General features: G+C 37.9%; 5 protein-coding genes across 6 annotated transcripts; 3 read left to right on the top strand and 2 right to left on the bottom strand.

Annotated features, from left to right (window-relative positions):
• The first annotated feature begins 12,239 nt into the window (after nt 1–12,239).
• Nucleotides 12,240–37,182, top strand: LOC127651085 (tyrosine-protein phosphatase non-receptor type 2-like). Its single transcript, XM_052136809.1, has 10 exons — nt 12,240–12,302; nt 14,544–14,634; nt 14,824–14,924; nt 20,600–20,698; nt 22,477–22,614; nt 22,816–23,025; nt 25,041–25,202; nt 26,374–26,570; nt 26,944–27,036; nt 35,299–37,182. Exons 1-10 carry the CDS (start codon nt 12,246–12,248, stop codon nt 35,321–35,323), a joined length of 1,173 nt encoding a protein of 390 aa, XP_051992769.1. The 5' UTR covers nt 12,240–12,245; the 3' UTR covers nt 35,324–37,182.
• A 667-nt stretch (nt 37,183–37,849) lies between these two features.
• On the bottom strand, nt 37,850–42,132 carry LOC127650882 (proteasome assembly chaperone 2-like). The gene is made up of 7 exons (XM_052136519.1): nt 41,964–42,132; nt 41,688–41,859; nt 41,185–41,243; nt 40,090–40,208; nt 39,581–39,754; nt 38,470–38,590; nt 37,850–38,188 (listed from the first exon to the last, which is right to left on the bottom strand). Exons 1-7 carry the CDS (start codon nt 42,018–42,020, stop codon nt 38,108–38,110), a joined length of 783 nt encoding a protein of 260 aa, XP_051992479.1. The 5' UTR covers nt 42,021–42,132; the 3' UTR covers nt 37,850–38,107.
• An 18,198-nt stretch (nt 42,133–60,330) lies between these two features.
• Nucleotides 60,331–78,002, top strand: LOC127650983 (neurocalcin-delta B-like). Of its 2 annotated transcripts, none has more exons than XM_052136669.1 (4): nt 60,331–60,477; nt 71,324–71,720; nt 74,850–74,955; nt 75,230–78,002. In XM_052136669.1, exons 2-4 carry the CDS (start codon nt 71,343–71,345, stop codon nt 75,322–75,324), a joined length of 579 nt encoding a protein of 192 aa, XP_051992629.1. In that variant the 5' UTR covers nt 60,331–60,477; nt 71,324–71,342; the 3' UTR covers nt 75,325–78,002. The 2 variants fall into 2 exon arrangements, with proteins under 2 accessions (XP_051992629.1, XP_051992631.1); XM_052136671.1 differs by lacking the exon at nt 60,331–60,477 and adding an exon at nt 61,749–61,863.
• Nucleotides 78,003–80,609: 2,607 nt separating this feature from the next.
• LOC127650010 (grainyhead-like protein 2 homolog) lies at nt 80,610–124,122 on the bottom strand. Its single transcript, XM_052135114.1, has 16 exons — nt 123,820–124,122; nt 121,228–121,414; nt 120,232–120,299; nt 119,751–120,108; nt 117,213–117,268; nt 116,969–117,125; nt 115,356–115,467; nt 109,731–109,825; nt 101,649–101,807; nt 100,820–100,877; nt 99,385–99,524; nt 98,907–98,944; nt 96,705–96,796; nt 87,641–87,726; nt 86,825–86,889; nt 80,610–82,417 (listed from the first exon to the last, which is right to left on the bottom strand). Exons 1-16 carry the CDS (start codon nt 123,837–123,839, stop codon nt 82,303–82,305), a joined length of 1,806 nt encoding a protein of 601 aa, XP_051991074.1. The 5' UTR covers nt 123,840–124,122; the 3' UTR covers nt 80,610–82,302.
• Nucleotides 124,123–137,965: 13,843 nt separating this feature from the next.
• Nucleotides 137,966–143,825, top strand: LOC127650680 (zinc finger protein 706-like). Its single transcript, XM_052136269.1, has 3 exons — nt 137,966–138,127; nt 139,030–139,165; nt 143,021–143,825. The coding sequence occupies exons 2-3, from the start codon at nt 139,031–139,033 to the stop codon at nt 143,114–143,116; spliced, it is 231 nt and encodes a 76-aa protein (XP_051992229.1). The 5' UTR covers nt 137,966–138,127; nt 139,030; the 3' UTR covers nt 143,117–143,825.
• Nucleotides 143,826–144,179: the final 354 nt, after the last annotated feature.

Here is a 144,179-nt window from a genome sequence, read left to right as displayed (position 1 = left end):
GCATTGACAGAAGACAAAACTGTAATGTCTATAATGTCGATGAATCATCATTGTGTAATTAGATAAAATATGATTGTTAATCATGCATAAAAATAAGTAATTAAATAATAATTGTATTAACAATTGTCTGTAGTCTGTAGGTTTCCATTGTGAAATGCATTCAGATCATTCCCACCGCAGAATATGAGAGCCGGAAAGAGTTCATGCAATGTAAGTTACGAGGAAAACATGAACACACACAGAGGATTTTAATGCTTAGCATAGGTCCACTTATAAACACTAAATCAAACAAAGCTCGTATTAACTGATACAGTAACTTGGAAAATACTGTTTAGACCTATTTTGTTTAGCATACTTGCAATTATCTGCCTTAAACTAAGCTATTAATACCTTTAAAATATAGAATTCCATTAAACTAGTAAACATTGGGAGGTTCTTTTTTAATCATGTTTTGGACTTAACACTACTAATATCAATTTCTGAATCTGCCAAAAGTTTCTTCAAGTCCATCTCTTAAAGAAATAAACTAAATTGCATAGAATCACAAAAGGGGGAAAGAGTTTTAATGTCAAATGAAGTATCTACATTCACTATGTAAAAAAACAAAAAAAAACCAATCTATTAAATAAACTTTGGTTTTCCTAGTATTGGGCTCAAAAAACTGAAATCCATGCACATTCTTTAGGCCTATGATAAGAAATAGCTATTTTCAAAATCACCTCGAGATAGGTTAACAACGTTCAAAAGAACAGCTGCAATGACTGAACTACCTGTCTTCAAAATAACACGATGCACTTATTTTAAAGACATTTAAGCATTAACATAATGCAAAAGTTTTAATTCCATAATTTCATAAAATGATACTTAAATGAACTAATGAAATGATAAAATTATGACTTTCAATTAAATAATTTAATAAATAGGATTATATGGGTAAAGTGGGACATTTTTGGAAAGGTTGCTTTTCCTGGCACTTTTATTTTATGATCCAAGTGCCATATAACCTGATATTATACCTTCATGGAAAGCTTAGGATACCTTAGTGAAAAGCAAAATATAAGAAATTCTAAATGCTAGAAGAGCTTTGGAAGACTCTCTTTTGACCAAATCCTAGATTTCTTCAGGCAATAAAGTGACACACTTGTATTGTCAATGTGGGAGACATAATGTTTTCCCTCTTAACACTTGTGCTCTCTTTAAACGTTTAACCTAATTTGGTGTTCCCGGTCAAAAATGACTGACCTATTAAAATAGCTTAGAAATCTCTAATTTTGCTATATTATCACCAAAAATGTTATTAAATCTTCTTGCCAACTTGTTTTCTTTCAATTAGCACAGGTTTTATATTTCTGTTTGGAACTTACTGATCGTATGCCTCATTGACCTGAGCTTATGCACCTAATTTTTGAGTGAAAAAAAGCATTATTTGTGGGTAATTTTGACTGAAATACTGAAATAATGTAAGTTGTTAATCTATTTAGACTCAACAAGTGATTCACATAAGCTCCACATAAGTGGTGAACATCAGTTAAGATGGCATTCCAGGAACCAGTTTATGGCAGGGTCCCTCTCTAACTGCTGGTGTGGAAGATGATGTGCCACACTGTGATTGGATCCTTGGAGAATGAACATAAACAAATGTTCAGCAACATCAGATAAGATGCTAAGACAACTGCCAGACACCTCTTACAGGGCAGTTAGGGGGACTCTCTGCACCCACTACCATCAAGGAGAGGACTTCACATTGGACTACAGGTTGACTCATCAAACTCATTCCTAAGGTTTAGGCAAAAACTGCCATTAAAATTCCTTAAGGACCTCCCGGATGCAACAGCAGTGGAGGGCCACAGAGATCTATTCATACCTATGTTTGGAGGCCTTAGATTAATATAAACTGCAAAACATCCACTCCATCTTCATGCAAAGCACAATTTACTGTTAACACAACAGTACACAGGACAGACCTATTAACAGATAAAGGAATACGTGGATGATTCTTGCGACTTAACTGATTCTTATCTTGTTTGGTCTCTATCTGTTTCATACGATGCCTTTAATTATTTGAAAGAGGTTTGGTAAAGAAATAATGCATAGGTGTTTTAACACTGTACTTTATGCTATGCAAATGAGTTCCACACTACGGTGGGCAACACCAGTGCCAAATCACACTCCAGGATCGGAAAGGCGTCAGAATTCAATCTCGCCCTCATCAGAAAGGGATAAATATATCCCCAAATCACACTCCAGGATCGGAAAGGCGTCAGAATTCAATCTCGCCCTCATCAGAAAGGGATAAATATATCCCCCGGGTAGACACACCTTTGTTCTGCATTTCCAACTCGATGGGGAAGGAGACATCAACAGACACACCACATCCTGATTTTCTGACCTAATGAAGAAAGAGACTGTATGATAGTTGAGGTTAGGCTTTTGCAAGCAAAAACGTTTTATATTGCTTTCGGCTGCAGTCTAGCTGAAAAAGGGCCCCAGCATTGAGGGACCATATCTGACCCTTGCAGCTCCTCCAGCAGAGCAGCCCAGTCCACAATGGAACTCTGAATCGGCACACTTTGCCTATCCCACACGGCTCCTCAGTGACGCAGCCAGCCTGCAAAGGACCCTGTGAAGATTCAACTGACCCAGCTGCCCAGTCCACTCTTTAAGGACCCTCTTGGTGCAACTGAAGTTCAGCATCCTCCAGCCCAGCGTGGCAATGACTACTGCATCGCAACTCTGCGCCCTTCTCACTGCACGCTACCCGCATCACCATTGGAAGACATCTCTACTGCCGGACTGATCACCTGACTGCGTGGAATGTAAATATAAACTTACCAAACCTCTTTCTAGAGACCTTGGCATTAGTTTATACCTGCAGCATATGTTTTTCTAACTTGCTTAAATAACAGTTACCTGGGGTCAGCTTGTTACAAATAATAGGTATATTGTTTGTCTAATGATAAATAAGCATCCATTTTGCCAGCGCAATTAAGTGGTTTCCCATGAGGAGCATTCCCATACAATTCTCTCCCATTGCTACATTCAGTTCAACAGCATTACATTTATCCATTCTGTGTTCAAATCATATATTTGTTAATTGTTTAATTCTTTAGCAGTGCATGTTCATTATAAGCATTATTAATTGTTGTGGTATTTACTCTTGCATATCTATTACATTTCCTTAATTTTATTACAAATGTGTCTTCATTGTGTTGATGATCAAAGACTCTACTAGTTGCCCCGACTCGGTCAGAAATGTTCGGGCAGCATTTTTATATCGTACGGAGAGGTGCGGTGACCTCGCTGTGCGCAGGTGTTAAGTATAAGTTTAAGAGATGATTTCACCTCTAATGAATGGTGAAAAAATGACCAAAAAACATGACTTAAACCGCAATTGCGAGTGGGGTGGCCAGGCTTTGGTCCATGGTGTCCACGGCCACCCCTGGCCACCCTTATCTCCGCCACTGGTGATTTCGACTTAAAGTTCCCATGAGAAAACACCTTTTGCCACCTGGAGCAGCTCATCGTCACAGGGACATCATCTTTATCTTCTGTTTATCAAAACAGTTCGGCTTGGGGGATGGATTTTGACTCGCAAGTCTGCTAACCTGTATCTCTCATAATCAGGTATCCATAGAGCAATGATGGGAAATGAAGCTTTCTGAAGCAAAGGGCTTCCGTTACAAATGTATTGAAATTGGGTTGGTACTCAAAGCTTTCTGTACAAGGTTCAATTTACTTGACTAATCTGGTGGTCAAAAAGTGAAGCACAACTAGCATTAAAATGTATTATCAATGCTATTATGTCATTTTAGTCTTTTTTTAAACTAAAGTGTTTGTTAATAAATATGCAGTGAGCAAGTGAAGGCTCAAAGGCTTCATATGTGAGTTAAGAATTAAAAACAATGTCTGAGAGTAAATTAATAAGAGTGATTTGACTTTCATCAGATGAATGAAGCTGTCACAATTCATGTTTTTTTCCCAAAATGATTGAAGCCTACACAATGCTTCAATATATACAGTGCTTCAATGGCACACAGCTATTTCAGCTGCCGTCAGGCCTTGATTAATGTGATATGTGACACGCTCCTGCTCCTCTGACAATGCAATACTGAGTGATGTCTCTGGAATGATTCTGCATTGATTTGCACTTAAATCATGATCACAATAAAAAAGGGGAAAGGGAATTATCCGCTAATCCGCTCGTGACCAAAATAGACGTGGGGGAAAAAAATAAAAAGAATTGGACGAACTTGAAAATAAGAAACTAATAAATAAATGTACAGATTGTTGGAATTCCTGAGCATGATGAGGGCAGAGATATGGTGAAATTTCTAGATGAGCTCTTCCAGAGTCTGCTTGACATAACAAGCCATAAGCTGGAAATCTAGCGAGCTCACAGAGTCCTGGCTCACAGATCGGCGGAGGGAAAGAGTTTTGTCACAATTTATTTAGTCTATTATATCAAAATGTCAAATTTGAGTGGATTGTCTCAAGTTGGAGTTGGAGCACCCCATAAAAAGAAGAAAGGTTATTTCTTTTCTTAAACGTAAGAAATACGATATAGTGTTTCTTCAAGAAACTCATCTTTCCCCACAGGAAGCTGAAAAGTAGGTAAGATATGGTGTGGACATGTTTTCTTTAGAGCTGGCTCAAGTAAGAGCAGGGGAGTCATTACATTGATAAAGAAACATCTTCAATTCTAATTTCTCAAACAGTTTAAAGATAAATTAGGAAGAGTCATTATTGTTTTAGCTGAAATTCAGGGGCAAAGGTTGAATTTGGATAATATTTACGCACCTAATGCTGATGATCAGGGCTTTTTTATAGATCTTGAAGAGATGTTGCAAGGTGTTGGCACCCCTCATGATATAATATTGGGAGGAGACTTTAATCTTTTGATGGACTCATAGTGAAGCAAAAGTGTGTAAGCCCACTAGAACAACATTGACGCTTCCCAAGATGTGTAAAAATATTGGTCTTACAAATATTTGGAGACTTTTGAATCTGGTAGGGACTATACATTTTTTTCATCATTCAGTAAGATTTATTCTAGAACAGATTTGATTTTAGATCCAAATCCCTCATTTCATCTGTTGTGGATTGCTCAATTGGAAACATTTTAGCCTCAGATCACGCCCTTGTGAATTTAGAGGTGAAAAATAAATCATATAGTTGCTGTTTTAATGTATCCCTTTTGCAAATCCTGATTTCCAACAAATGTTAAAGACCGAAATCAATTTCTATATGGAAACAAACTGTTCCTCAGTATCTTCTGTGGCCGTGGCTTGGGAGGCACTTAAGGCAGTTCTTATGGGTCGGATCATACAGTATGCCTCATTCATCAAAAAATCCAAAGCACGAGAACTCGTGGAGTTGAAAGGAAATATTAAAAGCGCAGAGGCAGATCTGAAGAGACGAATTTCATCTGATGGCCTCAGAGAATTGACCCGATTGAAATGCAGATATAATAATATTTTGTCGTGGAAAGTGGAGTTTTGGTTATTCAGGGCAAGACAGTCATACTTTGAGTCGGGGGACAAAGCAGGAAAACTTTTGGCTAGATATATAAAACAGAGAGTCTATTTCTATCATTCCCTCTGTGAAATCTGCTGGTGGTGAAGTATTTACCTCAGCCATTGATATTAATGATGCTTTTAAAGAATTCTTGATCTTTATATTTCCACATCTTCGTCTACTGATGTAGTCAGTAGCAAATGATCAGTCTAAGTTCGCTGCCATCTCACTTGAATTTGATATGGTAGAATGGGATTGGTTTATTTATTGGTTGGATTAAGTTACTTATAGACACCCCATAGCAGTGGTGCAAACAAATTGATTAATTTACTCTGAATAGGGGCACTTGGCAGGGTTGCCCTCCCGATCACGACCCGGGGTCGCTCGCCACTCTGTCACATTCCTCCCTCGTTCTCTCAGGCCAAGGAACCCCCAGCATGACGTATTTTGTGTATTTCTGTGTTTTAATAAAAATACAAATGTTAATCATAAAAAAAAGAAAACAACTTTCATTATGTCGAGATCATGAGAAAATTAAGCCGTGATCACAAAAAAACAACATTTGTTATGTCAAGCTCATGAGAAAATTAAGTTGTGATCACGAGAATATAACACAGAAAAAAGTGATAACCATGGAGAAAACGGGCTTCCGTAGTAATGGTTGCATTTGGTTACATTTTATGATGTTAATTGCGTGTCTGACATCTTCAGGTGGTTTTACATAACTTTTTTGCGATTTGACCTTTTTTGAGCAGGCATTTTGCATACACGACAGGTCACCAGCACAAACGCAACGATGCCCAATACTGCTTCAGCTCAGCAGAGTGATAACACAAAATAGCCTATTTCTGAATGAGGCATTTACTGTTAATGTTGTATTTCATGTTTAGTGATAGAAAAGAAAACTAAGAAAATTAAATGGTTTACATTTTGAATAAAGTTATCGCTGTTAAATGGTCAATGACAAGCAGCAGACGTGAACATTTATCTTGCGCAGTGTGTGCATTAAGCAGTGACAAAGTCTTGTGAACAAAATTGCTTTGATCCATTCATCCGCCTGTCTATTTTCACACTGAAAAAAGATATAAAGCCGCTGCTTTCTTTAAAAATGAAGAAACAAGAGTGTAAAGATGTTACTTAAGTATTTCGTTTTTATTACCATAACTGCGTTTTCCCTTGGTCCTCGACTTTCCCCATTAACACGATCTCTGACACTGCCACGGGACGTCGTGTATATGGCGTATGACAATGTATATGACTCAATTGGATTTGGACTGATGAAATTTTGACATTTGAATAAACTTTTCTGTCACGGACATTCATTTTACATGGAATATTCATTCATTGAATGTATAAATACGTTTTTGAAAGTTTAAATAATGTATTCAAAGTCATCTTGGCTCAAAAAAATAGAGAAATTGTAATAATTATTTTCCTTTCATGGCATGTAGTGTAAATACACTGTATTGTGAAATGAGCTTAATCAATTTAACATAAATTTAGGAACCAAAAAGTAAATTTTTTACTACGTAATGAATGGTTTAATAATGTTTTTTAACCATTTAAAGAAACATGGGTATAATGTGGCTCAAGCATAACTGTCCCACCTTACCCATATTAAAAACAACATAAGCAAGCATGGAATACCACCACCTTTTTCTCCCCACATCAAGCACTGCTTAAAAAAAAATATATATATAAATAAATAAATTACATTAGTCACATGACGCCATGCGGGGATTGGACGTGTGGATGGCGAGCTCTCAGAGGGGGAAATCATGTAGTTGGTGCTTTGATGTATCCCTTTTGCAAGGTCCTGAATTCCAACAAATGCTAGGGGCTGGGATCAAGATCTGTATGGGGACCGACCGGTCCTCGGTGTCCTCAATCAATTAATCAAGATTTATTTATAAACCACATTTAAAAACCACCATGGTGCTGTACAAGGTAAAATAGTTATTACAAGAAAATAAAAACATGCAAAGTAGATCAAAAAAAAAAAAAAAAAAATATATATATATATATATATATATATATATATATATACAAAACAGGTCACAATATTTAATGAGTATTGAAAGCCAAAGAGAAAAAATATGTCTTTAAAGAAGACATAAAAGTTGAAATTGAGGAAGAATATCTAATATATAGAGGTAGACTATTCCATAGTTTCGGTCCAGTGACTACAAATGCTCGATCATCACGTTTTTTTAGTCTAGATCTAGGCAAAGAGAGTAAACCAAAATCTGTTTACTCTACAAGTCTGTTTACAAAATCTGTTTACAAAATAAGTCTGGCAGCAGCATTTTATACCATCTGCAGACGAGAGAGGGAAGACTGAGAGACACCATAGTAAAGAGAATTACAATAATCTAAACGAGATGTTACCAAAGCATGAATCACAGTTTGAAAGTTGCACGTGGATAAAAAGGTTTTACTTTTGTGAAAGGGCAAAGATGGTAAAAGCATGACTTTACAACCGCACTAATTTATCAAAAATTTAAATTGTTATCAAATTGTAAACCCAGGTTTCTGGCGCACTGTTTTATATGAGGCAAGAGAACCTAGGTCGAGGTCAGCAGCACAATTTTCCTTAGGCACAAATAAAAGAAATTATGTTTTACCTTCATTTAGATTCAAGAAGTTATTTGCAAGCTATAGCTTAAACTCTAGTAGACAATCCAACAAGGGTTGCAAGGCTGATTTATCATTAAGTTTTAGTGGAAGATAGATCTTAGTGTCATCAGCATATACGTGATAAGCCACTCTGTATTTATTAAAAATAACAGCGAGAGGAAGCATATACAGGGAGAACAACACCGGACCAAGGATTGATCCCTGAGGAACTCCACATTTGTGAGGTACATTAGAGGAGGAGTGATGGCCAATATGAACACTGAACCACATATTTGTCAAATAGGAGCGGAACCACTGTAGTACAGTACCACGAAGGCCCACTGCTATCTCCAATCGAGCCAACAAGATCTCATGGTTGACCAGATCGAACGCAGCACTCTGGTATAACAAACCATAGATTTCCCCGAATCAGTCTTGGTGAAAATATCATTTGAAACTCTTAAGAGCCGATTCAGTGCTGCGTAACCAGATTGAAAGATTGAATGTATAGAGTTAACAGTCAAATATGATTGTAATTGAATCAATACTTTCTCTAGAATTTTCGATAGAAAATGTAGATTAGAAATTGGGCGAAAATTAGACAACGTGGAGGGATCAAGGTTTTTTTTTTTTTTTTAGATAAGGTGACACAGCAGCATATTTAAGGCAGTTTGGAAGGTACCAGTAGCTAGACATTTGTCAATGACCAGCAACAGGGCAGGACCAACAGTGTCAATCTGTCCTCTGGACCAACAGTGTCCTCGGTGGGTGTGGCTTGGGAGGCAATCGGGGCAGTTCTTGGGGGCCGGATCATGCAGTGTGCCTCATTCGCCAGGGAATCCTGGGAAGAAGAGCTTGTGGAATTGGAGGTGACAGTGAAACAAACAGGAACTAAAAACAACAACAAGAACTGACAAAGGAATGCAAAAACTAAAGGGTATTTATACAAACAAGCTAATGAGGGAATGGAAAACAGGTGAGAACAATCATGAACAGATGGCAGTGCATACTGGGCGATGTAATCTGGGAAAACACTTCAAATTAAGAGACAGACTGTGACATAACCCCCCTTTAAGGGGTGACTCCTGGTGCCCCAAAGATGGCTGAGGAGGGCAGGAAGATACTGGTGAGGAAGAGGACCCGGAAGATAACCAGGTGGCCAGGGAGGATGGCAAGAATTGTTCTGGAGGCCTGGGGCTGGCCACAGGGCCGGGACTGGATCGGCTGGAGGAGGGGCAGGCAGAGCCGTAGTAAGAGGAGACTCTGGGGGAGTAGGCGGAGCCGCTGGAAGCGGAGTCCCTGGTGGAGCAGGCGGAGCTGCTGGAAGCGGAGTCCCTGGGGGAGCGACTGGGGAACGACCTCCGTGGTCATGAGCACGGGCAGCGACTGGGGAGAAGGCGTCCTTTTCCTTCTCCGGACAGCTGGGAGCATAGTTACGGGAGTGGGAGTGGCCACAGGCATGAGCGCCGGTTCGTTGGCCGTGGCAGGCTTGGAGCAAGGAGTCATGGATGCAGGTTTTGGCCCAGGGTTCCCGCCATACTCCACTGTGAAAGGGGAACTGCAAAGTTCCAGAGCCTTCTCAACATATTCACAGAGCGTCCAGTTAGGGCTGGGCGATAAAACGATATATATCACGATAAAGAAAATCTATATTTATTGCGCATCGTTAAAACACAAGCCTTCTCAGGCTGCATTTCCACGGGGGCGGACAAAATCTGCTCAAGGCACTCGCAACACTAGGAGAGAGCTTGCTCTGCACAACTGCCAATCCTACGATCCACCTTGCGAGCATGACGCTCGGTTTTCATAGAAAACGCTCTCAGCTTCGCTCAATGCACCAGTGGTAACATAGGGTCAGACTGGATGAACTTGCCAATGCTAGCTGCCTTGCTAATGATTAGGCTAGATAGGACACAGAATTGATTCCATCCGCACCAGAAGACTTCATAACAACGGTTGCGCCCTCTCATCATCTCTAGTGAAGAGCGCGACAGAACAATAGTGATGTGGACAACAGCTCTGATCTTTCTGCACTGTAATCTTGAATGTCTGCTCTGACCTGTTCCGCACGCATTGCCTCTTTTCCCTGCACATGTTAACGTGGTTTCAAAGCACCTTTTAGACCAAAACGTTTTTCCCTTCTAAATGTATCTTTATTAAAATCAGCATGTTACGAGCCTTTAATTATAAACAAATTGACTTCTGTTTTAATTTTGTGAAAAATTAATTAGATGTCTGGAATGGATAAGGAAAGACTAAAATTACTAGTTGGTAGACTAGTCTCTCACTTTAATGAAAATATACACATGTTTTTTACATTTGTAAAAAAACGTTTTCTAAATGTTTTCTCGGGACACCCCTGAACCCACTTTCAGCATCATTCCACAGTCACAAGGGCTTCTATGCCCCATACTTGAGTATCTGAATCTAAAGAAATATAAAACACATTTCATTTTAATGTTCACTATGCTTCAGAACAAACAGATGATCTTTTAACGTTAATTTTCAATTGATAAACGGTAAAAGACGGTAAAATTGGGAAAAGATCCCACAGACCCCAATGCCATCTTTGGCCATCTCGGTATCCCCTGTGCAGTTTTGTAGAGACTAGAGTTCAGAATAAATTCTCTTTTCTTCCGTCAACTTTGAAATAAAAAAAGAAAGTGCAATGTGTAAATGTATATCGTGATAACAATTTTGTCCATATCACCAGGCCCTACGTCCAGTGAGGATCAGCCAGAGGCATCAGTTCCTTCAGTGCACTATTCAGACCGGTCCGGAAGAAAGCCACCAGAAAGCGGTCAGGATGGTGCACTAAATGTACTAGTTCTAAGAACCCAAGGGCATGATCCTCAACTGGACGGTAACCTAGCTTGAGAAGCAGGATACGGACAGCCGCTAGATCCATGTTGAGTCAGTTCTTCTGTCACGGATGGTTGCTGAGACGTAGGATCTATGTGCAGTTTTTAATTACAATGATGACAGTGAAACAACAAACAGGAACTCAAAACAACAACAAACCAGAACTGACAAAGGAATGCAAAAACTAAAGGGTATTTATACAAACAAGAGCTAATGAGTGAATGGAAAACAAGTGAGAACAATCAGGAACAGATGGTAGTGATGAGAGCAGTGCATACTGGGAAATGTAGTCCGGGAAAACACTTCAAAATAAGAGTCCTAGGAAACATGAGAGAGACAGACTGTGACACAATCTAAAGTCTCAGGAGGTTATGCACTATGTGTGCTTGCAGAACATTTACACTGATGATGTATTTTGTTCACCTTCATCACTTTTAACTTCATTACCTTTAACCTAGATTTTGCAATAACTTTTTTTTTAGCTCAAAATGCTTAAAAGGTGCAAATACCAAAACTGCATCATAAATCACTGCAAAGAACTGAAAGAATACTTCAACTTCTATTCAGAGTAAAATAATAACCTCTATAACAGTACTATCCAATGTTGAAGTTATCTGTTCTGTAAAACAGTTGCACGGCAATAAGCATCACATTTAGGGCAAAAACTGCAACACACATATAAATCCAGATCATCAGGTTTTTTTACTATGGTATATTTATATGTTCCATCAATCCACCTCATATTCTCTCAAATATAATTGTGTTGAAGATTAACGAAGGACTGAAATGTGAAAACAACAGGCAATCGATTAAAATAAATGTGGATTTCAGAATACAGTAGATTGTTCTGGAAGATCTTTGCAAGACTACTTGAATTACAAGTTTTAGGATTGTGTATTGCAAGCGAAAGCAACATATACATTAGTCTACATAGAAAACAAACGAAAGAAACAATACAAAACAGAATTCGGCCTTTGAATAGTATGCAAAAAATTAACAATACAAAAAGGCAATTGAAAAAAATTATACATAAATATAGAAAATACAGCTATATTTCAAAATAAGAACTGCCTCAAGCGACTGACCTTGTCGCGCATGCGTAGAACAGCTGCTCGACTCGTCGCAGACGTCAGCGACACGGACACAAAACACTGACAGACTCTCACAGCGGCGCAGTGTGGGCTCGAGAAATGAATGATAGATACTGTTGTGACGTTCATTTTGAATAAATAACGAGAGGAATTGACGCCGACATGGACCAGGAGTTTGAGGACATAGATTCAGAGGGCCGCTGGCAGAACCTTTATTTAGTAAGTGAAGCTAACAGAGATAGCATGCTAATGAGCCACGCAATCTACAGTTAGTCATCATAGACCTGTGTCTGTATCTCTCGAACTTATCTTCACTCTTTCATTTTAGTCTCATTTTTGGGTTGTCGGTCCGGCGAGAGAGTGAAAGAGAAGCTGTGTAGCTGGGATGTTGTGCTAGTTGTCATGTTGAAATTGTACACTGACTAAATTGTGAGTGAAACTTTGGCTGTCTCAAAACCAAGTGAGCTGCCTATCTGGATAGCGTTTTTAGACATCATAGTCAATCTGACTATGATTATTCAGTCATATGCTCATTGCTCGTTTCACCATAAGAACATGTAATATTATTGCTGCAACAGAACAACACAACGGAATAGTAACATTTAGACAACAAGCAAGCAAGCAGTTCCTGCCTAGACGACAAGCCTAAATGCTGTCAAAGTGTACACAACATTGTTTCAGACGCGGCCTCTTGTGACAACATTAATGTTACATTTATCCAACAGTTACTTCCGTTTATACAAATAGCTATTCTTTCCGACTTAATACACGTTTATTTACTGTATACAGAAAATACAACGTATACAGTTTCCTTTAATACTGCTAAAATGTAAGCATACATGTAACAGTCACAAACACAGGGATTATAATATCCAGCAATCTTTATCATGTCATGTCCGATACACACGCACTCTCTTTACATTTACACTGGCGCCCACAAGTTTGGAATAATGGACAGATTTTGCTCTTATGGAAAGAAATTGGTACTTTTTATTCACCGAAGTGGCAATCAACTGATAACCGTGTATAGTCAGGACATTATTAATGTGAAAAATTACTATTATAGTTTGAAAAAAATTACTTCAAGTTCTCATCAAAACAATTCTCCACTTGCAGCAATGACAGCTTTTCAGATCCTTGACATTCTAGCTGTCCAGATACTCCGGTGACATTTCACCTCACACTTCCTGTAGCACTTGCCATAGATGTGACTGTCTTGTCGGGCACTTCTCACACACCTGACAGTCTAGCTGACCCCACAAAAGCTCAATGGGGTTAAGATCCATAACACTCTTTTCCAATTATCTGTTGTCCAATGTCTGTGTTTCTTTGCCCACTCAAACCTTTTCTTTTTGTATTTCAGTTTCAAAAGTTTCTTTTTCTTTGCAATTCTTCCCATAAGTCCTGCACCCCTGAGTCTTCTTTACTGTTGTACATGAAACTGGTGTTGAGCTAGTAGAAATGGAGTGTGTTTCTTCAAGCGCGTGTCTTTGTGTCTACGGGCAAATTATTTGTAATATTAATTTGATAATAATAATAGTAGCCTAATAAATAATAGTAATTATTTAATACATGGGAAAACAAGCCAAATATCATTTTGACATGGTCAAAGGCATCAGGTGATCATTCTGACCATCGTCGATCCCCGAGATCATCGTCTGTCAGCACAACCCGAATGTGCATTTCAGAGACGTATTTATTAAATTATTTTTGTGATTTCATTATTTAACTTGGACTGAATCATTGTGCATTATATGTCATTAAGAAGAAGAGGTAATCAACGTAAACATTACTGGGTTTCATATCTTTCTTGTAAATAAACAAGCAAACCAACTTGTGCTTTATAATCCACATATGATATTTTTTTCCCCCCTGTGTCTAGACGGTCTGATATGTCCAGTTGTGAACCTGAAAAGAGTACATTTTAGTTTTTTCTGTGTCTTAATATGTGTATCTGTGTCTAACTTAATAAATAACATAAATCATGACCACAATACATTTTTTAGATGTTGCAGAAAATTTGTAATTTGTTTTGTTTTTTAACAAAAACAATACTTTCTTGTTTTTTAATGTGCAATATTTGCTGTAACAAAAGCTAATTTTAATAAAACCTTATCTATGTTATCCAGCTAGATAATGTGACCTTGTTGACAAGATAAACAAGCTAACATAACAAGTTTAAACCTGCAGTTTGCAACAAAAATGTTCAGTACATCACAGAAAACCTGACATTCCCATCAACTGGCCTAAGACCAGCAGGTCACCCTTATTCGGTTTTGAAATGACATGATCAGCTGATATCTGTAATATTTGTCTTTCCGTTTTTTTAATTATTATTATGTTTGCAGACTTTGGCAATTAACTAGAATTAATCCTGATTAACTTAATGTAACATTGTGCCTTATCACTAATGACCAAACTTATATGTTGTTCTGAAGCCTCTTATATATTCCCCCCCAGGAAATACGAAACCAGTCACATGAGTCTGCGTTCAAAGTGGCCAAGTATACTGAGAATCGCAACCGCAACAGATACAGAGATGTAAGCCCGTGTAAGTATCAATTAAAGCTCAAACATCTTCGAACACAAGTTACGTTATAATTTATGAGCTGCACAGTCATCATTATCTTCACACTCCATATTTTCTACAGTGCAGTGATGAAACTGGATGTATAAGTTTAAGGAGTATAAACAATTATAAATTTAGCCTTTTGTTTTGCTCTTACCCCAAACATATCAGTTGACCACAGTCGGGTGAAGTTAGAAAACACAGAGAATGACTACATTAATGCAAGCCTGGTGGTTACGGAAGAAGCACAGAGAAGATACATACTTACCCAGGTGAGTGAACGCTACTCGCTATTGAATTTACTCCTGGAGCTTCAAGCATGCAGTGCAGTGCTAAACGAGAATTCAGGAAGTTTTCTCGTTTTTAAGCTCTTTTGACATGGTTAGAAAGTTTCTTTTAAGCAGACACTTGTCATCTGATGCTCATTTCAGTACAGTGAAATCAGGAATGGTTCCCCTGGAGAAACCTGGAGTGAAAAGGCACTCAAAACAGGGTTTAGTTCCGATTAACATTTTGTTATTGATTCATATAGATGACAAAGAAAAAACTAAATTATACTAAATTACTAGTACTAGTATATAGTACTAGTAATATACTAGTATATTTTTAATATACTTTATACAAAAAAATTAATCGCACAACTTGCTGTGATTAATCGCAATTATCTTAATAATTATCTTCTATATTTAAATGTAGAATCACCTAATTAAATGAATCAACACAAAGGAAGTATATTTTAAATAAAAAAACATTTAATAACATCTTGTTATCTTGTTATCAATCTCATCTAAAAGTGTGCTGTGATGCCCAAGTGGATGCCATTGCTCACCCTTGAGCAAAACGTTGACCCCCAACAAATATCCCTGTGGTCACACATACACACACACACACACACACACACACACACACACACACACACACAAATATATATATATATATATATATATATATATATATATATATATATATATATATATATATATATATAATAATCCTACACATCAAATCTATGCCTCTCAACAGCCCCTCCCTGAGAGTCCCCCCAAAATGGCAAATAACTTCCCCAGCCTTCTACATGACACCGCCTCAAAAGCTGCCACCCTCCCCATCTCCTCGCACCACTCCCGAAATGAGGGCATTTTTATATGTGTTTATCCCCTATATTGATGCCTGTCCCATCGCCTAAAATACAGAATCTGGGGCAAAACGAAACCCAAGTGCCCAACACGTCACACACAAATATCTGAACCTTCAACTAATATTCTTGGATATTAACACACCCCCAAAAAACATGGGTTGCGTCTCCATCTTCTGATTGTCATTGCCAGCATCTGGGTGTGTCTTTAAGACCAAGCCTATACAATCTAGAGGGGGTCCAATAGAATCTGTGTAAAATCTTGAATTGCAAAAGGGCACCCTTGCATCTCTAGGTACAGACTTGACGTTCTTCAGAAGCCCACACTCCCTCCTCCCAGTACCAAATCCAAATCGTTCTCCCATAATCTCTTGATATAAATTAAAGATCCATCCCCCAGACTCTGAATTAGCAGGGAGTAATACACTGATACCTCATGACCTTTTCCAAAAGCAGTAATCACCACTCCCAGAGTATCTGCCACTTTAGGGGGTTGTATGATACTCCCAAAAATATTACAGAGTAGATTATGCAGCTGTAAATACATAAAAACTGAGATCTGGGAATCCCAAAATGTTGAACCAAATTTTCAAAGGATTTCAAAGCTCCACTCTCATATAGGTCACTGAGCGCATTAACCTCCCTCACAATCCACTCTGACCAGCAGAAAGGGGACTTATTAATACATAATTTTGGGTCCAGCCATATGCAGAGGCCACATTTAAATAAATGTCCGAATTAAACACTTTTGTCCATACCAAGTGCAAATGCAAGAGAACGTGGTGTAATTTATCTTCTCAGATTAGTTTGATAGAAAGTCTTTGCAATGGTGAAATGGGGGCAAAAACGTCCTTTACAATACAAAAACAGGAAGGGGCTCTCAATGAGCCAAGTGTCTGTGACCGAATGCATAATAATTAGGGCTGTCGATTTAACGAATTAATTCAGTGTGATTAATTTGACTAAAAATAACACGTTCAAAAAATTAACGCAATTAATCGCAATGCCCCCCTGACCGTAATATTGAAGATTCCTGATGAAGGCAGAGTACCACCTGTTTACCCCAGAGGGCAGTGTGCGAATCTTCAGCTGTACGAGCAATGCGCAGTTTATACAGTGAAGAAAACAACCATTCAGCAGACAACACAAACATGCGTTACGATCTTGTGTTCAAAACACTTGTAGTGCAAATCCGAACTAAGGGATCTCAATATGTGTTCTAAGTATTAAACTATATTTAACTTGACACAGTTACCTAAAAATGTTATGTTTATGACGCAACGCACACTAGACACAACACAAGCATGTCTGATGCAGGTGTTTATTGACGGGTCCTTAAACAATCCCTCATAATAAATCTCGAACTGATTGACAAATTCACTTGTGTAATGGATTGCTGTGAACTGTATGCCAATGATTGACTAATGATCAATAATATGGTAGTAAACAATACATTGTATTCTAAAGCCGCTTTTTGTATTGTCTTATTAATGATTAACTCCTCTGCCACAAGAATGTAATACATTTTAATTATCTGAATATTTTTTTATTTTATAAAATATATATATATATGTGTGTGTGTGTGTGTGTGTGTGTGTATGTATATCTATCTATCTATCTATCTATCTATCTATATATATATATATATATATATATATATTAAAGTAACTATGTATCATTATTTCATCGTTATATATTTAATTATTTTTATATGAGGGGCTTTCTCTGCAAATATTTGAATATGCGATTAATCACGATTAGTTAATTGGGACACAATGTAATTAATTCGATTAAAAAGTTGAATCGATTGACAGCCCTAATAATAATAAAACTAAATCTTGGATAGGCCTAGCCAACCTTTGTCAATCTGCCTATGTAATTTATTGAAATGTAATCTGGGATGCTTGCCATTCCAAATGAAGAACTTCACTATGCTATCAAAGTGCTTGAAATAAGAGAGGGGGACATCTACAGGAAGAGATTGTAGCTATACAATTGGAATACAGTTTTACTAACATTAACTTTCCAATCATAGATAAATGTAATGAAGCCGACCTGCCCACGTCGCTCGAGAACCTTTTTATTAAAGGGTCAAAATTAACTAACTAGATCAACACAAATTTGCTGGGAATATAATATAATATGAAAGGCATAGATTTAGTAGGGTTGGAAACTAATAATAAATATCATCTGTGTAAAGCAGAAGCTTATGGAACCTCCCGCCACCAACCCTGGAAAATCTTCCTTTCTTATCGTGGCTGCTAATGTTTCCAGAGCAAGACAGAACAATAATGGGGAGAGAGGGCAACCCTGCCGGGTGCCCCTATCTAGAGTAAAATAATCTTAAATTAATCAATTTGTTTGTATTTGTGTCTATAAAGTAACTATCCAATAAAAGTATTCCCAAACCCATATATTTCCAAAATCTTAAAAAGATAATCCCATTCTACCATATCAAATGCCTTTTCTGTGTCAAGAAAGATGGCAGCGACCAGAGTCTGATCATTCGCCACTGACCACATGATATTGATGAAACGCCTAATGTCATCAGAAGAGCTACGGCCCCGAATAAACCCCACCTGATCTATATGTATAAGAGATGTCATAACTTAATTGGCTAGCCAGAAGTTTTGACAATATTTTTAGGTCAAGCTGGATCAGGGAAATTGGACTTTAACTCTTACACTCACTTGGATCTTTGTCCTTTTTAAAAATCAGACTGATCCAGGCTTGTGTCATGGTTGGCAGAGGCTTTCCATTCTTAAATTATTCTGTATAAACTTCCAACAAAAGTGGAGCCAGTTCTGTAGTTTAAGATCTATAAAATTCAGCTGCAAAGCCTTCTGGCCCCGGAGCCTTGCCTGTAGGCAAGGTCTTAATTACCTCACCAAGCTTCTCCAAGGTTATCTCAGAATCAAGATAATTTTTCTGATCAGTCGTCAGTTTAGGAAGTTCTAATGGTTCCACAAAGTTTCTAATATCTACAACAGTTGAAGATGTGGAACTATAGAGATCTTTAAGATTGTTTAAAAACATTATTAATATCAATGGCTGAGGTAAATATTTTACCACTATCAGATTTCACTGAGGGAATGGTAGAAAAATACTCTCTCTGCTTTATACATCTATTCAAAAGCTTCCCTGCTTTGTCCCCCAACTCAAAGTATGACCGTCTTGCCCTGAATAGCCAAAACTCCACCTTCTGCAACAAAATAGTATTATATCTGTATTTCAATCGGGTCAATTCTCTAAGGCCATCAGACAACATTAAGTGCTTCAGCTCTGCCTCGGCACTTTTAATATTTCCTACCAACTTTCACTTAAATCTTACGGACTGATTAAAAAAAATATATAGTCCCTATCAGATGGGTTCAAAAGTCTCCATATATCTGTAAGACCAAGATATTTACACATTCTGTGAATCATCAATGTTGCTTTAGCGGGCTTGCACACTTTTGCTTCACTATCATCAAGGACTGAGTCTATCAATAGATTAAGTCTCCTCCCAATATTATATCATGAGGGGTGCCAGTGACTTGTAACATCCCTTCAAGATCTTTAAAAAAAAGTCCTGATCATCAGCGTTAGGTGTGTAAATATTAGCCAAAATCAACCTTTGCCCCTGAATTTCAGCTAAAACAATAATGACTCTTCCTAATTTATCTTTAAACTGTTTGAGAAATTAGAATTGAAGATGTTTCTTTATCAATGTAATGACTCCCCTGCTCTTACTTGAGCCAGCACTAAAGAAAATATGTCCACCCCATAACTTCCAAGAGACATGATATTAGTTGTCATCAGCTTCCTCCATGTAACCAAGCGAGAGTTTGCATACCAAATTTTACATTCTTTGACGAATATTAAATGTGTAGGTAACAAAACATGAAAATCCCTGGTTACAAATCATACTGGTTAATTCCTTGGTTATACAACATGGATAAAACATTACACACATTTTGACCCCCAACAAATATCCCTGTGGTCACACATAAGTACACACGAAAATCCATGGTTACAAATCATACTGGTTAATTCCTTGGTTATACAACATGGATAAAACATTACACACATTTTGACCCCCAACAAATATCCCTGTGGTCACACATAAGTACACACGAAAATCCCTGGTTACAAATCATACTGGTTAATTCCTTGGTTATACAACATGGATAAAACATTACACACATTTTGACCCCCAACAAATATCCCTGTGGTCACACATAAGTACACACGAAAATCCATGGTTACAAATCATACTATAATCAGTCTATAATCATTCATTTGTCAGTTATACAAGTTACCACAGTTCAAAGCACAGAATTACCTAGCAAGACTAGATATTGTATAAATCGTGGATTTAAATTTATTTATTTTTATTTCAAAATTTTATAAAATATGAGTTCCAAAAACAACATTGTAAATGTAAAATTGACCAAAACTAATGCTGACTGAAAAGAGAGGCATATTTGAAGTATTTAGAAATATTTTGATATTTAAAACATTATTTACATATCATAAGATTATCATAAGTTACATATCATAAATTATTTTATATGTAACATCTGAAGATGTCAGTCTGATGTACAGTTGTAGTGATGGTGCTGTAAAAGGGGGTGAATTTTAAGAGCTTTTTTAAGAGGGTTTTAGTTTAAGTCCCACAGCTGAAAATATCTGTTTGTCTCTGCCTGAAAAAACAACAACAACCAGCAAGTCCACCTCGCTTATCAACTAATTGGATTTTGGTGACTAGTCGAGCATTGTGACCCATCCCTACTCACTTTTCAGCTTTCTGTGTGTTTTTTGTTTTGTCAGGGTCCATTGAGAAATACCTGTGGTCACTTTTGGCTGATGATCTGGGAGCAGAAGACCAAAGCAGTTATCATGCTCAACAGAGTTATAGAGAAAGGCTCGGTAAGGTCTCTTTAAAAACATCCAGAATTGAAAATTCTGTCATTCCAAACTCATTTGACATTTTCTTCCTAGGAGCACAAAAGAAAAAGGAAAAGTATAGGACATTAACATCTCCTTTTGTGTTTCACAGATGAACAACAAAATTGCATTTTGAATGAAGAGTATGTCTTTCAAAGTCCAAGTTCACCAGAACCTCAGGAAGTCTATGTAAATAATGTCTCATTAGGGAACTATTCGGTATGTAGCAGGCCTGATCGCAAATCGACAGGTACATGCAAACACAGCTAGACAGTTATTACATAGGTATAGGTTTGACTGAGTTAAAGCTGTATTGCCATTCTTTTTCTTTATAAGACGTCAAGATATTTTAGAAAACACTTTACCAGAGAATCAAGCTTATAATATTGTGGTTCAAGTGGGCTGACGGTGTTTAATTTTCCCTTTTGTAGCTATCCTGTCTCTAAATACCTTTGCTTTAGAATAATTTAACTGATAAACCAATAGTTCAGAAATACTAAGCTTAATATTTCGGAATATTCTGTGAATAGCGCTGATAGTCGGGATATCTGGATCTCTTATGGCTTTTTCTAATACCATGTTGTCTCAATGTCAAAAATATAATTTAAACATTTAGAAGGCTGACCCTCTAATTTGTGAATAATCATAAGACTTTTACAGAACATAAGCAAAGCGTCTTTTGACTGTCAATGTCTTGAAGCTATGTTTAGAGTCTTTCCTGTTAAACTTGCTAAGAAATAGTCTTAATTGTGCACTGTCTTCAGCCATGTCAATATAAGCTTTTGTATCTAAATTACATTGGCATGTTAAAGATTGTAACTGAACAGTGTAACAGTCTTCATTTTAAGACCACATTTTCATATCAGTATGAATTTACACTGTTTACTTTTATTATTTTTAGTAGGTGATAGACTGATATATCCGACCAAATAATCATTTGGCCATTTTGAGATTATTAACAAAATTGGTTGTTCCCCCTAATATGTAAGTTATAGATGCACGGTTGTATTGGGTAAACATCGGTATCAGCTAAAAGCAATTATGTGCACACTAGCTGAATGGTTAAAAAATAGCCGATGATCAGGGCTGATTATTTCTTGTCAAATGGGGGTGAAGTAATGCAACGGACATGTGTAGAATTACTTTGAATTGGGTGACAGAGACAACAGAGCTGCTGTTTGTAAGTTCTGCACTGTGAGAATTACACCACTACTGGAACTACCTTTAAAACTTTTAACACTATTCATCCGATTACTCCCCTTATAGCTTGAAATCGCAAGGAATATGATGAGTTTGTATAAGCTAAAGCGGAGGCTGCTTTAGCTAAAAAGAGACAAGCTTCATCTTTCACAATTCATTTAATATGAATTTAAGAATGTTCAAAAAAATTAAGAATTCTTACCAATTTAATGTGTGTAATTAATTATCAGCTATAAAGTAGCATAAAGCAGAACCACTAAACGATAGATGTCCGCAGATGTCGTTCTAAATAATTGGATATCGGTATCGGCAAACAACTTTTATATCGTTGCATCCCTAATGTCATTTCCAAATCGACCAATTACCTTTTTTGAGAATTGAGTGAAACAAATTTACTTTTGCCTGGATTACATTTTTATTATTGTGTGTATTATTTGTATATCAGCATTATATTGGATGTCCTGCATTTTGGATATCAGTGGCCACCACTGTTGAATTCAAACTAGTCGACCATTCAGTGTAATTGCTCCATATTTGTTCATACACGATTCTTAATGCAGGAAAAGTGTGCACAGTACTGGCCAACGCAAGAAGAATGTGAGATGTCGTTTCACGACACCCGCTTTGTGGTGACTCTAGTGTCCGAGGATGTGAAGTCCTATTACACCACCACAGTGTTGGAACTACAGAATGCAAATGTAAGATTCTCACATTGATCACTGAAATCACATTTTTGCTCACAGAATTGGCTGGTCTATTTGAGGTCTTTTCATGCATATTAGTGCTTTATTCATATTCCTTTGTTTTTAATTTTTTCAGCATTTACGTTAATTCTATGCTGCAGCAATACTAGAATTCAAAACTCTTTTCAGTTATGCTATGATTTTTTACACACTTAGACTGGGGAGACGAGAGAGATCTTCCACTTTCATTATACCACTTGGCCTGACTTTGGCGTACCAGAATCCCCTGCCAGCTTCTTGAACTTCCTGTTTAAGGTGCGGGAGTCTGGCTCACTCGGGATGGATCAGGGTCCAGCTGTGGTGCACTGCAGTGCAGGCATTGGACGATCTGGAACATTCTCTCTGGTTGACACTTGTCTTGTCTTGGTGAGTTGAATCTCTGGTACAAGTAACTTGACTTTAAAAATATACTAAATTGTTTTAGAATTTCTTTGAAAACCTTGATGGTGAGTGTTTTGAGTTGTTTTATGGGTTTTTTTCTCAACTTGGGAACTTCTAGAAAGTAAAGTCTTGCACAGTGTCATTTCTGCCGATGGAAATGACATTTTTGAATCAAAAAAATAAAAAACAATAGTTGCCTCCTTTGTTTTGCTAAGACTAATTTAATCGATAACATTTGTCGTAGACAGACAATTAAATAATGTTTTTACTAGGGATGCTCCGGTCAGGATTTTTACAGCCGATATTGATCACCGATCTTCTTGTCACCTGATCGGCCAAAATAGATCCCGATACCAATCTCTGTCAAAACTGGCTATATGTAATTTAATTGAATTTTCCTCTTCCCAGTAATATCACTTTGCTTAGATTTTGCTGACAAAAAGAAGTTTAAAAAGTTTTTTTTTTTTTTTAAACAAGATTTTAAAAGTAGTACAGGCTAACAAAATATTCTCTACATTAAGATGGATAGCCCTGTAAAAAATTATTGTGTCAAATTGAAGACAAAGTGATGATAGGTGCAATTAAACTTAATGTGACATTTTTGATTATTGATTCATTGTCATTATATCGTATAATTATTATTATTTCTTATTTGTTTTCTGTTTTATTTTTGCATTATTTTTAGTACATTATATTATGGTCTCTTAATATTGTATAAAGAATTATTATATTTTGTAAATTCCTTCCCTGCATTTTCGTTTAGTTGGATGAGTGTATTAATAGTTCACATTTCACTTGTTGCTGTTTGAACTTTAATGAGGGAAACACACACTCTCTCATGAGGGATGGGAGATGAAAGGAAAGCAGAGAAAGAGTGCATGTTTCTGGATTCTACAGGTGTTATTATTGTTAATGCATTTTAATCTGGAGGTATTTAATAAAGATTTTGGATTACACCACATTTTGTAACTAGCGTTATTGCCCGATAGATACTAAGAAGCTGCCATCATTAATGATAATAAGAACCGTTTCACAGCTACCGCTGTTTTCCCTTTGCCTTGTCACCTGTGAAAAGCGTCATTAAGAGTACAGTACACAAATTTTCATATTTGCCAAACGTCTCCCACTGCATTGTTCTTTACTGCTGAATCAAGTTTGTTGTTTTACAACACTATGCCAGTACTCTCCACACTCCTTTATTCCACGATAGCGCTGCTGAAGTCTTAATGGAGCTGTGCATCTTTTGCGACATGAGTGATCCGTTTATGCAATTACTGATCACCGATCAAGTCATGTGGCGTGAATATTGGCCAATACCGGTGGCCGATCGATCGGAGCATCCCTCATTTTTACACTTTCTACATAATATGGAAAAATCACAGCTTGATTTGAAATGACACCCAATAAAAATATTCTGCTCTGAATATGAAGACATGGTAAGTTTCAAAGTCAGTTTTAATATGACCTTCATATAACAAATATAAAAAATTGAATTATGTTTGTTAAAAAAAAGAAAGAAAAAACACCCATGTTTTTTAATCTTTTTTATATATATATATATATATATATATATATATATATATATATATATTTATTTATTTATTTATTTAGCTTCCTTTTATTTGTAAAATGTTTTAACTTCCACATTTTTTTGTTTAAAAATAAAAAAAAAATTGCTGGTTGTTCAGTATGTTTGACAATTAAAAATAATATACACAGTATTTCAAGTTTGCCGCAATTAATTGCAACAAGTTGTATGAATAATCTTTAAATGGAAAAGTCTATTTAAGTTTCTACAGTCTTTAAAAACTGTTGAAAAACTTGAATTAGTGACTTTACTATAATCTCAAATTATTTTGTTTGCCTGATTGTGGTTTTACATAAAATTATCCATGAGAACAGACACTGAAAGTATAACTTGTGTATTTCTTCCTGTACATTTGGGACTTTAGAGGTTAGATAACCACTGCCTTTCTTGTCTTCATTACCAATGTTATCAGATGGACAAAAAGAAAGACCCACTGGCAGTGGACATTAAAAAGATTCTGCTGGACATGAGGAAGTATCGGATGGGTCTGATTCAGACCCCTGACCAGCTGCGTTTCTCATACATGGCTGTGCTGGAAGGAGCCAAGTATATTATGGGAGACTCCTCTGTGCAGGTAAATCATGAACAACACGCTTCATTAATCAGTAATTCTTTCTGAGAGAGAATTATTTGCATGAGAATCGCCATTAAAGGTGCTGCAAGCTGTTGAAGCAGGAAATTGTGCGCACACACACACAAAAAAAACTTTCACTTCTGTCAGTTTTATTGAATGTTTCCTTATTCATATTACTTAAATTCACATAACCAAGTGAACCTAAATTAACTGAGTTGTTTCAGTTCTTTCAGGCTTTTCCTGATCTACTTGTGTTGGGACAATTTGAATATGTTTTGTTTGGTTAACTGAAACTGGGTAGGGGATTTCTGATTCTCAGCATGCTTTGCAAGCACTCGATACAGTGAGAGAACTTGTTATATAATATTTTAGTGCAAGATGACGAGACAAGTGGAGACTTGTAGCATTTAATGTCATGTTGTATTGAGGTTTAGAAGAGTTCTTTTATGTTTTGAGGTTTACCATCATGGTGAAGAGTGGAGCTTATCTTGAGTACAGGTACATGTTGAGAATGTGCTATATTCATAGAATAGTGTTTAACTTTAGCATGCAACTTTTCACTGCTCTAGTTAGTTGATCGCTGAAAGAGATTAATTTGAGTTCATTTAACATTTCTAATTTAGTTGGGTACTCAATACATTTAGGTTTCCTCTACATGAAGTATATACAGTATGTTGAGATAACATGGTAGTTTAAATTTCTCTCTCTCTTTAGTGCTGCCTAACGGCGTGTGCGACTTCACGATGATATTGGTCCCGGTCTAGCACGGCGTGTAGAGTTTGTGCTGTTGATAATTGTAGCCATGTTTTGATGTTACTGTGCCATGTCGTTTTTGGCCGTCCTGGTCGTTTTTTCCCTTCGATTTTTCCTTCCAGGATTTGCTTTAATAGCTGGTATTTGTGGTCGTTTCGGGCAGTTTAAATTTAAGAGATCTAATTTTAAACACATGGAACCACTGTCCATGATTGAATCATCTTCTGCCAAAGAGTTATTTTTTGGGTGTGTGGTAGTAAAGAGGAAAGAGGTCTCTGTTTAATTCAGTGGGTGTGGCTGGAGGAAGTTCCAGAATGGCTAACATCTATTACAGTATCTTTCACTTTTCACTGGACATTGGACAAGACTTGCTGTGTGTTTGTGGTGTGTATATTGATTTGGGTGATTATGTGTGCAGAAACAGTGGCGAGAGCTCTCCAGAGAAGACCAGGAGCCCCTGTCTGAGTCTCCCCCACCAACACAACCTCCTAAATGCACAGAGTGCTACAACGGCAGCAAGCTGTCTCGTCTGGAGGATGGGATGGACACGAAGACAGCAAAAAAAACTGGCCTGGAGACCCCAAACAAAGAACTAGACAGAGATGCTGGAACAAAGTATGGAACAATTATTAGTCTTAAAATTAATAAACTGAAACATTTTCTATCATGATTGTTTGTCGAGGCGAACGCCTTGTCCTCAATATTCACACACCGCTAGACCTAATATGTTCATGCTTATGTGGCTTTGTCCTAACCAGCCTGACCCAGTGACACAAAGATATTTTGTCACTCCCTTTATTTGTATTTTTGTTTATGTTGCGTTGGGTAGCTCCTGCCACATTTAGGACTTATTGGTCCTAAATCCAGCTTTACAAAGCTGTAAATTAAACATCATATAGTTTCTGCCAGATTAGAACATGGTATTTAAGGTAGGAATTTCTCAGGTTTATACCACATTGACTTGACATTCACTGTTTACTCTCTCCAGTGGTCGTAAGAGACAGAGGGATGAGAAGTTGTCCAACCCATCACAGAAACAGACAAAACCCAGAATCAACGACCCAGACAAGAAGAGGAAAAGGTGAAACTAAAGCTAAATTACATTTTTATGTGCTCTATCCCTTAATGACTCAATGAGTCACTTTAACATGTCTGGTCATGTATATGTAATGTCATATAATCCCACAGATGCTCCAACCCACACATCTCTCATGATGTCAGTTAGTTTGTAGTGTCTCAGATAGTTACCTTGGTAGATTTGCGGAGTTTGTCATTCTTTTGGGGCTTTCGTAGGTTACTTCAGGATTTACATGTGCAGGGAGCAACCCTGCTGCTGCTTATACCTTAAATGTATATTCTGTGATGGGACTGTTCAATTATGGGTCAAATATAGCAGATAGTGCATTTAAATATAATTCCAGAAGTGAGGATCATTCCAAAGCTGTCCTTTACTCTTGTTTGACCTGTAGCATTTGTCCTTCTTGATTCTTGATTTAATCAGCATTTTTCCACATGTCTGCATGCTCCAGAACAAACTGAAAAAGATGATTGTAGTACATCAGTCTAAGAGGGGTTGCAAAGCTATTTAAAAGGCTCTGGAACTCCAAAGAACCATAGTGAGAGCCATTATCTCCAAATGGAGAAAACTTGGTACAGTAGTGAACCTTCCAGAAGTGGCTGATCTTCCAAAATTTCTCCAAGAGCACAGAGATGACTTATCCAGGAAGTCACAATAAAGCCAAGTGCAACATTCAAGGAACTACAGGCCTCTCTCACATCAATAAAGGTCACTGTTCATGACTCCACTATCAGAAAGACACTGGCCAAAAATGGCATCTATGGAAGAGTGGCTAGGCGAAAACAACTGCTAACCCAGAAGAACATTAAGGCTTGCCTGAATTTTGCCAAAACACCTTGATGATCCTCAAAGCTTTTAGCTTTATACTTTGCTGCTTCAGGGCTAGGGTGACTTGCAATAATTGAGGGAAACATGAATTTAGATTTCTACCAGAAAATCCTAAAGGAGAACGTCCATTCATCAGTCTGTGAGTTGAAGCTCAAGTAAATTGGATTATGCATCAAGTCAATTATCCAAAGCATAGGCGAAAGTCCACCTCTGAATGGCTCAAAAGAAGCTAAATTAAAGTTTTGGAGTGGCCTAGTCAAAATCCTGACTTAAAACCGATTGAGATAAACGGGCATTTCATGCTCAAAAACCCTCCATTGTGGCTGAACTAAAGCAGTTCTGCAAAGAAGAGTGGGCCAAAATTCCACCAGAGCGTTGTGAAAGACTGGTCTCCAGTTTTCAGAAGCGTTTGGTTGCAGTTGTTGCTTCTAAAGGTGGCACAACTAGCTATTAAGTTTAACTGTACGTTCACACCAGAAGCGGCGAGAGCGTCAAAATTCGCTCTGGCTGCCCTGCCTTCAACGCTCGAGGACGCTCGTGAACGCTCTGACGTAGTTGAAATAGGCGGCAATGTTTGTTCTGAATGCTTTGTTTTGTGAACTATATTTAAAGGGGCTGCAATTTAAACATCCAGACATGTCGACCATTTACTTTTTGCCGACCTATCACAAGTAGCGTATATCCTCATGAACTCTTTAAAATGTGAAAATAAGAAATCGATCGATGGCAGTAAGTAATTAAAATTATAGTTGTTTGTTATAAAAATAAAATACATTTGTAATAATAACTGTGGTCTTGGTCATATATTACAGGGAAAACCGTCACGGCAATAATTCGTTTCTCCTCCATTTTATCTTCGGAACGAATGCTTGGTGGGAACCAAAGTTTACACGGTTATGTTCTCTAGACTTCGCTAGAGCGGAGCACTTCTATATTCCAATAGGTTGCCGCCGAACTTCGTCACAGCTCATTACCATAATGTTGACTGCACTTGAACTTCCATCTGACGCCCACGCCGCCCAAGACTCGCCGCGCCGCTTCTCGCCGCCGAGAGACGCTAGCTGTCATTGAAAATGAATGACTTCCGGTCGATTTGACGCTCTCAACCGCCTCTGGTGTGAACGTACGGTAAGGGTGCAGTTCGTTTTTCACATGGGTGATATAGGTGTTGGATAACTTTTATATATATATATATATATGTTTATATGTATGTGAGTCTAGAATTTTACATTCCTTGAGCTATATTGGCATTAACACATTATAATATACCAGTGGTTCTCAACCTTTTTTTGATGAACGCCCTCCCACTTTATTCCCTTACCCGTTAACGCTGCTAAACCAGATACTTCAGATGCATCGCTAGACTTCAAAATCAGACGAACCGCTGTACAAATGCGGACCAAGCCGTATAATTGAGAACCAACAGATATACTCCAAGTCTAGATAAACGTTTTAATGCAAAGATGAAGTTGATGATAGATTTGATTAGGGCTGCACGATTATAGCAAAAATGTACAAAGCAATCGTGCGGTTCTTCAGAGTAGCAGATTTTAATGGTCGATATGAGCTGTGCTCCAGTTTCTTCAAAGCATCTTTTTTTAGCATTAAATATTGTAATAATGTTTGTTAATGTTAGGCCAAATAAGAATTATTTTAAATGGGTATCTATGGTATAAAATAAATTAAATGTATTGCTAAATTATTAGTCCATGTACAGTAAATAATATGACATATTCAATATTCAAACTTATTAACAGCCAAATTAATAAAACCTTTGGTGGCGAGACAGGGGACCATTCATACCATTAGATCTTCAATGGCGATTTTGTTCATGTAAGATCATCGTTAGATCATTTCTGGCTCAGTGGTTGCACTTTGGAAATTAAAAAAAGCCATTTGCGAACAGAGTTTGTGTGATTTCATGAAAATGTTAAATCTACTAATACCAGCGGCATGGCAAATGGTTCTTATTAGAGCAGACAATGACAGTGATTCCTGAAATATGCTTTTCATGCCATATTCTTTATGTTGGCTACACCTCCAAAACACAATTAAAACAGTTAAGCTGAATTACTTTATTGCTATTTTGTATGAATCAAATTCACATTGGCCTACTTATTAACATGACAAAACAAAACTTTTATTACATTTTACACAGAAATTGAGCAAAGTGACAAATTCTCCCTTTACAATGACTGCTGTCACTCACAGCAGGTTTACACTGTTTGAGACATGCACTTCGAGCTCAATGACGCTCCGCACAAAGTTCTGCACTCAGTTAAGTTTGCGAATGCTCTCATTAAAAACAAAGCTGTCCAATCAGTATAATAAAACAATTATTTACTCCGCGTCTATGCCTTGATTAGAACGGGATCATCCACCAATCAGTGAACCGCGGCTAACAAAGTGCGGCAAAAGAGCCCTTTGTACGAAGGTGTCTGGAACTGTTCCTGGTATGCAGCAAATGCCCTAACCCCGCCCCCAACCCTAATCCTAACTGTATGGAGCCTGTAATAGCCTGCCATGAACAACAACAGGCACCTTTCACCTTTTGCGATGGAAGACATCAAGTACGCAGTCTTGTACCTTTGTATTTTGTCCTATTGTCAAATACTTTTGCTTGAAATGAAAGTTTGTATAATGTTGTGATTCACCTCGGGGCTGGTTGGTTTGGTTCATGGCTTACAACTATTATGAAGTTTTTTTTATGAAATCCCGATAGAAAAAATGAATGGGAAAAATACTTCCAGAACCAGGATGGCTGAAAATGTGGGCAGGCAGTGTTGTATGTGACACTGTAACACTGTTGCTCTATTGTGTATTTTAGCATGACTGGGATTCTGTATTGACCAATCAGCATCCAGGACTGGAACTATCCATTTCATTAGCTAGGTATCGACAAATTTCAGAACCGGTGAGTTGGGTCGGGTCAGCATTGTGTTGAGGCCGATGAACGTATTAGTTTCTTACTGAAGTAAGAGCACAATTTGTGACACTTGCCACTGAGCTCTGTCAAATTTTAGGTAAATGCTGTACGTTACATTTGAACTCCACGTAAGTCCTGTTGCAGCTTGTGTGTAATTGTGTCTTATGTTACGGTTGCAGTCTGGGCTGTATTTGCTGTACATGACAGCGAGTGCTGCCCTGTTGGGAGTCACCCCCCAATGAGGCAGCAGTGGCATATCTGCAGGATTTTTGTAAAGACAAGCTTGTCCAGGCTCTTCACAATCCTTAGGCTGTACGTGAGAGCCATGCTCAGACCCTGTGTGCTGTGATGTGCTTGCTGTTGCTCTCACTGCCTGTGGTTGTTTGCATTGACATTTTAGGACTGCGCTTCAGCATGGTGTGATGATTTTTTTCTTTTTTTCTCCTGCTATAAAGAGATCCTGTTTTCATAACTTTACTAATTTAATCACTACTTTGTCTTAAGAATCATGTATTATCTTAAGAATGGTTTTATTTTTTTTGTTGCTATTGTTGATGTACTGTAAGTCTAAATGAAACTAAGGAACTTCTAGATTGATATGTGGCAGATATCTTTCGTGTTTTTTGGCAAAGCCGCAACAGTAACTCATTTGAATTTTTAAATGTTTGTGCACGTGTGGTTTGTTTTCTCGTAACCTGCTGAATGGCGGAACTCACGTGTTTCTGTAGTCTGAGGTGTGAGTGTGTTTGTTAAATCATGTTGCCAAAGTTGCTGCCTATTTTTATTTTTTTTTTTTCTTCTGCCATCTGAATCTGACCAAAACAGGATGCATGTATAACAAGATCTTTTGCATTAAACTTCCCCCTCACTTGCCTTTCTGCCCCCCTTTATCACACAAAGTGTTTCAACATTCAGCAGTACACAACAAGGCAGCATATAACATGCCAAAACATTTTAACTACTGAAGGTAATGGGGTGATGGACAATAAATCAATCCTGACTGCCATTCTGTTACAGCAATTATAGTAGTTTCTGCCTCTAGTGCATGGAGGTGCAACTGCCTATAATTCAACAGAGTGTCACTCAGGTGCAGAGCTTAAAAGAAATAATAATGAATGCATTATTGTTGAATGCATTGAATGTTTCAGGAATGCTCTATGACAGTATCTATTTCATCGATAACTGTTGAAACTAATTAAGGGCCAGGCACTGAAAGTGCATAGGCACCTGTTTTATTCATTAGTGTTCTTCTTCTTGGAAGACTCTCTCAAATGTAACTGACCCAAATTTGGGGTCTCTAACTCCACCAGTTGGAGTTTCCTATTACTTTTAAACTGTAAGGCCTAGAAACCGAATTGTGTAATTCCGTGGGTCAAGCCAAGTCAGGGTGGGTAACGTTTTTTTTTTTTCTTCTCTGCACCCTAGATTTTACGCCATTTTTAATTTGCTTATTCTTTTTCGAACTCGTCCAAGATCATTTGTCCGGTTCACTCGAAATTTGTCATGCATCATCTAGGGACACTGCTGACATAGTTAACAAAATCTTTATGATAGACCACACCGTTCATGAATAACGCTTCAACGAATTTGACCACGAGCACGCCAAAATTTATGTGTTGACATGAATCCAACTGTCATCACATTTCTGCACAGCACCATCTGGTGGTAAGAAGATATGAAAAATTTATATTTCCTCTTATAACTTCTGAATAGTTTGGTTTAAAATTATAAGGCTGGTCTCTAGATTCCTTGGGTCATGACGAGTATGGTGAAACTCAATTTGCTGTGGCCGGCCATACTTCCTGACTGCCATTTTGAATTTAATTGGAAAACTACTTTATATTCTATTTGCACTAAATTTGTATAATATCATCTAGGGCAATTACCAAATTCCACAAAATAAATAAATGCATGAAAAAAAAAATATTTCAGGGATCCAAACTCCTCACCTTCCAGAGAAATTAGCCGTTTTGAAACCATAATTGGTCACTTTTGTGATTTGTGAAGAACAATGATTAATGTGCAAAAGTGAGTGGCATTAAGGGTTTTTCACATAACTCGCATCAGCGCTGCAGAATACATTGAAGTCTATGAAGGGACGGCACTACACCAAAGTGTTTTCACACGCACGTTTTTGCTTCAACAATAAAGTCTTTTGAGAGTATGAAGCAACAAGAAATATTTTAAAACTGTTCAAATATGTGAAGAGACATCGAATGCCTCATAATTTCTTTTAATAAAATATTGCCTTATCGTTTATGAAAATCAGAGACCCCAGTTATTGAACTAATTTAAATTCACCAAAAAACGCTTGGACCTAAACATAAATAAGTCCTTTTGTTACTTTCTGCTATCAAAGCAACATATGTTTTCATTGTTTATTGTGCACATGCACACCTCCTGTTTTTTACGTGGTAAACTCGTAAAATCGCCCCTCTGTGACTCTGCAACTCTTGTCATGTGGAGGGCAAGGTGGCGCTTGGCGCAGGCATTGAACGGAGAGCATTGACGCCTCAACTCATGTGAAATGCGCTTTTCAATGAAAAAAATAACATTATTTAATCTCAAAATTATAATTATTTATATATTGTTGTGGTCTTTTCTCAGCTTTTGCCATGCTCAGCAGTTTAAATAGGCTACTGTAGGAAAAGGCTTTATCTCGACAATGCTTTAACATATTGTCATGAAACTTTGTTTGCGTCATTATCACTACACCCTGACAGCACCATATCAATTTGCTGACAGCGCCAGCTATTGGTCAAGTTAAAATGAATTCTATTGTAATATACACAGATCTGCTTGTGTTTTTCATACCACTTTTCTTGAAATCATAATCAGTGATGTTCAATTGTACTTCCCTGTCATGACGTTACTCTGCTTGGCCCCATAATTTTTGCTTGCAGCTATATTTTCAACTTCCTCAGTTTGTCAAAACAAGCAAAAATAATGAATGCACTTAAAATAGAAAGTTTATGGGGCAAGTGGACAGGATGGTTTGAAAGCAGAAATGTAAAGCTTGTGTTTTTGTTAAAGCGTGTGTATTCATTATTCAGAACAAAAATTAGCTATTTGAGCTGCAAAGTTTTACATTTAAAATTTTCCTTTTGGAGCGGGACTCATTTTTGAGGTGGATGAACTTCTGGTTATGTGTAACTTACATCATTTCTGTGATGGTAGGTGGTTTAATGAGTGCATGAGACTTTTGTTTCTTTTTACAAACCTAGGGACTTTGCGTCCGGGATGCGCAAAAGCACACTGAAGTGTGTCATTCTGGGTCCACGATGCACATAAGTGGTTTTGTGCCGCTCTGTATTTGAGCTTTTCTTGTTTCATAATTTAATCGTTGTCTGGGATAAGAGGTTAGTCATTTAGCTTATTTGTTTGTTGAATATCTGTTAGTTACCCTGTTAAAGGACTGTGCATAGAACCCTATGAAACACGTCTGATTGGCTAACATGGACATAATGCAGCCTTATACAGTAAATGGTTTCCTTAATTCTGACTAGCTGACTAATAGCTCAAATAATGCACTAACTGGTTGATTGGTAGTTTTAGAGATTCCTACCTTTTACCTGCAAATTCTGAATTACAGAGTGAAACAACTGTCATTTCAAATCAACAACTACAGAGTAACAAGTGTCGCCCAATATCTGAATGAATTATTCTTTTGAGCCAGTTCGAATCAACAGCTACAGAGCAGCAAGTTTTGCCATATTTCTGAATGAATGATTCTTGTAAACTGCCTCTTTAAATAAATCAACAACTTCAGCACGACCAGTGTTGTCCGATTGCCAAACAAATGGCATATTAGTCAGTTTGATTTAACAACTACAGAGCGACCAGTATCTGTCAACCAATTCCAGAACTAATAATTATTTTGAACCAGTTCTCTTTAGTGAATTGACAAATACAGCATATTATGGTCCAAACAAATGACTCTTTTGTGAAGGTTCTTTTTCAGTGAATCAATAACTAGTGTGACCAGTGTTGCCTGATTCTCGAACGAATGACTCTTATGAACCGGTTCTTTTAAGTGAATCAACAACTACAGTGCAACCAGTGTTGTCAGATTCCTGAATGAATAACTTTTTTGCTTTATTTTTAGTGAATTAAAATGACGTAAGATTTCATAAGTTAATGAAAAAAGTAAATTTCATAAAAAGTTAATTTCATACTGGGGGGGGGGCGGGGCGGGGCCGGTCCCCAATCAGCCTGATGAGGCGCGCGAGGGATAAAGGCGGCCGGTGACGATTGTTCGAGAGAGAGAGAATTACGGACATGTCCGTCATGTGTGTTTGTGTTGTCTTTTAAGTTTTCCATTAAACTATGATTTATATCGTCAAGCCGGTTCTCGCCTCCTCCTTTCCCATCCTTTAACTGTGTTACACATACCCTGCTTTACAGTTTGTCACCGATGCTGTTGGTAGAGCTGAACTTGTATTAATCCGGAACATTCCTTTTAACGCTGTATTTTATGTTTCTGACTTGATATTCTGTGACTCTATCCACAGAGCGAGAACAACCAGTGACTTCTAACTCAATGGCAACCTCAGCAAAAGATCTCCATCCCATAATGCTCCCACATCCACCTCTGTGTTTTTAGAAACCGTTTACAGAATGAACTCTTGGAGAAAGTTTCTCCACTCTGCACAACAGCACACACCAGCACTATTACAGTGAATGAAACTCAATAATATCAAGAGGACCGTGCATCACCATAGCTTGGATTGGTTTTAATTTCATTGGACCTATTTTGTGTCTTCAGTTATTTTTTGGTTTTTATTTTTCTGCTCTTTGATTTTGTTGTGGGAAGAAGCAGCAGGATCTGAAGTAGTTTTATGCATTTCTAATGCTGTTCACACATTGTATTTTTAGACAACTTTTTTCAGAGGCAAAATGAAATGCTTTATTTTTTATAAGAAAATACTTGATATTTCCTATCATATCTACAGGACTGTACACTCATATCCAGTTTGTGAGATTGTAAGATGATGTCTTATGCTGATGAGTGGTCACATTGTGTACATAGTGTACCTTATGAAATGTAAAAAAAGAAATTGATTGTACAAAATGATAAACAGACAGATCTGGTTGAGACACACAGAACAAACCAACAGTGTCTGATGTTGAAGAGTCTTACTTTTCTATATCCAAGAGTTGGATCCATGAATAAAACTAACATCATTTAGTTTCTCTAACAATGAGAGCCTTTGTCTACTTTTCAATCGGTCAACTAGGGCTTCACAATTCATTGAAAAAATTATCGAGATTAAAGTTACAGCTGTCGCAATTATATAATAGTGTAAATGTCAGTCACTGCAGTCTGCATTCCATTTTGGTGAATCCCACTGAAATGTTCTGTTTACAAAGGTATGTTGTGGACCGTTATGTGCAGGAAGGAAAAGGCAAATCAGTGCAGTTTAAATTAGTCGAAAGGCATATCAGTAATGCTGACTATTTATTCAATATATGAATAATAATAAAGCAATTCAGGAACACATTTCTCAGCTTGTTTTGATGCATTTCCCACATAAAGAATATGGCATGCAGCTGCCCCAAACAAAAGTATTTTAATGTAAATTCTATAAATTGAAGCATCGTAATTACAATATCAAAGGAAATAATTGGCAATTATGTTTTTTTTTTTCATAATCGTGCAGCCCTACAGTTGGCCGACAAGCGTTTACTATTTAAAATTGACATGCAGTGTTGGATAGTAACAAATTACATGAAATATGGATTGCATAATCAGATTACACAAATCAAGTGCTTGAAATGAGATTACATTTTATGGATGTTCACTGGATGTTTTTGGCACCATTCAGAGTAAATTCTAGAGACTGTTGTCTGTGAAAATCCCAGGAGATCAGCAGTTACAGAAACACTCAAACCAGCCCATCTGGCACCAACAATCATCCATGTGATTATCTAATCAGCCAATGTGTAAAATCATGCAGGTACGGGTCAGGAGCTTCAGTCAATGTTCACATCAACCATCAGAATGGGGAAAAAAAGTGATCTCAGCGATTTGGACCGTCGCATGATTGTTGGTGCCAGACGGGCTGGTTTGAGTGTTTCTGTAACTGCTGATCTCCTGGGATTTTCACACACAACAGTCTCTAGAATTTACTCTGAATTGTGCTAAAAACAAAAAACATCCAGTGAGCAGTTCTAAGGATGGAAATGTATTGTTGATGTGAGAGAATGTCCAGACTGGTTTGAACTGACAAAGTCTACAGTAACTCTCTGTACAATTGTGATGAGAAGAATATCATCTCAGAATGCTGTTCTAAGATGCGGGTTGGTGCTGTTTTGGAGGTACAAGGGCAGGTGGCTTTAATGTTGTGGCTGGTAAGTGTGTGTGTATGTGTGTGTATATATATATATATATATATATATATATATATATATATATATATATATATATATATATATATATATATATACACACACACACACACTACCGGACAAATGTTTTGAAACACTTGTCTGAAATGGTTCTCATGATCTTAAAAATATTTTGATTTTAGGTTTTTTGGTCACAACATAATTCCCATATTTCTATTATTCCATAGTTGTGATGACTTTATTTTTTCACATTTTAGAATAATAGTAAAGAAAGAGTGTTTCAAAACCTTTGACCGGTAGTGTGTATATGTGTATCATTTCAGTATAGATATTTGTTAAGGGTTTATAAATGCATCCATTAATGACCAATAATTAATTTACAAATGCATTATGTACCTATATGTACCTATTAGTTGTGGTTAAAACAGTTGTGGTTATAACAACATAAAAAAATAGGCGATTGGAATGCTCTTGGTTCTTCAGTTGAACATGGTTCTTCTATTGACTCATCCTGGAGTGCTGTTAGGCGAGTTGTCAGAGAAGATTGTGCCTTGCCAAATAGTGAGCCATTTTACCTAATTTTATATATTTTTCATTAAACTGTTTACAATGATTTCAGACTTCCTCTGTGATGTTCCAAAAGAAGAGACAACATTGTTAACTAAAAAAAAAAAAAAGATCAAGTGTGATCTGAATGAAATCAGTATTTCAAGAATAACCCAAATGATAATAAAACTTTTATTTATAGGTGAACTATCCCTCTACCATTATGGAAAACAAAATACAAGATTTGGCAAACATTTTGTTACTTTTCATTTATTTACAAACTGTATTCTGAGCTTTGTGCAGTTGTAACAGTTCAGCAGCAGTCCACAATGATTTCTCCCGTTCATGTTTGAAGCCGTCACTGTTTCATCACAGCACAGAGTTGCAAGTGTGTCTACTAGCTTGCATTGATAATTCAGCTGTGCTTCAGAAGAGTTGAGGCGGGATACCACTGCCGAACAGCAGTCTCCATGATGGAGGGACCTTCCACTGCACTGACCCCTGTGTCTGAGATAAGGACATAACCATAAACAAAACAGCACCAAAGCGGAGTCATGGTAGAAAAATCTCTCTCACTTCTGAAATTCAGTAACCACATCCTTCCCAGGTAATGTGCCAAGGCGAACCAAAAGCTGGACAATAGCACTGTCTTTTAAATCTCAGGTTTAGTTTCATTGGTCAGTAAAATGTTGATCCATTACATAATATGCATACTTGATTTTAAAGCTGTGTAATTTCTGCACCGCTTATGTCACAAAACGTTTCACGCTAGTGGCTAAATCACTTACAGGTTTCTCCAGCAGATGAAGCCAGTCATTGAGATGGTTAATGAGCATGAAAGCATCAGGGATGTTGTCCCCTTCTGAACAGAAGATCAGCAAAACTGCCATAGAGATGTCCTCTGTACAGCTAAGAGAGCAAAAAAAAAAAGTTAGTTACAAGAATTATGAAATTCACAATTATAGATTCAACTCTTAAAGGGATAGTTCACCCAAAAATTAAAATTCCTTCATCATTTACGCATCCTCATGCCATCCCAGATGTGCATGACTTTCTTTCTTCTGCAGAACACAAATTAAGATTTTTAGAAGAACATTTCAACTCTTTTGGAAACTCATAAATGAAAACTCAGAAGGTCCAAAAAGCACATTAAGGCAGCATAAAATTAATCCATATTACTCCTGTGTTTAAATGTATGTATTCTGAAGTGATGTGGGTGAGAAACAGATCAATATTTAAGTCCATTTTTACTATAAATATTGACATCTTCAGTGTCCTGCCCTGTGCATGCATCAAGCACTAGAAAGTGAAATCGAGCTTGAAATCATGATTGTGGATAGAGACTGTAATGGTAAGATGTACAGTGAAAAAGGAGTTATATTTTGGTTTGTTCACAGCTAAAACCAATTGGATCACTTCAGAAGACATTGATTAAACCACTGGAGTTGTATGGATTACTTTAATGATGCATTTATGTGCTTTTTGAAGCTTCAAAGTTCTGGTCACCATTCACTTGCATTGAATGGACCAACAGAGCCAAAATATGTTTCTTAAAATCTTAATTTGTGTTCTGCAGAAGAAAAAAAAGTCACATCTTGGATGGCATTATGATAAGTAAATGATGAGAGAATTTTCATTTTTGGGTGATTTATCCCTTTAGACAAACATACGCACTTCTAAAAAGAAGGTTTGAGCATTTTTAACTCTGGGAAATCAAGTTAGAATCGTTAGAGGCACCGTTTAGCAATCAGATCTGGAATCGTTAAATTCCTCAGAACTCCCATCTCTACTTAAGTATGAAAAGTGTGAAACATGCAACATGATCACACAGGATTATTTATGATACCTAGAGTTACAAATGATGATTGATTAATGAGTTAAATATTTCAAGTTTTGTACCAGTCTGTGTAAAGGGCCTTGGTCACTCCTCCTCCAGGTATGTAGAGACGCTGTTCTGATTCACAGACATCAGGCAATATACTGATTCTCTCCATCTCTTTCCAGCCCAGCTCCTCCACTCTCTGTCCTTCCTCTTTCTGTAGAGACGGAGTCAGCAGGTACCGCAGATGACTGCTGCTCAACAACACGGACAACACAAAACATTGAATTTAACGTGTAACTCATGCCGCAATCATGCGGCTTGTTGAGGAAAGGTGAGCCATTTCTTTTCTAAGCAATTGGATGATAAAATGACTGAAAAAAAAGGACTTGATTGTGGGTTCTTTTGAATTGGGCCAGTACACAAATACCCAGAACACATCCTGGTGGTGGCGTTTTGCATGGGCACCACTCACAATTTCTTAAGAAAATGTACAACAATCATAAAAAATATGGTTTACATTTACATTCTATCTGTCTTTCTACCAAAAACACAAACTTATTGGGATGTAAAGGGAGTTACTTTTTACCCAAGCAGCTGTTGGTCATCTCTCTGATAAGCATGACTGCTGGACAGCAGCACAGTTCTGAGAAATCCACAGCTCTTGATCCAGGAAACCATCAGCTTTCTGAACGAACTCACCTTTGTCTAAGACAAACAATAAACAGCAGCTGTTACTGCACAGGCAGCGTCCCGCCACATTTTATTTGTCACATACACAATGGTAAACAGCTAAGGTACTGAAAGGTTTAGACTTTCTCCCCAATTTGGAATGCCCAATTCCCAGTGCACTCCAAGTCCTCGTGGTGGCGTAGTGACTCAATCAATCCGGGTGGCAGAGGACGGATCTCAGTTGCCTCAGCGTCTGAGACCATCAATCCGCGCATCTCATCACGTGGCTAGTTGAGCTCATTACGGAAGAGACCTAGCGCACGTGGAGGCTTCACGCTATTCTCTGCGGCATCCACACCCAACTCACCGTGCACCCCACTGAGAGCGAACCACATTATAGTGACCACGAGGAGGTTACCCCATGTGACTACACCCGCCCTAGCAACCAGGCCAATTGGTTGCTTAGGAAGCCTGACTGTAGTCACTCAGCACACCGACAGAAGCAGATTTAAGGAAAATACTAAACTAAAACTATATTAGTGCTGGGGAATTTAAAAAGTTGTAAATGCACAAAAGGGCTTGTACAAAGTACTTTCCCACAAATCAAAGCTTGAATGAAATCATTTAAGTTCTTATTTTAAAAAGAAATTATGGAACAATAAAATACAGAAATTACATGATATCAAGAGTGTAGATTCAAACAAATAAATGCTTCAGGAGGGGAAAACGGTGTGAGTGTGTTGTCATTTACACCACAATTCTTTTTTTGGTTTGTTTTATTCAAAAGTTTGTGAACTTGTTAAGCAAGTGGACCAAAGAGTGAGTAAATAGCATGCTTGAGATAAAACATCAGACAAGTGATGTTTGAATAAAACAGAAAAATTAAGATGAACATCACAAGCAGAATATTTTTATTGTGCATCATTTACAAATATGTAGGGAATATGGTTCTGAGTAGAGTTAACTTTATCTCTCCGAAACTGTCTACTTGTATACATGCACACTCACTAACCTGGACGATGGGTGTTCTTATCTGCAGTACAGTCAGTTTCAGGTCACTGTGGCAGTATACTGCATACAAACACATTCAAAAGCATGCATATGAAGTGATGACAAAGAAAGGCAGATAGTTAAAGAAACAGTGTCCCGAAAAAAATAAAATTCTGTCATCATTTCCTCAACCTCATCTTTCCAAACCCATATGAGCTTCTTTCTTCCAATGAAAACATAGATATGTAGAGCAGAATATCCAGGCCGCTCCTCCCTATACAATGACAGTCAATTGTGACCACAGCTGTGAATCAGTGACTACCACATTATATTTCAATCTGTTTATCAAAATGCTATCGTGCTGCTTCAGATGACTTGGATATTCCACTTCACCAATGGTGTTCCACAGAAGACAGAGTCAGGCAGGTTTTGGATATAAGGCAGAGTAAACAATGACAGAATGTTCGTTTCTGGGTGAACTACACCTTTATGAATACAAAGGTTAAAGTGGTATTATCCTATTACCTTCTGCATTGGTGCTGAGCTGGAAAGCTTCATCAGTGGATGTGGCATAAGGGTTGTTTCCAGCCATGGGAATGAGACAGTCAGTATGGATGTGTCCCACTCTGGGCATATTCAGTGTGGAGATGATGAGATCGGCAGCGAGCTGCCCCACATTTCCCACAGATACTGCAGGCTATGCACAGGAACACAAACGTTCAGTGTTTAATTACAGAAGCCCACATGTGAATGGGATGACCATGCGGATAACATACTAATAGCGTTAAATGTTTCACTTACCATAATCAAAGTAAAGCCTTTAAAAGAAGGCGAAACATCATCCGTCGAAATGAACATTTTAAAATAATCTATATGTGATTTTCAAGGTAAAAGTGGAAAAATTACAGTGGAGTTGTAGTGATTTTCACTTTCAACTTCCTGCACTCTGAACAAGGACACGCAGTACTCCGTCATGCTTCACCGGGACACCCTGATGCCTGATCAAAAAGCTTGAGAATAAATGAACAGAATGCGATATAATTTGTGTCATATATGCGCATGTTTTAATCACTTCATAGAAGCCAAGCCCATTACAAAATAATGATTAAAAAAATATATATCAGACATTAATTGAGGATGACGAGCTTTTCACTTGGGCGCCTGTCAAAATAAAAGTACTATACAACCGACAAATTGTTGATAAACGCGGCTCTTTAGTTAATTTTCTCTATTTCTATTTCTATTACTTTTATCATTTTCTCTAATAAACATTTTAGACAGGCTGAAAAGAATGATCAATAACTTGTTAAAAGAGATATTTGTGATTAATATTTTCACGAGTTGCTTTCTTGAGCAGATATTTGAAAGGTTAGGCGATGAAATAATATAATGTTAAATGTACTGGTCATGAGCTGTTCGGATGGTAGGTAGTTCCTCGGGATTTTCCAATGGGATTTTAGAATGGCACTTTTGGATTTATGAGTAAAATAAGCTCTGTCGTCTGTGATAAACATTACTTGAAATCACTTGGAAGTTTTGTTCTATTACATAAATTACACACAATCATACATCAAACGATCATTTTGATGCCTCCATGATATTTTAAAAAGTATGTTGCTAACAAGTGGCTAAATAAGGACTACGACGCCTTTCCTTTTCCTCAGGGGCTTACACCTCACATGCTTGTTGTAGTTGTAATTTAGCAACCTGTTAGCAACATATTTTTTTTTAAAGTATCACGGAGGCATCAAAATTACTTTATTTTACTCATAAATCCAAAAGTGTCATTCTAAAGTCTCATGGGAAAATCCAGAGGGAACCCAAGCCTTCCGGGATTGACTACAAATTGACGTCAGGTACATGAGTCATTCCACGAAACCGGTATGATTTGAGTCCCTCTGACCTTTTTAAGTGTATTTTATCTATTGGGTCACCAAAATCTATTTTAAAAAGTTTTTTGTATCAATTGAAATGTCTCCTTTAATAAAGTTTGAAAACATGACATACATTTTATCTTTATATTAGAAATTATCTTCTTTTTTTCAGTTGACACCACCTATTTTGTCATGTCCCTCATGGCCTTCTATGAAAGTGTACTTGGGATATGAACAATAAAATTAGAATAAAGTCCATACATATTGCCATTCCCATAAATATCTATCTGTGCTTTTTTGCTGTTAATGTTTTTTTTAAAGTAAGTTCATGATTTTTCATTAAAATCACATTATTTAGTCCCGTACCTCAGTAACCCCTCAACCCCGTTACGCACATCATTCTCCTCCCATAAAAAGAATGGACTGATCCTTATGTGGCATCAATAACAGGAAGTGACATCATAGAAGTCTTCTGAACAACATTCAATGCAGACACAGGCAAGTTACCACCTTCTTTTATACTTATAACTTATTTATATATTGTGATATTGTGGTTGTCAAGCTCAACGACTCAGCCCCGTTACATCAAATAAAGATAGAAAACTATTACTTGTGAAACTTATCTTTGTTATTTCAACAATATACACAATTCCTTAATATCATGCATGCCATGTGCTCTCCTTTTATTCACTACATGTAGAGCAGTGGCCATTTTGAGCAAAAAATCACAACCTCGTCACACTCAACCCCGTTACTTCTTTGATCATAACGGGGTTGTGAGATTGTGATGGGGTTGTGTTTTTAACACTTTGGTTCTTAAGTTATCCAGTAATTTAAATGAATTATTATATTACTGCCTATATTTTCATATCTCAGTGTTAAGTAAATTGCTCTGAAAGAATGTTTGATTTAATAATATCAAATTAAACATCTACAGACATCTATGAGTCTGTGATGGCACCGACAACAGCGGCAGAAAGGCAGAGGCAGTATCGTGCACGGCTAAAAGCTGATCCTGAAAAAAGGGAGAAATATCTACAAAATGAACGCCAGAGATGGAGAAAAAATGTAGAGACAGGAAAAAAGAAAGGTATCAATGAGTTAAGTAAAAGCCAACAGCGGCTGAAGCGTAGAAAGTGGAGAGCAGCTTACAAAAGAAGCAAGGAGAGGAGAGAAGCACTGAGAAACGTAACCACTCCTCCACAAAGTCCAGATCATGCCCCAGAGATCATCCCCCAGATCATGCCCCATCCACGGACAGGATCTTCAAGGTAGAGCAACAGTGAGCAGTTAAGAGTTTTAGAAAATGACTAGGCTGAGTGTTAGAAAGTGTTAGAAAATTCAAAGTGTAGTTAATAAAAGTAGCCTACTATTTGTTGTTTAGGTTGCATGTGATAGGTTTACTGACTGAAAAACCATCCGGTTGATTGCTGCTCGCTGTTTTGGCAGCCATCAACCTGATATATTTTTACCCTTCTACAGAGCCCTGATTTCTTTCATCCTTTTCATTGTGTTCTTTCCCCTGTTATCACATATCCTTTTCTCATCATTAATTGACTAATTTATTGAATGTGTTTGTAGGCAACATGCGGAGGGGAAGAAAAATGTAAGAAAAGAAAGAAACAGGCTGAAGAAGAAAATAGAACAACTTCAGGAAAGACTGGACAAACAAAGAAAACAGAAAGAAAAATACAAAAAGAGGTGCCAACGTTTAAAGAAGCATTCCGATTCACCACAGTCAAAGGTGAATGAGCTAACTACAAATTGCCCCGTAAACCCCAGAATCAGGAAGACGTTGCTGTATCACCAATCACTAATTAAAGACATCAGTAACAAATATCAGCAGACCACCAAAGAAAGGGAAAGACAACTAATTGCAAAAGTGACAACAGGAAGAATTGTCAAAAAATACAGGTTACAGAGATTTGCTGAGGATTCCCTTGGCTTTTCGAGTAAGCGTTGGCAGCATAAGGAGAGTCTTAACTTTGAAAGGAAGAAGACCAACAGGTTCACTGATGAATTCAAGAACAGAGTGAAGATGTTCTATGTAAGAGATGAAGTCAGTAGGATCACAACAGGGACCAAACAAACACTCACAAGGAACAAAGTTAAGATGCAGAAAAGGTTCCTGGTGGATACACAAAAGAATCTTCACAGAAGATTTTTATCAGAGAACTCTGATGAAAAGATCTCATATTCTCTGTTTTGCCACCTTCGACCTTTTTGGGTTGTTAATCCAACAATCTCAGAACGAGACACATGCATGTGTAAGTTGCATGAAAATCTGAGATTTGTAGCTGAGAAGCTCAATCAGCTAAAACTTATTGAGACTAACAATCTTGAAAACTTGGTAGAGAAGGTGTGCTGCAACTCTTCCAACAAGAGCTGTATGTACGGAGAGTGTGTACACTGCAAAGACAAGAGTGTCCCAATTTCCAGTATATATAACAGTATGAACAAAGTGTCTTTCACCCAGTGGGTAACAGAAGATAAAGAGATGGATAAAAAGAAAGAGGGAGAAGAGAGGTCAACTGTCAAGGTCACCATCAAGAAATCTGTGGAGGGGACACAGGAGAACCTCACTGAACTGTTCCACACCTACATACAGCGGTTCAAACAGCATCACTTCAATATCAAGCAGCAGTATGCCTTCTCCCGCGAACTGAAGAGGAACATGTCAGGGGAAGAGGCCTTGATACATATTGACTTTTCAGAAAATTACAGCTGCAAATACAGCTCCCAGATCCAAGCAGTCCACTTTGGGGCTTCACACCAGCAGGCCACTTTGCATACAGGGGTGTTGTATGTTGGTGAAAAACCAGAGCCTGTGTGCTTCAGCACCATCTCCCCCTGCAGACATAAAGGCCCTCCAGCAATATGGCAACACCTCAATCCAGTGCTGGATTACCTTCAGGCCACACATCCACAAGTGTCTGTGCTGCACTTTTTTAGTGATGGCCCCTGTACTCAGTACAAGCAACGAGGCAACTTCTTCCTTTTTAGCACAGAATTAGACAGAAGAGGATTCAAGGCTGGCTCTTGGAATTTTTTGAGGCTAGTCACGGTAAAGGAGCCCCGGATGGCGTCGGGGGAGCCTTAAAAAGAACCGCTGACATGATGGTGGCAAAGGGACGTGATATCCCGGATGCACACGAGCTGTTCAAGGCCTTGACCGAGACAAACACAACAGTGAAACTGTTCTTTGTGAAGAGTGAGGATGTTGAGAGTGCAATGGAGAAAATGCCGCAGCAAATACCAGCAGTCCCGGGAACAATGAGAATCCACCAGGTGATTACTCTGGCTCCAGGAGAACTGATACACCGTGATGTCAGCTGCATGTGCACAACACAGAAGCAGTTTAACTGCAAGTGCTTCAACACACAGTGTTTCAGTTTTGGCTTGAAGGTACCAACTGCTGTGCCTGTGCCACAGCCAGCCAGTGAACGGAATCCACAGCCACAGCCAGAAAAGGAAATCCAGTGGGGAAGTCCAGAGCTGCTTGGGCAGTGGTGCATGCTCAGATATGATCAAGAGCTGTATCCAGGCATCATCCTTAGCACAGATGAAACGCATGTCCAAGTGAAATGTATGCATCGTGTTGGGCCAAACCGATTCTTCTGGCCGGCTCGGGATGATATCCTCTGGTACCTGTTTGATGACGTCCTTGAAATCATTCCACCCCCAAAGCCTGTGACAAAGCGCCATGTGGAGATCTTGAAAGAGGTGTGGGCCAGACTTTGAATGCCACGCGTACACGCACAAACACAAACACACGCTCACACACAGACATCAAAAAAGCAAAATGTATATGTTTTATTTTGAGGACCTATTCAGTCAGTTCTAATGTATACTATGTTATTGTTTTCCTGCAGTTGGGTTAATAAAACTCAGTTCAATTGCAATTTATATTTGTTGTCTTTCTTTGTTACATAATGAAATACAGTGTTTATAGAAAATATTACAGTCAATTTGAGTAAAAAACAACTATTTATATGTTAAGCTGTATTTGTCTCTTCAACCCCGTTACCATCTTCAACCCTGTTACCCTAGTCTCAACCCTGTCACATGTACGTTTTTATTAATTATATTTTTACGTTTATGAAAAAGTAATTTAATGCTTGTTGAACTTAGTCTAGAATGTTTAGAGCAATCATAAGAATACTGATTTTAGTTCAAATTCTGAAGTTTAGCCACATCTTTGATAAAAATGATGAGGTTGCTGTCACAAAAAGTGCCCATTTCAGGCTTTAGTATAGCAAAAGTGTGAGATTTTATGTAACTTTTATAGTTGCAATTACTAAATTAGTGTGAGGGACATCTGATTAATAGGAAAATGTTGATTTCTTTACAAATACATTTTATAATCACATTCAAAGAGCTCATATATTGTCCATAACGGGGTTGAAGACTAATAGTGCCCATATCTTAAAATAATAACCAATAATAATAGGGATTTGATGCCTGAGGTGGGAAAATATGTTTTTCTGGAAGTTAAATATGTCATTAATGTTGTGGTGTGTTCAGAAAAGTAATATATATTGGTAAAAAATCCATCAATTTGTAAGTCCAAATCGTACCGGTTTCGTGGAATGACTCACATATACATGTATAAACATTTATTTTATTTTAACAACAAATTAAAACGGTTATTTATTTTATTTTTGCTAATTATAATATGTGTTTTATAGTTTTTCCTTCATTTTATTGTTTTACCCTTGTCCCAGACCCAGAATTTCCATCAAAATATTTTAATAAATAAATTATTAATTCTATGATAATCTTAACAAAGAGTGAAATCAGCATAAACTATTTCAATATTTATCATGTGAAATAAATTATTTATTTTCAGTTTAAGTCTGACACTCTGTTGTGGCATTTCCACCTCAACCTGCAATTTTGTTCAGCAAAGTTCTATCACAGTGAACTTTGAGACAATGAAGAGCATCCCTGAAATGAAATTGTAATATGTGAAGAAAACAAGTCAAATCAAAGTAAATATCACTTAACAGAACAAAATATTTGTATTGTGTGCCATTTCCAATCAAGCAAAAAGTATATAACAGTGTGAATATTTATATATTTCTACAATATTTTGTTTATTCAGGAAATGTAAAATGGCTAACTATGAAAAATGGGCCACATTGGGCCACTGAGTGGGTGCAGTGAGGGGGAAAGAAAATCTTAAACTGTCGAATTAAAGGATAAATAATATAAAAAATATATAATATATCATTCAAAAACATTTAGTTTATTTGAGCATCTCGACCGCTGGACTAATGTATTTCAAATCTAAAATAAAAAAAGATAAAGAAAAAAGATATTTGAATCTGAAAAACAGAAACGTAAATGAAAGTGGTCTCTTTCTATCTCCAACTACAAGTTTTTGTATTTCCAACTACAAGTATCAAGTTAAAGTATAATTTTCTTTTTTAAAGCTACAAATCTTCTTTTTAAAGTTTCAAACATTTTATTCTGGTTACATCACTGTTTCCCAGTAATATAGTCAATAGGAGAGAATAGAGAATAGAGAATCAACAGTCAATACAAATACAGTATATTCAAGCAATGGTTTTAATTCTGGTCCTTTAGCTCCACAGCACAGCACCTTTTAGATGTATACTGTAGGGGTACTCAGTAATTATTTCTTTATTACAAAAAATGTACATTTAAAGAAATGAGTATTACTTATGAAAAGTATGTTTAATATAATGTGCACTCATGTGGGATGACACCTCCAATCAGTAGCCTAATAAAGGCTTTTATTTTAAATAGAGCAGGTCGCCTCATGGTGCCCGCCATGTTGAAGTCACATGACCAGCTGATAATATACTGACTTAACACTTTTACATGCAGAATAAATTAATCGTGGCAGACTGTAAATAGAGCATCTCTACAATAGCATAGTGAACTGAAAACTGTTTTGTGTGATGCTGTGTCTGCGCCTCTGTGTATTGGTGTAAGTCTGAAAAAATCACAAAAAATTATGTCCCTCTTTATTTATTTTTTCAACGTGACTCAATTTCTAGTAAGAAATATTGTATTAAGCATTGCATTGATTCCATATTCAGATCTCTAAAGCTCACTTAAACAGAAATAATTCATGCTCTTTAGTTTGATATATTATCATCATTATACAGTTTAAGAAAACATTGTGCTCACCTTATGAACTGCATAAAACAGCAAAGGATTCCCTTAAAACCAAACATTTGATTAAATTGAATCTGTGAGCTAACACGTTTATAAATAGATTGTTATCATTTGTTCTGATGATTCTTTTTGCATACTTAATTATTACAAGCACGTCCTGTATACTGTGCAGTCGGGGCCAATTGTCTTAGTATTTGGTATGTCTTCAGAATCTGCAGATAAATGCACGGGTGTTTCGTGGAACGTTATTACATACCTCAGGTCTTTACCGACCCATTATGAGTATCAATCAAAAAAGGATCTACAAAATCTACAAAAACTACATGAGATAATGTAACATTTTTAAAGCATTTTCAAGACGATTAGAAAATAATAAAATATATTTGTTTTTTAATATAGCGAAGAGATGACACAACAAATGATCGAACGTGTTTCATGACTGAAATTTAATGAGACAATTGCCGGTCAAACACATATTGGACTACACATAACACATAACATTCACATAAGTATTTTCTCTAAATCTAAATAAATTCACAACTTACATCATTTCATTGTCAGTATAGCCAAATCATATTGTTCATGTGTTGTACTTGCTATAGTTTACTTCCATGTTGTTTCTTCATCAAATGGTAATGTCAAGTGTAAATCAAGTCAATTACTGAAACAACAGCTCCACCTTGAGGAACAAGTAACATGTGTAATATGTATGTGTATATGCATATAAAATACTGATAATTCACCATTGTTGCACAGAAAATTGGCATAATTTAGTACTCATTTATATGAATATATAGTTCTTTATATATGTCTTGTATTAAATAAAGCAATAGATATCCTGTCATAGTAAACTTATATAGACATCAAATAATCTTAAAAATATGATTTATTAAATCGCAAATAAATTTTGCGACACTATCACACATCTCGGGTCACTAATGAGCCTATACATTTTTGGTAATTATCCAATTAGAATAGTTTTTTTGAAATTATGGATTTATTTGTTTGTTAAACTATTCATAAGAAAAAGGTGGAGGAATACTACTATTCAAGGAATGTTCCGGGTTCAATACAAGTTAAGCTCATTCATTTGTGGCATAATGTTGATTACCACAAAAATAATTTTGACTAAGTGAGACACTTTAACCAAATTTTTAGCATTAAAATAAATGTTAAAACTCACTGTTTTCAAAAGTATAGTCTCAAAACATAAACAACATTTGTGTAAATGTGATTTTAGTGTGACAAAACCACTATGAAACCTTTGCTGTGTAAAGTTATAGCCAATTTTACCACTTCGTTGCCATGACGACGTAATGTCAACAAATCCTAAAACGACTGTAAAAATTACAATTTACAGCTCAAATAATACTTGAGCTTCAACATAAGAATTTATATGTGCTTTATAAAACTATAAGTTTCATATTACTGCCTTTAAACCCTCCAAAAATTGTCCCCATTCACTTCCATTGTAAGTGCCTCACTGTAACCTTGATGTTTGCTTTTTTAAAGAAAAGGAGGTACGAGTCAAAACTTATTTTTGTGCTAATCAACATTATGCCACAAATGCTGTTGATTGAGCTTAACTTGTATTGAACCCGGAATATTCCTTTAATTAAGGAGGTGCGCTGTTTGTTGTGTCTAACGGCACATCTTCAGTCATGATTATTTTCACAGTTTACTTGACAGTAAATGCCCATTGTTGTGATTGGCTCTCTGTTTTTTTCTTCTTCTAATTTGATCTCCTTTTTCTCTGCGGTTACTCATCTTAATCCAGGTGGCGGAGGACAAGGCTCAGTTGTCTCCGCTTCTGAGACAGTCAATCCGTGCATCTTATCACACGGCTCGCTGTGCATGACACCACGGAGACTCACAGCATGTGGAGACTCATGCTACTCTCCGCGATCCACGCACAACTCACCACGTGCCCCATTGAGAGCGAGAACCACTAATCATGACCACGAGGAGGTTATCCCATGTGACTTTACCCTCCCTAGCAGCCAATTTGGTTGATTAGGAGACCTGTCTGGAGTCACTCAGCACATCCTGGATTTGAACTCGCAACTCCAGGGGTTTTAGTCAGCGTCAATACTCACTGAGCTACCCAGGCCCCCTTGGCTGTCTACACTTGACAGTAAATGCAGTTCTGATTGGCTCTCTGTTCTTGACAGTAAACGCCCACTGTTCTGATTGGCTCTATGTTCTTGACAGTAAACGCCCACTGTTCTGATTGGCTCTCTGTTCTCAACAGTAAACGCCCACTGTTCTGATTGGCTCTCTGTTCTCGACAGTCAACGCCCACTGTTCTGATTGGCTCTCTGTTCGCGAAAGTCAATGCCCACTGTTCTGATTGGCTCTCTGTTCTCGACGGTAAACGCACACTTTTCTGATTGGCTCTCTGTTCTTGACAGTAAACGCACACTGTTCTGATTGGCTCTCTGTTCTCGACGGTAAACGCACACTTTTCTGATTGGCTCTCTGTTCTCGACAGTAAACGCCCACTGTCCTGATTGGCTCTCTGTTCTCGACGGTAAACGCCCACTGTTCTGATTGGCTCTCTGTTCTCGACGGTAAACGCCCACTGTTCTGATTGGCTCTCTGTTCTCGACGGTAAACGGCAACTGTTCTGATTGGCTCTCTGTTCTTGACAGTAAACGCAGTTCTGATTGGCTCTCTGTTCTCGACGGTAAATGCCCACTGTTCTGATTGGCTCTCTGTTCTCGACGGTAAACGCATTTCTGATTGGCTCTCTGTTCTCGACGGTAAATGCCCACTGTTCTGATTGGCTCTCTGTTCTCGACAGTAAACGCCCACTGTTCTGATTGGCTCTCTGTTCTCGACAGTAAACGCCCACTGTTCTGATTGGCTCTCTGTTCTCGACAGTAAACGCAGTTCTGATTGGCTCTCTGTTCTCGACAGTAAACGCCCACTGTTCTGATTGGCTCTCTGTTCTCGACAGTAAACGCCCACTGTTCTGATTGGCTCTCTGTTCTCGACAGTAAACGCCCACTGTTCTGATTGGCTCTCTTTTCTCGACGGTAAACGGCCACTGTTCTGATTGGCTCTCTGTTCTTGACAGTAAACGCCCACTGTTCTGATTGGCTCTCTGTTCTCGACGGTAAACGCACACTGTTCTGATTGGCTCCCTGTTCTCGACGGTAAACGCACACTGTTCTGATTGGCTCTCTGTTCTTGAAAGTAAACGCACACTGTTCTGATTGGCTTTCTGTTCTTGACAGTAAACGCCCACTGTTCTGATTGGCTCACTGTTCTGGACGGTAAATGCACACTGTTCTGATTGGCTCTCTGTTCTTGAAAGTAAATGCCCACTGTTCTGATTGGCTTTCTGTTCTTGAAAGTAAACGCCCACTGTTCTGATTGGCTTTCTGTTCTTGAAAGTAAACGCCCACTGTTCTGATTGGCTTTCTGTTCTTGAAAGTAAACGCCCACTGTTCTGATTGGCTCTCTGTTCTTGACTGACCTGCCATCTCACAACTCACCGCTACGGGGCGGGGCTACGGAAGTGATAAAGCAAAGTAGGTGTTGTTGTGTTGTTGTGGATTTGGTCAGATGCAAATATCTAGTCTTATCACAAAAGATAAAGGATAATTTGATTCATCATAACATGATCAATTTAAGGACACACATTTTCAATTAAACAATATATTATTGACCCTTTCACAAGAAAATATAGTCGTTGACATGTAAACAATGTAACTAGGTGAACAGGTGTTTCACGTCATAGCTGTTACTATATTGTGTATTTTAGCACAACTGTAACACTGTATTGATAAATCAGCATCCATGTCTGGAACTTTTTTTTTGTCATGATTTTTTATTTAGTTTTTCCAACATGAAGCAAGTTCTTTGTTAAACATTTTTTTAAGTAAGTGAACTGTTCTGCTTTTGTCTCTAAGGCTCACAAGCATTAAAGAGCTCATTATCTGTGTGATGAAAATAATACACCTGCCAGTTAACTTCATGCAGGGTCACCCGCCTCTGTCATTTGTTCAAACTCTCCCTTAGAGGTCCAATCCTAAATCAGAGTCACACTTCTCTCTCACAGAAATGTTCAATGTCATCATTAAATATATTCTCTGCTTGACAGTTTTCCACTCCATTTGCATTCAAAGCCTCCCATCCTGCTGTGTGCTGTGTGCTGTGATTTTGAAGGTCCTGCTATGTGTGTTTGTGCTTGAATGAAAGTCAAAGTGACTTTAACATCCAGACTTCAACTGTGTGCTATCTATAGAGTAGTAGGTAATGATCTGACTCCAGAGGTAAGAAAAAACCCTTCTGTTCACGTTATTAATGTGCACCGGCATTATAATGCCTTCTTTTATTATTGCATTATATCAAAGTCACAAAGTACCTGCACAATAACTCAATCAGTGTTCATAGATGCAACCCACAATCCAGAACAAATCACAAATCATTCAGATCATTTCTGCAGTAATTGAAATGGGTTTGCGTCCATCACTGTACCATGGTACCACCATAATACTATTTTTTAGGGGCTCTTTAACTGCCATTTAGCACTATAACGACCCATGTATGGGATAAATATAAAAAGCAGTCACTAGTAGAACACACAAGGTCACAATGGCCATGGTAAAAAAGATGAGGTTTTATTTACAATGAAAATAAAGCAGCAGTAAATATAACACATGCAAAACGTAAATAAGTACAGTGAGCTGACTAAATTAAATTATAAATCATCTAAAAAGTTCAGAAATCTTCCTAACTCCCGATAAAAACAAAATAAACAAACAAACAATTATTTCGAGTCTTTCTTACCTATTCTTGCTATAGGCTGTTGCTGTTTCCCCAGGAAACCCTCTCCTGTGTTTGATGTTGTTTTTCATCCATTTGTTAAAAGGATAGTGAGTTTGTCCTTTGTTTAGTTAATGCAGCCAACATAGCCAGAATAGGTAAACAAGCTGACCCGGAAGATTTATTTGCTGTTTATTTTCTTTATTGGTTGTTAGAACGCTTTCTTTACTCTTTAGTTAATTGACAGTTTACTTTAATCAGCTCACTGTCCTCATTTAAATTTTGCATATGATTATATTTAATGTTGCTGTTCTTTCTTTCTTTTTTGTTGTAAATAAAACAACCTGGCCATTGCGACTTTGGTTTACTACTTCTGATGGCTTCTTATGTTGGTCCAAACTTAGGTCGTTACATTAAAAAAAGTGGGCTAAAATAACATTTTATTTACAGAATACAAAAATTAGAGTGACTTCATAACTGATCTCAATATCTTTGCCCCATGCAAACCATCACTCTATGAGTCCTTCAGAAAGGGACTAGGATTAAAACCTTGGCTGCCAAAAAATGACTATTATAACAAGTCAAGTGACATGCAATGTTATAAAAGAAAAACTGTAGAGAACACTGCTGATGTGCCCCCTTAAAGCAGATGGAGATTGACAATCATTGGAAGGCTTTTCACTGTCCACTGTCAATAGCATCTTAAGTGCCTCAGGGCACAATGGCGACAGGACAGGACAGTAATTTCAATTCCTGGGACAACCACCACTCCAGTAATGCATTTGTTTTTTTACTCTTGTATGCTTAAATCACAGCACTAAAAAAAGAAAAGCATTTTCAACATGAGGCACAACACAGGAGCGGGTTTCCTAAGGAAGCAGCAGTCTTGAAGTGCAGCCAGCACCTCTTAAATAAGCAGTAGCTGAGTCTCTGCCCACATCGGATTGGCGGCCGCATACAGGTAACAGTAACACTCACACTCACATTAGATGAAGCTGTTTAATTTTACAGGGAGAGAGTCACCCTCTCATGGGTGCTGCCATGTTGACAACACATGACACTGCGTCATGCAATTGAGTGAGTTACTACAACTAATAATGACAATAATATTAACATCTTTCATTTGTATAGCGCTTTCAGCCAATGCTCAAACATAAAAGTACATGTAAACAAAACCATCAAACCAAACAATAAAACAACAAATACAATATACTTACAACAGAGCCCAAGTCAACGGTATAGTCCAGTATGGTTTTGATGAACAAAAGTGTGATTCACCACAGAGTCTGAACAGAATTTGAGAGGAAGCGAAAAGATAAAATGCCTAAAGAAGAGGGAGTTATGAAACAAACTGCTATGACCTCCAGCTCTTCGGGAATCGGGAGTTCATTGCAAATTTGCTGCAAATTCGCCACTGATCATTTTCACATGTATTATAAGATGGATCAAATAAATTATATATAAAGAAGATAAATAAACATGTTAATTGTAAAGTGGCAGAATTAGTCAACAACCTTCTTGTATCCAGGACAATGGGTGTCAGATAGAGTCCAAAACCGCAAGTAGTACAGGAACCGATGGAATGAGTAAGTTCAATTATGTAGGAAAACCATGATCAAGTTCTGTACAGGATAGATAAAGTCATTGCAAGAGAACCCAAAATAGTTGCGAGTGAACATAAAACTATCAAAAGGAATGCAAAAATGATTGTTTTGAGAAGGAATGCAAAACTATCATGAGGGAGCGAAAAACCTTTACTAAAAATAAATACACTCGCTCTCCTCTAAGGATCTCCATATCAGGTACAAATTAACCCAGTTATTTTACAGCTCTTTGGAATACATGATTCTGATTGATCAATGGCGCCATCTAGAGGTCAGATATTGCTCTGTAACAACCGCACCTCTGGGGATTTAGACGTTTCAGATCACATATTCGAGGTCTGCAAGCCAGCATGACACAAAAATGCATGTGATTTTAAAGAGCCAAGATCATATGACATTCCACTCATGATATAACCTGAATAAATCCACCTGTCTTCTCACACATATACACACCATAAACAACACTCATATCACCTACATGGGAGTTTTTGTTTTTTTGGCAGCTGCTGACACTTTCTGGGTGGCAGCCTCAAACTCTCAGTCTCTACACCTTAACCAACACTGACTGCTGAGACAATGCAAAATAAAGCCAGTAAAATCAGATGCCCTGCACTAGGGGTTGCAGCGACTAATCGACTAGTGGATTAGATCTGCCAGCAGTATCACATGACAGTTGCACTTCTTCTATACGTCTTCCTTTGCTTTATATAATATGCTGCAATGACCAAATATACTGTATATTAGGAATTACGTGAAAAGTTCAAATAAAGTGAACAAGTTCATTTGGAGTTTTCACAGGCTAGGCAAAATTCTTGCAAACAGCCATAAAACTAATCAAGTGTCATCCAGAGACTGAAAGAGATTACAATTGATTTGGGCAAGATTTTTTTTGCATTGTTAATATGTGAATCTATAAATGGAGATATACATACTTTCGTTTCACACCTGCATCATCTCAGCTGCTTCCGTGCAGGGCTGTAGCTGCGACCTTTGGCTGCAGGGCAATGTTCTTCTGTTCTGAATCATCAGATTTTTTTCTCTGAAGTGAGATCTCATAAACAGAAATGCATTTGTGAGAAATTTGAGGCAGAGATGCGATCTTGAAGCTTGAAAGATTGTATATAAAGAATGGTGTTGTGAGTGATTGACAGGGCACGTATATGTGGTTGTTAAGGTGTTTGGAATGATTTTTTATTTATGTATTTTTTTGCAGTTTATTATGTGTTATTTAGGGTGATGTGGGCAGGTGGTTGCTAATTAGCCAAAGTCAAAATAGCCCACCACCAAGTCTCTATAGTAACACTTTACATTAATGTTATCTTTGTTAAGGGTTTATAAAGGGGTTAATTAATGACTAGTAATTAATTTAGTAATGCATTACTAATCATCACAATATGCATAAAAGTACTTGCATGCAATATCTGCCAAATAGTGAGCCATTTTACCTCACATGTCATAAATACTTAATAACAATTATTCAACATCAATAAGCTAAGAAAATAAACCTTAATGCAAAGAAAGCATGTATTAATGTACATACGGTTCAGTTTGGTTTAATGGTCAACAGGCTGTATTATATGATATATGCTGTGAATGAACATGAAGAGCTGAAAAGTGTTTTTGTAGAGGACTTTAGGTAACTAGGCCTAGGTGAGTTGGGACAGCACTCAGAGTAGCACCATTTTTCATCAATATGACAAGGAAAGTGGCAACACAAGTGAGTCAAGACATTACAGTCATGAATACAATCACAAAATGACATAATCCCTCATTTTAATCTCACAATAATAGTCTGTTTGTGCTGCAGTGTGACATACAACATGAATTATGGCATTTTATGTTTTTGATTAATATACTTTTAATATACTAAACATTTATAACATGTAAGTTAAAATGCTCACTATTTGGCAACTTGAAAGTTTAGCTTTTTATTGATGTTTTATAATGCACATCAATGATTTATAATGCCTTTGTAAATGCCTTATTAGTCATTTATGAACCCCTTGATAACGTCAATAAATGACAAACTGCACTTTGAGTGTCATATTAATCGAGAGGAAATCCTGAGATACCAACACCTTTTTGCTGACATTGCAAAATCCACATAAACCGAACATCTCCCAGTGTCTTTACCAGTTAAACCCTTCAAAGCTTTGTCTTTAGAACAAAGTGGGCTGAGGAACACACACCTCAGGCAAACACACACACATGCACTATTCAGTAGTTGGACAGTAGCCTGAACTACTGTTCACCTCTGACTGTAATAGCTGCTCCTCATGCCCGTGGGGTGTAAGCGGGTGGTTAGGTAACAGATTAGAGTGAGCTCCCATGCAGCTCTCATTATCCATGCTAAAGCTGATGTTATCTAAAGATAAGAGCCCGTGGCACTGCATGGACCAGCTCAGAGCCAACTGGTGCCTTCTCATATGTTGACACCAGCATCATATGTAGTTGACTACCATCCAAAACACATGCTGGACTTTTCTGCAGGAACATACTGTAAATGTGAACTTGAGGAACTATGAGAGAGCAACCTCTAAGCAATAACAATTTCCTTCCTTCTGTAGTAACCAACCATGCACATTCTGCACTATATGAACAGCACTCATTTTTAAAGACACATTATGATTTATTGTTTCATACATTGGGCATGCGAATCAAACTGCGGCTATCTACAAGAGGTCACATTGCATTTAGCATGTTCTCCCGTATTTTATCATAACGCATTAATCTCCAAGTTTTGAATTCCCCTTATTAGGAGAGACCGGGGCTCGCTTTCACAGTACTTACTGCAGTAAATATTTCTCAGAGAAGGTTTATTTATGAAAGCCAATTTCTGCATAGTTCTTCAGAGTTCAGGCTACAAAAAGCTGTTGAACATTTACACAGTTCTTGCACAAGAAATCAGATACTTTTCATTGAACACACTTTGACCTATTTGTGACAACATGCCCCAATAGCAGGGCATATTGTCACACAATATGCTATGAAGACATAAAGCTGCAAACATCAAAACCCTTAATTGACTGTGAAAACGATGATTTAAACAACTTTATAGCTCAAATGATATGTTTAAGAGAAGAATTCATGTAAGTGCTGATATACAATTCTATGGGAAGCACTTTATAATGAGGTTACATCTGTTAACATTAGTAAATGCATTAGGTATCATGAACTAACAATATAGTTTTACAGTATTTATGAATCTTGGTTCATTTCAATTGAAAAAATATAACTGTTCATGGTTAGTTCATAGTATATTTACTTCTGTTAGCACATTTAACTTAGAATTTAAAAAGTATTAGTATATGTTGCAATTAACATTAACATGATTTAGAAGTGGTGTAAAATTATTGTTCATTGTTAGTACATGTTAGTTCAGCTATATGCTGTTAACTAATGTTTACAGTTGTAACATTATTTTAAAGAGTTACCATTATAAGTGTCACATTTCTGCCTTTAAATCCTCCAACATTTGGCCCACTACACTTTTAGTGTACTGTAAGTGTCTTACTGTAACCTTGATTTCTACTTTTGTTAAACAAAATGACTTTTTTGTGCACACCAACATTGTCACAAATTATGTTGAATGAGCTTAACTTGAACTGAATCAAGAATTCTGCTTTAAGTGTCCTGAGCTATGAAAGAGCAACCTTTCAGGAATGCAATACTTTTTCAACAGGACCTGACATTTTACAGGCAGTTACAGATGTATTATGATGTATGTTTCACACATTATGCATGCAAATCAAAAGCTATCTACAGGACATTGCATTGCATGTATTTTGCATGAGCTCCTTTGTTTTATTACAATGCATTAATCGCTGGCAGTGCAGGCCGCAGCCCTGCAGATCACTGACTCAGCAAGCAACTTTAAAAGGTGTCTGTACGTTAAGGCTAACGAGTGGAGGCTTCGACTTCCCTTTAATCTGCTTAAGTAAAGCATGGAATCCAATGTGAGGTATGTCTGCTCTTATTGGTTGCACATTCTCTCTGCCCTGTGCATTACAATGTGATCATGACCAAGCAAGCCGAAATGGAGAACAAAAGCAAAAATGCACTTTAAATGCATGCGGAAGCGTTTCTTTGTGCTATAATTCTGTAGGTCAATACATTGTAAGTATTTGTGTGCATTTTAATCAATGAATATTTTTTTTTGTACAGCTTCATTGCATTTTTATTTACAGTGATGTCCAAAAGTGTGTGCGCACTAGTGAAAATGATTCGGTTTTGCATTTGAGTGAAAAGTCTGACAGCATGCACTCGTTAGTTAGTATGAAGTTCACGATTTTGTGCAAAACTTGACGATCTATGTTATCCAGCATGATTTAAAAAGGTTCCAAAAAGCATTTCGTGTCACTGAGAAATGAGAAATGAATAGTGACCAGAAATAGTGCAGAATCCTCACAACTTTCATCATGCCTTTTCTTTATTTCAACTTTTCAAAATACTAAAGCTTTCAGTTAACTTCCAGATTTGAATAAAAAAACTAATCTCAGGTTTTCAGTTTTGTGGTCTCTGATTTTTGGATCCCACTGTATATTATTTAGTTTCAATTTAATAAGCAGTATTTATCAGACTTCTTAACTTTTTGAGAAGGAGTCAGGAAAGTGACAGAGTTGCAGCATGAGTCACTGCTGAGTTCCTGTTGCCAGGGCAACGGTTGCTCTCATTGGCTTTTCAGATGGCTCATGTGACCAGCAGCTTTGACGTCACTGTAGGAGGCAGTTTGCTGCTCTGAACTAAGCTGAGTCTTGTGGAAGTTTCTCAGTGCCGCTGCTGGTTGCATCAAAGCGTGCTCCTGATACCTGCCACTGCATCTCAGCTCTGAGGCCACCCAACGCCTCTTCTCCACAGAGGTTCCCAGGTTATGGCCATCTAAAATCACACGGCACAGCACCAAAACAAACTTCTGAGGTGAGTCCTGTCAGTTTGTCCAGAATAGAATGTGTCTAGCTTGGTTTTCCTTACAGGTAAAATCTCAAGTGCTGTCATACTGTGGGTTGAACATGCATGCTCCATGTCCAAAAAGAGGAAGAGGACTTTAAATCCAAAAGATCAAGCCGAGATTTGTCATTCTTGAGGTATTCATTGAGGTTTGAATGAATGGAGAAAAACTGTTGCTTGACACAGTGTTGAGGCTATAAAAGTGAAGAAGATGGATACCACATTCAAAGCTGATAGGATGAGGACACCTCTACCCAAAATTAAGCAGCACCCGTTTTTGCTGTTTCTGTTCGATTTGATTCTTTCTTACTCTGAGACAAGCAACCAGGAGCTGACCAGAGTGGATTTTAGACCTGTTGGCTTTGGATAAATCCTGGAACATAAGGCTCAGATGAGGGAACACTTTAAGATTCAAAAGGATTAGCTTCTCACCTGAAAGCTAAAGCCTCATCATTCACTTTGGAGTGGCATTTAGACAACAGAGTATATACTTCAGGAGCTTAGATGCAGGGATGGTTGACAAATAACATGTTGAACCTGATTTTAGGTTAAAATGTATTTAAAAGTGAACTTTTGCAGGTTACCAGTTTTCACAGTGTTTATTTTAGCTTGATTTTTCTCTGGGTTTTTTGTAGTTTACTTAAATAGACTTAAATGCTCATTTTCAATGCCGTATGAAAAAGTAAGACAATGTGTTTGCAACCATTTTACAACTCATATGCAAAGGTTTCTAAGTCACATTGTACATATATCAAGATCACATGGATTTATGTGAAAGAGGAAACAAGCCTTTTGTTTTAACTTCAACAGATTAGTTCACCTTACTGAGGCGGCAGATCACACGTCCACTGAAACTATAATGAGATATAATGGGAGATTCAGGTTCACACTGCAGCTTGATAAACAAACTAAAAAGGTGCTCTCTAAACATTTAACAAAATAGCTCAGGTTGCAGGAAGCCTTTTTTTCCTTTCACATTGTTGAGCATGTATGCAGGTTCCACAGTGACGTAAATAAAGTTTTGATCTCACAGGCAGTTCAGAAACCAGTAAAGAAAAATGCTGTTTATAGAGAGAGTTTAAGCCCACTCTCAGAAACAAGTGGGCGCTTGGAAATATGTGACGTTCTTTAGGGATGTGGAAACAGAGAGCCTTTAGATTTGTGGGAGAGTTTAGTAAAGCCCCCGAGAGCCGAGAGAGAGCTAGATAAAGAGAGGGAGAAAGAAATGTAGAAAAGGAGAGGGGAGTGTCACTCAAAGGGCCACAGAGCTTCCTGTGAAGAGCTGCAACGAAACGTTGGTGACATATCGAGCTGACAGAGAGAGGAAACAAAGCTGGATGCACTAAAAGTGAACAGGTGAAACAGTATTTCAGCATTTATGTTAAGGTGGATGGACGAAGGCAATCTGACAGTGAGTAGATGACATGACTTGAAAAGTGACAGCGGTGTCCTGCAGTGTGACATGTTATAGTCCATCTAAAACTATTTCAAACAACATTTTTCTAATAGTCATATAATGTTTTGGGATCATATTAAGTGAGCAAACATTAGCGACACTAAAGGACTATATATATATAAAAGGTGAAGGCAAAAATAGTATTACAAATTGCGAAAAACTAAAATATATACTTTCCTTTTTGCATTAAACAATTAGTATTCGACAACATAATGCATTATGTTTCATGAACTAACAATGAACAACATTTCTTTCATCATTTCTTAATCTTGGCTAATGTTTTGTTAAATAAAATATGTACAGCTGTTCATTGTTATTTCATGTTAGTTCATAGTGTATTAACTAATGTTAACATATACAACTTTTGATGTTAAAATAAACTATTATACGTTAAAACGTACATTAAGCAAGATTAATATGTGCTGAAAAAGTATTGTTCATTGCGACTTCAATGTTAATGAATACAACCTTATTGTAAAGAGTGACCCTAAAATATGTATGTTTAAGAATGTGGGCTTGTAAATGGTCAACTACTGCTTTGTGTCTAATTCTGATCATTTGAAGGAAAGCATGGATAGTATCAGCATGCCCAGCTCATCTCTAGTGTAATATCATATTGGATGGATGTAGATAATCACATATAAAGGATCTGTGTGGTTTGGGATCAGGGCATCATCACTGTTGCCATCCATGGATGCCTTGGTTTTAGTTGTGCGCCTCAAGAGAGTCAAAATATACAGTACCTTGGTGGAAGATCAATCTCTAGATTGAACTTCCTTTGCTCTGAAGATCTAAGCCATTCCAAACCAATCACTTTCTCTTTGAATCTCAGTGTCAGTATAGCATACTGAAGTACATGCTAATTCTCAGAGAGCTTGATGCCCAGTGGCACATCAGTCTGTGAGCTGTCAGGGTTGTGTTTTTAATGATAATAATTCACAGTGACTGCAGCTCAGAACAATAATGAACATCATGAAAGCATGGTAATTGTCCATGGTGTTGAGTAATAGTCTTTTCACGGCTCATTTGCTCTACGTTCAATTTGTCGCTAAAGCATTTCCTGTTTGTTGTGATTGTGTGATGTGTCATGTCGATATTGCTTTAATTGACAATGATTTAAAAGTGCAAGAGTAAACATTATGAATATGGTTTCTAAAAATAGGAGCTGCACAAATATTTACACTAACAGCATGAACTGGAATTCAGTCACCACATGTTGAACGTGTTTCGCGATGGCGGTTGTTCTCACAGAAGGATTGTGTCAGGGTTCAGCAACGCTAGTTTAAGATGAGTTAACGCTGTTTTAGAAGCTGATTGATGGTTGGACATTTAAAGTTAAACTAGACAACTAGACATGTTGTTTCATCAGAGAAAAATGGTTCAATTTGAATCTTTTATGGCCTTGTCACTGGCGAAATAGGACAGTTGAGGGTTCTGTGATATTTATAACTATTTTAAAATGCATTCCTTGAATGTTTCTCAATTAAGTAGACGTACAAACATTTACCAGGGTCCATTATTTTAGTCCAGTCTTTGGCTGGATCTTAAATCTTATTTTCTTATTTATAGACCCACAGTCTTATTTTGCAGTGTTTTCAAACTGTTCTGTAAGGACAAAGGTCTTAGAAGAAGTCGCAGCTGAGAGATGATGTCACCATTTTATCCTTCCAAATACTCGTTTAACGGCCATCACAGACGCTTATAAATAACCATGTATAATCCAAGCCTATTTTTAAGCCTTCACATTTTTAATGATGTGGAACTGTATTTATATAACATATACAGTATTTAGATGCTTCCTGTAATCCTCTTCCATACGTTTACGGTTGTTGACGTCACTTAAATTCCAAATTTATGCACAGTGTACAGTGATGCATGTTTTCATTGGTCCTGAGAACTTAAGTCCACTAATTTCTCAAAACATTGCAATATTGAGATATAAAAGCACATTGTTCAGTGTTTTACACGTTACTGGTGCAATCCATTGTCTACCTACTGCATGTCCTTTATCACCAAGTCCTGGTATAAGATATTTACTTAAATAACAGACATGAGTCTATATTTATATCCTATTACTTCAAATTAGCCCCACAGAGCCTTTGAGTTAATCCTGCAGGTACAAGGAGAGAGAGAGATAGAGAGAGAGAGAGAGAGAGAGAGAGAGAGAGAGAGAGAGAGAGAGAGAGAGAGAGAGAGAAACCTGACAGAAACCAGTTTGATTATCTAAAGGGTAAAAGTTCTTTGCTGGTCATGGTTCATTCTGAACTTTATATTTTCACTTTATTTTTGCCATCGCATAAGATGTTTCCCTTTTCTCTTCTCAGTTAGTAATATCACACATGTAATGTTGATACAGTGTACATTACTTTTGAAAGTAATGAAAATCAGAGGTTACATATCTTTATATACTGTAAGCCATGGGACAGCATTATAAAACAGACATCACTCAGTTCAGAGAGGCCGATAAAAATCTCCCATTAATAATGCATTTGAACCACATCAATCTGGTCCATGAGAAGTCGGAATAATAGTGCAAGATGGTAAAATCATGAGAAATCATATAAGTTGGCTTGTACCAAAACATACAATGTTTACTCCCATAGAGAAATTAAAAATAAACAAACCATTGGCCAGTTGCAGTCGTAAAGATTTTTTTTTTCTAAGTCTAACCCCTAACCCAAACCTAAACCTAACTATGAAGTCTAACCCCTTATCCAAATCCCAAATGTAACCATGATTTTAAATAGGAAAAAAGGAAACATCAGGGTTTGGAATGAGACAAGGGAAGCGTATCACAGGCTATTGACCTTCAGTAGTCATTTGTATTACATAAATAAATATGGAATGAGAAAGCAAATTTGTTCACAGGCATTTCCTTTCTTAAAATAAAGAGTTGGATTGGAGGCTAGCTAAAATTTTATGCCTGAATTGGATCAATTTGAAATTCAGTTTGTTCCACCTTGACTTCTGTTTTAGACAACATGATCACATGGGATGTTGGCATGTTGTTTCTTATAGTTCCGATACACTAAAATTGGCAACATTGCTTTCCCCTGTGGTGCACCCAGAAGTGTGTCACATCTGGATGTGCGCCACATCAGCTGGGAATACGTGGATCGAATCCTATTGTGATCAGAGAGTAACCACAATTGCATAATCAGTGGCGGCCACGCTCTACATATGTGCCCGTACAGCAGAAAACAACTCGCTTCGTGGACATTAAACCTGGAAAATGGCGCTCATACGTGACCATTACGCCCAAAAACACTTACTGCTTTGGCCACATGGGGCAATGTTATGAATTTCAGTAAGTAAACACCAATTTTATATAAAGAAAAGTCGACCTACTCTTTCCGATCTCACTGTGAGATCAGTCCAAGCGTTCATTGAGCTTAGCCATGAGAGCATAAGCACTGCAAATGACTGTTAATATTGGAAGGAAATTTGCAGATTGATTCATGTCTCTAGATGCACCCACGATAACTCATACATAGATTAGTCCGGTTCTTTTCTTGTACAGTTAATGCAGTTATATGTTTATTTTGGCAAGCTTGAGAAAGAACAGGGAAATATTGACAGAGTTTCATGTGTTAATTCCGTGATCGCATCAGGCTACCTCCTAAAGACGTGTGCAGCTTTGACATTTCCATAGTCATAGTTCAGTTTCTGAGCATGTGGTTTATTTACCCTCTGTGGTTTTGAGGGGTGGAGGAGAAATCAACCTCTCTGTCACATGACACACACCTTCCTGCTGAGATACACATCATTTGTATGACTCTCCATCAGAAAGCATTAATCTCTGTTATTATTCTGAAAATCCATATTTTAAAGGGATAGTCCACCCCAAAATGAAAATTCTGTCACCATTTACTCACTCTCATTTTGTTCAAAACCTATATGAATTTCCTCCGTAGAACAACAAAGAAGTTATGCAGCATGTTCAAGTAGTGAAAGAAGGATGAAGGTCCAAAAGAAAAAAAGCCATGAAGCTTTGTGTGAGAAACACACAATTTAAGTCATTATCCACTGAAAGCCGTGTTCGACAGCCATATATATTTATTAATTTACAGCTATTCCACAATACATAATAACAGTAGCTGTTATTATGTATTCACACTGAATGTCATATAACATCACACATAAGTCACCTCGAAGCTGTGTAAAAAACAAATTATGTTTTTTTCCATATATACTGCCATTGTTTTTCAAGTCACACAAAATAATAAGAAATTACATCATCAGTCTATATGCTTGGCTTTCCAAGGTTTGTTTAGATGTTTTAACTGGAAAACAAGACAAACAAAAAAAAAATACTAAGTAAATAAAGTGAGCCATAAATAAAAAGTGGCAAAAAGTCTCATCATGAGCTTTGCCGGCTTTATTGTGCTTTATATAGACCTGTAAGATTCTCCTGTTTACTTGAGTAACTCTGTTTACTACCTTATGTTTAGGTCAACTTTGGTTATGTTTCAATCAGCTTAGGCCAACATGATTCAAAGTTTCATCTTGCTTCTTGTTTGGGCTCAGGATTCATTGGCTAGTTGGATGTTAGCATGATGCTAATGTACTGCATTGATTGAAATAAAGTGTTATATGTGCACTGTGTCTGCTCACAACAAACACATGTGACTGTCGGTTGGGTGTGATATATTCCTGAGTTACCTGTCACCTGCCTCAACATCAGTAACTTGTGTTCCCCTGTAGCCAAGCTGTCTGTCGGTCTGTTGTTATGTAAGCGTGCCATCACTGCAGTGCTACTGAAGGCTCTAAGAGTCTTATGGTTAATTTGAGACAGAGATCTTTGAGCGGTTGACCCTGGAAATAGAGAATCCAAGAACATCACTGATCCCATAGGCAACAAGCTCTGCTTTATAATTACAGGCTAAGCTCAGGCTCTGAAGAACGTGGCTTGTCCTGAGCAGGGATCAGGGGTGATGTCATGGGTGATGGTGGCACAGCCCCATCCAGGATAACAATCAAAACAACAGATGCCTCTGTGCGATTGAAAATAATCAGTTTTCTTCTCAAAATCTGGTGATCACACTCAGAAGTTAGCACTTTTAAAACTTACCACAATGTGTTACTAGGCATTTGCAAGCCAATAACTTTAACATGAACGACATAATTTTCACTAAAGTGGACGATAAAATGGACAGAACAAGTCCCATAATCTTTTTAATTGAAGCTAAAAAATTTTTAGATATATAACAATCTGATAATATTATTTAAGACTGCAGTTAGATTGCAGAATTCAATAATACCACCTGTTTTATATTTAATTAGAGTGACATTCCCTTATAGCTATTAACCAATCATAGTTTAAAGGAATATTCCAGCTCCAATACAAGTTAAGCTCATTCGACAGCATTTGTAGCATAATATTGTTTACAAAAAGTCATTTTGACTTGCCCCTCCTTTTCTTAAAAAAAAGCAAAGATCTTGGTTACAAGATGCACTTACAATGGAAGTGAATGGGGACAATCAGAAAACATTTAAATACTCACTTTTTCAAAACTATAGCCACAAGACGCAGTTAACATGATTTTACTGTGGAAAAAATCACTTTCTGTGTACAAATTAAACAACTTTACCATTCAAATGATACATGATTTTTAACAGAATTAATGTGTGCTTTTATAAAATTATAAGCTTTACATTTCTACCTTAAAATCCTCCAAAAATTTTTCCCAATTACTTCCATTGTAAGTGCCTCACTGCAACCCACATTTTATTATTAATAAAAAAAAAAAGAAGAAGGGATGAGTCAAAATAAATTTTTGTGGTAATCAATGTTATGTCACTGTGATGAGGAGGAGGGCGGAGCTGGGCCGTGTGTTGTTTGGGCTAATCAGCCGAGGAGAGGGATAAGGCCGAGCCGGATGCAGACTCACGCCCGTGCCCCGCCCTCCTCCTCGTCACAGCCACAAATGCTGTCAGTTGAGCTTAAGTTTAGCTATTATTTATTGTAAAACCATAATAACCACAAAATGAATCATGGTTACTACAATATTACTATAGTAAAAACTATGGTTACTATATGGATAATAAAATAATACTGTAGTAAAACCATGGTTTCCTCCCCCAAAACATGGTTACAACAGTCAAGGTTACTACAATGTTACAATAGCAAAGGCTAGCAATACCCTAAACACAATTTTCACCAGGTTAGAATCTCTTTCAACTGCATAGCAACATAAAAAAAACACTCTAGCAATCAAATAGCAATATCCTGGCAATTACCACTCACAACATCCAAGCATTGTGTTGACGTCTTTTGATGTGCACAAATATTACATACAGATTTTCCTCAGAAAATGTAATAGTCTCATTTCATTTATATTCTTTATTCTTCGATCTGTGCATTGTGTCCCTCTGCATTCATTTAGCTGTGTGTGATTTGAGTGGTCTCGTTCCTTATTTTGTTTTAGCGATAATTCCCATTGTTCGTTAACGGCACATTATTTGATTATTGAAAGTCACTATATGTGCTTCACTGACCGTTAGATCTCATATAAAATTCGACAATGTGTGCCGATTTTTCTTCAGCTGAAATCGGTATATGTTGACCTAATTTGAAAACACTCCCTCAAGAGGCTATAGCAGTAAGTGTTTCAGAGCATATAAACAAGTGTGACACTCAATTATATCAAGGAGATGTCGCCAGAAGCCAGGTGTAAAAAAAATTTTTTCAGCTGATCAGGGTGTAAAACAATGAAGAAAAATGCTTATTTTATTTAATCTACCCCCAAACCAAAACTCAAATCTAACCCTAACCATTAGTAGAGACAAAATCCAATGTTAGGAATGAAAATGCAACCTCCTTATCACACTTGGGATTGTTTATACAAATGTGATAACTTCCTCGTATGAATGGAGTTTGAACTGTGGTCTCCCATGCAACTAACGCAATGTGCTACCAGTCGTGCCTCGAGGGAAAGTAATTGATGTTGTGTTGTTCCAAATATGTCTGATGGGAGATAGGGCATGTCAGTGAGACAGCATACTGTTGCTGAACCTAGGGTACCAGAACTTTCGGAAATGGCTTGCCAACTTCCTGTGTGATCATGTTGGAATGTTACCATGACAACCCACTTCAAAATAATTAAAATGCTGTATATCCATTAAGCAATTAAACTTTGATTGAGCTTGATGCTTTTATACGTGTGTTACTGCCACAAGAGTGGCACAAAAGTCTGTTGTGCATTTGATGTTGGCTGCCATTCTGAATAACCAAGACTGCTTAGGGATAGTTCATGCAAAAATACAGATTTACTCACCCAACCTAATGTTCTCCAAAACCCATATAACTTTTGTTTCTTATTGTGTGTGCTATATGCTAAGCTATCAGGCTAATTATTTAGCTTGCTTGAGAAATTATGAATATGTGCATTTGTAGCTTCAGTGACATAATGTGACGTGCGATATTTAAAATATAAACACCTTCATTCACATATTTTTATGTGAAGTAGACTTTATGTATAAAGATGTGCTAATCGGGCACAGAAGAAAGCACCCCAAAAAAGTTCTGTCAGCTAATGGATTCGCTTTGGAACCAAGGGAGGTTCTAGCAGGGGTACTAAGATTTGGCATGATAGTTGTACAGCAGAGGCTCTTTGAATTCTCATCTTAGATGAGCATTCAAAAGCAGTCACTTTACATTTTGTTCCATTAATTTAAACTTGTTTCAGCATTTATGACTGACAGTTTCAGATAAACATGCACATGCTGTATGTGAGAGAAACAGTAAAAATGTTATGTGAGTGTCAGCATTTTATAGTGTTTAATATGACATTGATCGATTACATGTTTAATTGAATATACATATTTTTGTTTTATTTTATTTCTTTTTTCACATTGGGTTTTCTTTATTAAAGTAGATATTAAAAAAGCACTTGCTATATATAGTGTAGGGCTTGACAGTCACATGCAGTACGTGAGTAGCAGTGAAAGCCCAACTGATGGACTGCTTCCTGTTTACAAAATGAGGTTCAGTTTCTCCATCTCATAATCTCTATAAATGTTAGTTTTTTGTCCCCCATCACTCTCCCCCATCGGTTTCTCTGTCCCCTCTCATCTCAGCGGATATAGATGAGAATAATGGGTCATGCTATATAAAATAGGATATTTGTGGCCTTCATATACTGCAAATAGCAAAACAGCTGATGCCAGCTTTTGAAATTTGTTAATGTAGATATTTTTAAGAAAATTTACATTCAACTTTATTTTATTTGTCTAATAATGTGTGTGTGTGTGTGTGTGTGTGTGTGTGTGTGTGTGTGTGTGTGTGTGTGTGTGTGTGTGTGTGTGTGTGTGTGAGAGAGTGTGTATTTATCACTTTGTGGGGAACAAATGTCCCCATATGGATAGTAAAACCCAAAAAATTTTGACGTTGTGGGGACATTTTGCCGTCCCCATGAGGAAAACAGATTATAAATCATACTAAATGTTTTTTGAAAATTAAAAAATGCAGAAAGTTTTCTGTGAGGGTTAGGTTTAGGGTTAGGGGACAGAAAATAAAGTTTGTGCAGTATAAATGTCGAAAATCTTCCTTTGAAGAAGTGAAGAGATTATCTCAAAATGTCAACTCTGTTATTATCTTTTAGCACCTTTTAGTTTCGCAGCCTTGACCAAAGGCTAGTAATTGTCATATTAAACTGTAAAACTTTGAACCCTGTTAGGATCTATAGGACCTTTCTAAATTCATAATTACTGTATGTCCCAACATGTATGGAAATGTATTATTTACCTCAAGGTGGCACAATGGAATGTATCAACACTTCAACACGTTATTTGTCTGATAGAAAAAGTCTTACACAAAACAAACTATAAAAAGAATCCATTGCATAGTATGACCCTAAAATGTGCTGTCAGGATCACGTGCATTCTGGCTGTGTAGGACTGTAGGCACACTCAAGACATTTGCATCAGGAAATGATTTTGGTGCAGCTGCACACACACAGCAGCAGGTGAGAGCATCGTTGCGGTCTACCAATGGAAAGTTCAGTTGACAGATGGGAAAAGGAAGACAAGAGTTAGATACGTGGCAGAAATGCAGTGCTTTGCATGCATACTAGTAGATTATTAAAATGGGGGTCGTCCCATCAGATCTGTTTTCTGTTTTCGTATGTGCTCTTCCCAGATTCTTTGCAAACATCTCTGTTTCACTTCTTCTGCGCCTCAGAGACTCAATGAATTGTGTTGTTAACTGTAATGGGAGTTGCCATCATTCATTCACCCTCATGAGTTCCTAACCAGTATGACTTTCTTTCTTCTGTATAACACAAAAGGAGATGTTCGGCAGAATGTTAGTAACTGTTTTTACACTTTCCATCCTATTATCTCTCTTTCTCGTCTCTCCAGTTGAAACTAGACAATCAACATGGGAAAGCAAAACAGCAAGCTCCGTCCCGAGATGATGCAAGACTTGGTGGAAAACACAGACTTTACCGAGCATGAGATCCAGGAGTGGTACAAGGGCTTCCTGCGGGACTGTCCCAGCGGTGCGCTCTCCATGGATGAATTTAAGAAGATTTACGGCAACTTTTTCCCCTATGGAGATGCATCAAAGTTTGCCGAGCACGTCTTCCGAACCTTCGACGCCAATGGAGATGGAACAATAGATTTCAGAGAGTTCATCATTGCTTTGAGCGTCACATCACGTGGCCGTTTGGATCAGAAGCTAAAGTGGGCCTTCAGTATGTATGATCTGGATGGAAATGGATACATAAGCAAGGCAGAAATGCTAGAGATTGTACAGGTGCGTTTATGTGATTGTGATTCTATACATCTGTTATGTTTGGTTGAACTATGTCCAAACCAGGCATCACACAACAAAGTGACAAATAATCTTTTTAGTTTACTTTCCTGTTTTGACGTATTTCTTGAAACAGGATTTTTCTGCGGGACCAGGATGAGAAATTAACTTACTGGTTTATATGGGGCAATATTTGCCCTCTGGGTCTGATTTTAAGGGGCATTTTTACTTTTATGAGGGTCTTTTTATGTCAAATAAAATACTAAAAATAATTATAAAAATAAATCTTTATTTTTATAAATTGATTCATATAAATTCCAAATTATATTCATTAAGCTGTTATCTATAAATGTTAATTAGCATCAACTCATTTTTTCTGATAATATGTATTAGGCTTAATCAGATTTGACAAACAAAACAAGAGCATTATTAATTTTTTTCTTTTTCTGTTTTTGTCATAACATTTTTAATTCAGGGGCATTTTTTTACATAATCCCCATTCATTTATGACCCTGGAAATACTGAAGGTCTTTAGATAATTACTAACTATAGTTAGCTTAGTTATTAGAGCCATGAACCGTGATTTGTTTACTTGTATTGGGGAGGGACATTGTCATCGTAAATTTGATTAGACAGAAATCAACTCTTCAGCTAGTCGTGCAGTGTAAGACGAGGCATTCATATTTTTGGTTTGTTTTCCTAGAAGAGAAATGCAACAAAGTTGAGCAGAGATTAAAAATGTATGCAAATGTGCTAGGTCACTGTGAACGCCCCTTAACTAGCCATATCAGTGACAACCAATGTACAGTCGCTTGGCATCTATTTCTTTGCTGTTGAGCTGGGTAGCCCTGCCCACAGTCAAATCTCATTGGTCAAAAAATCCTGTTCCACAGAAATTACTTTTAAATTCAGTCATGAAAATCTACATACCATAAGCTGATAGGTCTTTTTAACATGATAGGTCCTTTGATGTAATCCTTTAAGCATATCAGCTTCCATGGTGCCCAGTGACATATAATTATGTTAGCCATTTAACTTGTGTACCTCCTTTTGACTAACATTTATATTCCCTCAGTTGTTTGCAGTATACATAAAATAGCACCATAAGATGATACTGGAACAGGTGGGTCTTTAGATTAGACTTAAAAAGATCTAAGGTTGGACAAGACCTAATCAATATTGGCAAAGCATTCCACAAGCGATGGTCCATGACAGAAAAAGAACGATCACCCATAGTTTTAGGACGAGTCCTTGTAACTCACAACAGTAGACTCTGAGACGATCTTAAAGTCCTTGTAGTCTGATATTGATGGAGAAGTTTAACTCACTGTCCAAAAATTCCAGCCTCAGTGTTATATAACAAGCGTATTAAAGTTGTACCTATATTATGAGAAGCTTGAACAAGCCACATGGAGGCCTCCCGTATATGCATTCACCTGAAATGACATAACCAGTCAACACTTTTCAATGGTTTTATGCTTACGGAGGTGATATGCCCAACCTTGTAGAGAAGATTAGTGTTTTTCAGCAATTTTAGTTCCAAGAATAATAGCGTATGGCAAATCTACAGTATCATATTCTGTCAATCTCAGGGGTTTGGATTGTGCCTTATAACCTTGTTTTTGAACTGACTGGAAAAAAATTGTTTCATGAATAAATTTTCATTTGTGTCCAGCATTTTTGCTCAATTAGAGCAGACTGAGTGTAGTAGGCAAGTATTTTTGCTCACATAGACAATTGAATTTGACATCTTTGCAGCTATTGGGGAGAATAGTGCACTCTCTGAAACTGACAGCGAGTGCATGTAAATGGCTAAATGAACCCCTTGAAAACATTCAGCCAAAATGGCCAATGAGTCAAGAGAAATATTAATTATAAATAGTTATATTTTATTAAAAAAGTATAAATGGTAAATGGTCTGCACTTATATAGCACCTTTTTAACCTTATCAGTATTCAAAGCGCTTTACACTGTGACTCATTCACCCATTCACACACACATTCATACACCAATGGCGGCAGAGCTGCCATGCAAGGTGCTAGCCTGCCATTGGGAGCAACTTGGGGTTCAGTGTCTTGCCCAAGGACACTTCGGCATGTGGAGTCATGTGGATTAGTGGCCAACCCGCTCTACCAACTGAGCCACAGCCTCCCCTTTAAATAAAAAGAATGCAATCTAATTAACTATAGACTATTTTACCCAATATTTGTGTGTGTGCTGTGTATTTTGTGTACTTATTAAAGTATTGCCTGATTAGTGTAGCATTAGCAACATGCTAACATCAACTGCTATTGGAATCATTAGAGCTGTTCAGGTTTTAGTCCAAAAACCCAGAAAACACTTTAGCATTATCAAGCCATTATCATTTCCCTTGGAAATTTCCTATGGGTTTTCATAATGGCAGTTTTAGATTAACATAAAATAAGTGGTTAAAATAACTTGAACAGACTTTCACGTTTTGTTGTGGAACATAAATTACATATCATACCTCAAATGTAAATTTTGAAGCTGCTGTGTTTTTAAAAAGTGTTTTGCTATCAGAGTGCTAATTAAGGACTACAACTACCATGTGTATGTGATCTACAAGCTTTACAAAACGGATGACTGTTGTAGTCCTTATGTAGCGATAGGTTAGCAACATGCATTTTTAAAAGACTCAACAGCTTCAAAATCGACATTTGAGTTATGACGGTGTGCAATTTATGTTCTAGAGCAAAATGTGAAAGTCTCTTCAAGAACGTTTCACCACAGATCTTATTTTACTCGTAAATCAAAAATTCCTATTCTACAAACCCATAGGAAATTCCCGAGGGAACCCATGGTGAATTAGTCTTCTGGGTTTACCTGCAAAATTGACTGAACAGTTTTATTGTACGTTAATTCTCCTGTTTGCGGGGTAGCCAAGAGTACCGTATTAGACGGGGCATCCCGTACTTTGGCAGAAATTATGACGCCATGTACGGGATGCCCATTGTCCCATATTTTAGTGAGTTGCTATCTATGAAGAGCAGTTCAAATCAATAACTTTTTTGCAGAGCAGAGATTTTTTTGCACTTGTTTGCCTACTCCAATATTCCATGCAGTGTACTGTTCAACAAAGCTGATGTTCTCTTTGATGTGTTTGTTCCTCAGGCCATATATAAGATGGTTTCTTCAGTGATGAAAATGCCTGAGGACGAGTCTACACCTGAGAAACGCACTGAGAAGATCTTCCGCCAGATGGACACAAATCGTGATGGTGAGCTTTCTTACTTTCTCTCTCTGTAGGAAGCTCAGTTGTATAGTGCTCAACATGGCAAATGTTGCAGGTCATCCAAGTAATTAATCCATATAGAAAATGTTACTGTGCACAGTATAACACTATATACTGGAGAAGTAGTAAGTGTAGTATGGTGGTATGCTTTTCCAATCATTTGCATTAGTCTGACTTCATGATAATACCTCCCCAAAGTATTAACCCCTGCTGCTTGATAGCTGTTCATTTTCGACCTGTGTCCTGTGTTCTCAAACAGGTAAGCTGTCAATGGAGGAGTTTGTAGAGGGTGCAAAGAGTGACCCTTCCATTGTGCGACTGTTGCAGTGTGACCCGAGCGGTGCCGGCCAGTGAATCACTTATGTCATAACCTCTCTCACACAGGTCTTTCTGTTCAATATCATTTAAACATCAACAGAGCCTGGACTCCGAAACTCCACCCCTATTTAAGTGTCTGTGGGCCTCACTGGGCAAGATTTTTTAGCAAAAGGAAACATGGAAGTATGCAACCATTTTTCCATAGTGTTCAAAAACTCACATGCTGACGTTCACAAAGGTTACGCACACTAAAAAGCCCATGTTCATGTGTATCTCTGCCCTCTGAAATCGTTGTATAGGGCTTTTTGACACAATAGATGGTGACATAAGTGACATCACATCCTGTTGAAAACATCTAAACTGAAATGTACCTCCTCATAAATAACAAACACAGATAAGGGTTTTTAATGTTAACCAAGATTGGTTTAGGGCTGAGTTTAAGAAAATTGTCCCAGCATTTCAATGCACCTTTATACTGGTATTTAAAATAACTCAATACCAAAATATACTATATTCATTTATGAGTTTTAAGAATGATCAGTCCCACTTTATATTAGGTGTCCTTAACTATTACTATGTAATAACATTAAAATACATATAATACAATGTATTTATTGTGTAACAACACAAAATTCTAATTTGCTGCTACTGAGGTTGAGGTATGGGTAGGTTTAGGATTTAGGGTTTAGGGTTAGGATAGGGTTATGTTTAGGGTTAGTGTTAAGGGTAACAGTGTAACTACAGATGTAATTGAATGCAAGTACTCAAAATATAATTATGATGCAACAACATGTATGTAACATAATAAGTACATTGTATCAAATGCTGAAGTACATAGTAGTTAAAGACACCCAATATAAAATGAGACCACATCTAATTCAGTTTACACACACAATGACCAATATCATTCCTAGTATTTCTAGTATTTCAATTCTTTTCAGCACATAAATCAACTGAGGAGAGGCAGATGAGTTTTTTTCCTTGAAGTTTTGATGTTTATTTTATTTTTTATGAAATATTCATGGCATTATGATGTAATGCCATGAAAAAAAACACACATTTGTTACTGAGTGTTTTTGTCTTATTTCCTGGTTAAAATATCTAACAAACTTAGCAAAAAAAAAAAGATATGAAGTCTTGTTTTCAGAGATATCAAAAACATTTGGTGGGGTTTATGCTTAAACAAGAAAAAACAATTTGCCAACGGAGTAAGAAAAATAATCCTGTTTTCCCTTTGAATCAAGGTTTTGTTTTTTTACCCTGGAAAATTGCTTTTTCATTTACACATACATATTACTAAAATGTAAATGTATCTCGTTTTAATGTTTCGATATTTTCACTGGAAAACAAGACAAAAATACTCTGAATTCGTTTGGCTAAATAGTAATAATAAACATATAGTCATATCAACCAAACAAATTCATATTTTCATAGGGACAACTATAATATTGATCTTTCTGCTTCAAAACAGGGAACATGAAAGTATTAGACAAAGGAAATGTAGATATTATTTATGGTTTTACTTATTGGGTACTACAATTCACCACACCACAAAACCAAAAAACAAGCTTTATTATATAATGAACCCACTGTTATTATTCAACTATGTCATTTTCTTTTCTTTCAACAAATCATTTGTACAGTGAAAGCATATTTATGCAGGTTTATGACAATGAACAGCAAAGATCACACGTTACTATGCACATACTCATCCAACTATGAACCAGTACAAACTTATAGGTTCTTTTTACTCTATCCAGACCTTGATTCAGTCAATACAGTGCCCATGCCAACTGTCTATCTAAACAAATGCTACATGTTTGCATTGTCAACATACAAGCAACATGCAAAAAAAAAAAAAAAACTGCTTATTGAACTTTAATTAGACTGAATCTTAGCCTTAATTACCACATATGGGTCTTTTTAGTCATTTTATTTTCATATCCTGGATAAAATTACAGCTCGAGTCATATTGCACAAAGATACATATGAATCTGCACCTCAAACTGAACGTATTCTCCACATTTACTGCTTTCATGAAGAATATGTGTGTATGTATGCGGTATGTATGTGGTGCTTTTTGAGTACTGATGTGTTTATTCAGTGTTGTTTATGCATACAGTACATTTAAATCACCATTTGTCAGAAAGGGAAATCACAGCAGAAATGTGTAAAAATATGTCCACACAACCTGATTAGTTTCAAATGTTGTTTAAAAGAATGACATATGCATTTTCTCTGTAATGCAAATCCATTTCATACATAAACACACAAGCACTCATTCAAACATAATATTTAATGCTGCATATGAAACGGGGTTTCCTCTGAATTTGCTGTGAAATCATGGCTATAATGTTTAAATAACATTTTATAAGCCATATATGCTTAATGCTTAAACCGAACAATTCATGAAGGAGCTTTTTCCTGCAGCTTCTGCATTTTTGTGGAATCTCCTTCATAAAAATATAACAAGCATCTGGTATATTTTATATCTAAACTGCACATGACAGCAACATGTGGTCAAGTGCCAAACACAGATAAATATATATGGCAAAATAAACAGTGTTCTGTCAGTTTATGCTGTACAACTGTTATCTGTCAAACTACATGTTTGTCGTTATCATTTTGTAGATTTTGTATGGTAACTTGTATATTGTGTAAGTGTAGATATTATAAATGCAGACATCTGTTTTGATGATATCATAAATAAAAAGTTTTAAAGAAAATATACTGCTTCTCTGTCATGGTTGACCATTAATTACCTCCTGTCTGCACCAGTGTTTGGAAAGCTACAATGCAACTAGTTTCCCAAGCTATGATCTACTCTTGAATTAAAATAGCTAAACGACAGTCAAGCTACACTGAGCCTGACTAGTATATTTTTAGATACGTTCACTGAGAACTTTATTAGGCTAATGTACATCTACTTATTCATGTGATTATCTAATCAGTCAATCATGTGGCAGCAGTGCATTGCATAAAATCATGCAGATACGGGTCAGGAGCTTCAGTTACTGGTCACATCAACCACCAGAATGGGGAAAAAATGTGATCTCAGCTATTTTGAATGTGGAATGATTGTTGATGCCAGACTGGCTGGTTTGAGTATAGTGTTCCTAATAAAGTGCTCAGTGAGTGTATAACAATGGCATGATATTATTGAATTCTGCTGAATTCAATAATATCACCTGATAGATAGTTAAATAGGATGACATTCCCTTATGAAAATGAACCATGGTTTAACATAATTTGACCATGTTTTTTGTAGTCAAAACTAAGTAACCACAAAATTTACCATGCACTACAATAATACCAGAGTAAAATCATGATCATTTTCATGAGGGTTACACAAGTAGGGTGACAGCATAAAACTGACCTTAGAATAATATTTAATACACTCTAATTAATTAGAAAACACCCTATTTTATATGACTGGATCGAAATATAGCGATAAACAGCAGCAATTAACTAAATATTTCACTTTAAAAAAGAAGGTAAAGTCCCTTTAAGACTGAGTGGGGCTCAAGTGAATCGGTGAATAATTTAAGTGAACTAGTTCATTTACATGAACTGTCCAAAAGAACCAATCAGCAGTGGGTAGAGTAGCCAAACACTTTACTCAATTTAAGTACAATTACATAAAAAATTCATTACTCAAGTAGAAGTAAAACTAATAATGTAAAAAAATTACTTGAGTAAGAGTAAGAAAGTATTTACTTTCACATATAACATGCATTACAGAATGATTAATAATAATAATACTATTAATATTATTGTTAATAATGGAAATTGTCATCATTCACCACCATTTTGTTCCAAACCCATGTGACTTCTTTCTTCTATGCATCAAATTAAAGGGATAGTTCCCCAAAAAATGTAAATGCTCTCATCATTTTCTCATCCTCATGCCATCCCAGATGTAACTTCTTTATTCAGCAGAACACAAATGAAGATTTTGGAAATATTTTTAGAATATTTCAGCTCTGTAGGTCCACACAATGCAAGTGAATGGTTTGAACTTCGAAGCTCCAAAAAGCACACACAGGTAGCATTCACATGAAAAGTTATTCACATGACTCATTTTCAGAAGCAATATGATTGGTGTGGGTGAGAAACCTCATATTGATTATATATATAAAACTTTCTAATATATAAAGTCCTTTTATTACTATTAATTCTCCTCCCTGCCCAGTAGGTGGTGATATGCACAAAGAATTGAATCACCAAAACACAAGAATGTGAAAGTGGAGATTTATTAGTAAAAATGGATTTAAATATTGAACAGAGCTGAGATATTCTTTTAAAAATCTTTCTGTTCAGCAGAAAATGGAAAAAATAAAATAAATAATGGCATGAGGGTGAGTAAATGATGTTAGAGTTTTCAATTTTGGAAAATGTATTCCTTTAAGGGGATGTTAGCTGACCTTAATCATCATTTACTTTCACTGCATATTGTTTTCCCTCCATATTTTGAAAGGGAATGGTGACTGAGAATGTCAGTCTCTAACATTCTGTCTAAAATATTTTGGGTTCCACAGAATACAGAAGGGATCACAGGGTTGCTGGAACATGAGGGTGTGGAAATTATGATATAATATTAATTAAAGGCTGAACTATCACTTTTAGGATGCTTCTCAGATTTGGACGAATCTGTCAATCAGAAGAGAAGTCTGGAAAACATTTTCTAGTAATAATTATGGTGAACAATGTCATTCAGTCCCAAGTTATATATATAATGTTTAATTATAAACCGAAGCAAGATCATGCTCTATTCATTCCTTCTGTTGTTATTTCACAAATGTTTACGTCCAGCATTAATTTAATTAATTATAGTTCCAGCATGGTAAGTGTCCAAAGAACTGAGATTATTAGATCTGCACACTAAGGGTAAATTGCACCTTATCTCTGTGTATGTAAGCAGGAAGTTATGTTGTCCATAAGACAAAGCTGCCCGCATCTGTCAAATGCTGTGAACGCACCAGCCTTGCACGAGCAGAAATGCTCACACACAGCTGTGAAGTTTCGCAGTCTTAAGAGACCCATTAAAAAATCTCAATAAATTACATATTTATTAGCAATTATTAAATTAAAAGCAGTAATGTAATGACAGGAATGCTACCCATTGTAATGATTTAAAAGTAAAAAAATGTAAAAAAAAATCATGAGTAAGAGAGAAAAGTACCCACCATAAAACATACCAAAAAGTTACTCAAGCAAATGTCACAGAGTAAATGTAGTGCGTTACTACCTTCCTCTGGAACCAATTCACGATATGTTTGGTAGTAACGTCACTACTTCTAGTTAAATGCTCCCCAACACTGGTCTACACCAAAGAAAGACAAATGTATGTACACTTTTAAATGATAAAAATGACTAATTTATTTACACATAAATTACATTTTCTTTTCCAAAGTGCCCTTTACATAATTTCTCATGGAAGACGTTCAATTTTTGTCTGAATTTGGACTACATTAACATGCAAATATAGTGTACATATAAACTAGAAATGAACTGGGTTGTAAGATTGCATAGTTATTAGTAAAATAATGGCAAAAACTGTGAGAGGCACTCATTCCTTGTCAAATTTGTGAAATCTCAAACTGCATTTACATTTGAAACCAATGGACCTTTAAAAAATATTTCACATAAAAAATACGAGTGCAACACATAAATCATGGTTGAAATGGATCTGAGCTATACCTTCTGTATTTTGATTGTGTCATTTTATGTATTTTCTGATATCGAGGTACTGTACAGTTAAACATAATTCATACACATCCTCCTTTGCACTACTGAACATAAAAACTTGAAATGGCACACATAGTCTCATCAAAATGATATCTACCAAGTTGAAAATAACAATAATAAGAATGATAATAATAATAACAAACCAATAAAAAAACATATTTACAGTATTGGACACTTTTCACAGATCAATAGCTCTGCAGGTAACAAAGACTCAGATTTGTATTTGTGCTGCATGCAAATGTATTCCAGCATTATAATTCCAATGGAAAACACACATTACAAACAATGTATAATACACATTATCGCAATAATATTTTTACGTCCTTTTCTTCCACTCCAGTGAAATCCTTAGGATGGCACAGTTCAGAAACTAAGTGAAATGTGAATTATCATGTACTTTTATCCTTAAAAGTTAAAGGTGCTATATGTAATATTTTTAGTGTACTAAATCATAAAAATGACCATAATATGTCATTAGAGAATTAGGAAACATGCTAAGTTGAAATACTGGCTTCTCCGATAACAATGCTACAGCCAGTATATTCTACTTTGTAGTTTCCATTCCGGGCCGGAATTTCTGTATATGTTTTGGACTGTGTGATCCCGCCCACTGCCCACTCGCCAATAGTATTTCACATCGCGGGTTGCCAGATTTGAACAAGTTTGCAGACAAACAACCCTGCGTGCTGCAGCCATGGAAGCCAGCAAACGAACTGGATCAGAGTTACAACCGACATAAAAAGCCTCGCCATCCGTCTAAAAACCACCATGACCAGAGGTGTAGTAAAACAAGGATAAATATTGGAGATGCCTTTGTAAGATGGAGACAGCTTAAAGCTCAGAAATCATTTAAAACGGATGCTGAATTGGCAAATTTGCATGTCAACGTTCTGGCAACCTACATGAGCTTTGAGTCTGGGGCTCAGTACCCATTTCAAACACTTGTTGTCACTCTTACATATAGCACCTTTAAGATTAAAATTCTGTTACCACTAGCAATAGTTTAATCAACAGCAGAATAATGAAAAACAACCACATGCTTCTGGACCGTTTACCCACAGGACACTTTTGGGACCCACTGAAATTTACTGACCACTAAAAAAATCATGCATGAAGTTTTTGAAAATGAGGTATGCCAACTTTTGGCCATTTGAATTCAATTTGTGAACAGCCGATGATGAATGATGACCAGACTGATGGTTGGAGTACAAGTAACAAGTCTTGTAGCTTAAGCATACTCAACGTTAGAAATTCATGCAGTGATGTTTATATTTCTGTCAATGTGATTTTGTAGGCATCTGCATTGTTCTCGATACTCAGGATAAATGTGTCCTCATTAGAGTAGTGTTCGATGATATTATCATCCATGTTCACCAAGATCCTGCGTTGGAGAGAACAAACTCATAAATGACTCATTGAGCTCATTTATATGCACATCAATATGCTGATTACACCCAAAAATCTGTATTTAAAAAAAAAATCTGACAAAGCAAGAAATCCACATTTCCTCTATTTGAAATAATCGCATTAACCTCTGTTTTTGACGACAAACTTTGAAGAGGCATGCATAGAGCAAGTAAGAATGCCAGTTAAGGTACAGTATTAAAGGTACTGTAAGCAATTTTAGCATTCTGAAGCTTTCATGAGACTGAAGTGTTGAATTTGCCACAAATGAATGTATTCAATTTCATGCAATCATCAGACCAGAGCTCTCATTTCAGCTGAACTTTTATTATGAAAGATATTTGAAGTTCTTCCTGTATGTGAAGTGTTTGTTATATCAAGCTTCCCATGACTCGTGATCTGAAATGTCCAAACTGCAACAGCGAAATTGTTAATTTGAGAGTTCACAACCATTTATAAACTCAACACACTGATCTGTGGCTCTGCAGATGGATACTATTGGACACACTGCATAAAAATCAAGCATTAGTAGTGTGTGTGTGTCTGAAGAGATAACAGGGCAGAGCGGTGCCTCTTATTCATACTGTGGCGTGCAGCGCATGTGACTATTTTATTTCATTAAATGAAATCCTTCTGCTGTTTAATGATCACACTTGGTCATATTTAGGCTTTTTTATTATTATTTTCAAATGGTCTTTGATTTCATCTCAAAACTCTCACATTACATTACAGTTTGCTATTGGCAGCATACTTTAATATGGTACCGAAATTAACAACAAGACGATTTCATACCATTTTAAATGTTTTGTTATTGCAATATTTTGTTAGTAACGGTATACCACACAACCCTACTCAGTACACTTATTTCAATAATATCTTTAAGGGAGTATGACAATTTTGGCATACTTTTTCTTGAAAACTTAAAGCGCCAGTGTGCAGGCCTACCAGTGTGGATTGGTTTATTCTTACACCATTTACATTCTTGCACCGATAAAGGAACACCATTTAATGTGTTTACATGACCACACATGTTGTCGACGTATTAAGCATAAGAACACGCATGTACGTAAATGCGTTGAATGTTCATTGATTATGCTGGCCTGAGAATGCCAACATACTCTTCTTTCTACAGACTTTGTTAAGTGTTTTTCTCAAATCCCTAAACCAAGGCCAAACGTCTCCTACAGCTTTCAAGATACATCTACCAAATTTGGTACAGACCTTATGACTGTTCTGATTCGCATTGCTATATATTTTCTAACTGATCAGAATAACGGTTTTCGCACAACATATGATCAAATATATGAAAAATCACAGACTTAAGGCCATTGCACACTGAGTCCGAAATTTTCGTATGCGTTTTTTCGTGTTCATCAGCCTAAAAATTCGTCACGCACAGAAACCTTGCACACTGAGTCCGATGCGTATTTATTAAACCTTTGCGGAAAAAAACGCAAAAAATACAAAATGGATTCGTCAAGCAGTGAGGATGATTTTGTTGCCCTCTCTCTTCTTTAAAAGAGAAAAAGAAAGAGGAAATATTGGGTCCATCCAATCCTGAGATTGCGCCGAGAGGAAGGAGAGTTTCAGCTCCTTATCAAGGAGTTGCGAAATTATCCCGAGCGATTCAAAATTTACCTCAGAATCAGAATGTCTGTGGAAAAGTTTGATGCTTTGCTAGCGATACTGGAGCCACACATTAAAAAGAAGACTACAAATTGCCAATCGATCCTGAACAGAGACTGGCAGTATGTCTAAGGTAGCTATCACACACACACACACACACACACACAGCTGGGCAGACAGATCAGCTGTATACAGGTTATATTTTGTACCCTAATAATACAATAGTAATCGAATTGGCTGCTCAATCACACCTAAATCGATCCGAAATTTCGATCTGATTGAAAGGGGAGGTTTATTCCTTTTCTATTCCGATCGAGAGAACATACACTTGATCGAATTGAAAACCGAAACTGAAAGGACTGCGCATATTCAGTGTTTTTGTAATCCGCATTTTGTTTTTCATACAGTACTTTGTGCTGCGAGACGAAGTGTATCAACTTGTCAGACGCCATTCTGGATTTTGCCGGTCACTTGTACGGTGGCTCCGATTTGTCAAAAACCTCTCAAAATGCTGGCTGTGGATGCGAAAACGCAGAAAATCGAACCCGATCCGAATTTTTTATTACGGATCGAAAGTTTCGGAGGCAGTGTGCAAGCGTGATTGAAATAACGTGAGGTCGAATTTTTTTTTTAACGTGCGAAAATTTCGGATGCGAATTTCGGACTCAGTGTGCAACGGCCTTTACACTGACAGAATGTTCAAATGGGCTAACATAATGCTTATTAATTCAAACCCCAACTGTCAAAAAATTCTAATGTAAACAAACACACACTGCCTGCCATATCTACTTGACAGACCTTTTTCACACTCCGGGTTTTGGAACACAGAAGCAAACATTTGCAGGGTAAACTTCGACAAGGGTTAATGGGAGATCACGGCAAATATTATTTTCACTTACCTATTTGCTCCAAGAGCAAAAGAAAAAATCCACTATTACATTTGAATATCTTTCCAGATGAGGAAAAAATATAGAGCAGTGGATTAAGATTAAGATTAATCTCCAGTGCGGAGATCCCCTGAGGGAGAAAGGTCCCGATCAATTCTGGCCAAACTTCTGAGATCATTCTATAAAGATCTTGTGTTATACGAGGCGAGGAGTAAAGGAAGGCTTTCTGGGAAAAAACACATAATATTCTTGTTCCCAGACGTTGCGAATTTGACAAGAGAGAAACGTGATCAATTCAAGGAATGCAAGAAACTTTTTTTCAATGGAATGCCCCTTTTGCACTGATATTCCAAATTGAGAATAGATGCTAATTAGGGCTGTAAAACATTCACATGCCCACAGCAAGCGATGTCCTTCATAAAGTCAATAGAGTAATTTTTGTGATACTCACATTGCAGCCGAATGAACCGGCTCACTGATCATTCACTTGACTGTTTGAGGAAACCGAGTGTTTTTTTTTTGGTGCTGGTTCTGCCTTGCGGCTGAAGTTTATTTTGCAGAGTGGTAACAAGTTTTGTGGATGAATCTACATGCTCTTTGAGTTTGTTCCGGCCTATTGGCTGTAGTTTGTTTTATAGATAATTTTTACTGTGTAATTCTGTCTCACAAAATTTGTATAGAAACACTGGACTTGAGCAAATTAGTCGTGGGGGTCCTCGTAGGCATACATGGACTGTTTGAGTTTGGAGGGATGGACGGCAGTTGGCGCTGTCATTTGCGGGGTTAATGCGCAATGTTTTTCTTTTTTCTGTTTGTTTTATCAAATAATATTGTCAAAAATTCGGGCTAACCGATTAAGTAAAGTTATGACATCTCTTATACAGTACATATAGATCAGGTGGGGTTTGTTTGGGGCTGTAGTTCCTCTGATGACATTAGGCGTTTCATCAATATCATGTGGTAAGTTGCGAATGATCAGGCTCCGGTCGCTGCCATCTCACTTGACGCTGAAAAGGCATTTGATAAGGTAGGATTGGATTATCTTTTTAAGATTTTGGAAATGTACAGGTTTGGGAATACTTTCATTGGATGGATTAAGTTACTTTATAGACACCCAGTAGCAGCGGAACAAACAAATGGATTAATTTCAGATTATTTTACTCTGAATAGGTAAAGTTTATGCTACTCTTTCCCCACTATTGTTCGGTCTTTCCCTGGAAACATTAGCAGCCGCGATAAGAAAGGACGATTATTTTCCAGGGGTGATGGCGGGAGGTGTGGCACATAAGCTTCTGCTTTACACAGATTACATTTTATTATTTGTCTCCGACCCTGCTTGATCTATGCCTTGCATCTATCTATCTATCTATCTATCTATCTATCTATCTATCTATCTATCTATCTATCTATCTATCTATCTATCTGTCTGTCTGTCTGTCTGTCTGTCTGTCTGTCTGTCTGTCTGTCTGTCTGTCTGTCTGTCTATCTATCACTTGTATATCTGTGGTTCTCAGCTTGTCATCAAGTGGTGACCCAACACGGTATCCAATGTAACCATTATTTAATGTAGTCTGGGTCTTATTTTCTTTCACCTTGCATAGTTTTGTTTGTGGTTTTCTAGAATCAGGGCATGTTACACACCCTGTCCATGTTTGAATCTGCTTTTTTGTCTAGGCACTGAAATGTGCACCAAATAGTGTAGAGTTTGATTGGATCAATCGCACAGCCTTTGTTGTCAACAGATGTTTCTTCTCGATTTTAAAAGTTGATAAGCCAATTTATTGTGCTATCTTATTTATGCATGATTATATGGTTAGTTGTATTTTGAGTTGAGTAGCACTGTTTTAGAGATTTTGATTTCAATCAATTACCCTTTTTTGCTCTTCTTGTAAATCTTGGTCATCCTGTCGTTGGGCACGCCATATTTCTCTGAAATCTGTTAGGATGAAACAAAATAATTGATCAGAGCTAGGCTTTCATGAACATAGAGTATATACTATAAACACTGAGAATAATATTCAGGAACATCAGGACATCATTGTCAGTGCAACACACACCAACTTAAATACATTCATCTTACAATTGTGATAGAAATGTAGTAAGGGTCTTAAGTATTTTACACATTAATAACAGTGCAAATTGTCTTGATTTCATGTGAAAATATTTATCTGAGTGGTGCAAGTAGTCACATGACTAGAGCCATTTAATTCCACTGTACTCCTCTAAAGATTATGTCTGTGTATAAAAAAGCAAACTTATTAATAAATCAATGGTCTATTATTGATTTATTATAAGAATGTTCTGCTCTACCAAATATTACTTATGCTCACAGGACAAGTAAAAATGTAAGTGGTCGGAATTGTGACCAGTAGTAAAAAAAAACATTTTAAAATAGGCGACTGATTGACTCCCATTATAAAATAGCAGATTTTACAGTACATTTACAATAAATAATAATAAAATTATTATAAAATGAATTTGCAGTTATTCTTGGTTCATCGCTTGTAAACAGCAGGGGTGTAAATATTTGCTATGACAGTGATTCAGTGATTCTCAAACAGATGCATTTTGATGCATCGCTGCATTTTTACACCTCGCTGCATTATTACACCATTTTTTACAAAATTCCCTGATACTTCAGTAGTTTAGAGTAGCATGCCCCTATAGGAATAGGAATAGACACTCACTGCATCCATCAGTCCTCTGAGAGTGGGTGTCCGCAGCATCAGAGCATCAAACACCTCATCTGACTCTTTCCTCACATACAGGAGAACTGCAAAAACATACAGTACACACTGCTTATTGTAGTGTTTTAGGTCCGGACTTTCGCACGGGCTAACCTTGGCTGCAGCCCAGGGCCCCGAGATGTAGGTGTATGTGAGAAGTACAGAGTGGAATGGATTTGCAGGAGGAATGTTTTTTCTGAAAGTCTGATCGTCAGACTTGTTTTCTCTAGCTCAAGACCTCTGCGATATCGGCTTTACATATCTGATTACATTACATATGAAACATACTCAAACATTATCATCTCCCTCTCTCTCTCTGACCTTTCCTGCAGTTCCACTATCATAGGAGTTCATCAGGAACAAATAATGATGGTTTTAAGGAGATTTTGTTTGAAGGCTAATGGAAGGTTATGTTAACGCCTAACCAACCCATAAACCATTGCTGAAGAGTGGTGTTGTACAGTGCAGTATTTCTCATGTTTAAACCACATATAGACACTTCAAGGAATCATAAAGACACTGATTTACTGTCTCATTTGAATGAATTCCAGGACTTTAATACAGTTTTCAGTGTTTTCTATTTTTGAATTAAGCTTTCTCTCTCTAATGCTCATTTTTCCTGTCTGCTTTGTGGTTAAAATTCTCTCTGATATAGCTCCATCACGAGCATAACAAATGGTCAGAAAGAATGATGGATTGTCAAATATTAGAAAAAAAGACACTGGTCAAAAATGCTCACTGAAAATTACAAATAGTGAGGATTTATGAGTGTGGGGTGGTTATTACCACAAGCAAAGATTCATTGGTATTCAAAAAAATATTGCTAAAACATGACAAAGCACTCCGTTCACAAAAGGAAAAAAGTAAAGGTGGGTTAAGTCACTCTCTCTCTCCTCTTCCAGATAACATTCCAAAAATTAAAATAAATATATATTATATCATCATTCTAATTGATCATCCTTGCAAATATGGCACAAACATGCACAAAAACAGTAGGCTCCATTACATTTAACTATAATGACCTAAACGGCAACTATTAAGATTAATATTTTTGCATAACTTGTTCCGGAGTTTTCCATGAATCCCACAAGCTCTTATGAAGGGAAGAGTCTGCACCAGATTTATTTATAAATTTGTGTCCAATTTTATCATCTGATTTCAAATATTACCAATTTAAATTCAAATGTTTAAAACAGAAGGTGAGGGTGAATGTCTTGTGCCACAAATAATTATTAGGCCTCTCTGTCACAGAGTTGTAAAATTTCCATTATGAGCCGGGTTTCCTGATAACATTGCAACGAACACTTTAAGGTCATACCATCGTACGTTATTTTAGTTTCCCAAGCCAGCACATATTGCTCGTTATGATTACTTCATATAGTCTAAAAATAAGAGCTGTCCGGTCCAAAGGTGCTGAAATAAGTCTGAAACTTCTGCCATTATGTCCAGGAGTTTGTTTTCTCAAGATGAACATATTGCAGAAACACTGCCAAACGGTCATTTTCAACACAATGTTTATCCTCGGAAAAAGTGTACAATGCACTGATCTATTATAAGTGTTACAATGGCTTTCCAAGGACCAATATATATCAATACAATTTATTAAATGTCACACAATCTGTGAAAGATGCATGAAAGATAGTTGCACATAATGGATTTATGAGTGTTATTAAGAGCTTAAATTACAAATGTATGTGCTATTGAGATAACAATGCTTTTGGGAAATGCACCTTGAGTAGATTCTACTTATCTGCTACTAATGTTCTACTCAGTGTTTCAGTAAACCCAGCCATTGTGTATTTTTGACAATTTTATTTGTCTATTTTTATTTGATATTTTTCTTGATAATTATATAGAGGTATGCGATTCAATTTATGTATTCATATATAGAATACAGTTTGCCGCTTTCGCTGCAAACGAGCCTGCTTCCACCGTCGCTGCCGCCCCCTCCGTTCAAGCCGCGCAAGAAAAAGCACCGCTCACAGAGGCTGCCAGAGCACGTAGACTTCGGTGACGTCACGCCGGCCCAGTCCCTGCGTGCTTCACCGCTACCTGAGATCTCCCCGCCGCCAGTCCATTTTATGAAGGCGGACCAGCACCCCTCCAGCAGAGCGGTGGGTCTCGTCTCGTTCGGCACGTCAGGGGACGACGATGAAAAGGATGACAGCCTCTCTATTGACGCTGCATCCGACGACTGGCCGGGCTCGAGTTTCGACCCCGCGCCATCGACATCAGCGGACACGAGCACGGGCACCAGCATGGACTCTGAGATCGTCCGCATCCTGTCCAAAGCCGTGGAAGACCTCGGGCTCGTCTGGTCTCCGGAAGAACCCGCCCGCAGCCGGCTGGACGAGTGGTTCCTGCAGGGGCGCCGGCAGGCCCCTCGACAGAGACCCTCTCCTTTCTTCCCCGAAGTGCACGACGAACTCACGAAGTCGTGGAAAGCCCCGCACTCTGCTCGCCTGAAGCCTTCTTTTTCTTCCTCGCTCTCCTCAGTGGACGGTGCAAGAGAAAGAGGCTACGAGGGAACTCCGCCCCTCGAGGAGGCTGTGGCCAACCATCTGTGCCCACCCTCCACCGCCGGATGGAAAGCCAAAGCTTCTCATCCCTCGAAGCCCTGCAGATCCACCTCAGCTCTCGCCGGTCGCGCATACGCCGCCGCCGGCCAAGCTGCGTCAGCGCTTCTATCAATGGCGGTTTTACAAGTTTACCAGGCCAAACTTCTCCGCACCATGGACGAGTCTGGACCTGAACCTGAGGCTTTCAAGGACCTGCGCAGCGCCACTGACGTAGCCCTGCGAGCCACGAAGGCCACTGCCCAATCCATCGGCCGGGCCATGGCTAACTTGACTGTCCTTGAGCGCAATCTGTGGCTGATGCTAACGGAGATGAAGGACGCGGATAAGGCGCCATTCCTTGACGCGCCTATCGCTCCAAGCGGCCTGTTCGGATCAGCGGTAAAAGAATTCGATGAACGCTTCACTGAGGCCCGGAAGGATTCGCAAGCTATGCGTCACTTCCTGCCCAAGCGCTCCAGCTCGTCTCACCAGAGACCGCCTCAGCAGCAGCAGCGAGCCAGGGCGGCCCCTCCCGTCTCCCAAAAGCCAAAGAGCAGACCTGAAACGGACGCTCGACGCCGCTCGCGTTCCGCTGGCCGAAGAAATCCGCCTGAGTAACGAGGTCCTCGGCCCAAAATCGTGCTGAACCCGGAGCCTCGTAAGTCTTCCTAGCAATAGGAAGAAAAAGAGAGAGTACGTGTCTCGCAAAGGCCGGACCACTCTCTCTAAAACATGTAAAACATTACCCAGTCCCCTTACAGGCGGTTGGAAATGTCTGTACAGCAGTCAATGGGCCAGTCACAGAACTCGCTCACCTGCAATCAAACGCCGTTTTAACGGCGACACACAGAAATCACGAAAAGAGTCATTTTCTGCCTGTGTCACTAAGGGTTCACATGTCCACACTAAAGTGCGCATTCCCACATACCAATACTGTCCAAACAGTGCCAAATACTTCCCCAGCTCAGGCTGGACGTCCAATAAATGTAGATCGTGCGCCTATTGTCATGTATGCACCACTACACACAAGCACTGTTCCCACAGTTATAAACACTTCCCCAGTAAAAGCGGGAAATACTATAAATGTAGCGCGCGTGCCTGCTGTCCTGCATGCACCCCTACACACAAACACTGTATGCATAGCCAAAAAAAAACCCGCCGTGAGCGGAAGACTTTATGAAAGTGGTGCGCGTGCCTACTACAGTATATGCACCCCCACCCATAAGTGCTGCCCATACAGTTTCAAACAGTTCTCTGTCTCATGTCGCAAACATCACAGATGCGATGCGCGAGCCAAGAGACTCCCCGCTAAAAGCGGGAAGCTTCATGAATGTGGCGCGCGTGCCTATTACGATGTATGCACCCCCACCCGAAAACTCTGTCCATACAGTTTCAAGCATTTCTCCGACTCATGCTGCAAGCATTTCGGAGATAGCGCGCGTGCCTGTACTCTCACACGCACCCCTGCACTCTGCAATTTGCCGGTGGGGCCCATACGTCACTGCGACATGCCCCCAGCCAGCATTCAGCCCATATCTGTGCGAGCAAAAGCCTGGGAAAAAATCCCAGACATGCCGAAATGGGTTTTGAACATAATAAAACACGGTTACTCACTTCAATTTGCTCGCAGACCACCCCGCTTTTCAGCGGTGGTCGAGACGAAAGTGAGGAAAGATGTGTCACATGTTCTATGCACCGAGGTGCTCAAACTGATAGAGAAGGGTGCTATAGAAACTGTTCCTCCCTCTATGAGCGAGGCGGGTTTTTACAGCCGCTATTTTCTCGTCCCGAAAAAGGACGGTGGCCTCCGCCTCATCCTAGATCTCAGACATCTGAACAAAGCTTTAATGATTCGCTCGTTCAGAATGTTAACAACCAAACATATCCTCGCGCAAGTTCGCCCCGGGGATTGGTTTCTATCAATGGATTTGAAAGACGCTTACTTTCACATTCCGATAGCGCCTCATCACAGGCCTTTTCTGAGATTCGCTTTCGAGGGACAGTCATACCAGTACACAGTACTACCATTCGGCCTATCATTGGCCCCCCGTACATTCACGAAATGTATGGACGCGGCACTTTCCCCCCTGAGACAGCGGGGAGTGCGAATACTGAATTACCTCGACGATTGGCTAATCATAGCACAATCAGAGGGTCAGTTAACGACGCACAGATCTTGGATTATCAGCCATCTAGAATGTCTGGGTCTGAGAATCAATTTTGCAAAGAGCGTGCTATCCCCCAGCCAGAATATCTCTTTTCTGGGAATAGTGCTAGACTCAGTGCAGATGACAGCGTGCCTCTCATCAGAGCGCGCACTCTCTATTCGACGCCTTGCAACATCATTCAGAACGGGTGCACACGCCCCCGTCAAACGATTTCAAAGAATGCTCGGTCTCATGGCCTCGGCATCGGCGGTACTGCAGCTAGGATTGTTGCACATGCGTCCTCTCCAGCGCTGGCTCAAGAGCCGTGTCCCCACTCACGCGTGGCGCTCGGGCCACTTTTTGATCAGAGCGAATCACGGCTGTATAAAAGCCCTGATGCCCTGGAAAGCCGTCAACTGGTATCAAACCGGCGTGAGTCTGGGCGTAAATACGTGGAGAAAAATTATCACGACAGATGCCTCCAAAATAGGATGGGGGGCCCTTTACGAGGGCAGGCCTGTCTCCGGCTTTTGGTCAAACCCGGAAAAGCGCCTACATATAAACTGTCTGGAAATGAAAGCGGTCGCCTTGGCTCTCAGAGCCCTGCTTCCGTACCTGAAAAACGAACACGTCCTGGTCCGAACGGACAACATGACGGTAGTTTCCTATATAAATCGCCAGGGTGGACTCAGGTCGAGCTCCCTGCACTCTATGGCCAGGGAGCTCATCTTATGGTCACAACACCACCTGCGCTCGCTGAGAGCAGCGCATGTGCCAGGCGCCCTGAACCAGGGAGCGGACATGCTGTCCAGAGACAAGGTTCTCCCAGGAGAATGGTCTCTCCACCCCCTGACGGTTCAGTGGTTATGGCAAACCTTTGGCGAAGCAGAGGTCGACCTCTTCGCCTCCAGAGAAAACGCGCACTGCCCCCTTTTCTTCTCAAAGAGCACGGACGCGCTCACCCAAGTCTGGCCGAGCCGCCCCTTGTATGCTTTTCCCCCCGATCGCGATGCTACCTCAGGTCATCAGTCGGATCAGGGAAGTGAAATGTGCAGTGCTCCTGGTAGCCCCACTCTGGAACAACCAGACGTGGTTTCCAGAACTGATGCAGATGATGCAATCTGCCCCATGGCCGATTCCGTTGAGGCTAGACCTCCTCAGGCAGGCCAACGGGATGATTCTTCATCCCCGCCCCGATCTGTGGGCCCTCCATGCATGGCCCCTCAACGGGTTCCCGAGAACCTCCCCAGTGGAGTTTTGAGAACCATCACTGAGGCGCGAGTGCCCTCTACGAGGCGCTTATATGCCCAAAAGTGGAAAATGTTCAGTGACTGGTGTGATACCAAGAGCTTGAACCCCAAATCGTGCGAGATACCAAGTGTACTCGCCTTTTTGTAAGAGCTGCTGGAGGCGGGCCGCACACCCTCCACGATCAAAGTCTATGTGGCTGCCATAGCGGCGTCACACAATCCTGATAAAGGACGTTCATTAGGGAAAAACAACCTAATCATTCGTTTCCTAAGAGGCGCTAGGAGGATGAACCCTCCTCGCCCCCTCTTGGTGCCGATCTGGGACCTGGCCACGGTCCTGGACGCACTCAAGAGTGCCCCGTTCGAACCTCTCCGAACCGTGCACCTTAAACAGCTCTCGCTCAAAACTGCGCTCTTGCTGGCGCTCGCCTCAGTCAAGAGAGTGGGCGACCTGCACGCGCTGTCATCAAGCGCTGCTTGCCTGGAATTTGGACCTAACGACTGCAGAGTTGTCCTTAGGCCAAAGCATGGGTATATTCCTAAAGTGCTCTCCACACCCTTCAGAGTACAGGTGATATCTCTGGCAGCGCTATCGTCCCCAGCAGACAAAAGCGACGCTAATTTACTCTGCCCGGTCAGGGCGCTCAGAGTATATTTGGAACCTTCTGCCCTGTTCAGACAGACGGAACAATTATTCGTATGCTTTGGCGGCCGCACTAAAGGTCTCGCAGTCTCAAAGCAAAGAATATCGCGCTGGATAGTGGATGCTATAGCGCTAGCTTATGAAGCCAAGGGCCTTCAATGCCCCTTAGGCGTCAGAGCTCACTCTACGAGGAGCATGGCCTCCTCGTGGGCGTGGTCGAGTGGGATACCCATTGAAGATATTTGTGCGGCGGCGGGCTGGGCCTCGCCTTCGACATTTATCAGGTTTTATAACCTACAGGTCCCCTCATTGCATTCCAACATTCTATCAGCCTGACTGTAGAATGGACTGGAGAATGTATATGCTGAGCATTATCTCCTCCCTTATAAGGTCCGTCTCTGACTGACTTAGAGGATTTTTTATGCATATCAGTATATATATAAAAAAAATGCATTCCAACATTCTATCAGCCTGACTGTAGAATGGACTGGAGTATGTATATGCTGAGCATTATCTCCTCCCTTATAAGGTCCGTCTCTGACCGACTTAGAGGATTTTTTATGCATATCAGTACATAGAAAAATGCATTCCAACATTCTATCAGCCTGACTGTAGAATGGACTGGAGAATGTATATGCTGAGCATTATCTCCTCCCTTATAAGGTCCGTCTCTGACTGACTTAGAGGATTTTTTATGCATATCAGTATATATATATAAAAAAAATGCATTCCAACATTCTATCAGCCTGACTGTAGAATGGACTGGAGTATGTATATGCTGAGCATTATCTCCTCCCTTATAAGGTCCGTCTCTGACCGACTTAGAGGATTTTTTATGCATATCAGTACATAGAAAAATGCATTCCAACATTCTATCAGCCTGACTGTAGAATGGACTGGAGTATGTATATGCTGAGCATTATCTCCTCCCTTATAAGGTCCGTCTCTGACTGACTTAGAGGATTTTTTATGCATATCAGTACATAGAAAAATGCATTCCAACATTCTATCAGCCTGACTGTAGAATGGACTGGAGAATGTATATGCTGAGCATTATCTCCTCCCTTATAAGGTCCGTCTCTGACTGACTTAGAGGATTTTTTTATGCATATCAGTGCATAGAAAAAAATGCATTCCAACATTCTATCAGCCTGACTGTAGAATGGACTGGAGTATGTATATTCTGAGCATTATCTCCTCCCTTATAAGGTCCGTCTCTGACCGACTTAGAGGATTTTTTATGCATATCAGTACATAGAAAAATGCATTCCAACATTCTATCAGCCTGACTGTAGAATGGACTGGAGTATGTATATGCTGAGCATTATCTCCTCCCTTACAAGGTCCGTCTCTGACTGACTTAGAGGATTTTTTATGCATATCAGTACATAGAAAACTCAGTACATAAGATATGTGCTTGTGTTTGTACTATGAGCGCCCCACCATGGACCACCTTGGAAGGGCACTCTATACTATCCCATTATGTAGCTCGCCGTTGGCCGGCTCGTGGAATAATCACTTTGCTTTAAGGCTCAGGCATCTGCCTCTGGCTTTATAGAGCGAAGTCAGCACGCACGGCGTTTTACTTGGTGTTCCCATAGCGTAAGCTACTTACGCAATAGGAGAGACCTCTCGATAGGGAACGACTCGGTTACTAACGTAACCTCGGTTCCCTGAGAGGAGGGAACGAGTATTGCGTAAGCTGCCGTGCTAGTGCTTGGTCAGTTTCGCTTCAGTCGATTGAACCTAAAGAACTCTCATGACGGGGCGCCTAATATATAGCCCTAAGCCACGCCCATCTTGGCGAGCTCTGAGCGCGCGAGCACGAAGCGCGCGGTTCAGAGTCGCCCCGTCATTGGTTCGAGCAAGTTGCTGCAGCACAGCCAATGACCGAGCTGCCTCGCTCATTGCTGTCTGCTGTGCAGCTGCAATGCGTTTTACATAAAGACTTCAATATTTCTCGAGAAACTGAGTTTTCCCATAGCGTAAGCTACTTACGCAATACTCGTTCCCTCCTCTCAGGGAACCGAGGTTACGTTAGTAACCGAGTCATTATAATCTCAGCAGTGGCAATTCAGAGCATGCTATAAATAGAGAAATTGCTGGAGTACAGTACAACTCATCCTCCAGCTTTCTTTAAAAACATCTGATTTAAGTCTGTCATTTTTGCTCCACAACTTGTTCCAAACAGAGTTGCAAAAATATTAAGTGTTTTCAAACATAAGTAAGCCCACATAGGCCATTATCATTATGTATCTTGTTTTCTTGTTATTATTTGACTGTTTCCTTGCTATCACAACTTGGTCTCTGGGTTTCCACACAGTATGTTCGGAGCAGTAATTTTTTGCAATTCCATTTGGTGGCTCGAGTAGTGCAGAAATCACTCACTTCAGCATTAAATGTGTTGTATGTGTCTCATGCTCTGACCTTTCTTCTGTGTGTCCTCTCTCATCTGTTTGTGAGGGGGTGGGCAGAAGTCTTCCTCAGATGAGTGGAACATCCTCTTTACCAGCACACCTCTAACATGAACACACACAAACACAATCAAAAACTTCATCTCTCAACTGACCAATCAGATGTTCAGATTTAACCCAGCATTGTATGATTCATATTATAAAGTAATAACTTTATGAAATCAACTCAAAGATGTTTTTGAAAAGAAAATGAGAGCAGGAATTTACCAATCTTAATACATTTTCTTGAGGATCCTTATAATCTACCATTGCGTGAATTATAGCTGGCCGATTAATTGAACGTTCACGATGTATTAACAATGATTCTGCTGGCGATATACAAATTAAGCAACATAATGACTATTGTGATGATGTCAATGCACTGCAATTTTTATTTGGCCATTACGTTTCCTAAAGAGAGAATCATGAGACTATTTTCACGATCTCCTCTTATCTCGTGACTAGTAAGTATTAAGAGTGTTTAAACAGAGATTTTTTAATTCTGTGGCAAAATGAGGCATTAGAGTTGGTACAAAATGATTAGATAATAATTTTATTAAAAACCACTTGTTTGTGTCGTCACTCAAAGATTTTCATGGAAGTCCCTTCTTACATTTGAAATAATTTAGTAAAAACATATATGTAGGCCAACATTACTACTGTTTGTTTGTACAATTACTTTGTATTGTTATATTGGTGCATTTAAATAGAAATGATTAAATATCAGTCATTCTTACATGGAAAAACTCCAGTGTACAGCACATGTTTAAGATGGAAACATATTACATTTTGTCAACTCAGTCAGAATTTTTAGAATAGTATGAAAACTTATTGAATGTATTTTATCACTTAACTCCTTTGCTGAACAATATTATTGCATAATTAAAGACTTTACACTTGTTGGATGAATTAAATTAAAATAGCACACTTTTTGATGTCTGACAGAGTTGGCACAAATGACATTAAGATGCAAGTTATGAAGTGAATAAATGTCAATTTTCAGAAGAAAAAAGCGTTTTTATAAAAACCTGTTCCCATATATCGTTCGTTAGCTGAGACCTTTGTCTACAAATAAATCCATTTGAAAATAATTTAGTATTAGGAAATAAAAACTTGTTTTGTCCCTTATCTCAAGAATCAGTGAGGCTATGTTGGCTGTTTTGTTAAAATGACGGGTCCTATGACTGGAAAAAAAATTACCAATTTAAAGGTGCACTCAGTAAGTTTTTGTTCGTGTCATCTTGGATTTACAGTGACACCTAGTGGTGTGGATGCAGCATCATTCAATCTCAAGGTTTCAGTTAAAGATGCCATTGTAGAAATTCACTTTTCACAGTCAGCCATGATTAATCCATGTGTGAAAGTGTCCAATAACAGGGCAGTTACTGAGATTAAGTGAGTAGAGTTCAGCTGATCATGTGATACTAACATGGCAGCCCCCATGTGCGGAAGTGCACCTTTAAAGGGATCATTTACTCACTCTTATGCCATCCCAGATGTGTATGACTTTCTTTCTTCTGCTGAACACAAATTAAGATTTTTAGATAAACATTCAATGCAAGTGAATGGTGACCAGAACTTTGAAGCTCCAAAAAGCACATAAATGCAGCATAAATGTAATCCATATGACTCCAGTGGTTTAATCAATGTCTTCTGAAGTGATCCAATTGGTTTTGGGTGAGAATCTAGGTACGATCATGATTTCAAGCTTGAATACACTTTCTAGTGCTTGATGCATGATCATTCCTAGAGACTGCAATGGTAAGATGTACAGTGAAAAAGGAGTTATATTTTGGTCTGTTCTCACCCAAAACCAATTGGATCGCTTCAAAAGATATTAAACCACTAAAGTTGTATGGGTTACTTTTATGCTACTTTATGAGCTTTTTGTTGCTTTAAAGTTCTGATCACATTCACTTGCATTATGAGGACCTACAGAGCTGAGATATTCTTCTAAAAATCTACATTGTGATCTGCAGAAGAAAGAAAGACATACACATGAGAGAATTGTCATTTTTGGGTGAACTATCCCTTTAAGCAATTTGAGAGCAAATGCATAAATATTGACATATAAGGCTGGGAATCAAGCTACAACATTTTTATGTAAATCACCTAGCCATAGTGTGAATGGTACTTTCAATACATTTAATTTTGATTAAAAAAAAATATTACTCACCCCTCTCGCTCTATTTCATCTGTATTAAAGGCAAATACCTGCAAAGAGTTTTGTACAAAGTTTGTAGTTTTAATTGTATTCTGTAAACATTTATACTCTCAAACATCTGTAACATTTAGAACGACCCTTATAATACACAGACACACTACAATGACCAGTCAAGCAGATATCACTCCTAAACAAATATCTCATAAGCATCCAAGATACATCTCAAGCTTTATGAGGAAGGAAACTGTGACCTTTCATGTTTGCTTTTAAAAATGTCAGTCATTCTCTAATAGTCTCAGTCTCATTAGACACAATGGAGCATTAAGGTCTTCATGGCAGCTCTTCAATGAGGTTTTTCAACCCTTTCTGAGATTTCAGGAAGCTAAAACTGAGGGCTGACCATGAGACAAAATGGCAGTGGACTTTAAAAACAAAAGAGCCTGTGATCTGGTCTTTGAGTGTGTTTTGAAACTGAAATACTGACTCATACCTGGCCTGCCCTCTGTAAGTTCCCAAAGTGCACATCAGGGATAAACAGAACCGGCTGGGCATCCAAATCAGTCATCTTTTTAAAGAAGGTGGTGTCACACTTTTTCGGGACAGTAACTGCCCCAACACCTCCTTCTTTTCCTGATGAGATGATGTAAGAACATGTTGATCAAATAGTCAGTTAAAACAGATGCCTAAATGATTCAGACCACCTTAAGTGGTCAAAATAAATATTATATTAGCTGTTTTATATTTTATTTACTTTTGCAACCGTTACCAATATGTGGGACATGTCAAAATACAGTTTAAAATCCTTATTTGAGTGATTCTGTTATTTTCTAGCAATAAACATTCATTGAACACAACTATTAATACATTTATAAATTAAAATTAGTTAAAATACATTTCTAAATTACTTAATCAATAAAAAATTATTAAAATATAAACAACAGGGTTGCAAGTAACAAGGTTGTGCCTAAATTAAGCTTATATGTTTGTTTGTAGTTACTCATAACATTTTATTTTAAATAAATAACTGAAAAACATTTGTTTGATTAATTTAGCTTACAATAATTGTGGTACAGTAGTTGAATTGTTAATCTTGATAAATGCAGTCAACACTACAATTTGTGTTTAAATTTAGAAAGGAAAAATATGCCAATAAAAGGAATGCATGCAAAATTTCATATAATTAATTATAATTTCATATATCAAATAATTAGCAAAGTTTTGGCATTATTATTAAACGTTTTTATGAAAGGAAAATTCCAGGTTAAATACAAGTTAAGCTCAGTGGACAGCATTTGTGGCATAATGTTGATTAGCAAAAAACATATTTGACTCGTCCCTCCACTTCTTTAAAAAAAGCAAAAATCGAGGTTACAATGAGGCACTTACAATGGAAGTACATTTTTGGAGGATTTAAAGGCAGAAATGTGAAACTTATCATTTTATAAAAGCATTTACATTAAATCTTCTGTTAAATCACGTGTATTATTTTAGCTGTAAAGTAAAAAAAAAAATACATTTATAGAAATTGTCATTTTTACAGTCATTTTAGGGTTTTAGGGTTTATGGCGTTACAACGTCATGGCAACAAAGTTGTAAAATTGGCTATAATTTTACAAAGAAAAGGTTAGTAAGTGATTTTATCACACTAAAATCATGTTTACACACATATCGTTTACATCTTGTGTCTAACAGTATTTTAACGTTTACAAATGGACCCAATTTACTTCCATTGTAAGTGCCAAACTGTAACCCAGATTTTTTGCCCAATTTTTTTTAATAAAAGGAGGGGCAAGTCAAAATATTTTTTTGTGTTACTCAACACTGTGCCACAAATGATGTCGATTGACTTAAACTTGTATTGAACTTGGAACATTCCTTGAAGTGAGAATGTGTTTGACTGTTTTTCAGTGTTTCAGGCAATAGACCTTTTGTCTTTTTGCGGTTTTGTTTCCTCTCCTCATCTCTGATCTTTCTCTCCGCTCCCTGTGAACCGCACAAACACACAGACCAAAAAAAAAGGAGAGAATGAGAAACACAATTTCCTGCAGAGCTTACATGCATTCGCATGTACAGTGACCCCAGAAAGCATGTGAACACTTAAGTCACACTTACAATTTTAACAATAATAACAAATAATAAAATGTCAAACGAAATGTTAACTGCAAACAAATAAAAAAAAAGTCAGTTCCCCTGAAGTCCACACAGGTGTTGAACAGCACATTATGAACATGTTCCATTAACATTGGACAACTAGAAAAGTGTCACATACTTTTTGTCTTCATTTTGAATAGTATATATTGATATGTCATTTAAAACTTATTTTTGTGAAATCTTTTGATAGAAAAGTGTGCTTGTTTATCTTCCTTTAAAATAAATGCCACTTGGTTTGATATTTTATTATTTAATGCAAAGACATTCAAACATTTATAAGCATGACTAAAGTGTCCAAATATTGGTTCTGCAAGGTAACTGTACTGAATACAACCACAAGATGGTGCTAAAGAACATTCACTTGGTTTTGTAGAACAGCAAACACCCTCTTGCCATGTCTAAACACCCTTTTTTTCTGTAGGTCAGGCACCTTGTCTTAACTGATTTTTTTATGACTATCACAAAATAGGTCAAATCAAATGGGTGATCAATCAATTTTAAAGAAATATTGTCTACTTTTTTATAAAGATCTCCATGACAGCTTCAAAGACACATTTGAATGTTGGAAAAATTTACAAATAGGTTCAAAAGTTAAAAGCTCACCTTATCGCAGAAGACCTTGATCTGGCAATAGGCTCTGTGTAGGGGTTTGTTACTGCGATTGTTGTAGCTGTAGGTGTCGATCTGAATCATGAGCGGAAGACCCTTCACTCCCTTCTGAGAGGAGAAATCTGTGCTCAGACAGTTCACAGTGATGAAGATCTACAATCAAAGAAAGAGCACAAATACATTGGTCAACATGTACATGAGTAATCAGTGAGCTTGCACAATAATCTAACAGGTAACACAATCATTGGACATTTTTTAGAAAGAGCTGTTGGACATTATGATTTCTAGACAGAATTCACCCGGAATTTATAATTTGTGTTTCTTCAACTTTGGGCACATTTATAACTGTGGACTGAATAGGAACGTATATAAAATATCAATATATAAATTATTGTCAGGCATGTCTTTTTCTCAATATGTTTTTCAGGCATCGATATATTAACATTAGCTAAAAGCCTTGGAGTTACCAAAAGCAGCGCAACAGGTGGCGCTAAAGCACAGGAAGCTATTTTGACCACCAACATAAAACACTGAAGGAATTTGATGAAGAAATCTTGATTGAACTGTGAGGATGTGTATTTAATTTGCATCAAATTATATTGCTGTATAACTGTCTTGCATCCCCTTTAAAAATGATCTGATCTAATGTGGATTGTCTTCATAATTTACTCAATATTAGAGTATTTTTTGACTTTGCATTTAATCTTACGTGAGTTCTCTTACATCTTTTATATAATATACTGTATATCACAGCATCTTTGCCATTGTGTCACGTTCCAAGTACCAGGTTTCCTGTTCCGGTTTCTGCCAGTGTTCTGTCGAAGTCTGTTCCCCCTATGTTTCCCTTTAGGTTAGTGTGGCAGGACGGAGGGCGGGGCTGGGTCGTGATTCTACACACCTGGTCCCTTATCAGGCTAATTATGCCTCCAAGAGGGATAAAGGCTGACTGCGGAGGATTGTGCGGGAGAGAGAGATAGTTTACGGACATGTCTGTCATGTGTGTGTTTGTGTCTTTTTAAGTTTATCATTAAAACGTATTATTTATATCGTCAAGCCGGTTCTCGCCTCCTCCTTTCCATTGACTTCTTTACACTGGTGCCAAAATCCGGGAAGGAGGAGGGATACCCCATAGTACAGTTCTCGCCACTACCGTCCACCTCAATGGAGCAGCCGACCGCGAGGGGAGAAGGGGCTCCTAACCGACTGCCTCAAGCGGTCAGGGCTGCTGCCAGGGGCGGAGGAGTCACCTACCAGCCACTGAAACGTGGGGAGGGGCTCGCTGCCGACCACCTGGAGCGGGAGTTCCGCTGCCAGGGGTGGGGGAGACCTCTTCTGTTCCCCAAGAACACGGCAGGGCATTCCGTCCACCAGGGGCTGGAGGTCTGCCTCCGATCCGCTCGGAGAGGCGCGGTTGTCGTCCGTTAGTGGGTGGAGGAGTGGCCGAGGAACAAGCTACGGCATATCGGAGAACTGGCGAGTAGGTGTTTTTTTTTTTTATCTCTCTCTCCTCTCTCTCTCTCTCACTGCCGCTCCGCATTGGCCTTTTCCTTCTCATTTAAATTTTACAGTTTTTTTGGGCGGGGCCGGGTCTTGATTCTACACACCCCGTCCCTTATCAGGCTAATTATAGGGATAAAGGCAGACTGCGGAGGATTGTACGGGAGAGAGAGATTGTTTATGGACATGTCCGTCATGTGTGTGTTTATGTCTTTTTAAGTTTATAATTAAAACTTTTATTTATATCGTCAAGTCGGTTCTCACCTCCTCCTTTCCATTGACTGCTTTATAGTTAGTGTTGAAGTCTGTTCCCCCTATGTTTCCCAATAGTTTATTGTTGAAGTCTGTTCCCCTTATGTTTAATGTTTAACGGGTCTGTCGAAGTCGGTTCCCCCTATGGAACAGCACACTGGCCGTAGAACCCCCACAGCAGGGCGTTTGGTTGATGGGATGTTTGCTCAGCAAAGCGACACCACTCTCCCTTTCCTGTTGGGGTTTACAATCAATTCTCCCCACACAGTGATGCACCCTGATGAAACTCGTTGATGATCATGGTGTGTCTGTCAGTGGGGATAGAGGAAGCGGTAAGAGCCATCACCTGGTGATTATTGATACTAAACACCTGTGTGTCATTTCAGTGATGGCAGAGACAGGCTTGAAAAGCCCGGCGGAACGCCAGAGAGAGAGTATGACATGCACGCACGTACACTGATAAGCTGTTATATTGACTGATATAAGTTTGTGTTGACTATTATCATTGAAGCTGTGTTTGCCACGTAAAAAACCCTTGCTGAAAAGATATGAGTTAAAATTCTGGAAATAAAATTGGACTTACGTACACTGTAACGCCAACTCCCGTGTCCTTTCCCCCTGATCTCTGACGAACATTACATAGATTTACTTGATTATAGTAATTTGCTTGAACATAACTGTTTTATTCTTTTCCAGGACTTTTCAAGGCTATTGATTCGGTTGAACACAATTTCATTTTTAAATCATTGCAAAAATTTGGTTTTGGTGAATGTTTTTGTAAAATGGTAAGAACACTTTATTATAACTCTAGTAGTTCAATTAAGTTGATATATGGCACTTCCTCTAGATTTTACTTGTCACTTGGAACCAGACAAGTTGTCCAATATCCCCTTATTTGTTTTTACTTGTCACAAATATTTGCTTCATATTTTTCCAATAGTGGTCTCCATGGTATCTCTACTGCTGACAAACTGGCTGATGATACCACTCTTTTTTGCAAGATGCTAACTAAGTTATTTTAGCACTAAAGTATATCCAGCAATTTTCCAAAGTGTCAGGCCTATTTTTTAACCTATCAAAATGTGAATTGATTTCCGTCAAGAGTGTAACATTTCTAAAATCTGTAATATTCAAATAATAATAACTCTTTAATAATTCTGTAATAATAACTCTTCTGAGAATGGAGGGTCAAACTTTCTTGATTTCACCACTTTGAAAAACACTTCAAAATTAATAGGATAAAGAACTTTATTAATAATTCCTCCTCTATGTGGAATCTGATGAAGTTATTTTTTCCAAACTAGGTGGTTTGAGATTTTTATAAATATACACTTATAACATAATGAAAATCCCTGTCAAATTGTCATTTTTAAACATTATTTTATGCCTCACACATACCGCATTTGGAACAATAAGGACCTATTGTATAAACACAAATCTCTTTTCTCTGATAGCTGGTTTAAAAATGTTATTCTTTTTCTATCTCAACTTTTCAATCACAATTGATTAATAAAATCTTTTATCAAAGCATCTGGCATTGTGGCTGATGCAGTACCACAAGGAGTGCTTATGCTTTTCAGGTGGTTTTGTCCTTCTCGCTCAGTTGATTTGTGTGAAACTTTTGTAGGTAAAGAGCCTTTGTTCTAAATAAAAAAAAGAATTGTTCTTTTTGACAACATTGCATCTGTTTTGGAATTCTTGATTTCATTAAGTTTTATGTAAATCCCAATTTTGTGTTTACTTAAAGAAATGTCATCTTTGGTTTTCACAAATGTGAAAAAGAAATGACACTTTTATCCTAAACCTTATTTTTCTGTTAGCAAAATACCATATTCATAAATGCAAATTCCCCAAAAGCAAACTGCTCTTTTTGAGGTTCAAACAAGAAATAAAAATGCATTTTGAGTCTATTGAACGTTCAAAAAACTTGAAAGCAATAAGAACTGTGTCTCTGTATGTATTTGTAAATTTGTAAATTTGTATTTAAACATTATTATTATAAAACAAACCTTAACACTGGCCGATAACGATCTGGTAACCAATATATTGTGCATCCCTAATATCTCATATAATTAATCCAGATTCTTATACTGTATGGTGGACTGTTGCGTGACAACTTTCATGTTCATACTTTCTAACAGCTTGTTCAGGTTTGACCTACACAGTCCTGACCGTTGAAAGTGCACATTGTTTTTCCCCGGGCAGCCACCTACACAGGCAAAACAGGTGCCTGCCTCAACACGTCTACCTGTACCACTGACTGCTACAAAACGCCACAGCTAATGTTCAGACCAAATGTGAACCCTACAAACAGTGCTATGTAACTGAACAAAGATTTTATCTTAAACTTCATCTTTATGCAGTGTTTTTGTCTCTGCCTCCTCAACATAAATTATCGATCGGCAAGTTAGGCATCGAAATGTTCACTCAGCAATTTTTTTCTCATTTAAAAAGTTGTAATCCTATTGAAATTAATAGTAATTTTGTATTAAATCATGACCAATCATGTGAGATGAAGAGTTCAGTGATATCAGTAACCTTATAAAAGCTGTTTTATTCTACATGGGGCACGGGGGAGCCCTCAAGGGGGTTGCCATTTTATGATCACATGTCAAGCTGAATACTACTTGCTTCATCACAGTAACTGCTCTGTTATTAGACACTTTCATTCGTGGGTTGATTCTGGTTTACTGTGATTAGTTACCTGAAAACGACTGTGTTTGAATGATGCAGCATCCAGGCCACTAGGTGTCAGTGTAAGCCAATGTAAGCCACCTCGACATACTTTAAAATGACAGGGTGAACCTTTAACATTAGCCAACATTTAAATTAGAAGCCTAATTTGAGTACTTTCACTGTCTGTTGGCCTTCGATTCAATGTAATTTGGTGTAACAGCTTTGGGAGACCACAAGGGGGTGCATTTACTTTACTTACTACTGAAAGACAAATCAATGCCGTGCATGTGGCAGTCCAAAGATGAGAATCTAGTCACCATACACAAAAGTTATGACAGTTTTTGTACTTCTTCACGAATTAATAAATTGACGTCAATGAGTGTGTAGGTTAGTGAATGAAACTGTTGAAACTGCACAAACTGAACGATTATAAATGGCAATGTATATTATAGTGCAATTTCTTTGTATGTAGCCTTGAATAGGTTTCATTCAAGCTGTCAAACCACAAAAAGGCATACATAAGTGAAAATTCATTGTGTATGCTTTATGAAATATACATATACATAATTTCATGGGTTCGCAGGTACATGTAGTCCTATAGCGCATTAAGGTAAACGTATTTGTTGTGCTGTCCTAAGCAGAGGGGCTCGAGTGCGGGGCTGGCTTAAGCTCTAAAATTTTGTCAGACTAAACCAAGAAATGGACAAATAATTGGTATAGGCATTACGCAATATATATGTAAGTGGAGATTGGGAGGTGGAGGGATGCCGGAAGAATCGTCGTCAGAGCAAGGGAAGCAGGCTCATATATATCCTTGAAATCTGATTGGCAGGCCTAGATTAACAATCTCCTCCTGAATTTACATTTGGAACTTCATATATCATCCAGTGATTGCTATAATAAATAATTTACCTTTGATAGTGTTTTGGTTAAAATTTTATAGAAAACTATGCGAGATGCGCTCCATGGCGTTGTGCGTACTTTTATAGAAAATAATTCATCGTCAGACGAGTTCGGTTTGTAAGCCCTTTCAGTTACCCTGCCGCTGACACTTCACCAAAGTTGTGTTGAGAAAATGTTATAAAAAGAAAAAATCTATTGTGCAACGAGTAGCTCTATTTATACTGTATTAAAAAATACAATATAGACTGATAATCATCAGGAAGATTATCTGATTATCAATGTGTGAAAAAGGCATCGATCCCAAGCCTAGTACACTGTATATCTGCTATAATATACACAAGCATAAATAAATGACCTCAAACAGCTAACACACATGGATTAAAAGAAACAAAACCTCCTTTTCTTATTTAAAATCACAAGTGCACGTAGGCACGAATACAGAAAGATACGTATGTCTTGCATGCTTTAATTATTCTCTTATAATGATTAAGGAACGTAAAATTATTAATTAAGGATGTTAACCTCATCTGACCCATCTACAGCGGACCGCTTGTAAAAACAACTGAGCCCTTCCACTCTGCACCAACGACATCATTTCCACATCACAGATCAATGGCTCATGGAGAAACTAGGTTTATGGCTTCCTCCGTTCCACCCTACCATGATGAGAAGCACTTTGAACTATTGGTCTTGCAGTAAAAGTAGAAAATATGTTAGATCAAAGCATGAGATGCTTATCAGATCAAATTGAGAGCCTTTCACAGCCCACTGCATACTTTTACATGTATGAGCTTTGACTCGAAAAATAATCAAATCCAATTAAAAGCCCTTCCATTGTGAGGAAACGTCATATAGTTCACACTAATGGGTTTTACATGTGTGAGTTGGCCCTATGAAAAGCAAATGTTTGCGTAGAGAGCTTTAGTTGAATATAATCTAGAAGTGAGTGATTGAACTGAGCTTTATTGCAACAGAAGAGCCAAAATAGCAGGGCAGGACTCTGCCTGTGAGGCTGGGCAGATCTGGACTCAGGTTTGTGTGTATACGGCCGTGTACACAGACCTGGTCCATTTCCTACTACGAGTATTGCACAGGTGAAACCCGAGACCCCATAGAGGAGAAAATAAGAGCTCAAAATGAATAGACATTACAGGAAATGAGGCACCATGGCATTATGATTCCAAAATATCATGCTTTACATAGCTCATAGGGAGTGTTCAACAACGGAAGAGAGAGCAAAGCGTGTAAAATCAGATATCGTAACACTCCACCCTGTGTCTCCATAACATTTTGTGTATTACACACAATGATGGTATGTCTGAATAAGAGCCCTGGTCACAATACATGGATGCGTTGATTTAGTCATTGAGTTAAAGGAATTACTAATCCAAAAATGGAAACTTCTATCATTATGTACTCACCATGTTGTTCCAAAACCATATAACTTTCGTTCCTCAGAGGAACACAAAAATAAAAAAAATGTAAGACTGTACTGGACGTTCTTTTCTTATCAAAATTAATGGGGATTGGCATTTTCAAGATTAAAGAAGCACAAGCATAAAAGCAGCATAAAAGTAAAAAATAAAAACTGGTCTAAAAGAATTGTGCACTATATTTTAAGTCTTCTGAAAACATACAACAACTGAACAACTGAAGGGGAAGATTATCAGTGGAATATTGCAGGTTCAGTACAAATTAGGATCAATCGACAGCATTTGTGACATAATGTTGATTACCACAAAAGGTTATTTCGATTTTTTTTTTATTAAAAAAGCAAAAATATGTGTTAAAGTGATGCACTTACAAAGGAAGTGAATGGGGGCCAAACAAGAACATTAAAATACTAAGTTTTTCAAATATATAGCCACAAGACATAAACAATATGCAGTTAACATGATTTTGATGTGATAAAATCACCAACCATTTCTGTGTAAAGTTATAGCCAATTTTACAACTTCATTGCCATGACTATGTAATGTCAACAAACCCTAAAATGACTGTAAAAATTACAATTTACACAACTTTACAGCTCAAATAATACACAAGTTTAACAGAAGAATTAATGTAAGTGCTTTTATAAAATTATAAGCTTCACATTTCTGTATTTAGACCCTCCAAAGATTGTGCCCATTCACTTCCATTGAGTTCCAACTGTACCTCGATTTTAGCTTTTTTTTTTTTTAAAGAAATGGAAGGACTTTTGGAATTGGAAATTCCAAATGGAATTTTTTATAAAATTTTTTGTAATCAACATTACGCCACAAATGCTGTCTATTGAGCTTAACTTGTATTGAACCTAGAATATTCCTTTAAATTTCTGTCTGTTTTCAACCAAAACTATAAATTCAGAAGTATAGGAAAATGTTGCATGAGTTGTATGGGCTGCTTTTATGCTGTTTTTACATCCTTTTAGAAGCTTAACTGTTACAGTCCTATTCATGGTAAATACATAAAAACGAGTGACAAAAACATTCTCAGAAATATCTCTATTTGTGTTGCATGAAAGAAAACAAGTCAAATGGCTTTGGAACGACATGGAGGTGAATAAATGATTCCAGAATTTTCCTTTTTGGAGTAGCAATTCCTTTAACCCAACAAACTGCACGTGCGATTTCATCACGTACGAAGATCAATAGTGCTAGCAGGATGTCCATAAATCCAAAATACACACTAGAAAACATGCCCATTGTAAAGTTGCTCTGGAATTCTGAGTTGCTGTGTACACAGTCTTGGTGCAAGGTGACTAACCTTGCCCTCCTCGTTCACGTCCCAGGTAAAGGACACAGCATTGTAGGCGATTTCTTCAATATTCCCAATTGTGTTGAAGCTCTCTTTGTAGTCAGCTGTGGAAATAAAAAAACAAGAGAGGTCAGTTCCAGAGGCGGCGGCAGATGATTTTGCCGGGGCTTCAGCCCCGAATGTTTTGAGTGTAGCCCCGAATGTATTTTGAAAAGTTGACTGACAAATATGAAACCGGACAAAAGCCTATGTAAACCCCGAAATAATAAGTTGCCTTATTTCATTGTGCTTTGGCTTAGCACATACTGCATACAGCCTGTAAAAATAGACATAGGCATAATCTAGCCTATAGAATAAGTTCCTTTGCTGTCGGTAGCCTATGGGCGACTCCGTTTCTTCCTCTCTGTTGAATATGCAGCAGGTAGGGGAAGAACTTGCACAGTCGTTGACATCAACTAACATTACTTAGTGGCGAGTTAACAGCAGTTAGCAGGAAAGACAGCAAAAATTATGCAAATGAGGCTTTGGGGATTTTTCCGAAAGAAGTCAGTGGGTAAGAATTCACATTTGTTTTTGTCCTTAAAGTCTGAAGATCATCATCTAGCTGGCTTTCACCCACAGTAGGCTAAACCGACTGCCATTACATGTTGTAGCCTCTAGCCTCCTTGTATAGATTGACGCATCTTGTTAGCTCATTGTTAGCGCATTCACCTCTCACACCGGAGACCGCGGTTCGAAGCCCGTTCGGATTGTACTTTTCTTGTTTATCAGGTGTTGTTTTCGCTAAGGATAACCAATAAGCATTAACATAAAATGTATGTGTGACTTGTTTTGTGATATTAGTTTGTAGGAAATATACACTTTGATTTGATTAAATGGTTTTGTAGAGTGTAGCAAAGATGAGCAACAGACTGAGGAGCAGCAGCAGCTGTGCCAGAATCAGGCATGGAAACTGGTAACAATTAATCAGTCACTTTACTTTAGAGAAAGTTAAAAGTGAAACATTGTTTATCTCAATGATCCTAATGAAAGGATTTTGACAGATGAATTATTGTCATAGAGATGATGAGAATTATATACAGTTCGATGCCATAGTGTGTCAATGAACTTAGACTAAAGTCATTCATGTCTTGCTTTAACTTAGGATCTTATACATCATTTTGACTATTTATGGCAAAAAATATAAATTATTTATATTCAATATTTTTTTTACCTCACTTTACTCACTATAATATAACTCTTTTGTGATGACTTTATGGTAATGTACATGAAAATTCAAGAATCATGATAGATATTAGGGCAATCACACTGATCTGCTCTTCTTCAATGGTATTGGTCCACAATTTGACATATGTAGCACTTGATGAATTAGTTGTTTGAAGCTGATTTGCAATAAGTTATGTGCTGTATCTGTTCTTTTGCATCACAGATGATTCAGGGAGGAGAGAGGATGTTGAGGATAGTACTAGAGTGGAAGATTTAGGAACTGTAGAAACAGGCCCAGCCAGAGCAAAACTCAAAGAATACCCTCTCACCAGCTTTGGACTACAGAGAAGTGGTTGCTAGTGTGAAAATAAAATGGTCTGGGCTAAGCCCCGGATGTCCTTCAATGCTGGAAACGCCTCTGGTCAGTTCCCATCTTAGCTGAAACAAAACTGCAAAAAAAACAACAACCAGCATATGATGTGTTTGGGACACCAAAAGAAAAAAAAGATATAATGGTCGACAAACTTTAGTAATGTTTTCCTGAAGAACAACAGGACTATGCAGGTTCATCAGCACCAGACCAGAACTAAACTGAATAAAGCAGCCAAAACCAGCATGAAGAACCTACAGACAAAGTCCCGCAGGGCTGGAGGCATGTACAATATTTCAGAAAATATACTGTATTTGTGATTGATTTTAGAACATTTCTTTCTGACTGTACAGTTTGTATACACAAACAGCCCTGATGAGAGGCAATAGCAGATGCCACCGACATAAAACAATGTGTGCCAAAGTAAGCAATCCATTGTTAAGGTTAATAAGACAGCATGCTTCCACGGAAGATAGCGCTTATCTGTTTATGTAAACAAACACTTACTTTTTAAAGTAGCCACTTGCTAGGCTAGCACACATTTATGGCCATTCACACTTTAAACATGGCTGTGATTCGGTCTACACTCTTACTTTATAGTTTTACAGTACATTAAGGATGAGTGATCTCATTGCCAGTAACAGCTGGAGTCTGGCTGTCTATGCTAGCTTAGCTGCAGCAGTTAACTTTACTTTTACATTCTTATCTGGTACTTCTCTTTGAAGTAGTGTTGCCAACTTCAAAAAAGGTAAATAAGGGAAACGCTCTCAGTTTCTTTATACCACATAAGCCATCTGAGATTTAATTAAACCATTGGTTGCAGGTGTAAACTAACCACAAGACCAAGTAAAAACTTAATGCTATGTAATCACAGTGTATGCCTGCAGTTATGTACCATTTTTTTATACACTGTGTATGTGTATAAATAATTGTCACTGCTTGACTGAAATAAGTGCTAAAATGCATTTGAAATGCAGTTTCCTTGATATGTTCCAAAACATAAAATACAATGTTTGTGCTTAGTTTCGATGAAAACTCAACTGAAACTAGATTTGTACATTATCTGAAGAAAATGTAAGTTGTGCTAGCTCATGATATTCAGGTCCCAAGATATGGCTTGGGTCCATCCGTCTGTGTAGATCTATGGATTTTTTATTTTCACACTTGTTTTCACCTACCAGGTGTAAATCTGAAGTCCAATCTTTTGGAAAACTAACAGCACACCTCTCCTCCAGAAGCCATAAGGTTTGAGGTATAATAAGTTACACAAAAGTTACACACCAAATTTTAATAGTTAGGTTTATGGGTTTGTTCAAATCCCTAACCCCAGCAATAGTATTAGTGATGCTTGCCTTAGCAAACACCACAAATTAGACTTCCTGCCTTTAGTTATGCAGTTCTTTAGTGTTTAATTAGCAGCCGTTACAGGGGTGTTCCTCTCCATGTCACACCGGCTTAAGTACATCCACCACCTGTCTTACTTTGAAGAAGCCTAGTGGATTAGGAAGGCCGAAACCTTTCCTACTGGATTGCCTTAGCATGGTTTAGCAAGACTCGAGCATTCCCGTTCATGTCCGTTAGCCAGCTCCCCGCATTAAATAGCCCCATTCAAATACCAGATCCAGTGACATGGCCCCCAGCCTGAGGAACAATCCCGCTTCAACTGCTATTCAAATCCCAACCGTGGAGGTGTCAGGTTTCAGTCACTGTCTTCCCTACTTGGCTTCAGCATACTGTCATATGCCAAATGCCAGGAGGTCTGCCTACTTCATCAGTCCACCTTGTCATTCTTCAAACACCTTAGTGTAAAGTTCAGCCCTTGCCTTGAAGCGTCATATCGAAACATTCTTTCATTTTTAAGCTGTTTAGCAAGGCAGGTTTTTAAAATAAAGATGGTTGCCATCACGGCTCAGATATTCCCTAGGGGTGCTCCCAGGCTTTGAAAGTCTCCAGGCCAAATCTTGACAAAGAACATAGCAGAGCGTCTGATTACTTGAGATGAGGGCAGGACAAGATGCAACAGGCTCAAGATGAATGTTCTCTGAAGGTGTGACCGGACTGTGAAGAAGTTGTGAAATGTTTAAACTCATAGCTGCCCCAATTCAGATGGACTCCCAAAATGTTAATCCAGTGTGTGTGTTTTGACTCATTAAACCTACAGAAACAGGGCTAGTAAACTGTAGGTTGCAGGTTAAAAGGGATGATTCCTGAACTGACCACTGTGCCCTTATTAAACACCAGGTTGCTCCAAGAGGACTGTCCCTGTAATAAAATGCTCTGCTGCTCTGAATAAGCCACCCATTAAATTATGTACATGAGAGTCCATGGGCTGCTGAAAATGTATCTTCACTCTTTTAACATTTTAATATGTTGTGACCAGTTGTGACAACAATTGTTGCTCAACTGTGTGAAGACTCAAGTGTGGATTGATGCAATGCACTAAACAAGTCCTTGAAACAAATTTTACCCCTCGTCACAAGCATCAATGTAAAGTTATATAGTTCGTAAAACCCTTGTTTTTCTATGCCAATAAAATTGTCATTTAAAAGGCTATCTAATTGGAGTGGTGGTGGCGTAGTGGACTAAAGCACATAGCTGGTAATCAGAAGGTTGCTAGTTCAATCCCCACAGCCACCACCATTGTGTCCTTGAGCAAGACACTTAATCCAGGTTGCTCCGGGGGGATTGTCCCTGTAATAAGTGCTCTGTAAGTCACTTTGGATAAAAGTGTCTGCCAAATGCATAAATGTAAATGTAAAAAGATATGGGCAAACTCTCTAGTCAAAGTTCTGTGTTTACAGCCATTTACCAAATCAGTGCCCATGAAAAGGGAAACCAAGAGGAACCAATCTCCTGTGATCCCTGAGGCTAGGCTTCAAACCAGTGGTAAATACACAATTAGCTGTTTTTGAAGTCAAGCAAATACAGTACTTTGTCCATAGGGCAACTTCAAACCAAAAAGTATCAAGCAATAATTTAGTGAATAATTTTAGGATAATTTGAAACGTACTCTATGCAAGTACGTGAATACAAATGCTTTTATATATGCAAGCTAAAATGTTATGTGTCATTTCCCTTTGAATTTTTTTCTCATTCAGGTCAACTACTGTTATGGCAAAGCAACAGTTTGAAGAGAATTTAATCTAGATAATCTTTTGACATGGTTATAAGTAGCTGCATAAATAATAGCACATCCGGTTAAATGCCCATCAACTTCTACAGCCGTCTTGGTTCCGGAAGTATTTTTCCCATTCATTTTTTTCCATAGAAATTTCATTAAATCCTACATAAACGAGTCATAAGCCATGAACCAAACCAACCAGCTTTGAGGTGAATCACAACTGAAATTACATACTTTGATTTAAAGCAAAATCTATCTGAAAATCAGACAAAAGACAAAGGTAAAGACTGTTTACTTAACGCCTTTCATGAGGGAATGAACTACAATGCCATGAATAATTGCGGATGACATAATCAAATAAAAACGATGGATGAATTTGACATAATCAAATTAAAATCACGATGTTGATTATAATTCTGGAATCAATATACAGTATATTGCAAAATATTGAGATATATGAAGTACTTAAGTAGTTTGAGAGGTTGCATCTTTTGCAGTGGATCATGGGAGTAGGTGATTGCTACTGAGCTCTTTTGCTGCCATTTGTTTGCTGCAATTATCTGATTGGTAGATATTCACCTTCAGGATCATGGGTAGTGTAGTTCTTCACCACATAGTCCACTATTGATTTTTTTTTTTAGAAGTAATCGTTAACAATCAGTTCCCCTATTGGAATTTTAATTCCGAAACCAGACTGTTGTTCTTTGTTGCCTCCATATGTCTGAGGTTTATTACTCCCACATTAATGCAAGAATGCACATTAAGTATGTACAACGAGACAGCATGCTTGTAATGTGTGTCCAAGCATTGGTGTAGTTGCATAGAGTACATTTCTGGCCCACTATTGTGAGCTGGGCTAAGACAACAATGACTGATCCTAGAGGTGGTCTTAAACTTGGAACTAACAGCTTTCTGAAGATTGGAGAAGAAACCTCACCAAGGTCCAGAACCCTTTGCTTGGCCGTGTGCTGTCGAGAGTGCCAATACTTCCAGTACTTGAGCTGCTCATCACGGTTCTTATCTTCACTGAACACAACCATGATGACACTCTAATAAATGAGGAAAATATATGTTAACAGAGGTTATCACAATCCACTTGATTACTTTATGCCTTATGTATGTTCCAAATTATCAAGAGCTGCGCAAAATCTATAACTGTTACAAAATTATATAACACTTTCATTCGTTATTTAATTACTACAAGACTACCACCTCCTAAAACTACACTTCCATCATGAAGAATCAATGTCCAAGAATCGTATCCTTATATAACTAACGCTGCTACATTCAACTCAGACTGTCTGAATTTCCAAATTTCTACTTGGAAAAAGTGCAATAGAATGTAACTTGAAGTCAGATTTCCAGCTTGGAAATCCACAACTCGGATTTCGCAGAAATGCGGGTGTACAATGTCATGTGAACAGGGTGGCACCCAGGAAAATGTACATAATTAATGATAAATATTTGTGTTTAAATTAATAAAATGCATCAGTAAGTTGTTCCTAGTATACATGATAAAATAAAACCTGTTTAGCAAACATTGGCAGAGACAGAATTGTTAAACATGATAATGATGATTCCGTTGTTAATAATTGTACACCTGGAGAACAAATGCTAGCATTCTTATCCTGCATCATTTGGTTGACAGATTTTTGTTAAAAATCTAAATGCAAGGCAAACAAAATTTCTACGGAGCCACTGGCTCCTTAAAAGAAACATTTAGGAGCCAAATGGTTGTTTTTAGTTGCCAAATTACTGAATTGCATAATTTACATGTTAAAAAGTCTTTCCTTACTGTGATGGGGCAGCCCGGATGCAGTTTATTGTGCTTCCAAAATATCATTAATAATCAGAAAAAACATGGGACTTTTAATTATGAACAAGCCTGAAATACTGCAGGGACTCTTATTTTGAAATGCCTGCACTACCAGGTGCTCTCACAAACAAATTAAGAAAAATGTTTCCACAATTTGGAATGCCCAATTCCCAATGTGCCCTAAATCCTAGTGATGGCGTAGTGACTCGCCTCAATCCCGATAGCGGAGGACGAATCTCAGCTGCCTCCGCGTCTGAGACCATCAATCCACGCATCTTATCACATGGCTTGTTGAGCGCATTACCGCGGAGACATAGCATGTATGGAAGCTTAACACCATCCACCACGGCATCCACGCACAACTCACCATGCGCCATACCGAGAGCAAACCACATTAGAGCGACCACGAGGAGGTTACTCCATGAATATACCCTCCCTAGCAACCGGACCAATTTGGTTGCTTTGGAGACCTGGCTGGAATCCCACAGCGTGCCCTGGGATTCAAATTAGTGAACTCCAGGGTTGGTAGCCAGCATCATTACCATTGAGCTACCAAAGGTTTTGCTGCAGTCTGGAGCCCAGTAACTGTAGAGTAGCTGTTTTGTTTCCCTATCCAGCATCTTAAAAAGCATCAGGCAATGGAACGCCTTAATGGTCGGAAGTTGAAGAGCATCCCATATCTGACTTTGAATGGAAAGGAGCATTAGTTTGAGAAGAGTAAGCATTCCACTCACCCTCACTTTGCTGATGGGATGTCGGAGGCGTTTATTGGCACTTGTCTCATTCAGTGTAATGGCGTAGAACTGGCCCTTGTTCAGGTAGGTCATGGGCCCCTCACCCTGCTTCTGCCGCAAAGACCTGGTGGCCTCTAGTGTGTACTGAAAGGTGTCTCTGTGGGACAACAATTTAGGTATGTGAGAGCTTCAAGTCTACTGCCGTACACTTGTACCATGTAGCGCATTTGGAATGAACACTTACATATCTGACTGGTCAAATTTGAAATCATCAGCTCTGAGAGATGAAGAGCGGTACTTCTGCATCAAAAGAAACATAAATTCAACCATTCATTTGCCTTAGTAGAGCCACTTAAATTCAATTGATTGAGGTTTTGTAACATGTAATACATTAAAGGAATAGTTTTTCCCCCAAAAGTGAAAAATGTTTCATTATAGATTCTAGGTGCGTCCCAAACCGCACACTTCTGCTCTATTCTACGCCATTTTAAAGTGTAAGTAGTGTGAGTTGTATGATTACACTAAAAATGCAACAAAACGCATCTGCCATTACATTCCCTTGCACTATCTGTACATAACAGATTTGTATTTGTACATACATATAAATATATTTTTTATTTTATTTTTTTGGTTTTATTTTATATTTGTCTTGTTGTTGTATTGTTGTCTACTGGAAGCTTCTGTCATCAAGACAAATTTCTTGTATGTGTAAGCACACTTCGCAATAAAGCTCATTCTAATTCTGATTCTGAGAAGAAGTGTACTAGAAGTAGTGCGCCATAATGGGGGGTATTCTAAGGGCCCAGGACAAACATGGGACTCAGCAGAACTCCAAGTCTTTTCCTGCATTATTTTCTAAAATTAGCCTTCCTATCGAGCACATCAACAGGTCTGACAATGTTTTAATTTCATATTAAAACTATAAAAAGGAAAGAGATGTCTAATAAGTTTTGAAACAAGTGCAATTTTAATATGGATTTTTTATTTTTAATGCTTTTTTATATATATAGAAACCTAGTTAACCTAATTGACCTATTCAATAAGTACGAGCCATTCATTGTCAAACCTGTAATTCTTACAAATGACAAAAACTCAAATCAAGGTATTTAAAGCTTGGACCTCTATGAATTATGGGCCAAGCTATCAGTTGTTTATTTTTATCTGCATACAATATGTTCTATTCTAGTTGGGAAAAATATTGGTTTTGTTTGCCTTTAGAGTTTCCAAGAGATTAATTAACCTTAGAATGCATATGTACTGTAACTTCACCCCCCTTAAATATATACTGTTATGTGAAGAGGTGAAAACTAGAGGCTTATTCTTTATAAAAACTACTACTTTACTTTAATTCTAATGATAATTTTATATGGACATTATATATATGGACTATAATCAATTTTTTTTTACAAATGTTATAAACTTGTAAAACCACCTTATGTACTCTATATTGTCCTATGACACTATATTTCTATATTACAGTACAAACAATCAATGTATTACAAAAATAATAGTGTTAAATTAAATACATTGGATACCTTAAGAAATATATTATATAGGACTGATATATACATTCTGCATGTCATGGAAATTCTCATATAATTTGTAAAATTATTAAATATATATATATTTATGTAATGTCTATATAGGCTTTATATTCTTTGTATTCATTTATTTTTGTAAATAGTTATTTCTACCAAATGCATTGTTATTTAATGAATGTTTCAAACTCAAGTTTGTTTTTTTAGTGTCTCTTTTTGAATGTGCAATCATGCTTATGTTCACGTTTATTAATACTGATAACTTTTAATGAAAACAAAAATGTTGTACAGGTTGTGATAACATCCAAAATGCAAAGTCGTCAGGGGTCCCAAAAATCCTAAAAGGACCCCTGCTCTGCCCTTATGAACTGTTGGAGTTACCTGACTGCGCTGCTGGTCTGACAAAATTTTAAATAATTGAGAATGTAGCATCTAGTGAAACCATAAAAGTGTAAGTGTACAGCTATACAATCACCCTACGCTGTGTGAATATGAACTTTGTTTGAGATACATGTTGAACTGAGGATGGCTAATATTAAAGCTAACAGTAACGCACCGTGTACGCTTGAAACTTCACTCCCGTCAGCTGTTAAACGTTTAATGCTTCTGTGTAGTAAAAAAAAAACTAAAAACGTTAGTGTTCCATTTGGGACAATACTACACTTTGAAAACTCATACACTACATGGCTGAGTGTACAGTATAGTGTATACTATAAGTGCATAACAGGATAATTACTGAAGAATATTATTTCCAACAATGACAGTCCAGTGTGACAAGGGCTGTAGAGCTCCAAAAAGGTCAAAAACACCATTAAAATTGTTTGTTAATTTGTGCTATATATTCCAATTCTTTTTAATACTGTGACTGAAATGTATGGTGTTTGGTGTCAATAATGTTAAGCTTGGCATAACAAATCTAAATGCATAATTTTTTGACACAGACTTGGATGAAGATTATCAGCGAATAACAACTTAAACGTCAGTCTGTTCCTCACACAAAGCTATCACGTAGCTTCAGAATAATAGAAATATAGCATATAAATTGCATAGACTAATTTTATGGTGTTTTTTTAGTCTTTTTGAAGCTTGACAGATGTGGTCACTCTGTAAAAGAACATTCGAAAAATTATTTTATGTTCTACAGCAAAAATAACAGCAATGACATGGTAAATAATAGCAGAAATGTAATTTGTGGGTAAACTATTCCTTTAATGTAACATTTATTACTCATCAAATTCTGTCACCTCACTGCAGTCTTCTTCATATGTGCTATCTGGACTACTGCAATGGTCGTCTTTCCCATATTCACTATGACAAACTGTCGGGGTATCGAACGAGTGTGTCTGTTCATAAATGACCCGTGTTTGTTCCTCGCCCTCGGGCCTGTAGTGAACCCCTGAACCCGAGAAAACAGGGGTGTACACCTCAGCTTTTACCACTGCAACGGCCCCACTCTCCCCTGACCCCACACTGTACTGCTCCCGCTTTGTTTCCTGGTGATCATTGTTGACCGACAGATTAACTGGCACTGATTTCAGGACCTGCACGTGGTTATCAAATGTTTCTGGCTCAATCTGACTGCTGTGTCCCACCACCGTGATTCTGAGAGGGACACATAAACACAAGGTATGCATAATGGAAATAGCTTGGGTACAAAATATGGCTCATGTACATTATCAGCCATACTTGTTCAAATGCATATTCACAATAGATTCATTTTCTGACCTCTTTTCCTGTTCCTCTGAAATTTCAGCAACTTTGCTGATGGGTAATACTCTCTTGTCTTTGGGTACCTGCAGAGGATAAAACACCAGTGAACAACAGTAATCATGGTATGTGTCATGGTATTTTGGTGTGTCAACATTATCATTGGCATTTTTTACCATAGTGGCATCAGTAAAGGCTTAACACTATTAAGAGACTAAAATCTTGTCCTCTTGGCAAATTAACAAGAGTAGTAATTCCGGGGCCTGGGTAGCTCAGTAAGTAAAGACGCTGACTACCACCCCTGGAGTCGCGAGTTCAAATCCAGGGTGTTCTAAGTGACTCCAGCCAGGTCTCCAAAGCAACCAAATTGGCCCGGTTGCTAGGGATGGTAGAGTCACATGGGGTAACCTCCTCGTGGTTACCATAATATGGTTTTCGCTCTCGGTGTGGTGCTTGGTGAGATGTGCGTGTATGCCTTGGAGAATAGCGTGAAGCCTCCACACGCACTACGTCTCCGCGGTAATGCGCTCAACAAGCCTACGTGATAAGATGTACGGATTGACAGTCTCAGATGCGGAGGCAACTGAGATTCGTTCTCCGCCACCCGGATTGAGGTGGGAATTGGATATTCCAAATTGGGGAGAAAGGGGGTAATAATAATATATTATAGGGATGTTCACATTTTAAATATTGTTATTGATTCCATTGCAACTTGTGGTCTGTTTCTCACACAAAGCTATAATATGACTTTAGAAAACTTGGAATATAGTGACGAGTGGACTACTTTATGAAACTTTAATGATGCCTTTTGGAATTTGACAGCTACAGTTACTTTTGCTAAATATCTCCTTTGGTGCTCCACAGAAAAGGGAAAAATCAAATGGATTTTGAACGAGACAAGGGTAAATGATGACAGTAACATCCGTAACATTTCCATGATCCTGTAAAATTTAAAAGACAATAGTGTAATTATTGTTAGTGAGTACAGTAAGACAATAAGCTGATGTGGCTGACCTTGTAGTACTCATAGAGGAGCCCTAAAGCGGCAGCACTGTCTTCATCTCCATTGATGCTCATCATGGCCTTTGTGGCTGCAGTAAGAGGGTTTTCCAGGTAAGACCGCCAGGCCTCATCCTCGCTGGTGTAGGCCCGACGTGGGTGGAAGGACTGCTCATTGGGCACCACTACCACCAGCCTCTTACTGCAACACACACAAGCAAATCAGCACACCGGCAGACAGAAACATACACACACAGACATTAATGATCCAACTGATAAAGCTTTGTCTAAAAGCTCTATTTTGCATACTGATGAAAACAACCTGCACACTGCACCTTTTGTGAGCGTCTGATGTATGGTGTATCAATGCCATCATCTCATCAACCAACTAATGACAGCAGGGAATTTAAAGTTAGTCTACAGCTAAAATGTACTGACACACAACATGACTAAGTAGCACTGTTGGCTAAGAAGTGTTGTGATAGGGTGAAACTCTTTAAACCAATACCAATTATAGCCTAGGTTTATTCAACATATAGTAGCCACAAAATGTGTTTGGACATGTAAACCACACTTATTTATGCATTTCATTGGATTAGATAACCAAGTATCAAACCAAGGAGCATTTGTTGTAAAGAAAGTTAGCACAAAAACACTTTTTTCAAGCAAGATATTTCATTAAAATAAATAAATATTGTGGTTTTAAATCATAAAACTCAAACAAAAAGTATTTTGTGTTTGTGGTAGTCAAAAGTTAATTGAACATTTAACATTTAATGCAGTGTGATGAATTGCACCTGTGGTTACTCTGCTAGGACACCTGTATGAACTTGAGGGGGACTGACTTCATACATTCGAAGAAGAAGAAGATAAAGAATCCCCTTGACAAAAATTAAGTAAAAACACTTGCTCTGATATTTTGATATTTAATGCAATAATATATATATATTAGAGGTAGACTGATCGGTTTTACAGATTAATCTATGCTGATAGTTGCCAGTAATTTTAATCTATAAAAAGCTTAATTTGGTAAATACTTAAATATAGAGGACTGTAATGGAGCCAAGTCTCTGTCATTACAAAATAAATACATGTATTCCGTGGTCTTGTTTAGTTAAAAGTCCTGCATTATGCACCATATCATTAATAATTGTTATTTTGGTTGCACAATCAACTGCTTGGCTTTTATTCATTTTGGACTCTTGTAGCCTTAATTTCTGTGCCTTTCATAGACCTATTTTTTTTACATTCTAAAAATTCTATAAATCAATTTTTAAAACTATCAGCCGATTAATCGGTCATCTGCCTTTTCCACCACCTTAGTTATCATATCGTAAGAATCCACTATCAGTCGACCTCTATTATATATAAATATATTTGGGGCCACTGTGTACAATGTAATAATACAATAATAATACAAACACCATTACTGCACTTTAGGCTACTCTTGTTCTTTAAGTTTCCAATTGTGTTTTTGTGCGATCTACCGCCATGATACATTTATAAAATCAAAACAGTTTAAAAAATAAACTGTCAATAATCTTTAGATAAATCTTTGGTTCAAGTAAAGGACAGTTCTCAACTGGTTTCCTCACTGTATGTTTATTGTGTAAGACAAAAATCTAACAAACCGTTTTAACACATTTTATTCTTTATTAAATCAGGGTTTGATACACTTTAGTTAACATAGGTTGAAAAGTAAACTAAAAATTATTCTTAAAGTTATTCTTAGTTTAGTTATTCTTAATGAAAAGTCCATAAAGTTCTTAAAAGCGTTTAAGACAAGGCAAGGCCATTTATTTCTAAAGCACAATTAAAAACAACAGACTGTTGTTTTGTGCAGTACAATAATAATCATTAAAAACGTAAAAGACATAATTGATTAGAATAGTACACAGTGAAATACATCAACCTTAAGTCTCTGACACACCAAGATATTCATTTTCCCGCTCTGAGATGACAAGACCCGTTAACACAACCCACAGTCTTAAAGAAACATCAGTTCAATTCATTTATTTGACCTATTTTTTCTTTATTTTACTTTACTGTAGTCACACAAACAGAAATAGGCCCTATTGTTATTTATTTTTTGTAATAAACATCATAGATTAAATCAAACAAAACAATTGATCTCCCCGACTAAAAAGTCTGAACATCCTTCCAAACTTCGCAAAATCATGCAGAACCTTTAATATTGGACTTTTAAAAGTTCCCTTGACATTTACAAAAGATATTCTTGACTAAAGACCAAATAATAAATCCTTTGTGGGAAAACAAAACATTATTTGAATACGATCTTCACACGTATGAAGAAATATAATTATCAAGCGTGAATGAAAACAATGCATTTCAGGCAGCTTAAACTGACGGTATTCCCTCCATGAAAAATGGCGTTTTGACCGCAAAAATACTTTCCCTCTTAGGTGCGTTTTATCAATGAACCAAACTAAATCTTTTTGTGATAATATTCTAGATAATGATCGTAAATAATACGAGAATAAAATAAGTTTTGAAGAGAAGAGTCTGTATTGTATTCCAGTCAAACTGCAGAAGGGGACGCGGTGACGTTCAGGGAATGGAAGATTGTGTCGCAGCCATGACTCTTACCTGTCTGTCTCCTGTGACATATTTCTCCGCGGTTCTTCCTTGTGAAACTGGACTTTCAAGTCGGTGCAGGTAACAGAAGACAGAGAGCGAGTGAGAGAGATGCCAGAACCCGGGCTACAGGTAAATCTACTTTTCTCTCCCGGATTATTTCACAAGGTCTGAAGGAGCAGGTAGGACACACCTGAGCAGTCCTGTCCCCGTCCTTCCCGAAGATTTCAACGTGAAATTTTGAGTTTCAAAAATATTTAAAAATGAGGAAAAAATATATATAAATATATATTATTTAAATGTCCTATATTCTTATTGTTTCCGTTTAGACGACATATGTTAGTTAAACTTTGAAGGCTTTTTTCTGTGTAAAGTGTTTGGGTTCAAGTAGGGGCGGGAAAGCGCTCTGATTGGTCGAGGTGCGTAAAAGGAGCTCGCCGATTGGCTGCTGCGTCACAACGGGTTAAAAGACCCGCCTCACCCGTAAATGAAGGGCACGATGGAGCGAAGAGAATTCTGAATCATTCAGAATATGCTACTTATGTGCCTGGGTTTTCGATTAAGTAAAATAGGGTGTGCATAAATGCTGTTTTTGATTCTATCATGTCACCGGCTTCAGTTTTAGGCTGCTCCCAAACAAAGTTTAAAGTGGAGATAGTTACAAACGATTTATCTGGATCATTTGAATGAACCGATTCTAAAGAACGATTTGTTCACAAATTAGAATCACTAGCCGGGGTTGTCTTTGTGGGAAATGTGTGTTTGTTTTTGCACCTCATCCTCCTAGGTCCACAATACAAGTGAATGGTGACCAGAACTTTAAAGCTATAAAAAGCACATAAAGGCAGCGTAAAAGTAATCCATACGACTCCAGTGGTTTAATCAATATATTCAGTAGTGACATGATTGGTGTGGGTGAGAAACAGATAAATATTTAAGTTTACTTTAAATCTACTTTACTATAAATCTACTTTCAAACTCCTCTCCTAGGTCAAGTTCTTATTCTGTGTCTTTTGGCGATTTGCATTATTTGTGCATATCAACACCTGAGCTGGGAGGACAAAGAAAATAGGGTGGGATAAAGGAAAGGAAAAGAATAAATAAATCTTATTTGCACAACATCCCAGTAGGTGTCAGTATGCACAAATAATGTGAATCGCCCCAAAAAAAATAAAAGAAAAAGACCTATAATGAACGCGTATTTAAGAGGACTGTTTGAAAGTAGATTTCTAGTAAAAAAGCATTTAAATACTGATCCACACCTATCATATCACTTCTGAAGACATGGATTGAACCACTGGAGTCTTATGGATTTCTTTTATGCTGCCTTTATGTGCTTTTCGGAGCTTCAAAATTTTGGCATCCATTAATTGCATTGTAAGGACCTACAGAGCTGAAATATTCTTCTAAAAATCATCGTTTGTATTCAGCAGAAGAAAGGAAGTCATTCACATCTGGGTTGGCATGAGGGTGAGTAAATGATAAAACACATATCCTATTTTGTTTTTTGAGAATTCAAAACACCAAGACCTGACATGCCCAGAAGTCAAATAGTAATCAGTCAATATTATTTTCTTCAAGAGTTAAGTGCAATTTTGTGTGAGAAAAATTCATAGAGTGAAATTTCCCACACTTTCAGGCCCAGGAATCTGTCGTTGCATTCCAAGTGTCAGGTGTGAACATGTAGGCTACACAATGACATCACCCAATGAAAACATCTGGATAAAAAAGAAACTTCTCTCATTCAACAACATGCAAATTCAGTGGTACAATAGTATTACACAGAACATTTGCAACATTGATACCAAACATGTTGTCATGGTGTCACTGTTTATTATGTGTATTTCTTTGCACAGAGGGATGGTCATATCTTCGATTCACTGTATATATTGTCTATTTCTTTACAGTAAATTTCTGTCTTTCTATCTGTACATTTCCTGCTAAGCAACTGGGGAAGCACAAAGTAGGAAATTCATGAAACATTGAGCATGTTTCTCTGTGTTCATAGCAATAAATGACATGACATGAAAATGTGTACATGAGTATTGTTACTCGAATAACAAACATCACTGCATTACAATCACATTTCTGTGACTTTATAGCCTAATTCATACTGCTCAACCACTTTTTCTATGGACTGATATTTTTTCTAATTATTAGCCTACTCATCATTTTTGGCCCAATTGCTGACAGTTTATCCATGATAATGAAAACTCTAAAGAGAGCTTAATAACGTGTTTACCCAATGTTATTGTCACCTTAATGAACCTATTGTGAGATAATTAAATGTTAGCCGTTACCCCTTCTAAACAAACTAATTTGTGGTGGCTTTGGTAAACCTCAGTTCATTGGAGTGTAAACAAAGTGGAGGGAGTTTGAAGACCTACACCTTGGGCAAGCAAACACAGGCTTTTGTTTTTGAGCATAACCTAGCCATTCAAGAGAAGCAATAAAAGCCTGGACCTGAGACAATGGGTCAGATAGTCATGGTACTGGAGCTATGGGGCCAGAATGAGTGAGATAACATCTCCACGGTCTGCCCTCTTCTTAAGACCCTTGCCCTGACCTCATGCTATCTGGAATCTGGATACTCACAAAAGACTACTGAAAATCCTAATAGTACAACGGGACAATGAAGCAAAGATCTGACCTCTTTATCATTTAAATGCCAGAGCAAGACTCTTTTAAAGTGATGTGATGATTATATGTTCTTATACTGTTAATAGATAGGATAGGAGGCACATTCACAGCAATTAAACTAGATTTAAACTACATTTTCTGAAGATAATGTGAGTGGTTCTTGCCCATGCATACTGTAAGTCGCTGCCATGATGCTTGGGTGTTGTGAGTGGTTGCCAGGGGGTTGCTATGTGGTTGCTACGGTGTTCTGGGTGGTCGTTAGGTGGTTGTTTTCTGGCCCAAAATAGTAAAAGAGCACACCCCCAAGTTTATATGACATTCTGGCTGCTAGATATGTTTCATGTTCCTTCTTTAATATACTGTAAGTCTATGGTTTTTGTTTTCTCCATATGTTTTATTATCTGCCAGGCAAAAATTGTAAGTCAAAATCAGTTAGAGAAGTAATAGCACACCTCATCTCAGCAAGCTGCACGATTTAAGATATAATTCATGTCCGTGGCACAAACGGAGCAAGACAAGGTACATGTACGCTTCAACGTTTAATGCTTAGGATTAGGGATTTTGTAAAAGCTCTAACCTTAAATATGAACAACAGTAATAGGGTGACTCTCGTGAAACCTGTCAAGAAAATGTCCTAGTCCTGTTTTACTCCAAAATGAAAAGAAACAAGTACTGTAAGAAATTATATTTTGCATATTTTAAGGCCATTAAGATTTTCTACATTGCGACATTAATTTCATGACAGTTATGCTAACCCAATTCTCATTACCACAATGTGACAAATGTGTTTTGATGTTCTCATTAATGCAATGTGAAGAAAAAAATATGTTGTAGTACAGGAAAAAAAAACTTGTTACAGTAATGAGGATCATCATTAAAATATTTCAGACTCATTGTATTAATGAGAATTGGGGATAAAGTATGATTAAGAATCTTGAAAATAATATTACAATCCAAAAATCTTAATGGTCCTAAATGTAGGCTTCCTTTTCCTTATGCATTTTATTTTTTGCTTTGATTTGGGGTTTAATATGACAAGGACATTTTTTTTTTTGACAGATGTCATGAGAATCACACAGTAGTGATGCTTGCCTTACAGTAGCAAGAGCAGCTCCTAAATTGCTATCAACAACAACAGCATAAAATGTCAGATCAAACATCACAATTCCAGGATCGATGCTTGTTTTGGATCTTGATAAGAGTGTTTATCATGTCTTTATTATTACAATCCCTCTCCCCTAATCTCACATAGGGTGCACCTGGTCTTTTCACTGCTGTGTGCAAACGAGCTTGCTAAATAAATACAGGTGGGGTCTCAAAACAGAATTCTCCAAACTTTGCCTGAAGGATTATGCTTAATGCAGGATAACCACAACATTGCATGCAAGTTTGCCTCGCCATGTCCTGGATTGCCCACAGTAAAAGGACAAGATGTTTAGAGAGCATGAAAAAACTACAGTGTGGATTACATTATACCATATGTACACACAAGCAAAACCCCTTGATACATTTTACACCTAAAGACAGGACTTTCTTAAACCCAGGACTAGTAACACAGACCTTTGTTACCCAGAACAAAAATGGAGGCCCACCTTTGAAACTTATGTTAGTCTGAATCTACATACCAAAATTGACTGAGAATATAGCCAAAATCTTAACAATTGGTATGTTTTTCAGTAGCTATATGGTGTAAATAGATAACCTTTTTCTGAAGAAAATGTGGGTGGTGCTGGTGCTTGCCTGTGTAAAACTCTCCGCCATGATGCTAGGGTGTTGAAAGTGGTTGCCAGGGCAAAACTCACTCTCATGTCACCCCCTGTGTGTTTGACTTTTTCTGCAGATCACAAACAAAGATTTTTAGAAGAATTTTTCAGCTATGTAGGTCCATACAATGCAAGTGAATGGGTACCAACATTTTGAAGCACATAAATGCATCATAAAAGTAATCCATTTGACTCTAGTGATTTAATCCTTGTCTCAGAAGCAATATGATAGGTTTTGATGAGAAACAGATAAATATTTAAGTTAAAATATTTCCTATTATTTTAAAAATTCCTAGAATTTTTACTATTAAATTCTCCTTCCTGCCCAGTAGGTGGCGACATACACGAAGAATGTGAAAAACCAAAAACACAAGAAGAAGAATGTGAAAGTGAATGTTAAAGTGGACATTGACTGGGCAGGGATTACATGGATTGAACAGGGTCCAAATTGTGAACAATAATCACCCTAACAGTGACTTCATACAAAACAACTATGAAAAGATCATTTCAAAATAGTTTATCCATCCATCCATCCATCTTCAACCGCTTATCCGAAGTCGGGTCACGGGGGCAGATGCTCCAGCAGGGGGCCCCAAACTTCCCTATCCCGAGCCACATTAACCAGCTCTGACTGGGGGACCCCGAGGCGTTCCCAGGCCAGTGTGGAGATGTAATCTGGGAGATGTAATCTCTCCACCTAATTCTGGGTCTTCCCCAAGGCCTCCTCCCAGCTGGACGTGCCTGAAACACCTCCCTAGGGAGGCGGCCAGGGGACATCCTTACCAGATGCCCAATCCACCTCAACTGACTCCTTTCGACGCAAAGGACCAGCGGCTCTACTCCGAGCTCCTCACGGATGACTGAGCTCCTCACCCTATCTCTAAAGGAGTAGCCCGCCACCCTTATGAGGAAGCCAATTTCGGCCGCTTGTACTCGCGACCTAGTTCTTTCGGTCATTATGTTTATTGTCATTAGTTTATCATTATTATTATTATTGATTTGGGGTTTTGTATGACTAAATTTTCTTGCCAGGTTTTATGAGAATCACACTTATCTTTTGGTCCACTGTAGCTTGAGTCTCTTCTTCAATTTCAATGTCTTCCATTTTATAGTCTAATTAAATTCTGATTGCTTAGAATTATCTGTAGCACAGTCATTGCTGGATGAGTTACAAGCTGAAGTTGAATACATATGGGTTTGTTTAGATGTCTGACCCTAAGTCTGAGCAACAGTGATGCTTGCCTCAGCAAATACCACTAAATAGTGAATTTAACACAACCAGATATCTCTATAATCTCCTAGTCTGAAATGGCAGACAGGTACGAGCACGAAGTATGCTGTTGTCACTACTTTTTCTCTGTCCATCGCATTCCGATAGCAACACATCCAGGGCCAGCTATGGGAAGAGGGAGAGGTATGCTGCATTCCAGGGATTTCTGAGATGGGAAAAGGATGCCTGTTTGGACCTGCCAGCCTGCCTTTGCATACCTGTTTGGCAGGTATGCCCCAACATGCAGCGGGAGTGTAGGGGCTGGAATGTGGTAGGCAGAGGCCCCGGACAGCATTTGTGACTGCAGCTCCTGCACATGTGTGTAGGGGCTCAGGCTGCTTTTAGAGGTCGGTGGAGGGGACACACACATTCCAGGGCACCTTAAAGAGACAGCGCCATTTTGCCTCCACATGCGAGGATGTCCTCATCCCAAACCAGTTCTGCTGGGCTACAGAAGCTGTTGAACTGGTTGGGTGAAATGGATAATTCTCTTTGCATCAGCACCATAAATGTGTCTCTGTTGCTCTGCAGTCAAAAATGATGAATATCTGTCTATGTAATACAGTGTAGCATTTGCATTGGCTGCATGTCACGCTTCAATTGTAGTTCATAGGAAGCTCTTGAGAGAGTTGTGCTGATGGGTCGATCCTATTATGCAGTAACATTCTCTCTAACTTTTTGTTGAGTGATTGCGAGTCTTTTGACATTTTTATATTTTGATATCGGTTTCTGTCATTGTTTTTCCAAAAGGATAGAATGTTTTAGAATGAGAAAAACTGGTACCACTTTACATTAATGATCCTTTTGTTGAGGGTTTATAAGGGGTTTAATTAGTAATATTTTATTTGTAGTGCATTATAACTAATTGATATGTGGTTATAACAACATACATGAAAATAACTACTTTCATTTAATACCTGCCAAATAGTGTCATTTTACCTCACATGTTCGAAATGCTTAATAACACTTATTTAACATTAGTAACCTATGAAAATGAATCTTAATGTGAAGTAGACAAATATGGAGCTTTATTAAGGAGTTGCCAACATGAGTAACCTGTGTACATGAAAATCAATATGGATTAATGGTCATCCGGCTTTATATATGATATTTGCTGACAGAAGAAGTGTTCGGAAATTTTGCTTATATATATATATATATATATATATATATATATATATATATATATATATATATATGTTTGGATGTCAGTGGAATGCATTGGAATTAGCTGATGGGAACCATCAGTACAACTTCCTGTCAACATCCGCGAGTTGCATGGATTCCTCCCACATCTGAGAATGTCTGTCTGATGCCCTGAACTTATTTCATATTGAGAGATGCAGTTGTTGCACATTAAAACACTTTTTCCATGCAAGTGTTTCACCGCAGATTTGTCTAGGCATGATCAAAGTTCTTAAGAGATGGAAAAATACTCTAACTACTCATTACGCTTCAAATTACACCCACATTTTAGTAATGAGAAGCACGCAAGGAAAGATGAAACAATGGGTTTTTAAAAACAATACTATTTTGGTAACAATGCACGGTATAAATAAATCATTTTGTATTGTTAGTAGTTGTTTTGTAACATTAATAGTGCTGTTTGTACCCTCAGAATGGTGTAAAATAAAATCTCAGGGATGTCTGAGGAAGGACATCCCCACACAGGCATGGTCGAAACTTCACCAATTCAATTGAACATATAATCTTATACTTAATATAACACACACACACACACACACACACACACACACACACACACAAACACACATTATAAACTAATAATAATAATAGTAATTTGTGTTATACTAGACATTTTCCATTTGTCCCCTGAGAAAACAGTTTGGCTGTCAGAATTTCTATTCTTATGACGTGAATAGAAAAGAAACATAACACATAGCAGGAACATTTTCTCACAATGATACAGTTTCTCCTTTGAAAGCCTTTTAACATGATATGTACATGTGTTTACTAACATTTTACTGCAGTAGTCTTCAGGAAGTTAAGCGAGGGTGTTTCGCATGTTGAGACAAGTCATAACACACAGAGAGCTAACGAATTTCCGTTTTGTTTCTTTTCCTTATTCATTGTGATAGACATTAAAAAATATTTAACATTTTTTATTTTATCCAGGCTAACTAAGAATGGGTTGATAAACACCCATTAGCAATATGATTTGTAATTGCATTTTATTATTTCCAAGTGAAAATGTAGATGTTTCCTATACTGTATATCTGGAAACTCATAAGAGAGAGAGATATTTAAATGTACATGTAATTATTCAAATGTGACTGTGAACTGTACCCTAAAATGGTATTACATTGGTTAATGTATGAAAATCTACCATAAGACCGTAGAAGGTCATTTGATATTCCAGAACAAAAATTTTTAGTCTAATGTAGTCTAATTTAATTTATAGAGTTTTACATGTCTTTATAGTTTACCTGTTATCTAATTGACAGAGTGTTATCAATATGGATGTGTCTGTATCGTTCAAAAAGAATAATACTGTCACCTACTGGTGAGGGGGACAATATTCACTAAACTCTGAATTAACTGAACAAGTAAATAAATAGCTACCAGCAGGGTAAACTTTTTTACATGGAGTACCATTTTATATTTTCCTGGTCAAGATACGCATGCTTGTGATTTGTGAAGTTTGAGTGTACATGTCAAAAAAGTGTATATTTTGTGTTTTTCTAATTCAATTGTTTATTTAAATTATATTATCAGCATAACAGTTTAAGTGAAAATTTTGTGCTAAACCTGCATGTGAAAAATCTTGCATGTGAATTTTCACAGAGAATCTGTGAATCTGCTTATTTGATTATTGATCATGAAATTGTGTGGAATCTTAAGTATTTCTTATATTATGTCATTGTGATCATGTAATCACTATGTTAGGAATGCAGAGGAGGGCAGACAAGGAGTGGGGATCTAACTGCTTTATTATTAATTAGAGTGAACGTAAAACAAACAAATGAAACATCCACGGTGGGAAAACAAAACCAAAACACAAAAAACATCAAAAGAATAAACAGGCTGGGGAAACATCCACGACGGGCAAAGGTAACATGGAAACATACAAAACATCTGAAACATTCAAAACAGTGAAACACAACAATCGACAAGGAGTGGAGAAACAGCAGGGTTTAAATACACAGGAGACATGATGATAACAAATGACAATCAGGTGAGAACAATGACACAGGGCTGGCAGTGATGAGGGCCGGGAATTGTGGGAAGTGTAGTTTTATTGACAAAGACTAGTGAAACACAGGGCAGACAACAAGGGAATCGTGACATAATCCCCCCTCAAAGGAGCGGCTTCCAGACCCTCCTAAGAAGAAAAAAAAAAAGAAAAAGAAAAATAAATAAATAAATCGTCCAAGGAGTGAGGGGGGCAGGCAGACCAAAGAGGGCACAAGGGGCAAACAGACAATCCAAGGGAGCACAAGGGGGAAGACAGGAAGTCCAAGGGGGCACAGAGTGCAAACAGGAAGTCCAAGGTGGCACAGAGGGCAAGAAGGCAGTCCAAGGGGGCACAGGGAGCAGACAGGCAGTCCACGGGGAGCACAAGACGGGCACTGGGTCAGGTGGCCTGGGAGCTGGCCACAGGGCAATGACAGGTTCAGGAGGCCTGGGAAGCGGCCACAGGACAGGGACAGGTTCAGGGGGCCTGGGAGGCGGCCACAGGACAGGGACAGTTTCAGGAGGCCTTGGAGGCGTCCAAAGGGCAGGGACAGGTTCAGGAGGCCTGGGAGGTGGCCACAGGACAGGGACAGGTTCAGGAGGCCTGGGAGGCAGCCACAGGACAGCCATGGGGAACTCCGAGGGCGGAGACGAGGTAGGCAGAGCCATGGAAGTTTCTGGTAGCGGAGCCATGGAGGGCGGAGCCGTGGAAGACCCAGGTGGCAGAGCCATGGGTGGCTCAGGAGGTGGAACCGTAGAAGGCTCTGGAGGCAGAGCCGAGGGAGGCTCAGGAGGCGGAGCTGAGGGAGGTTCTGGAGACGGAGCTGAGGGAGGCTCTGGAGGCTCAGGAGGCGGAGCTGAGGGAGGTGGCGCTGTAGGAGGCTCTAGAGGCGGAGACCTGGAAGGCTCTGGAGGCGGAGCCGAGGGAGGTGGCACCGTAGGAGGCTCTAGAGGCGGAGCCGTGGAAGGTTCAGGAGGCGGAGCCATGGAAGGCAGAGCCGTGGAATGCGGAGCCATGGAAGGCTCAGGAGGCGGAGCCGTGGAAGGCTCAGGAGGTGGAGCCGTGGAAGGCAGATCCGTGGAAGGCTCAGGAGGTGGAGCCGAGGGAGGTGGCACCGTAGGAGGCTCTAGAGGCGGGGCCCTGGAGGGCTCTGGAGGCAGAGCCGTAGGAGGCTCTGGAGGTGGAGACGAGGGAGGTGGTGCCGTAGGAGGCTCTAGAGGCGGAGCCCTGGAAGGCAGAGCCATGGAAGGCTCCAGAGGCGAAGCCCTGGAAGGCTCGGGAGGCGGAGCCCTGGGAGGCTCGGAGCCCTGGGAGGCTCGAGGCGGAGCCCTGGATGGCAGAGGCTGGAGAGCAGAGGCCTTTCCTTTTCTCCTCCTCCTCCGTGCGGACGAGACTGGCAACGCTGGATCGCTGACCGTGGCAGGCGTTGGCTCTGGCTCGCAGACCGTGGCAGGCGTTGGCTGGGGAGCGGAAGCCTTTCTTCTCCTCCTCCTCCGGGCGGTCGAAGTTGGCAGCGCTGGCTCGTGGACCAAGGCAGGCATGGGGGTTGGCTCGCTGGCAGGTGGACAGTCCAAGGACGAGCCATGGACGACTGGAGGGTCACCACTGTGGAAGGAGAGGCAGGGTCCTCCTCATTAACGGCCACAGTGAACGGCGAGCCGCATGCCAGCAGAGTCTCCTCCACGAAATCGCAGAGCATCCAGCCACGCGTCGCCGGTGGCAACCGCTCCTTGAGCAAACTAGTCATGTTGCCCCGGAAAAAGACCACCAGGGAGGAGTCCGGGAAGTCCGCGACACTCGCCAGCTCGAGGAAATCGTGGATGTGGTCTTCCCCCGGACGGTCCTCTTGTTTGAGGCAGAGGAGTTTGTAGTTCGTTATTAGCGCCTACACAGCTGTAAAGTTGGACATGTTTTGAGAACTGTAGATAATTATGGTTATTTTAAAGCATATATTGAGTCTAGTCAGAACCTGAAGAGTTTGTTGCACCGAGATGATGTACTTACTGCAGATACAGGGGAGGTCCAGACAGCAGGATGCTTGTGTATTACAGGACTCAGGCGATGAGACTGTCATGCTGCCATTTTTCAGATAAAATACAATTATTTTGTGGGAGATGAATGTGTAATAATCTCAATCTAGCTTTATAATTGTTAGTTTGCATACATATCCATATCTAAATGCTATAACCTACCCAAAATGTTTTAGAGTTGACTGAACAACTGATCCTGTTGATAGATTGATTTTATTGTTCTTGTATCGATGTATTAGCACTCACACAATAAACTGTACCATACAAAAAGAAATACGTGCAATACAAATACCATTTATTTGGACATACATTATAAACATTGTACACAAAAGTTAAATGTTCTCTGTAAAGCAACTATAAAACAGTATGTATTATTAAAAGCACTGTACAAATACATTTCATTGATACTGAATTAATCGTCCACACGGTTTTCCAAATCACCTTTTCCCCTTAAGAGAAGACATGCACATTCTGTAAAGACACTCAAAAGAAAGTAAATTGCAGGGAGGAAAAATGCAGGAAAGAGGAAAATCAGAAAACAATTACTTTCAAACTTAATAAAACATTACTTCTCTAGGCTACATGTCTCATCTAATAATGATGGTCTTTGATTGTAGAATTTATCCATTTAGCATCACAGCATGAAAACAGTTGAAATCATCATCACACAGGCAGTTCAGGTAAAACACTGTTCCACTTTACACTCAGTTATAATGCAATTTCAAAAGACTTGAAGCATTCGCAAAACAATATGCTAAATAGAAATGAACAAACTCTCAAAATTTCTAATGAACTTTCAGCACATGTACACTACACACACACACCTGTTAGCACAATAATGCTATAGTTTATGTAATACATAATACATGTTTGATAATATAAGTAACCCCTGTTGACTTCTTGCCAATAAAGTGAAAAGAACACACAAACAATTTATCCCAAGCTTTTTCAAAGAGATGTTCCTAAATCAGTCCTTCAGTAGTCAGCTGATGGAAGAAGCAGCATCTGGGACTGGAGCGCTGTGCTTTGCGTGTGGTTTCTGATCACAACATTGCTGTTTTAGACTAAACTTTAGCTTCTCATGTTAACGTGGGACAATGGTTTGAATGGGAAATGACGATTACACTTGTCAGAGTAAATGTCTAGTTATTTTATTTGCAACACTAAAGCATCATAGGCTGTTATGTGTCAACTAAATGAATCATGTCATTGACCCATTTACAGTTGTCTTAAGTTACTTTTGTTTATTTTGTTCATTGAGATTTGTATTGATAATTATTGTGTCTGTATGTGTCCATGCTACGGTAAATGGACCTCATACAAGGAGACAGGGAGAGCTTACTAATACTGTATGTCATTCATGCAGCTAAAAACCTTTTTGATTAAATGAGAGTTTTTGTTGTGTGGAACACAATGTCTCTGGAGAGTTTCCTAGTCCAGGAGATCCTATGGTTTCATGCTTCTAGAGCACATGATGCTCTAAAAGACATTATGAGATCAACTTCAGTTTCTACAGTGGCACTGCTGCAGATGTGCTTGACTTCCATGTTTAGTTTGATTGTTGTTGCCCACGCAATGATAACATGCTCAACTTTGCAAGCTTTTGGGAATATAATTAACAAATTAATGTAAATGATACTGCATTGTTATTTCAAAATACCTTCATCACAGTGGCCAGTGGGAAATGTTTGCCCTTCTCTTCCTCATGAGGGCAGCAGATATCTTTTGGCATCTGTGCTTTCCAATGAAATAAACTGTTCTCACTCCGTTTTCGTGTTAAAAACCAACAGTTTACAAAAGTAACACACCTGGGCTGTACCTGCACAGATGTTAAGTTTATTATATTTATAATATTATTGTCACCTTACCACATGCTTATTAAATGTATGCTATTCACTGAAAAAGTTGCATGGTGTTACATTGAAGAGCTATTTCTAAATTTATAATATTTAAAACACGTGAATGTTTTCCCAGTACCAGTATACGTGTGCTAACTTTAATAATATATTTAATGATAATAATAAAAATTATATATTTCCCTTGTCATACAAGTTTGATCTTGGCCTTCTCTATATGTCCCAAAAATACGTCAATTTTACATAGACAAATTAATAATTATGGTCAAACAGGAATATATATCTATTCACAATTAAAATAAAGAAAATGACAAACTTAAATGTACTGAATTCTGTGAAATCAGCTACTTAAATTCATAATTGAAGATTCTTGAAGATTGAAGATGTGTTTTTGTGCCAATTGAGGTAAGAATATGGAGCTGAGACACAAGTGTAGTTTAAGGCAAGCTACAGTGTGATTTAAGCGCATTGGCATGTTCAAGTGAAAGCAAAAACAATGAGGCTTGTGAACAGCTTCTCTGGTAAACAAATTGAGCTGCACTTCCGGATGTATGGCATCAATTCTCTGGTGAACATGCTAACACACTTACTTCACAAAAGGCAGTGTGAACTGATTCCCCTCATGGATGCACAATGGAGAGTGACTGGAAGTAAACAAGTATAGTGGAAATAACTTAAAAAGTGATCTGTTTTACACCTAAAGTGATCATATCACTTTAGAATATATGGATATAACCACTAGATTACTTTTATGCTGCCTTTATGTGCTTTTTGGAGCTTCAAAGTTTTGGTCATCATCCACTTGCATTGTATGGACCTACAGAGCTGAAATATTCTTCTAAAAATCTTTGTGTTCTGCTGAAGAAAGAAAGTCACACATATTTGGGATGGCATGAGGGTGCGTAAATGAAAAGAGGATTTACATTTTTGGGTGAATTATCCCTTTAAATTCACCGCCAGTTTAAACTAGTAGAGCGCATGTGGCTCTCTAGTGCTCAGTAGTGTGTTGTGTTCAGTGCAGGAACTACATGTGAGTCGCTCTTGGATGAGCCCAAGTCTCTCTAGCAAGTCAGTCCACTTTCAGCCATCTTTGGAACGCTCTCGGGAGGCTATTTACAGTCATATCACTGCAGATTCTATCTACTTGAATGGAGAAAGACCAAGAGTTAAAAAAATGGTTAGGTCAAGATTACGATCAAAGAACATATTTCAAACTAGCAATAAATATGATTTCTTTTTTTTTTTACCTCATATTACGCTAAAAATATTATTTACCGGCTTGTATAGCTAATGCGCATGCGCGTTGTCGAATTGTTTGACAGACAATGTCTGTATCTAAAAGATGATTGGTTCTTTTAACCGTAAGGCGGGACTTCATTTTTACATCCGTTGACCGTTGGGCGCTTAAAGCTCTCTTTGGTTGGGTGATCCAATTTCTCCCCATTCATTTAAATTGAAGTGGCCCATCTCTGCTAAATAACCTCTGGAACAGCACAGCTGTCATAAGCGTGCTGTAGTACACTGTACAAACTCATAGTTGCCTGCTGATCTCTTTTGTTCGCCAGGTAAGCTCATAATGTGTGGCTATAGATCGAGAAGAATATGTTAAAAAAAAATTTTTTTTTTTGGTTTTGTTTGTATTACTCATATGTATGTTGTGTGCCTGATTATTCGTGTGTTGCTGTGTGGGAAGACCTGATTTTGTCGGTGTGCCTTTAGCATGCTAACTGGCTAACCATATGGTGTTGTTAACTATGTCTTGCATCTGTACTGACTAATCTAGTAAAATTTACAAACTACGCGAGCCTATGCAGCTTAGATGTCAGTTTCAGCCTCTGGACTATCGATATATATATATATATATATATGGCAGTATATATATATATATCGGTACTATAAGAAATGCTGATAGCTATCGAGCCTTGAGGTCCTTTGACAGCTAGCTTGTACACAACAAGTACTGTTATAAATTATCTTTTAAATTATTGTGCACTGACTGATATATTGCTGTTGTTTTTGAACGTAGCTAAAACGCTTATTTTTGTTTACTTAATTAGCTGTTAATATTGCAGATAATGAGTCACTTATTCTCTAGTAATATGGAAGACTAAGTAATCTGTTTTTTTTTTCTCTCTTCTGTATCAAGCAAAAACAAAAGCCGTCTGACATTTATTAATATTTTAAACTGGGCCAAAGACAGAACATGGCACACACTAAGCATTATTAAAGCCTCATATAATCTTCATTGGGGAAGATACAAAGTCATGGTGAAATGTTATCAGAGTGTTTTATTAGGACAATAAATGTAAAAAAATATATATATATTGGTAGCTGCTGATAGACACGTATATAGTGGTGGGGTTTGTTCTTAATAGGTATGTATGCAAATGCATTCACTTTGTCTTGATGACTCATAGCAGCCTGTCAGTCTTGTGTTATTAATATAAGTTTGTTGCCAATACAACAGCATGGCTCGTGGACACCAGAAACTTCAGTCTCAGCAGAAAAACGCCAAGAAGCAGGCAGAGATCAAGAAATCCAAATGCCATGACCAGAAAACGGCAGCAAAAGCGGCGCTTGTGTTCACATGTGGCGTCTGCAGGGTCAGTTGCAATTATAGCAGGTTATTTTTACCCCAACACATCATCCTCAAGGCTTTGAATTTAACATTATTGGCATGTAATGGGCTCCAGCTTCCAATTTTGTACACTTTTTGAACTTGAGTTTTGACATGTTATGAAACATATCCCAAAAGAACCCGTAGTTATTGGTGTGTCAGTTTAAAGCTATGCTGATTTTACATATGGGTTGGAAAAATGTATTCTCAAGCTGGAACTTGTTTTTCAGTCTGAGCTGTTCCACAGTAGGTACTGTTTCAAATCAGACTTGTCAGTACACCTTCCACTTATTAAATAAATGAGAGCCTCTGATGAGACCGGTCATAGAAATGCATGAAGTCAACATGAAACAGCATTTGCAATCAATTTTTGCCGCTTTTTGACCTCCTCATTATTTTTAAATGAGAAAGTGTGTTGAACAAGAAAAAGGGGGTGCAGGACTTCAATAAATTTTATTCAAATTAAAATGTATTATAAGGCTTAGCTTTACCACTTGTTTACTTATTTATTTTATATATATATATATATATATATGACACACATACAACTTAAAAATTAAGAGACTACTGTGACTGCAAAATTATCAGTTTCTCTGGATTTACTATTTATATGTATGGGTGTCTGTGTGAGTAAAATGAACATTTTGTTTTATTCTATAGTACTGACAATATTTCTTCCAAATAAAAATATTGTTATTAAGAGTTATTTTTTTTTATTATTGTTAATTTTAATGGTCAAAAAATCAAAAAAGATGCAGTGTTTTCAGATCTCGAATAATGCAAAGAAAACAAGTACATATTCATTTTTAAACAACGCAATAGTAACGGTTTAACTTCGGAAGAGTTCAGAAATCAATATTTGGTGGAATATCCTTTTTTTTTTTTTTTTTCTTGGCATGCTCTCTACCAGAATTTGAGAGAAATGTTTTCAGTACTTTGTAGAATGAAACAAAAATTTTCATTTTACTCACACACACACACACCTATCAATAGTAAATCCAGAGAAATTGATAGTTTTGCAGTGGTTTCTTAATTTTTTCCAGACCTGTGTGTACTGACGCATCTGGAGCACAAGTTTTGGACCAGAAAACAAAGCATCAAACAGACAGTTACAACGCTAATGCACCTGAATGGATTTATAGATGGACACTCTGCCTGTGTGTCATGTGGGTCAACTTGATGACATCACTGTTCTGCATGCATTGCGTGTAGTTGAAAATGGTAATCGAAGAATTGAGCCACTGATAGAGAAGCCCCCTTTCTGGGAACATTTTCTTTTTGCGGTCATTGGACAAAAGACTTTTACAAAACAGGCACTGTTTGCAGACATCGCTCAACTCAAGTTCTGTATACTGGTAATATTTGTCAATAATGCGTGTGAGGGTTTATTTAAAACGTGAATGCAAGTTCTTCCTGTTTCCTCGCCCGGCTGTAATCTATCGCAAGCGTCAATAATGCTCTTTGATTAATGGCATTAAGATGCCGTTATAGTAATACATTGATACATGATTAAACTTTTACTCTGACATCATCCAGGGAAAGAGCCGCAGGTGAGCCGAAACTGCACACTCTCCTTTCCAGTGCTAATTCGTACAGACATGAAATGGTAACTAAAGTGCTTGGGGTGTTCATGTGGGATTTCCACGTATTAAAATACTCGCAGGATTATCACAACATCCCTTCTCATATGCATTTTAATAGCAGCGTTATTCCTTTTATAGTGATGTACAGCTTCTGAATGTTGAATATACGTTTAGATGAGTTTGACATTACGTTGACGCATGTAGCATATTATTGCAGTTAAGTTCAAATGTTGAATTCGTAATTAGAGAAAATGTTTTTAGTTAAGGACCCTGATGAAAATTAACCATAGTTTTACTATAGTAATATTGTAGTAACTATGAAAGCTGTCACCATGGTTTTCTGAACAGAAATCATGGTTTTGATACAATTAAGCATGGTTTTATAACCGTAATACTGTAGTTTCCATATAGTAACCATGATTTTACTGTATATTGTAACCATGACAGTAACCATGTTATATTGTGGTTGCTATGATTTTACTACAAATGCCATGGGTAAACTATGATTACTGTTGTAAAAAAAATTGTTATTTAAGGGCAAACCTGTTGAAGTGTTTAACAAATTTTATTTTGATTTGGCAGTTTTATTTTATTTTTTTAATGATCAAAGTAAATACCATATCATGGTTTCACAATTTGTTTCGATTATCTGCAAATGTATCTATTATGCCACAATAAAACCCTCCACAAACATATCACAACTTAGGTTTTATTGCAGCATTCACTACTAGGACATGCAATTAACATATATATTCCTACTTCTAAGTAAAACAAATGGGTAAAGTACTTCTTTATAAGTTTATAATTGGGTGCTATTTTCTCTATCTGCCATCTAACACCAAAAAAGTATGTATACCTTTTTAATAAATACAAATAAAATGTAATATAAATGACCAAAAACAACTAAAAAAAACATATGTTTAAATTAAACCCGTGTCAGGCTAGGATAACCTTCTTTCTTTATACATTAACCTAACGATCAGCCGGATAATCATGGCACTTTTACACTCACTGAAAAATTATTCAAGAAGGAAAAACTATTTGGATGCATCGCATTCACAATATAATGCTGAACCCCTCCTCTTTTAATCTTAAAATGTACAACTCTTCAGATTTACAGTTTCAATTCAGTGTTTGACTTTACCAAAAGGTCAGTACACTACATATAATGTTTACTGTGTTTGTAAAATTATTACCTTCATCTAGGCATGAATCTCTGGATGGTGATCCCTGAGGTGCTGGAACAGATGTGTTCACCGCTTTTGCTGGCACTTTTCGTTGCGTTGTTCCGTCATGTTTTCATTTTGAGGGTTTCACGTGCGCTGAAAGTTCATGTTTTGCACGCACCCCGCCTTACCTAGACAATCACCTCTGAACACCGTTACCATAGTAACATCCTCACAGACCAGCCAGGCAGAGGGTAGGGCACACACGTGGCGCAAGTTAAAACATTTTAAAATGGACAACATGGTTCCGGTTTTTAACCATAGTTTCCAAATTCTTACGGTTTAATAACATGACCATTTTAATCGTGGCTAATTGTGAAATCTGGTAATGCCGACATCCCAAATAAATAAATAAACAAATGTATATCTAATCAGCCAGTCGTGTGGCAGCAGTGCATAAAATCATCCAGATATGGTCAGGAGCTTCAGTTAATTTTCAGGGAAATGTGATCTTGGTGATTTGGACTGTGGCACGATTGTTGGTGCCAGACGGGCTGGTTTGAGTATTTCTGTAACTGCTGATCTCATGGGATTTTCACACACAATATTCTCTAGTGTAAAGAATGAATGGCCAGACTGGTTCAAGCTGACAGAAAGACTATGGTAACTCGGATAACCCCTCTGTACAATTGTAATGAGAAGAATATCATCTCAGAATGCATAACATGTTGAATCTTGAGGTGGGTGGGCTACAACAGCAGAAGACCACGTTGGGTTCCACTTCTGTCAGCCAAGAACAGAAAACTGAGGCTGCAGTGGGCCTACCATTTGTGTACCTCAGCAGAAATCCAGATTTGTCAGATCAGGCGACGTTTTTCCAATCGTCTACTGTCCAGTTTTGGTGAGCCTGTGCCCACTGCAGCCTCAGTTTCCTGTTCTAAGCTGACAGTAGTGGTACCCGGAGGGGTCTTCTGCTCCTGTAGCCCATCCGCCTCAATGTTCAACATGTTGTATGTTCAGAAATGCTTTTCATACTTTCTTGTAATTAAGTAGGGGGCTTGAACATGGTGTAATGTTTATTTTTTTTTGCAGTCACAAATGCCAGATCCTAAAACCTTCAAGCAACATTTTGAGAGCAAACATCCCAAGAGTCCCCTTCCCCCAGAGCTGGTGGGCGTGGAGGCATGAACATACTTGAGACCTGAAGTTGACTGTATAAAACTTCATGATAAGAGTCCTGATCTCAGGTTTTGTTCATCAGGATATGATCAGCACCCTTACCTGTGTTTTATACATACAACCTCCCCTTCACTGCAGATGTGAATCTTGTGGATCAAAGACTGATGACGTTTTGCTTCCTCTCTCAACACTGTTTCAGAGCACTTGCCTTGGCTACGATCAGATGGTTTCATTTGTCATCATCGTACTGGTGTCATTTAAAGGATAAAGATTCATTTGTAGAACACGACCAGTAAGTCAATTTCTTAAATTGTTCAAGGATAATATAAATGTTGAAGGCATTGACATATTAGTTATGCTTTTTGCTTGTTAGATAAGTGAGTTAAGTGTACAGTAAATGGAGCTGGGCCAGTTTCCTGCTACTTAATGATAAGTCTGGGCAAAAACGTTCATTTAGATTTTACTTAAATTTTCTCATTTACTAACTTTACGTCCCACATGAAAACACTTAGTTCTTTATTCTGTATGTTTCAAACTGGAATCTACTGTTTCTCTGAAATCACTGGATGTGCCAAGGTAACTGTTTTTAGTTTAATGATGCTGCAGGAAGTTTTATTTCTCCCTGGAATTTTCAAAGACAATATAATGCCTCAATGTTTGATATTCCTGCTCAATCCACCTGGTTTCCACACCAATGTAATACATCTTTTTAATAAAATTTTACTTTGTTTAAAGTGTTGTGCCATGTCTCTTCAATGTTGCTAGAGATGTCATCATTGCTAATTTTGCCAGTGGTCTTTTATTTGCATCCATGGAGCTCTGTAAGGCTAACGCTCCTGTTCTAAATAGGTCAGTTAATATGCATAATTACCCTGGGAACTAAACAACAGGCCATTTACCAGAGCAGAATCAAACTGAATCACTCTGTTTTACCTAGATGTTTAATTTATGCTAAGAACCATAGAGCAGCTATTTTTCTCTACACCTTCAGGTCCCATTGGTTGTTGTGAATGCAGATTTACACTGATTGTCCTTGAACTTTAGACCTACACAGTAAAAAGAAAAAGAAAAA

The sequence above is a fragment of the Xyrauchen texanus genome, chromosome 10 (assembly GCF_025860055.1).
Source record: "Xyrauchen texanus isolate HMW12.3.18 chromosome 10, RBS_HiC_50CHRs, whole genome shotgun sequence".
NCBI classification, from domain to species: Eukaryota; Metazoa; Chordata; class Actinopteri; order Cypriniformes; family Catostomidae; genus Xyrauchen; species Xyrauchen texanus.
The sequence above is the reverse complement of the archived record's forward strand: the minus strand, read 5'-3'. Positions and strand labels throughout refer to the sequence as shown.

What these genes read in the sequence shown, in the direction of transcription:
- LOC127650010 (XM_052135114.1), bottom strand. Translation starts at nt 123,839, where the DNA reads ATGTCACAGGAGACAGACAG. An exon ending in AAACCGCAAAAAGACAAAAG is followed by an intron (nt 99,525 to 100,819) that starts GTCTATTGCCTG and finishes TCATCTCATCAG; the next exon opens with GAAAAGAAGGAGGTGTTGGG. An exon ending in GATGAAATAGAGCGAGAGGG is followed by an intron (nt 96,797 to 98,906) that starts GTGAGTAATATT and finishes TGTTCATGTTAG; the next exon opens with AGGTGTGCTGGTAAAGAGGA.
- LOC127650680 (XM_052136269.1), top strand. Translation starts at nt 139,031, where the DNA reads ATGGCTCGTGGACACCAGAAACTTCAGTCTCAGCAGAAAAACGCCAAG. An exon ending in TCACATGTGGCGTCTGCAGG is followed by an intron (nt 139,166 to 143,020) that starts GTCAGTTGCAAT and finishes TTTTTTTTGCAG; the next exon opens with TCACAAATGCCAGATCCTAA.
- LOC127650983 (XM_052136669.1), top strand. Translation starts at nt 71,343, where the DNA reads ATGGGAAAGCAAAACAGCAAGCTCCGTCCCGAGATGATGCAAGACTTG. An exon ending in AAATGCTAGAGATTGTACAG is followed by an intron (nt 71,721 to 74,849) that starts GTGCGTTTATGT and finishes TTTGTTCCTCAG; the next exon opens with GCCATATATAAGATGGTTTC. An exon ending in GATGGACACAAATCGTGATG is followed by an intron (nt 74,956 to 75,229) that starts GTGAGCTTTCTT and finishes GTTCTCAAACAG; the next exon opens with GTAAGCTGTCAATGGAGGAG.
- LOC127650882 (XM_052136519.1), bottom strand. Translation starts at nt 42,020, where the DNA reads ATGTTCATTTCGACGGATGATGTTTCGCCTTCTTTTAAAGGCTTTACT. An exon ending in AAGGCTTTACTTTGATTATG is followed by an intron (nt 41,860 to 41,963) that starts GTAAGTGAAACA and finishes TCCTGTGCATAG; the next exon opens with CCTGCAGTATCTGTGGGAAA. An exon ending in GATGACCAACAGCTGCTTGG is followed by an intron (nt 39,755 to 40,089) that starts GTAAAAAGTAAC and finishes GTTGTTGAGCAG; the next exon opens with CAGTCATCTGCGGTACCTGC.
- LOC127651085 (XM_052136809.1), top strand. Translation starts at nt 12,246, where the DNA reads ATGGACCAGGAGTTTGAGGACATAGATTCAGAGGGCCGCTGGCAGAAC. An exon ending in TGGGAGACTCCTCTGTGCAG is followed by an intron (nt 25,203 to 26,373) that starts GTAAATCATGAA and finishes TTATGTGTGCAG; the next exon opens with AAACAGTGGCGAGAGCTCTC. An exon ending in GACAGAGATGCTGGAACAAA is followed by an intron (nt 26,571 to 26,943) that starts GTATGGAACAAT and finishes TACTCTCTCCAG; the next exon opens with TGGTCGTAAGAGACAGAGGG.